Source organism: Phocoena sinus, chromosome 2, assembly GCF_008692025.1.
Source record: "Phocoena sinus isolate mPhoSin1 chromosome 2, mPhoSin1.pri, whole genome shotgun sequence".
Lineage (NCBI taxonomy): Eukaryota > Metazoa > Chordata > Mammalia > Artiodactyla > Phocoenidae > Phocoena > Phocoena sinus.
Window position 1 is genome coordinate 32,119,515 of NC_045764.1, and position 133,506 is coordinate 32,253,020.

The 133,506-nt window shown below is 54.3% G+C and overlaps 1 protein-coding gene and 1 long non-coding RNA gene across 2 annotated transcripts; one reads left to right on the forward strand and one right to left on the reverse strand.

The window, feature by feature from the left end:
* Positions 1–51,791: 51,791 nt before the first annotated feature.
* Positions 51,792–97,508, forward strand: KLF13 (Kruppel like factor 13). The gene is made up of 2 exons (XM_032623793.1): positions 51,792–52,752; positions 91,717–97,508. Exons 1-2 carry the CDS (start codon positions 52,164–52,166, stop codon positions 92,004–92,006), a joined length of 879 nt encoding a protein of 292 aa, XP_032479684.1. The 5' UTR covers positions 51,792–52,163; the 3' UTR covers positions 92,007–97,508.
* Positions 97,509–126,647: 29,139 nt separating this feature from the next.
* Positions 126,648–131,822, reverse strand: LOC116749434. The gene is made up of 3 exons (XR_004348611.1): positions 131,665–131,822; positions 129,701–129,807; positions 126,648–126,848 (listed from the first exon to the last, which is right to left on the reverse strand). It is a non-coding gene; the product is annotated as an uncharacterized LOC116749434 (long non-coding RNA).
* Between the last annotated feature and the right edge of the window lie 1,684 nt (positions 131,823–133,506).

The window sequence follows — 133,506 nt, forward strand, 5'->3', positions numbered from 1 at the left end:
TCTGTTCTCTGCAGGAGACAACGTTTCAGGAATCGGGGCCACTGGGGGGGTGGGTGCTGCAGGCGTGTTGAGGGCCCAGCCTCTGTGAGGACCAGGAGGTGAACCCCAGCCTCCCAGGGAGGAGCCAGGCACCAGAAGACCCCAGCCCCCAGGGCCCCTCATGTCATCTTCTGACCTCTCAGTGATGCCAGGACAGCTGTCCCCGTTCCCAAGGCCAATGCCTGCAGGTACCGCTCCTTTCTCAGCCCTGCCCAGACCCCTGGGACCTGGTGGCCACCCGCCATGCAGAAGTTGCACCGCACACACCCCAACATGAACATACACGGAAATGCACGTGCGTGCACAGGGGCGCACACACACACACACACACACACACACACACACACACACGCACGCACCCGGGGGCCTTCCCTCCCCCGAGCTGTCTATGCTCCCCCCACCGCAGAGGCTCACTCTGGTGGGGTTGGCATCTATGTTTCCATATTAACATCTCATGTCCACAGTCATTTAAGCTTACAGTCCCCAAGAGTGGTGGCCCCCCAGGTTCCCGGCCGAGTTTGATCGGATTGACCCCCTGCCCTCTGCCCCAGGTCCCCTCTCCACTGGACACCTTCAGTCTGAAGCCTGGGGGTCAGGGGTGGTGAGTGGAGGGGGCTTGCCCACCCAGGTCTCCAGCAGCTTGGCCCCGTGCGTGCGTGAAGGTGGCCCTGATCTAAACTCACGCCCCGAGCTACAGACCCGGGAAAACCATGCCAGTTCAGGATACTCTTATCAAACGCCTGCTTCATGACAGATTCGGGCCTGGAGGGGTGGAGTCCGGTCCTGAAAAAGTTTTCTCTCTGCAAAAAAAAAAGGAAAAGGAAAAATTGCATTTTAATTCCAGGAGCATTTTGTAAGAGCACGAGGGCACTGCGCACTGGGCCTCGCTGCGCTTCCCTGGCCTGTGCCGGGAAAGCGCCCATCCCACCAGCACGCCCACCGCGTCGCCTTCAGTTCTGTGACCGTCACTCGTGACAAAGCAGCATTATTTTATGTGTCACCAATCCTTGCAGAGACTACTTAAAGATGGGAGCAGGGGACATCCGCAGGATGCGTGCAGGGAACAGTGAGAGTGAGACCCCAGCACCCCTCACTCCCCCCACCCCCGGCAAAGATAAGCAAAGCCGGACCCAGCCAAGGCCAAGGCGGGGGATAGGCTTTATTCAGGAATAACTATTGCAGAAGGCAAGAGGGCCCAGTGTAAAGGGAACTCAACTTCAGAGAAACGAAGGGCAGATTTTTTTAAAGGCTGGAGTGTGTTGGGGCAAGGGCCCAGGCCACTGGGTTTGTTAGTTGGTGCATCTCCAGGCGAGAAAGGAATTTCTTGTGTCTTTAGAACTAGAGGCAGCGGTGCAAGTTAGAGCAAGGTGCCCACCCACCGAATGGGACGCTTACCCTCCCAGACAGAGGGCTGGCAGGGTGAGGTGACTTCCTGAACGTTTGCATTCTCGAGAGACAGCTCCCACGTCCTGGAGGGGAAAGTCCTGGGTGGTGGGAGGTGGACATCTCAAAGGGCAGAGACAATCATTGTGAAGTAACTGCTCTCACAGCGGGTAGGGGCCTCTCTGTCTACCGCCAGGGTTTGACCGGGACAGACCGATTCTCCTGGGGGCACTGAGTTTTCTCAGGCAGGAACTTGAGGTCTCATCCTAGGCTTGCAGCCTTGAGCTGAGGTTTGGTCAAGTCTCTCAGTGTGTGTGACGGTGGGGAGAGTGGACAAAACTGTGCTGAGAGGGCTTCCCTGGTGGTGCAGTGGTTGAGAGTCCTCCTGCCGATGCAGGGGACACGGGTTCGTGCCCCGGTCCGGGAAGATCCCACATGCCGTGGAGCGGCTGGGCCCGTGAGCCGTGGCCGCTGAGCCTGCGCGTCCGGAGCCTGTGCTCCGCAACGGGAGAGGCCACAGCAGTGAGAGGCCAGCATACCACCAAAAAAAAAAAAAAAAAAAACAAAAAACCTGTGCTGAGAGTCTGCAGTTTCTATGGGCCACAGTTAAAGCCCAGTCAGAGCGGCTGGCTGGGCTTTGGTGGGGGAGAAAGTCTTTGTCACCTCCTGCGGCTGTTGTCCCTGTGGCCTCCTCCCCTCCAGGGCACTGTCTCGCTTGCTGATCACCTCCTGGGCCCCACTGCTCCTGCCAGACATGTACTGGTGCACAGGAGCCCGTGGGGAAGCTCGGAGAGCACTGTCCCAGGCGTGTGCATTAGTCGGGCCCCCGAGACTGCAGTGTGGGCCCCGATGCTGGATCATAAGCTGAGGAAATGACACCTTTACGCTTCACCTGCAATCCTGCCCTCTTCCTCCGCACCCTCCCCTGCCCTTGCCGGGGCACACACACACCTCTGCACACCACTTGAGAGGCTGGGCCACCCCGAGGCTGCCGTGCTGTGAGGAAGCCCTACCCACGCAGACAGGCCACGTGGAGACCACCAAGAGCTGAGCGGTGGGCAAGCCTTCTCGGCCCTGCCAGCTCAGCCCCACTGCCAAGTGAACACTGTCAGAAACGGTGATCCCGGTCAAGGCTGGGTGACTGTTGCGGCTCACGGAGTCCCGAGAGCAATAGAGAATTGTCTGGGGAGGCGGACTCTGCAACAGAGACATAGCGGTCTGCCGGGTGCTGTCCTCCGGGAGCGTGAAAAAGGTGACTCATCTCCACGCCACCTTCCAGAGAACTCTGTCCTCCATGAGACCAAGGGGCCGCTCTCAGGGCCACCCTGCAATCTTGGCTTTTTTTTTTTTTGCGGTACGCGGGCCTCTCACCGTTGCGGCCTCTCCCGCTGTGGAGCACAGGCTCCGGACGCGCAGGCTCAGCGGCCATGGCTCACGGGCCCAGCCGCTCCGTGGCACGTGGGATCTTCCCGGACCGGGGCACGAACCCGTGTCCCCTGCGGACTCTCAACCACTGCGCCACCAGGGAAGCCCCCAATCTTGGTATTTTAATCAGAAGTCAGCTGTAAGGGAGAAGGGGGAAGGGAGAGGTGGGGAAGCAGAGCCTGAGCAGGGGATGGAAGTAGGATTCCCTAGAAACTAGGGCTCAGAGATCCTCGAAAGAGGACTGGAATAATGATGCTGAAGTCGGGAGAACTCTAGAATTCCCGGGAAGCTGGACAAGAATAAACACTGGAGCCTCAGCCTCGGAATGACTCAGGAAGGCAGTCCCAGACTGTCCCCAAGCACAGCATGTTCCTCCCCTGACCCAGGGCCCCATGCGCGGGTGGGGAGAGGAGACGGCTCAGGGCCCAGGCAGGGGCGATAGGAAAGAGGACTGGCTTGAGGTGTGGAGACAGCTGGGAGAGCCAGAAAAGAGCTGGCTTCATGTCCAGACCTGGAAGCACTTAACCAGCAGACAGCTCCACCGCCAGTTAATTTCCAGCCCGGAAAACAGAAACCACTCCAGTTATTTTCAGCAGAAGGGATTTAGTGGTGGGAATTGGTGACGAAGGTGTTGGAAAGGCCAGAGGAGCAAATGGGTGACGAGCGTGTGTCACCCAGAAATCCGGAAGCTCCTCCTGCCCAGCACCTGGATTTGAGCTTCTGGAGGTGCCACCTTGGCCCCTGAGTAGTGACCCCCAGCCCCCATCATCTCCGTGGCTCAAGCTCCTGGGGCCACTGTCAATGTCACTGCAAGGAAGCATCACCCACCGCCACCATCGGAGCTGCAGCCAGCAGCAAGCTGGCTCCTCTCTGCCTCCCACTTTGTCACCACCTTCCAGGGCCTCCCCTTGGCAGCTCCTAACCCGAAATGGCTGCAAGGGCGTCTGGGAGATGTAGTTCCCTTGAAACACTGAGGGGGCACCAAGGGCAGGAATAGAGCCTACAGACCACCCGGCACAACGGCTGTCAGTTTAACTCAGTGGCCCTTGATTTCACGTTGACTTTCTCTCCTCCTGGCTGTAGATGACCTGTGCCCTTGTATTCCCGCGCACGGTCAGAACAGGGCCGGGCACTCTTGAAATCACAAGATGAGTCTGAGTTCCCACCCAGCGGTGCTGGAAAGCTCCAGGGTGGTTGTTAGTGGACTTCTCACGGGGCAGGAGTCTTCTGTTGGGATGTGAACTTGGTGCGGGCTGGAAGCTGGTTTAGCTCTCCCAGAAGACACTAAAACCATTTAAGTCTTGGGAGTCAATCTTCAGAAATAGAGCATATTTAAGAACTCAAAGGTCCTTACTTCTTGGGAGAGCAGGCTGCTGAGAAAATGCACTTGTGACCTGGCCGAGGTCGAGGCACGTCTCAGGCTGACGGTTCAGCACAGGGGCAAAAGCTGTGCACGCAGCAGATGGCTGTCTGAGGTGTCCCCCTGGGCAGGGCTGGAACTGACGCAGGCCTTGGGGTCATGGGAAAGAGGCAGGTAAGAAGATTCTAGAATGGACCAGATACTTCGCCCTCTGTGACGGCACAAGGCTGAGGCCTGGACCGGCTCCTCCTGGTGATGGTCTGATGCAAGGATATTAAAGCATTACCGCCTGCCTGGCCCTGGCATCTGCCGTGGGGGGTGGGAGGGTGAAGGCACCCTCTCTGGAACACCTAGCCCCGCCCACCCAGCTCCCTCAGTCGTTACTGGTCAGTATGGGGAGGAGGGCGTGTCCATGTCAGCTCCCCAGGCCCTTAACCCCCCGGCCCAGGGCCCGGCAGGGAGCTGCAAACACAGGCGCGCCAACCTCCAGGTCACAAAGCTCAGTCAGGAGGCCCAGATGTGGCCGGGCTGGCCTGAGAACAAGGGACTGGTGGGCTGCTCACCGGCTTCACCCGCCAGGATGGCCCTGGTGGTCCAGGTTTCAATCCCAGCTCCAGCCTTCCTAGTTTTCTGCTTCAGCTTCAGAAACCCCAACTGCAAAATGGAGCTACTAACAATACCAAGGCCAGTTTGGAGGATGAAACGGCCTACAGGCCCTGTGGACTCCATAGCGGTGGACACGGCTCGAGAGGCTTGAGCCGCACCTGTGATCCCCGTGCTCTGCAGAGGGTGGGAGCAGGGGTCCTCCCAGGGCAGAGACCGGCCAGCTCGGAGGCCGGCGGGGTCGGGGGAGGGCTGCTCTGTCTTCCAGGAGCTGCAGCCCATCCGGTTTGGCAGAGCTGGGCAGGCCCAGGTTCCAGTAAGAGACCTGGCTGCCAGGCCGAGGACTTTGCACTTGCCGCTGTAAAGGGCAGTCTCAGGAGACCTCCGCAAAGGGCTGGGCTGTTCCTGGCAATCGGAAGAAAAATTAAAATTAAACCGCAGTGCTTGGGAGGGTGTGGCTTTTGGTAGAAGTCCAGGCAGGATCCAGACTGTGGGGCCGCCCGCCTGGGTGTGGCGGGGGGTCAGGAGTCCCATGCATCCTGCCCCAGGGCCCCTTCCCTCCTGAGCCCTGGACACCAGCTCACTCTGGTAGCTTCCAGACACGCCCCACGGCCCCAGGCCCTGCCCTCACTGGTGGGGGAGCTCAGAGCCACATGTGGTGGCCAGAGCTTCGGCTCTGTCTAGGAACCTGTGTGCACGCAGAGGGGCCTCACGCAGCTCCCTGCCGAGTGAAGGACACCCTTTGGGGTTCAGGACCAGTCTGGAGGAGCCTCTGCGGCCGCCCTGGAGCTCCCTCTGCTCTGGGAGGCCATGCAGGCCCTGCCCTGCCCCCTCACCGCAAGCTGCAACCCCGTCAGACGGTCCCTTGGAGCCCAAGTGCTGTGCTGTGCTGCACTGCGAAGCCTGCCCGGGCCGCCCCTCTCTGGCCAGGCCTCTGGCTGGGCTCCCGCGCCCGGCAGCTCTACTCAGACGGAGCCCTCCTCCGGGCAGTGGCTGAGAGCCATGGTTTTGTTATCCTGCTTCCTCCTCACGAAACCCTGGGGTGTACGTGCGGATCCTGATCCCATTTTCTAAACCAGGAATCTTCAGTTTGCAGAAGTTACCCCAGCGTCCGTCCAGCTCCTGAGGCGGGTCAGCCAAGGAACAGGGATTTGGACCCAGACCCAGACCCCATCCTCAGCCTCCAGAGTGGGAACTGCCTCCCAGACCTGATGGAATCTGGATACCTTAGAAGGGCGGTGGGCGAGGTGACCCCCCAGTCCCGAATCATGTGCTCTCGGAGGGAGGAGAGGACCCTCCCCCGCTGCCCTGACCGCTGGACTGGGGACCCATGAGGGTCACCCTTCTCTGCTGCTGGTCCTGTGCCCCTTGTGCATCTGTGGGCCTCAGCCCTGCCCTTCGTGCAGATGCAAAGCCCCTGCTACTCCCCCCAGAGACCCTAATTCTGTCCCCAGGGCCACCCGGGACAGGGAGCCTCCCCTGCAAACCTGGGGTGTGTGAGGCATCCCTCCCCCCCGGGGCTCTCCCTCATCCCTCGGGCTGTTCTTCCCAGGGCTGCTCAGGCCACGTGGGCTCGTTGCCTCGGTGATCTGGGACGTCTTTCCAGGATGTGGCCACTCTGAGCCTTAAGTGTCCGGGACACTACAGAGAAAATGCTGGGCAGAACCCCTGAATCTTTTGGATAAAATGAACTTGACGCCAATGTGTGAAAGAGTAAAAGCCGGGAGTTCCCTGGTGGTCTCCTTGTTAGGACTCAGCGCTTTCACTGCCATGGCCCAGGTTCAATCCCTGGTTGGGGAACTGAGATCCTGCAAGCTGTGCAGAGCGGCCAAAACAAAATTAAATTAAATTAATAAATTTGCAAAACAAAAAGAGTAAAAGCTGACGTTAAGGAAACATGCATCTATTCATTCTTTTAATGTTTACTCCAAATTTCAAAAGATCTCCCTCTAAAACAAACAACAGAAAGGCATCCTGGGTGCAGGGCCTGGTGCAGGGGCGCTGGGGCCTGGAGCCCTCCCCTTGCAGGGCTGCCGAGCGTTGTAGAACTGCCCTCCGTCAGCCGCTGCCTTCTTGGTCTCTCTTGGCCCCTGGCGGCCACAAGGCCCCAAGGACCCCACTAGACAGGAGGCCAGGCCTTCCCAGTGCCCTCACAGGTGGGGATTAAGAGGGCTGGATGGGTTTCTCACCCTATCCTCACTGCACCTTATGAGGTGGGGTGGCAGCCAGAGGCCTGGCAGGAAGTCGGGGCACACGCGAGAGGGGATCCCAAGAGCGTCGCAGGTGGGGTGCAGAGGACCAACGGCCACGTCGCCCCCGGGGCTGCCACAGCCGCAGGTGTTGTGAATGCACTGCGATCCCTTCTCCCTGGGCACCTCCTGTCAGTGGGGGGCCCATTCGGGGACAGGGTCCCAGAGCAGGTGGAGAAGGAGTGGTGGAGGAACTCCTCCTCGGTCAGCTTCATCACCCCTGCTTCTCAGAGCCCTGAGGCCTGGAGGCTGCGGCAGGTGAGTGGGCTCCCCGCAGGGCCGGCCACTTCACCGCACTCCATGCTCGTCGCACCTCCTGCTTCGTTCCCAAAGGAACAAGGTAGAAACAGTTTCATTATCTTAATGTCTGGCTCTGGAATTCCCCACCCGAAGATGCCATGGCTTGATGAGTCCCAGGCTGCCAGGCTCCTAGCTGCTCTGAGCCACCTGCAGAGTGGTGGGGGAGGGCGGTGAAGGAGAGGCTGCTCCCCCCACTCCCGAAGGCCCAGGCCACAAACAGGGGGGGCAAGGAGGCTGGGAGACCTGGGCGGGGTGGGGCAGGAATGCTCAGTGTGAGTGTCTGAGGCTGTGTGGGCCCAGCCCATCCATCACATCCACGCTGTTTGGGGCTTGTCACATGATGGCTCGTGGAGGAGAGGGGCTGCAGTTCCCATCTGTGCATTTATAGGCAGCAGGGAGAAAGCCGGGCTGATGACAGAGGGGCCCAACAGAGCACAGGCCCTGGGACCTCAGGAACGTCTCAGCGTCAGCAATGAGCTCCAGGCTGTGCTCTCATGGGGGGGCGCCTGGCATGTGTCCTGGTTGCCACTGTACAAGCTGAGTCCTATAGGGACCCTCCGCGTGGGGCCTGTGCTCTGAGATCAGGCTCTGGGGCCCACAGAGGCAGGTCCCCATTTCTACTGGCTGTAAGAGCGTGGGGCTCCGCCCAGCTATCACGTTCAATGCTTCCCCATCCAGATCTGTCCCCAGACCCCCTGGGGTCTGCCTGGTGGATCTGCAAAGTGTTCCCATCTGCACCTAGGCCCCTGCTCCCCTGCCAGACAGGCCTCCCCCCCGCCTGCCACTGGTGCTGTGTGTTCAGACCCTCACACGGGGACCATCTCCAGCACCCCTTCCTCTCTCCCGACCTGGGGCTGCTTTCCCGTCGCTGCCTCTAGTGAGCAGACTGCCTGGACCCCTTCGCCCTTCCTGCAGTCCCAGCACGCCTCCCCCCTCTGCCAACTCCCACCCACCCCCGGCAGGAGTGATTTTTATCCGTTTTTTAGATTAGCCAAAAACAACGGACTCTATTTGTGATGAGCTTGGAGGACAAGCCGTTTGTAAGAAGAACTCAGTGTACACGAATAGTCCGTTCATGAAACGACCAGACAGCGCAGGCCCCTTTGGATAAATGTGTACTGCTGTCCACCCAACACAAATGCAAAGTGTTTCTGAGCCTCTTCTCGCAGGGATGGAAAGGACCACATTCCCAGGTACTTGAACGGCGTTCATCTCTATGCTAGACCGGTCCTCTGACCTGCTGCTGCTTAAAGAAGTTGGGCTTTAATGGAATAGAAAGCTTGGGCTGCTCTAACGGAATAGCACAGACGCTTGGCTTAAACAAGAGAAATTTGTTTTCTCTCATTCTGGAGGCTGGAAGTCCAAGTTTAAGGTGCTGTCGGTGTTGGTTTCCCCTGAGGCTCCTTGGGTTGTAGACAGCTGCCTTCTCACTGGGTCCCCACATGGCCCTGCTCTGAGCATGGGCAGAGGGAGAGAAATCACTGGTGTCTCTTCCTCTTATAAAAATACCAGGGTCTTCCCAGGTGGCGCAGTGGTTGAGAATCTGCCTGCTAATGCAGGGGACACGGGTTCGAGCCCTGGTCTGGAAGGATCCCACATGCCGCGGAGCAACTAGGCCCGTGAGCCACAACTATTGAGCCTGCGCGTCTGGAGCGTGTGCTCCGCAACAAGAGAGGCCGCGATAGTGAGAGGCTCGTGCACCGCAATGAAGAGTGGCCCCGGCTTGCCGCAACTAGAGAAAGCCCTCACACAGAAACGAAGACCAACACAGCAAAAATAAATTAGTTAATTAATAAACTCCTACCCCCAACATCTTTTTTTTTTTTTTTTTTTTTAAACATCTTTATTGGGGTATAATTGCTTTACAATGGTGTGTTAGTTTCTGCTTTATAACAAAGTGAATCAGCTATACATATACATATGTTCCCATATGTCTTCCCTCTTGCGTCTCCCTCCCTCCCACTCTCCCCATCCCACCCTTCCAGGCTGTCACAAAGCACCGAGCTAATATCCCTGTGCCTTGCGGCTGCTTCCCCCCAGCTATCTACCTTACTACGTTTGTTAGTGTGTATATGTCCATGACTCTCTCTCGCCCTGTCAAAACTCACCCCTCCCCCTCCCCATACCCTCAAGTCCATTCTCCAGTAGGTCTGCGTCTTTATTCCTATCTTACCCCTAGGTTCTTCACCAACATCTTCTTTAAAAAAAACAAAACAAAACAAAACAGTCCTCGTTCGACCTTGACTCCCTCCTTAAAGCGCCCATCTCCAAACACAGTCACGTGGGTGATTAGGGCTCCAGCATAGGAAGTTGGGGGTGGGGATGGGGGTGGGACACAACTTAGTCCATAACTTCGTGATAATCTACCATCATAGATCTAGTTTTTTGTAGCTCCACACCTGTGAACTAATGGGGATATGACAGGGGCCACCACCCCTGAATTACTGGATTTTTTTCGAGAGTGGCACTCATCTCTGCCATCCCCCTTGGGACGTGGTACTATTTTTGATCTCCTATCCTGGCCAGGGGAGGGGGTGGTTTCAGACGCTTCCCCTTGGCCCTCCCCACTCTGATAGCTCTTGCCCAAGAGGTTAAGGAACCCACGTGGAGGTTCTGCTGACCACCAAGAAGCTGCACCTCAATGATCCGATCAGGAAGCGGGGAAACGATGCAGGGGACTGCCGGGAGCTGGCCCTGAGCCCTGACCCCACCTGCTCCTCCCCACAAGGGGGCCTTGGTGACCCCCCATCTCCGTTCATTAGTATCAATTCAGAGCCTGTGTCCAACAGTCCTTAAAAGTCTCCTGTGTTCCCCTCCTCCTGGGCGTGGTCCCCCAGTGAAAGACCGGGCGTCGCCACTGCCTACACCTGCTGTGGGGTGGCAAGGCCTCCTGCACAGAGCTGGCCTCTCCTTCAGGCTGGGCTCCAGGTCTGACTACTGGCTCAAGCATCGTGGTGTGGCTGCTCCCGGCCCCCTCATTGTCCATCCCCAGTGTTACTTACTCTATAAATTAAGCAGTACCCTCGTTGACTGCCCATCCCGCTCGCTTCTGTGGGTCCTGCTCGGCAGGCCCCCAGCTGCTGCTCTGATCTTGGAGTCACTGAGGTCACTGCCTTCCCCTTGCTTCTGACCCCACCATCTGTCCTCCGTTCCACCGAGACCCCCTCGTTCCCATCGCTGTGGGGTCCCTGCAGCAACCTCCACCACCAGCCCTGACCCGCAGGGAATACACACAGCAATGCGCTGTGCCCCTCACCAGCGCCCTGCTTGTCACTTTGGGTCTGTCAGCCCCTCCTGGGTTTTCCAGCCTCACTCAGCCTTTGGTGTCGTGCACACAGCCATGTGAGCCGTCTTCCCTCCACGCCTTCCAGGAGCCATCCCAGGGCACAGTGTAGCACTGTCTCCTGGGGTCCTCGCTAGGGCACGAAGTGCGAATCTCAGTGTACCCGCACAGACGGCTCTCCTTATCCGCGTTCTGCCCTCCTCACCCCTGCATCCTCAGGACCCAGTCCTGCCAGGTCCCACCTGAGCCTGCGTGACTTTGGCATAAAGCCCCTCCCCGCCCATTCTGACACCTGCTCCAACACGGATGAACCTGGAAGACATTATGCTTAGCAGAGATAAGCCAGACATGAAAGGACAAACAATGGATGATTCCACTTATGTGAGGTCCCCAGAGCAGTCGAATTTATAGCGGAAAGTAGACGGTGGTTTCCTGGAGCTGCGGAAGGGGGGTGGGGGTGGGGTGGGGGGAGGTGGGGGGGTGGGGGGTGAGGGTGGGGGTGGGGAGGGCAATGAGGGGCCCGTGTTTCGTGGAGACAGAGGTTCAGTTTTGCAAGATGAAAAGGGTTCTGGAGAGGATGGTAATGATAGTTTCACAGCAGTATGAATGTACTTCACACGGCTGAATTTTACACTTCAAGGTGGTTAAGATGGTAACTTTATGCTATATGTGTGTTTTACCACAATAAAAAAAACTAAAATTAACAAATTCTCCCCTCCCTCAGCAGGTCCACGCCTCCCCAGTCGGGCTGCACTGGGATTTAACGCTGCAGTCAGGTTGCCAGAGGGAGGGAGGGTGGAGGTAGGTCCCCAGGGAGCCATCGTCTGGTGAGACACCTGCCAGGCGGGGTGGGCCTCTAGCAGGATGGGAGTGGGGGTGAGCACTTCCTCCTGCAAGGGAGGGGTCGCTCACGCGGTCCTGCGTGCTCAAGGAATCTGCAGTCCAGGTTCTCCTCTGTATGTACCCAGACCTCTCCCGCCACAGCCCTGACCTTGCAGAAGTCTCCCTCCGAGGCCGAGAGCTCCACCACTCGTAGGAGGAACTCCTGAGCCTCGTTCATCCTCTCCTGTATCCCCCAAAGCTCAGCACCCACCAGATCAGAACTCCTGAGATGCTGCAGGGAGGCCCGCCGGCCTTCACGTTTTGGGCTGAATTGGTCTATCATGTCTCTCTTCCACAACCAGTGGTCTCAGAGCAGCCTGCCCCCTGCCCCTGTGTCCCTCACACCCCTCCCAGGCAGCCAGCGGGTCCCATTCCCTGGACTGTGTCTTGGCTCACCCTCGGTGAAAAGGCTGCGGCCCCTTGGCTATGGCTTGTTCCACCCACCGCCTGCGCCCGAACCATCCGTGCCAGGCATTGGCAAGTGATCCCATGTAGAGTCTTCTTACTGGGAGACGTACCCCGAAAGTGTAAAGAAGGGAAGAGGGCAGGACTGGGCAGAGGGGTGAAGGACCCAGGATGTCATGGCACCTGAGGCCTCAGCGGGCACTACAGTCACCCTGGGGCCTCTGCAACTGCCCCAGACGGGGAAGGAGGCTGGCTTCTGTACCCACTGTGTCAGCAGGTCTTTGGCCCTGGGGGCCATCATCTTGGGTGGTTGTTTTCCCAGGGGGTCTGTGGGATGGGGGCTCTCCAGAAAGGATCTGGACAGAGCTCCCTGTTGTGTTCTCCCATCCCCTTTCCAGTTCAGCACGGCCTTCCCTCCGCCTTGAACTTGACTCTCCACGCTGGTGTGGACTTGACTCTCCACGCTGGTGTGGCTGCCTCGGGCTGCCCGGGGTGAAGGCTTAACCCAGACCCAGCAGCCTCCCAAGCAGGGCGCCCAGCACTCTTAGTCTTAGAAAGGCCCCAGCAGACACAGCCTGCTGGGAGGGTGCCACCTCTGCACAGGCCCAGCGCTCAGAAGGGGCCATGCTTAGGATTTAAGGCTCTGCAGTCACCCTTTAGAAATTCTTTTTTTGTTTTAAGAAGATTCCAATTATTTTATTTATTTATTTTTATATTTGGCTGCGTTTGGTCTTCGTTGCTGTGCGCAGGCTTTCTCTAGTTGCGGTGAGCGGGGGCCACTTTTCGTTGTGGTGCGCGGGCTTCTCATCGTGGTGGCTTCTCTTGTTGCGGAGCACGGGCTCTAGGCGTGTGGGCTTCAGTAGTTGCGGCACGTGGGCTGAATAGCTGTGGCTCACGGGCTCTAGAGCGCAGGCTCAGTAGTCGTGGCGCACGGGCTTAGTTGCTCCGCAGCACGTGGGATTTTCCTGGATCAGGGCTCGAACCTGTGTCCCCTGCCTTGGCAGGCGGATTCTTAACAACTGCGCCACCAGGGAAGTCCCTTGAAATTCTTCATAGTTTTATCCTTGAATCTGCATTTTGTAAGGGAAGTCAGTGGGGGTTCTCAGCTGCCCACTCTCTGGGGGGCCCGGATGGGGTATGGGGAGGGTCAGGCACACACACCCCACACACAGATGTGCAGGGCAGAGCCTGCCTGGGAAGCCCTGAGGGTCTGCACTCACTCCAGGAGTGCAAAGTCCAAAGGAGTACAATAGTAAAGAGAAAATGTTAAAAATCCATGATAGGTTGAGAGACCTGGAAGAAAGGATAACGCTGCCCCCAACCCTGCCGCGTCCCGTGCCTTTTTTTTTTTTTTTTTTTTTTGCGATACACGGGCCTCTCACTGTTGTGGCCTCTCCCGCTGCGGAGCCGGACGCGCAGGCTCAGCAGCCATGGCTCACGGGCCCAGCCGCTCCGCGGCATGTGGGATCTTCCCGGACCAGGGCACGAACCCGCGTCCCCCGCATCGGCAGGCAGACTCTCAACCACTGTGCCACCAGGGAAGGGAAGCCCCCGTGCCTTTTTGAACAAAGGGCCTGCACTTTGGTTCTGCGCCGGGCCTGCTCTCAGCTCTGCCCCGCAGTCTTCAAGTCCCGTGCCCTTTCTCACCACCAGAAACCCAGACTCGGTCTGCTTGCTGCTGGATGCTGCCAGCAAGGTCCCCACACCTGGCCAGAGATCCTCATCTTCTTTCCAGGATGTTCCCTTCTTCGTCTGGAAAAGGTGTGGACCCTCTTAATTCTCTGAGCCCCAAACCTACAAAAATGACTTCAGGGCCCAGTGCTCTTCACCTGGGGAGAGTGGGCTTCACTTGAGCTCACCAAGGATTCCTGGGCCATTCCAGGACAGTACGGATGACTGATTTGGGAAAACTTGCAGGGAAGCCAGCCGCATCCCACCCCACCAGTCCTGTTCCTGCAGCTCCAACGGTGACCAGATTGGCGTCGACACCCCCATGCAATCCCCGCTCCCGCCCAGACATGCTGTCACGGCAGTGGGTGCCTACTCAGAAGCGGTCTGACTGTCACCTACTCCCTGCTCACGGAACTGTGTGTTTGTAGTTCATCGACTGTGGGTGTTTCCCTCAGGGTGTGACAGATGATACGTAGCCCCCCAGTGCCAGGAATCCAGACAGGGTTGGACTCTGCCTGGAGCTCAGGGAGTCCTTAGGATGTCCTCCCCACCCCCTTCCCCGTGTACCCGCCGCCCAGCACGCAGAGCCCGCAGGCCCCTGGGGCCCCATCTACGCTGTTTGTTTGGGAGAGAGCTCTGTGTTTGTAGGGCCAGCCGTGCAGCAGCTCTGAGCAGAGAAGGCAGTGCCAAGTGGGTAGCCAGCAACAGCTGGGCACACGCTCCGGATGACACATGCCAGGAGAGGGTGGGGGCAGGGAGGCAGCCCCGCTCCGCTGTCCTTGGGGGAGCCTCCTCCCCAATCATCCCTCCCTCTGCTCCCCCGGGAGGTGAGAGAACACAGGACGACTGTCACAGATCATGTGCTGGGGAGAAACGCCCCCGCCCCCCCAGACCTGAGGCCGGGGAACGGGGGCGATGAAAACGGCCTTTGTCCTGGGCCCTGTTCCCTGCACACTGGGCTTGTGTTTCTTGCCTTATGACAATTGGGTGAAACATTAGACTGGAGCATCAATTATTCAGATTTCACTGCAAGGTCAGAACAGCAGCCCGGCCTGCCCCCGCTCAGAGAGATGGGATGCGAAAGCCCAGGCAGTCAGTTCCAGGAAGGAGGCTGTGAGGCTTCAGACGGACTCGGGCTGGCTAGGTGTCTGAGTCCCTGCGCCACCAGGTCTCGGCCACCCACCAAACCCCACCCCCGTCAGCTCCAACCTCCTCTGCCAGCACCAGCCAAACTGCCCGTCGGCTTCTCTGGGCATCTGGGTGGCAGTGAACTCCAGAAAGCATGATTCCATCTTCAGACTCAAGGAGCTCAGGCCCCAACCCCCTAGCCCCCCACCAGGCACTGACTCACCTGCCTGGTTCCCTCTGTTTGCTCAGGACCCCGTGCCTAACCCCTCACTCTGCCACACGGCCCATCCTGTGTCATCTTTGCCCCCTCCCAAAGTGTCATGGATACAGGTGTCACCCACCTGTCTCCTTTCTAATACAAGAATTGAAAGCCCTCAGTTTCCCTCAAAACGTTATTTAACTGTATCCTGAGATTTTTGATAAGTTGTGTTTTCACTATCATACCGACCAAAAGACTTTCTAATCCTCCCTGTTATTTCTTCTTTGACCCATGGAATTTTTAGGAGTGTCTTGTATAACTTCCAAGAATGTGGTGATTATCCAGACACCTTCAGGCCATTGATTTCCAGTTGAATTTCACTGTGGTCAGAGTACTGTACTACGGTACTTTTTCCAACCCTTTTAAGTGTACTGAGATCTGGTTTATGACCCAACACATGGCCTGTTTGGTGAGTGCCACTTGTGCACATGAAAATGACGTGCCTCCTGCAGTTGTGTGATTAAATGTCAATTAGGTCAAGTAGGTCGATAGCATTGTTCAAGTCTTCTGTATCCTTAATGCTTTTCTGGGCATCTTGTGTTGAAATCTCCCACTACAATAAGACACTTGTCTATCTCTCTTTTCAGTTCCATGCGTTTTTGCCTGGTGTGTTTTGAACCTCTCTTATTATGCGCATATGCATTTAAGATGCTGCCTTAGTTGGCTGGGCCTGAGTCATAAATATCATAGACTGGGTGGCTTAAACAACAGACATTAATTCTGGAGGCTAGAAAGTCCAAGATAAGGTTCAACAGGGTTTGGTTTCTGGCAAAGCCTCTCTCCTTGGTAGTCTTCCCCTAGGCTCTTTATGTGCCAGACAGACAGACAGAGACAGAGTTCTGGTCTCTTCCCCTTCTTATAAGGTCCTATTGGATTAGGGCTCCACTCTTATGACCTCACTGAAACTTAATTGCCCTCTAAAGACAATCTCCTGATGTAGTCACATTGGGGGTTAAGGCTTCAATGTATATATTGGGGGTGGGACACAGTTTATCCATAGTAGATGATTATGTCTTTTTGATGAATGGATACCTTTATTAATATGAAATGTTCCTCCTTATCTGGTACTAATTTTCTGAAGTCTACCTTATCTGGTATTAAGGAAGCAATTCAAATTACCTAAGATTAGTGTTTGCATAATACATATCTTTCCATCCTTTTACTGTTTACCTCTCTGGGGTTTATATTAAAAGTATATCTCTTATAGATAACAATATTATTTGGGTCTTTTTTAAAATTCAGTACAACATTCTCTGCCTTTTAATTTAGTTTCTTCTTTTAAATTATAGTTACGGTTGGCTTTAAATTCTCCATCTTAGGGACTTCCCTGGTGGCCCAGTGGTTGGGAATCTGCCTGCCAGTGCAGGGGACACGGGTTCGAGCCCTGGTCCGGGAAGATCCCACATGCCACGGAGCAACTAGGCCCGTGCGCTAAAACTACTGAGCCTGCGCTCTGGAGCCCGCAGACCACAACTACTGAAGCCTGCACGCCTGGAGCCCGTGCTCCGCAACAAGAGAAGCCACTGCAATAAGCCCGTGCACTGCAATGGAGAGTAGCTCCCGCTCACCACAACTAGAGAAAGCCCGTGTGCAGCAACGAAGACCCAATGCAGCCAAAAATAAATAAATAAATATATTAAAAAAAAAAAAAAAAAAAAAAGGCACTTGTTAAAAAAAAAAAAAAAAAAAAAAAAAAATTCTCCATCTTGCTATTTGTCTTCTTTTTGTCCACCTGTTCGTTTTTTCTTTCCTTTTTTCAGATTTGTATTTCTAACTATTCCATTTAACCTCTTCTATGGGCTCATTAACTATACCTATTATCTTGATCCTTTTACTAGTGACTTTAGATTTATAATGTCCATTGTTAACTTTTCAAGTAATATTCTACTTGCTCAAATAAGATGTAAACCTTAAAATCATGGACTTTCATCTCCCCCTTCCATCCTTTGTTATCAGATACATTACTTCTACATAAGTAATAAATCCCATAACACGTTGATATCATTGTTGTAAACTGTCAACTTTCTTCTGAAGAAATTTGTTCGACGCCAAAACGTTAACACTTCCCTGGCCCCGAGCACTTTAAAGACATTCATTTGACTGTCTTCTGCCCTGCATTGTTTCTCATGTGCGTTATTAACTTTGCTCTCCATACATAATGTGTCTTTTACTCCTGGTCGATTTTAAGATTTTCTCATCACACCTTTTGAGTGATTTGAATAAAATGACCTTTGCTGTGATTTTCTTCGTATTGATTCTTCTTAGGTTCCATTGCATGCTTTAGATTTGTGGTTTATATATTTCATCAAATTGGGAACGTTTTCCATCACTATTTCTTCATATATCTTATCTGCCCACGCCCTCTCTGAGGATTCCAATTAGAGGTAACTTTCACTCCTTGATATTGCTGTACAGGTGAGTGTGTTCATGTCCCTCAGCTGTTTTTCTCTCTGTGCTTCAGGGTAGTTTCTGGTCTTCAAGCTCACTACCTTTTCTTCTGCACGTTTCATCTTCTGTTAAGACCATCCAGTATTTGTTTTTCAGATTTATATTGTTAACACTAACACACAGTAAAATGACCTTTTCTTTTCTTGGAGTACAGTCCTGTGCATGTTAATACATGTGTAGATTCGCTTAACCACCAACTCCAGGATACAGAACAGTTTCACGTCCCCCCAAATTCCTTTATGCTGCCCTCTGTGGTCAGAATCTCTGCCCACACCTAAATCTAGGAAACCCCTAGACTGTGCTCTTGCCTCATATTTTTGTCATTTCTAGAATGTCATATAAATAGAATCACACAGTATGTAACTTTTTTGCACTGGCTTCTTTCACCCAGATTAATACCTTTGTGGTTCATCAATGTGGTTGCATGTATCTGTAATCTGGCCTTTTTATTGCTGGGAAGTATTCCATTGTAAGAATGCTTATCCATTCATCCACTGAAGGGTATTTGGTTGTTTCCAGTTTTGGGTGATTAAGAAAAGAGCTGCTGTAACATTTTGTGTACAGGCGTAAACCTAAGTTTTTACTTCTCCAGGGAAAATTCTTAGGAGTGGGAGTGCTGGGTCATATAGTAAATGTAAATACTTGAATATACATGAACCTGCTAGACTGTGGCTGAACCACTTTACAGTCCCACCAGCAATGACTGCATCCTCACCCACACTTGGTATTGCTCAGTTAAAAAAACTGGGTTGTTTCTTAGTGTTGAGTTTGAGGGATTGCTTTATATATTCTGGATATATGTCAGATCTGTCACTTACAAATATTATCTCTAAGTCTGTAGCTTGCCTTTTCATTATTTTAATAGTACCTTATGTAGAGTAAAAGGGTTAACTTTTGGTGAACTCCAGTTTACATTTTTTAAATAGATTTTGCTTTTGATGTCATGTCTAAGAGCTCTCTGCTATATTTACTTCTAAAAAGCTTTATAGTTTTACATTTAGATTTATGATCAACTTTGAATACATTTTTTACAACATGCAAAGGTTAGATTGAGGTTTATTTTTGTACGTGAATGCCCAATCGTTACATTATTATTTGTTCAAAGAACTACTTTTTTTCATGGAATTGTCTTTGCACATTTTCCAAAAATCATTTGGAAGAAAATTTGATAAATGTGCAAATATATGGAAACAAAGCAAAACACTCTTAAATAACCAAAGGGTCCAAAAAGAAATCACAAAGGAGATTAGAAAATACTTTGAGATGAACCAAATGAAAGCAAATTATACCAAAACTTATGGATGTCATGAAATCACAGCTTAGAGGGAAATTTATAGCTGTAAGTACCTATATTTAAAAAAAAGAAAGATGTCAAATAAGAACCTAAACTTCCACCTTAAGAAACTAGAAAAAGTGGAGAAAACTAAACACAAATCAGGCAGAGGAAGGATATAATAAAGATCAGAGCTGAAATAAATTAAATAGAGAATAAGAAAAACAATACAGAAAATCAGTGAAACCACAAGTTAAATTCTTTGAAAATATCAACAAAATTATCAAACTTTTAAATAGGCTAGTTCCCTCCCATAAAAAGAAAGATAGAAAGAGGAATTAAATGACTAAATTAGAAATAAAAGAGGAGATATTACTACTGAAATGGAATTTCTATTCAGAAATAGAAAGGGTTATAAGGGAATACTATGAACAACTGCACGCCAACAAATTAAATAATCTAGGTGAAATGGACAAGCTTCTAGAAAGACACAAACTATTGAAAACAACGCAAGAAGAAATAGAAAATCTGAATAGACATACGTATAACAAGTGAAGAGATTGAATAGTAAGCACAAAACTTCCCACGAAGAAGAGCCTAGAACTACATGGCTTCAGTGATGAATTCTACCAAATGTTTAAAGAAAATTAGTAGGAACCCTTCACATACATGTCCATAAAATAGAAGGGGTGGGCACACTTCCCAACTCATCCTATAAGGCCAAGATTACCCTGATTCCAAAACCAGAGACAACATTTGTGGTTCATTGGTAGAATTCTCACATGCCAAAACCAGAGATATTATGAGAAAAGAAAAATAGAGACCAATATCCCTCAGGAATATAAATGCAAAAATTCTTAACAAAATACTAAAAAGCCAAAGGTAGCAAAATGTAAAAAGAATTATACACCATGACAAAGTAGTGTTTATCCCAGGAATGTAAGATTGGTTCAACATATGAAAATAACATAAGTATTAATAAATAATAGTAACAAACTATATTAATAGAATAAAAGACAAAACCACATGGACATCTCAAAAGATGGAGAAAAATCATTTGATAAAATTCAACACTCTTTCATAATTTAAAAAAAACACACTCAACAGACTAGGAACATAAGGAACATTCTCAACTAACAAAGAGCATCTGTGAAAAACCCACAGCAAACGTCACATTTAATTATGGAAGACTGAATGCTTTCCTCCTAAGATGAAGAGCAGAAGGATGTCTACTCTGACCACTTCTATTTAACGTTATGCTGGAGCTTCTAGCCAGGGGAATTAGGCAAGAAAAAGAAATAAAAGACATCCAGATTGATAAGGAAGAAGTAAAACTATCTCTATTGGCACATGGCATGATCTAGTATTTAGAAAATCATAAGGAATCCACTAAAAAAAACTCTCACAACTAACAAATGATCTCAACAAGGTTGCAGGACACAAGATTGATATAGAAAATCAATTGCACTCTTATACACTAGCAATGAGCAATCTGAAAATGAAATTAATAAAGCAATTCAACTTCTGATTGCATCAAAAAAATAAAATACTTAGGATTAATTTTAACAATCCAAGTGCAGTACTTTTTCACTAAAAACTACAAAACATCATTGAAAGAAATTGAAGAAGACCTAAATAAGTGGGGAGATATCACACGTTCATTGACTGGAAGACGATATTATTAAGATAGCAGTACTCTCCACATTGATCTGCAGGTTCCTCACAATCTCCATCAAAATCCCAACTGTAAGGGATTGTGTAGAACAGAAAAATTGTTATTTGAAAAGCTCAATAAAATTAATTCGCTGCAAGCCAGATTGACAAAGAAAAAAGAAAGTACAAATTACCTACATCAGTACTTAGAGAGGGGATATCATGACACACCCCACAGATATTAAAAAGACAATAAGGGAATTCTATGAACAAATCTGTGCAAATAAATTTGATAACTTAGATGAAATGAATCAAGCCTTTGAAAACTGCAAACTATCAGAACCCGGGTTTTGTCATTTGAAAAAATAGAATTTGCAGTTAATTTTTTTTTGAAAAAGAATCTCCAGATCCAGAGAGTTTCATTGGTGAATTCTACTAAACATTTACTGAATCCCTACCTTTGGGTTTATTACAAACTGCATATAAAAAACAAGAGTTCTTGTTTTTTATTCCATTTTGATAACCTCTTTTAATTTCTGTGTTTACATCATTTACATTTAAAGTAATTTTTGATTCATTTGGATATAGTTCACCATTTCATTATTTATTTTCTGTTTCTTCCCATTATTTTTTGTTCTGGTATTTCCCTTTCTTCTTCTTTCATTTAGATTATTTAAATATTCTTTAGTGGGACTTCCCTGGTGGCGCAGTGGTTAAGAATCAGCCTGCCAATGCAGAGGACACGGGTTCGATCCCTGGTCCAGGAAGATCCCACATGCCATGGAGCAACTAAGCCCGTGAACCACAACTACTGAGCCTGTGTGCCACAACTACTGAAGTCCACACGCCTAGAGCCCGTGCTCCACAACAAGAGAAGCCACCGCAATGAGAAGCCCCCACACCACATTGAAGAGTAGCCCCCGCTTGCCACAACTACAGAAAGCCTGTGTGCAACAATGAAGACCCAATGCAACGAAAAATAAATAAAATTGATTCTTAAAAATAAATAAATAAATAAATATTCTTTAGTATTCCATTTTAATTCTTGAGTTTTTTACTCTTTGTACTTTAAAAAAACTGGTTGCACTACGTATTACAATACACATTCTTAACTTTTCAAAATCTACATAGAATTAATATTTTAGCACTTCAAGAGGAATTTTTAAATCTTAGCATGCGTTAGTCTCCATATCCTCCTCTACGCGGTAGTTGTCATATATATTATATCTACATACATCGAAAATCCCATCTGACAGTGTTACGCTTTATACTTTCAGAATTTAAGGGGATAAAAGTAACCTGTTATGTCTACTCAGATATTTGCCACTCTGTACTTCCTTAGTTCCTGAAGTTCCCAGTTTCCCTCTGGCATCATTTCCCTCACATCTAAAAACGTTTTTTAGAATATTTTTTAGGGCCGGTCTACTGGCAACACATTTTCTTGGTTTTTCTTTATCTTACAATGTCTTTATTTCACCTTCATTCCTGTAGGATATTTTCACTGGGTATAGAATCTTGGGGGATAGTGTTGAGGTGTTTGTTCATTTGTTTGTTTTTTCAGTACTTTGAAAATGTTGTGCCATGATCTTCTACCTTCCATGGTTTTTGATAAGAAATCCACTGTCATTCAAACTCTTGTGCCTTGACTTGTGTCATTGTTCTCTGGCTGCTTTCAAGAGTTTTTCATCTGTCTTTACATTTAGCATTTTGAATACGATGTTTTTGGTCAAGAATTTATTTGAGTTTGGTATGGGTTACATTTTGGTATGGGTTACATTTCTCTATCATTTTTGGCATGTCCAGAAATTTTTATTGAATGCTGGACTTGAGAATATTATACTGTTAAAGTCTGGATTTCATTGTCTTTCCTTACAGAGTGTTGCATTTTGTTCTGACAAGCACTTAATTCCTCTGTGCATCAATTTGAACCTCTCAAAATATGTCTGGAAACTTTGTTAAACCTTATCTACGGCCATCTCAACCCTATTTTTTTGTTGTTGTTTTATTGAAGTCTAGTTGGTTTACAATGTTGTGTTAATTTCTGCTGTACAGCAAAGTGATTCAGTTTTATATATATATATATATATATATATATATATATACACACACACACATGTACATATACATATATATTCTTTTTTATATTCTTTTCCATTATGGTTTATCACAGGATATTGAATACAGTTCCCTGTGCTATACAGCAGGACCTTGTTGTTTATCCAGTCTATATATAAGAGTTTGCATCGGCTAATCCCAACCTCCCACTCCATCCCTCCCCCAAACCCCTCCCCCTTCGCAACCACAAGTCTGTTCTGTGTTCTCTTTCTGTTTCGTAGATAAGTCCATTTGTATCATTTTTTAGATTCCACATATAAGTGATATCATATGATATTCATCTTCCTCAGTCTGACTTACTTCACTTAGCAGGATAATCTCTAGGTCCATCCATGTTGCGGCAAATGGCATTATTTCCTTCTTTTTTTATGGCTGAGTAATATTCCATTGTATATATGTACCACATCTTCTTTATCCATCCCTCTGTCGATGGACATTTATGTTGTTTCCATGTCTTGGCTATTGTGAGTAGTGCTGCCATGAACATAGGGGTGCATGGATCTTTTTTTTTTTTTTTTTTTTTTTGCTGTGTTGGGTCTTCGTTTCTGTGCGAGGGCTTTCTCTAGTTGTGGCAAGCGGGGGCCACTCTTCATCGCGGTGCGCGGGCCTCTCACTATCATGGCCTCTCCTGTTGCGGAGCACAGGCTCCAGACGCGCAGGCTCAGTAGTTGTGGCTCACGGGCCCAGTTGCCCCGCAGCACACGGGATCCTCCCAGACTAGGACTCGAACCCGTCTCCCCTGCATTGGCAGGCAGACTCTCAACCACTGCGCCACCAGGGAAGCCCTGCATGGATCTTTTTGAATTACAGTTTTGTCTGGATATATATGCCCAGGATTGGGACTGCTGGATCATATGGCAGCTCTATTTTTCGTTTTTTGAGGAACCTCCATACTGTTTTCCATTGTTCACCCTTATTCTTAAGGTGTGGCCTTTCTGGGGTCTTTGTTGCATTAATGCAGGATTCAGTGAGGACTACCTGCTCTGGCTGGTCTGAACTGGAGCACCTCCCACCCAGTGAGCACTCAGGACTGTGATACCTTCAGCATCTTGTGCTTGTCTTGGTCCAGCCCATCCCCCCTTGTGCAGGTCCACAGTGGTGCCCATCCATAGACACAGAAGGACCCTGTGCAGATTTCTGAATTCCTTTTCTGCCTGGATCTCTCCATGCAGATCTCTACCTCACAAATTCCAGCTTCCTGAGCCTCCCCAAACTCCAGTCTTTGTCTCCTCAGCTCAATGGGACTGCTGTTCTCTGCTGGGGTCTCCTCTCTGCGCTGGGTCCAGTAAATGCCAACAGGCAAGAAGCCAGGTAGATTACGGGTTCGTGGTGTTTGTTTAGCTTCTCTGAGGGATCACATTCCCTCACTGCCTGTTGTCCAATGTCTGCAAACAGTCGTTTTATATATTTTTTGGTTTGGGGGTTTTTTCCCCAGTTTTCGACTTATTTGCAGCAGGAGGGCCAGGCTGCTGCCAGTGCTCTGTCATATCTAGAAGTGAAAATCTGTTTATTTCTACTGGAATGATTGACTTATCTGACTGCTTTGCTGTCATGTAGACAAAGCTCTAAATAGCTTTTTAAATGTTACCCAGTGAAGGAGACAGAGTCAGAAATTCAACTGGAGTAATTTTTGTGCAGTTGGATTGCATTTTAAGATAAATTTCTGGCTTATGCACATGGAAGTGTCTTATGAAGATCCAGTGAAGCTTTTGGTTAGAAAAATGTTGCCATGCCCTGAGAAACTGCTCTGTAATAGTATTTGCAAAGGGGATTAAGAACAAACTTGTATTCTTTATTGCTATTACAAAAGTAATATTTATTCATCGTTGAAAATTCAGAATATAATGGCAAGTCAAGAAAATAAAAGAATCACCCATGATCCTCATCATTTAGCAATTGTCACCCTTATTATTGTAATAAGCATATGTACTCTATCCTCTATATATCCTCACAAATAATTTTATATTAAAATTGACTCCCTATGTATGACTTGTGCAGACATTATTGTTGAGGTTTTCTAGTAAGATGGATCTGATGGAAGAACTGGGGAGAAGTCTGTCAACGATGCAAACGTGCAAGCAAGTCATCAGCACTGACTTGTAGTGGGCTGTCCCTGCATCTGGGTGGTGGCTAGATGTTTGTCAAGAGTGGATGCACTGACTGAAAAGCCACCAGGATGGAGGTCACGGGGGTGGCAGGGGAGTGCCTCTTGTTTCCCCTGGGCGTGCAGCGAGGCACAGAGACACGATCCATAATCATGTCAGCCCCACCCCCATCCCTACCCTCCAGGTGGCAGGATGGCAGACAGGGACACTTAGGGCCCATCTGTCCTCTGGATTCACTCATTTGTGATAAGTTTATACTCATTTTGCTTAAATAATAATAATGTGACGCAGGTAAAATTCAAATCGAATACACAAATTCAAGAAAGGTGTATTGCACAGATCATTTTTTAAATGCAAGTTATCAGAAGACAGGATAATTCTACTAAGAAACTTTAGACAAAGGTTAACTGTTGTGAATAAGTTTAATTATTTAAATCTGAACTTCTTGGCAGCCAGGGCAAAAAAAAGGAAAATAAACATGTTACAAAGTTCCTGTTATTTACCACAGCCCGTTGAGTCCTTACCAGAAGCCCTTGGGGAGGAGGTTTTTCTGAATTCAGAACATTTGGATTTTAGACAAGGAATAAAGCGCATATACTGCATGTCAACACCCTTACAAGACCCGAGGCAGCAACGCGTTATCAAGTGCATTTATGTTTCTGCGGTGAAATGGGTAAATATTCACTCTAAGACTTTGACGATCCTTATATCTGACCAGGGCAGGTTTTGCCACCAAATGAGTCAGCCACTAATTTACAGGAAAAATTTTGGTTTTCAGAAATATTTAGATTTTGGAACTGTGCATAGAGACTGCAGGCCTGTAATAGAAGCTGTTAATTAATCTCTAGGGAGAGAGAAATGTTTTCCCAGCTCAGAAATCTAATACCACATGGATCTTGAGGATGTTGCCCAACAAAACAGGCAGGTTCACCCATGGACATTTTTACAAGAAATGTGTTGTTCCAGCCAAGTCTTTCGAACACCGCTGGAGGCATCTGGCCTGCAGCCAGCACGCGGGGGCAGGGGTGGGTGAGGGCATGGCGTGGCGATGGGCAAGAGATGACCTCTGCCCTCAGGGATGTACTATGAGGGCTGAACACCACATGAGGGGCTGATCCTGGGAGGGGGCAGGGCTACCTGCAGGGCGTGCGTTGGGCTGCAAGTGACAAAGACCCAGGCTCAAGCTGGACAGAGAGTCCGGAGATGACCATATCGTGGCAGGAAGTCCAGGGAGACTTCCTGGGATAGGGAAGCCACCTTATGCCAGGCTCGACCCTCCTCAAGGTGTAGCTTCACCCTCAGCTGGTAAAAGAGGTGACATCCCGACACGGCAACATTGGTGAGGCTATCTTATCAGAGAGGAAGCCTTCCCCGGGGACTCCCATCAGACTTGTGCTCCCATCTTATTGGCAGGACGGGAAAGGGGATGAGGTTAGGAAGGCTGGCCATGACCCTCAGGGCTGATCCCCAAATCATCGGGGAGAAGAGGGGGACCTGAATCAAAATTGGCCTCAAATTGGATGGATAGGCAGCCCCTGTGCTCTCCAGGAGTGGGGAGAAGAGAGTGGGGGACCAAGAGGGAGGTCACTTCTAAAACCTGGAGGACTGCACGCAAGGGCATGGGGTCAACGTGCCCAGGGTGCATGGGGAGGGAGGAGGTGGGTGCAGGGGCGGGATCCGGCCCCAAGTATCCAGGTTGCAGCTGCTTCTTCTGTGCACAGAGCCTCTGGAAGGAGCAAGGTCTGGCCTCATGTCAGCATCAGGCGAGGAGGGCTGGCAAGTGCAACCCGCAGCTCAGGCAGCAGTGCCCAGGGAGGGGACCGATCTGAAAGCCACTGGCCAAGGTGTCCTGCATGCCTGCCGGGCAGAGCACTGAGCGAGGCCACCTGCCCAGAGTCCTAGCGTGGGAAAGTGACCAGTCAAGCAGGACACACTGTTGATGAAATACCTTCTATCCACTCACCTTGACATACAACCACCAGGCCAGGCCCAAAGGGAGTGTCCTAGATGCCCGGGTCGGCCCAGGGAAGCAGCCTGGCCAGCCCACCTGCTCCCTTCGCACCGAATCTCGAAAGCCCGGGAAGCAGGTGGGGACAATTGGCAGGGAACTTGTGGGTCCCAGGTTCTGCTTTCAAGGGGTGCAGGCTCTGGGTGGGCATGTCCACCTTGGGGAGGGGCCCAGCTGGAGGAGGACTCTGGAACAGGGTCCTCTTGGGGCTCTGAGGGGGGCACTGGCCCCCATACGGTGTGTGACAGAGGGATGCAGAGAACAAGGGGAGGGAGGACCCTGGGGAGGTGCTAGGCCAGGAGGAGGGTGGTGGCCCCTTCACCAAGATGGGGTCTTCAGAGAAACAGCTGGGGTCTCTATGCTTTTCATATTGGTTTGGGGTCTTTTGTAAGTATTTTTTCAACAGTGGAATATTCCATGGTGTAGAAGATGTTTCAATACACCAACCGTTCCCTTGTCATTTGGAGTTTGGGAAGGAGAGGGATGCCGTCGTGGGCGTGCACACGCTGGGTTCTGGAAGACCCTCTGCTTTTTGGTCGGGGTATTTGGGGTTGGTTTGTTTTTCAGATGGTGAGAGCCCCGAGCAGATCTGGGGGCTCCCTGCAGGAGTCGGCGGACATGGGCAGAGCGGTCTTGCTCTTCTCTGTTTTGTGTGGAAGCCGCACTCCTGGGTCACAGCTGGGGTGCTGGGGCTCTGTTTTCTTCCTGGCTGCCAAGTGTGGCACAGGCTGGGGGCCCCATGTCAGAGACCCCGTGCCCTGGGAAGGGAGGATGAGTGTCGGGGGCCCTGGGCTGGGGGCAGGCTTGGGCCCACAGTGCACCCTTGCCTGGGGCCATGGCTCTGAGGATGCTGGACCCTGAGGTCCTCTCTTGGAGAAGGTGTCGGTGACAGAGGGCAAAGGACAAAGCTCGGATGAAGTCCAGGCCCAGGTGCTGGGCAGGCCCCAGGAGGACCCCAGCTCAAAGACCCTGGACAAGAGGCCTCCCCTAGGGTATAACAACTCTGTGTTTTCTTCTGTCCCTGCGACCCCCCAAACCCTGTCTGGCCGGGCTCCTGCTCTGTGGGGTCAGATGCAAGGACGGGGAGCCCTGGCCAGGAGGAAGGCGGCGGGGCGCAGCCGTCCAGCCCACCGCCCACCCTCTGCCGTCATGTGCTCACCCGCCAGGCAGAGGCTCACAGCGCTCCTTTGTTTGGCAGCTGGCTCAGAGCACAGGCCGCGTGTTTGGGGCAGCCCTGGCCGGCCGGCAGTGCCAGCCCTGGAGGCCAGAGATGCCAGGCTGGGGAGGGAGGATGCGCCCTGCTCAGTCCTCCGAGCCCCGGGCCAGATGCTGTCCAGAAAGCACCTGGGCTGGCCTCGCTGCTTCCCAGGACCCCTGGGACCCTGGAGGGCTGTGTCCGGGGAGTGGGCAACCTCAGCAGAGACCTGGCTGTCCGTCCCCAAACTAGCAGGGCCTGCACGGTGCCCTGGCACCACCAAGCCACCCCGCCAGGCCGACTCAGAGCCCCCTGGTCTCAGGTAAAATGAGAAAACGAGGGCAGCCTGTTAAATTTGTATAAAGCTGAATGTATCTATTTTTTTAAATATTTTTTTTCAGATGTAAAAACATTCTTTTTCAATGAAATCATCATGGTAGGTAGAGGCTGTTTTTGCCATAACACCTTTAATTGACAACATAAGAAGTTGGCAGGGAATTCCCTGGCCACAGAGTGGTTAGGACTCCGTGTTTCACTGCCAAGGGGGTGGGTTCGATCCCTGGTTGGGGAGCTAAGACCCCCACAAGCCACGCGGCCAAAAAAGAAAAACAAACAAGTTGGCAAGTCTATTTTCATCTCTTTAAAAAAAAAAAAAAATTGGTTCTTGGAGGCCCTCAATGCTGACTCCACAGCACTGGCCAGGCCTGGCTGGGGTCTCAGGAAATGTCTGAGTCTCCAGAGCTGGTACTGGGGCAGAGGTGGAGGTCTCCTCGGGCCCTGGGTTTTCTCCCCTCTGGACCGGGGAGAGCGCTGACTGTGAGGGTTCCTTAATGACAAGGCCGGGTGTGGGTGAAGTGTGTGCCCAGCGGGGACAGTGCCTGCTCTGCTCCCGTCCCGCCCTAGTCGGTCTCCTACCTATGTGGGGCAGGTATGGGTGCCGGGTCACAGCCGGGGCCTGGATGTCCAGCCAGCCCGGCTCTCGGGAGCACCCTGGGAGGGAAGACCCCTCTTCATTTCTTCCCTTAGAGGTCAAGGGCAGTGCTGGTGAGCTACCCGCATTGTCCCCCTCCCCACTTGCCTGGCTGTCCTCTTTAAGTAGAGCATTCAAGGGGAGGGGAGATGCGTCATGCCTGAGAAACTTGTCCTGGATCTGAGAAAAAGAGCTGTCCCTGGTCCAGTGGGCACCGACTGTCCCCTGCCTGCTGGAGATGAGTCCGCAGGGCCTTAATAGGACCAGACCCACTGCCTGAGATCTTATCAGGCCTGAGTGTGTCCCCATCAGATCAGGCCTTCTGGAGGGAGGGTCCAGAGCCCAGCGTTCTCCATAAAAGACCTCACAAGAAAATGGCTTTTCATTCACTGAAATGTTTAGGAAAGAAATGCAGGGAGACGTCTGTTTTGGTTCTACTTTTCGAATGACATCGTAACATGTCAAACTTAATTTAAGAAGCAGCACCCTTAGATGTTTATTGGATTGGATTTTCATCAGGCTTTTTAAAAAATGCAAAAAAAAAGGCCTTTCTACCTGGGCCTGCCTCTCCCAAAGAGTTTAACTCATTTCAGTTCTGTGGATGATTAGATGGGACTGGTGGCTGAGACAGACTTTCCCAGACCAGTAGAGAAAGGCCCCAGCCCTGAGGGCCCCCCCTACACCCCCAACACCATAGCGACCCCCCTAATCAAGGTGAGGTAAGTGGAGAGATGCTTCTGGATTGGGGAAATCCATCCCCTGACCAGTCCAGACTTTTCTGTGTGCCTGGGGGAGGGACACGGATACTGTGGGACAGAGGGAGCAGGCACACCCTCTCCAGATGCCAGGAGCCCTCTGCTGAAGAAGTGACAGCCTCGGAGGAAGGCCGGAGGGCAAATGAACAGAAGCAGCCCCAGTGTGCAGGTCGCTGGGAAAGGGTGTGGGCAGAGAAGACCCCAGAGCAGAAAAATACGCCCAGGTTTGCCGTCTGTCCAGGCCAGGCTGGAGGGTCCCTCATTCCCTCCCTGACCCAGCGAGGGTCCAGCTCCAGGATGAGCTTCTGCAGAACGGGATTCCCTAGGTCCTCCCTGGACTGTGGCCATGGAGAAGCTGCGGGCCAGGGAAAGGGGGTGAGGCCAGCAGGTTGGAAGTGGGAACGGGAGGCCCAGGCCACCTCTCAGAGCCAGTGTTGTCATCTGTGCCGTGGAGACCCCTGGAAGGAGTCACTGGGGCCTGTGCTGGGAAGGCAGGGGGCAGAAGGAGCACAGGCCTCAGGGTGGTCCCTGCTTGGTCCCTGGCCCAGAGATGAGATGACCATGCTTGTTTCTGGACCTTGTTGCTGTAGGTTCCCTGGGCTTCCACTGTCATAGCAGGGAGGGAACCTCTGGCACCCTGTTCGCACCCCACAGCCATTGTCTAGAGAAGCCAGCATGCTCTCAGGGCCTGGCGGCGGTGGGCGGGGGTGGGGGGGGTGGGGGGGTGCCTCTTGCGCTCAGGGCCTTGGGGTGGAGCATCTCATGTCTTCAGGGCCTGGGCGGGAAGGGGCAGGTGTCTATGCCCTCAGGGCCCAGGTGGAAGGTGAGGGTCTGAGCCCAGACCCTGGACTCTCAGGCAGGGCCACTGAGGCCCGGAGAGATCGAACACTCGTCCCCAAAGCCGCAAAGTGCCCGTAGGCTGGCACTGCCAGGTGGCATTTCGAATGAAAGGAACATAATCTTTAAACAGGTTCAACCTAAAATAGACTCTTATCTCTAAATGACAGCTGCTTCGCTTCTCACAGTATTTCTGTCATTTGGCTGGGGCAGATATTCTTGGTTAGTTCAAGACTATGGGGGGATGGTTTTGTGCTTCTACAGAGTAAAGGGACCACACCCCAAGCACGACTGTGGGCAAACCTGACCCCAAGCCAAGCCCGCAGGAATCACCCCTACCCCGGCAGTGGTTACCACAACAGCCCAGAGCCCCGAGCCTCACCAGGGCCCACCTGGCTGGGAGAGGGGCATCGGGGTCTGACTCCACCTGGGGGAGAGGGAGGGGCAGAGGACCTCAGGCTCCCCCAAAGCCTTGCCATTCAAACCACTCTCCCCGCAAAAACTCCCTCTGCAGAAGATAAAACTATTCCCGTAGTGATGGGGATCACATACTAGCACAGATGTCTGTGAAAGACAAGGGAGCATCAGGTCACACCTTGGGGGAGGGGTGTCTCCAAACCCATCCCCCCCCACCCCCGCCAACTGAGAGTGAATAAGACCCAAGAGGGCATCCTGCAAATCCGTCCGCACAAGATGTAATTTGACCTAGAACATTGCGTGGATTTTCCCCGTTATTCGTGATAAGTGTAGTAGCTGTTGCACACCAGCTGTGCCCCACCCTCCCTGCCGCCCCAGGACACAGCTGGAGCTCTAAGCCCCTCCTCATTCCAGCCCCTGGTGCCTGTGTGAGTGGAGCAGGGTGGGGGTGGTGGGGACCCAGCAGGGGGGGGTATAAGGGTAGAGGCTCTTGACAGGGCTGATGCACAGGTTGTGGGGTGTCAGTGAGACAGCCATGGAGAAGCAGGGACAGGGAGGCCGATGCCTGGAGCCAGCCTGGTCTAACCAGGCAGGGGCGGAGGGGGCAGGGCACCCCCTGGAGAACCTGCAGGAGGAGGGAAGCAGACAGGACACCCCCAATATCCTTGCCTGTTCCTGCCTCTGTATCCATCTACACGGTGTCTCCACAGTGGAAAGAGCACTGTGTGTCCTGGTCCCATGTGGACAGAGGCGGGGCTGCCCACTGGACCGGGGTCGCCACATCCAGAGGTCAGAGATCCCTTGCAGCCCTTCCCAGAAGGGTCAGGCCTGGGAGATGCTGAGCACCAGAATCAGACCCCCACCCTCACCTCCCTCATAGCTGGTGATGTCCCAAGGGAGATTGACTTCAGGCCAAGGGGCGAGACCAGCAGTCGGGGTGTGGTGGGGCCTTCCTGGGGAGCCAGGGGTGGTAGGATGACTTTGCAAGCAGGCTCAAAGCTGGAAGGGTTGGACTCCCCTGGTGGCACAGTGGTTAAGAATCCACCTGCCAATGCAGGGGACATGGGTTTGAGCCCTGGTCTGGGAAGACCCCACATGGCGCAGAACAACTAAGCCCGTGCACCACAACTACTGAAGCCCGTGTGCCTGGAGCCCGTGCTCCACGACAAGAGAAGCCACCACAATGAGAAGCCCGCGTAGAGCAAAGAAGGGTAGCCCTGGCTCACGGCAACTAGAGAAAGCCCGTATGCACTGCAAAAAATAAATAAATAAATAAACCTGAAAAAAAAGACTGGAAGGGCTCGGGTGGGGGCAAGGGGCTTGGAAAGCAGGCGGACGGACTGGCGGGGACTCACGCCTGGGTTCAGGCAGCAGCCCCTGTGGGCAGCATGGCTGGGAAGCCCCGTGCCCAAAGGAAACGCAGTCTGCCTTCTTTCTTTTCTCTAGTCGTTATTAACTTATCTGGAAGATGCTTTGGTGACAGAAATTTAGGGGTGCACGCAGCCCTCTCTAATGAGGGCGACAGGGAACAGAAGAGGGATGAGGCCATCCCTCTGGGCCGGCCGTGGGAGGCTAACAGCCTTTGCATCAGTGGAGCCCTGTGCCTGCTCTATCGCATGCTCCCAGCCTTTCCCTCCATCTCTCCTCCCAGGCCCCGAGGTGCAGAGGCCTCACGGGTCAGATCCTCATTTTACAGACAGGGAGTCACGCTGCTGTGGCCACATGCACACCCAGGGTGACTGAGGTGCCTCCCAGAGGCAGTCCTGCTGGGGGCCTGTAGCCTCTTCCTGTGCTCGGGGCACTGCCCACCTTCTGAAAATTACAACTGCCTGTTGTTGCCATGGTGGCCTGTTGCATCACCCCATCCCCACAGTGCTGTGTGCCACCACCTTGCCCCAAGACAGTTCCTTTCTGCAGGAGAGAATCTCTACCTCCAGGAGTGTGTGTGTCCACTACCCTGGCCCTGCATGCCACCCTTCCTGGCACACCCTCCCCCTCCCCGGGCCAGTGGACCCCAGGCCCCTGTGATGCCGGGCCTCACTCCTTTCCTAGGGCACTGACTTTGTTGCGCAGGGCCGTGTTTACCCCTTGCAGCTCCTGTGCGATCAGCTCCCCTGTACCAGTACACAAGGGCACGCTCATTCTTGTTTCAGCTGAAGAGGACTGTTAATGGGAATTCCCTAGCGGTCCAGTGGTTAGGACTCGGTGCTTTCACTGCCCGGGTCAAGGTTCAATCCCTGGTCCGGGAACTAAAATCCCTCAAGCCACGCCACAGGGCCACAGGCCGCTCCCCCCCGCCCACCCAGAAAAAGAGGACTGTTACATGAGTGGACAGGTCATAATCCATGTGACCAACCCCTGGAGATGGACAGTTGGGTCATTTCCAATCTCTGGCTGCTGCAAACAGATCTGTGACGAATAACCTTGAATTGTGTCATTTTGTACATGTGAGGACATTTGTAGGATAAATTCCTAGAAGTAGCATTATAGGGAAATGGGTGTATGCATCTCTAAGTTTGATAAATATTGCCAAATGTCTGTCCATCGCTATCAGCCATTGCGTCCCTGTTATGTGCTGGGCACTGAACTCAATATTTTTTCTGGATTATCTAATTTCATTTCACCAGGACCCTGTGATAGAGGCTCCTCCTATCCTCGTTTTCCAGATGACGAAACAAAGGCTCAGAGGAATTTGCTAACTCACCCTCCAGGCTAGTGTGTGTTGGGGCCGGAAGGGTGCCCGACTGTGTGGGGTTCAGGCCCTTTCCTTCAGAAGCCCAGGAGTCCAGGGAGGAGCCTTCCTCCCACCAGCCAGTCTCCTCCTGCAACTGGCCAGCCACATGGAGGCCTTGGCACTTGCTGTACCTCTGCCTACGAGGCTGTCCACCCCAGACGCTGTCCCCTGGCCTGGCCAGCATGGCCTGAGTGCCGTCTGCACGTAGGAGCCTGGTCTCATCCTTCCCAGCTGGTTGTGCAGTTCAAGGTGGTCCTCTGCCTCCACTTCTTTTCTCTGGTCCTGGCATCTCCTGCTGAACTGAGAGTCCCGGAGGGCCAGGGCCGGCCCGGGCCAGTGCCGGGTAACAGTCATTAAGCCTGGCTGGGGAGGTGGTGGGGACAGGCCAGAACGCCCTGCCAAGTGCCAGAGGCCTTGCTCCATCTGCATCACAAAGTGGCTGGGATGGGGCTGGCTGGGGGAGCAGGCTGCGCCCCTCCTGCCACATCTGCATCACAAAAGTGGGGCCCCAGGCCGCACTGCGCCCCACGCCCAGTGGCTTTGTTGAGAGCTTGCAGCCGCGCTCAGGCGAGCCTGGGGAATTGTTCCCCAGCCCAGGTCATCCTGAGCTCCACAGCCACCCCGGCTGACAAAAGCCACATTGCGGGGCCAGCAGCTGCCTGCATCTGCTCCCTGAGCCGCCACCCAGGGGCCTCCAGGCTCCACGGGGCGAGCACCGCCCTTGCAAGGGACACGGCCCGGGTCAGACCCGGAGGCCCAGGGCCAGGGGAGGGGCTGACCTTGCCTGGTGAAGCGAGGTCTCCAGGTCGCCAACAGTGACACTAGACTCGAAGGAGGGAAAAACACTGCCCGGGGACACGCACCTGCTACGTGGTGGGTGCCACACCCAGGCTGGAGCATTGCATTTTTTTTTTTTTGCAGTACGCGGGCCTCTCACTGCTGTGGCCTCTCCCATTGTGGAGCACAGGCTCCAGACGCGCAGGCTCAGCGGCCATGGCTCACGGGCCCAGCCGCTCCGTGGCATGTGGGATCTTCCCGGACCGGGGCACGAACCCCTGTCCCCTGCATCGGCAGGCGGACTCTCAACCACTGCGCCACCAGAGAAGCCCCTGGATCATTGCATTATTTGATGCCCCACCCACAAAGCAGCTTTTTTAGCTGGGGAAGCAGGCTCAGAGAGGTTCATTAGCCAGCCCAGTGTCACACAGCAGAGCCGCGGGCCCAGCTCCTCAACATATGATCCTCTCAGCTGCCCCAAGGCTCCAGGCCCCTCCTCCTCTTTTTCTTTCCTGAACATCTGAAGCTTCTCCCTTCCTCCCTTACCCAACCTTCCTTAGGGCATCCAGCTGCCTCGGCCAACCTGTGCACTCCCCTCGGAGCCCCCCGTGGGCCCCTGCCTGTGTCAGGGACTCCCCAACATATGACCCTCTGCCCTTGACAAGCTCCTAGTGCTCTGCCATCAGCAGGCGGCACCTGCCTCTCGGAGGGCTCTTCTCCAGCCGGTCAGACTTCCCGGCCCCTGAGCATGCCTCATTGGTCCTGGGCTGCCTTTGCCATCGCACCCCAACACCCTCTCTTCCTTGGTGGACCCGCAAACCCGGTAGCCCACCCACCCAGCCCCCCGCACATGCCTCACCTTCCCTGGAAGCTCCTCCCGGAGGCTCCCCAGAGCTCGGCTGCCTTCTCCTGACCCAGGGCCTCCTGTCCTGGCCGTGAGCATCTGCGATCTGGTGCCCTGGGTACTTAGCCCAGAAGCCACACCTCAATACCTACAATCAGCCAATATTTGTGGAACTAGACCCACTTTACAACTGTATTCCAGTGGGGAACACTGCAGTTACCCCGGCTTTCGGGAGAAACATTTGACCCTGTATGTGTTTCCAGCTAACCTGAAGGGGCAAGGGTCGGGCTGGCCACAGATGCAAATGTGCCCACATGCCTGGGGGAGCGCATGTGGCATTGACAAGGATGCTAGCAAGTAGGGAAATCACAGGGACAGGGCATCCCCTCGGGGAAGTAAGAGCAGGTGAGGGGCCATTACCATCCAGGGTCCTCATGGGGCAGGCAGGCAGTACCTGGAACCGGGAAACAGCTGAGTGGAAAGGGGTTCCTTCAAAGCCATGACCTGCTCCCAAGGGACACAGCCAATCTACATAGACCCCAGGGGAGGGCCCCTCCTCCTCTCTCTCTGTGATTTCCTTCTGGGACTCCCCAAAGTCCAAAACTGACCAGAGGCCCAAGGAAGGTGGAGGGTGCCTATGATCCCCGGTGGGGCAGGTGGGGGTCCTGCTGGAGGAGCCCAGGAGCACAGCTCCCTGTGAAGGCCTGAGCCCAGCACAGCTAATGACAAAAAGATGCGGCCACGGGCAAGATAACTCTAATCAGCTGGGGAAGTCAGGGCTGAGCCCGGGCCTCAGGAGGAGAAATGGGAGCCAGAGAGGAGCACAGGTGAAAAAGGAGGTATGTTGGGGGGAGGCTGTAAGGAGAGGCTGCAGGTAGGCTGGGACTGGAGGAGAGAGGGCTGGCTGGCTAACTGGGAGTATTGGGAGGGGCCTGGTCACCCCAAGACTCAGTGTCACAGTGCAAGGGCGGCATTTAGGGCAGCCTGGCCACTGGACCAGGAACTGAGCCCTTGCCAGGGCCACCCACTTTACAGTGATCCTGTGTGACGTCATTTATCTTAGCAGGAGAAGGTAGAGCCATGAGGCATGGCTGGAGGAAGAAGGACCTCCAGGGGATCCCCCTTCCCGCCTGCGAGGAGGCTTCGTGGGGTCACTGCCACCTTGACCAAGCCCATGGCCAACTTGAAAATCCCTCCAACAAACAGGCCATCAACCCTCACCATGAAAACCCTGGAACATTTTAGAGACGGGCCAGAGGTATGGAATTAGAAACACCCCGTCTTCTGCCCCTTCCCACTAGGAAAACAAACACCACACACCAGAGCGTATGCTCATTTGCTAGGGATCCTATGAAACCTTACAGGGCACTGTGAATTTCAATGACTTCCTGGACAGTCCCGACTTGGCAAACACCCCGAGTCAGAAAGCAGGCTCTGTTAACAGGTGCTGGGTGGGTTGGGGGGTGAGGCGACACGGGACATGCCCCAGAGAATTGCTTCATCAATCTACTCAGAGACTGGCATGGTGAGCTAAGATAAAGCAGAAGTCTTCTGGGAAAGCTGCTGCTTCTTACAGAGGGTATAGGTCGTGTTCTTCTGTGTTTCCCCCCAGTCCCTGATGCAGCTTCTAGCTCCAGTTGCAGACCTGGAGCTGTGGCCAGTGTTTCTAGAGCAAAACGCCAACATTTAAAGATGGTGAAGGGGTAGGGAGAAGATGCTGGGCCCCCATGGGCACCCTGAGCACTTCTCCAGCCCTGTCATCTTCTGATGGGAGATCCCTGTTTATTTAAGTGACTGTTGACTGGGTTCTGTTACTTGCAGCCCAAAGCATTTCCAACTGATCAGCTGGGCTTGGAATCCGGACAGGGCTGCAACCTAGGCCCTAGGTGTGACTTGGTGTGGCCCCTACGCCTCTCAGAGAGGGCTTCCCCTGTGCAGTGGGAAAGTTATCCCCTCCTCACAGGCTGCCTCAGTCAGCTCTGGTTGCTGTAACAAAATCCTGTAGGTTGGGTGACTCAGACAACAGACACGTACTTCTCAAAGCTCTGGAGGCTGGGAATCCAAGATCAAGATGCCGACAGGTTCAATATCTGGTGAGAACTCTCTTCCTGGCTGGCAGACAACCAGTTTCTTGCTGTGTCCTTACTGGGTGGAGAAAAGAAGCTCTGGTGTCTCTTCTACTCCTGATAAGGGCACTAATCCCATCATGGGGGCCCTACTCATGACCTCCTCTAAACCTAATTACCTCCCATCTCTTAATACATTGGGGGTTGGAGCTCCAACAAATGGATTGAGGGAGACACAAATATTCAGCCCATACCATGGGGCCATGGTGGGGACCAGAGAATAGTGCTTGGTGTCATCCGTGAGTGGACAAATGTAGACTACTGATTTCTTCCAGACATAATCCCCTTCCTTCTGGAAGGCAGTTTGAGGGAGGGGATGGGTGTTCTTCTCTATCTTTATAAGAAGGAGTGAGATGGTGACCAGGTGGGGACAAGGCTACAGATGGCTAGGGGCCTGAGGGCAGCCCTGTGGCTTGAGATAGTCCAGGTCTACAGTCTAAAGCCTTGGTCTAAAGACCAAGCCGCTTAAAGGCAGGAAAACCCATGGTTCCTTTGTCAGGGCTCAGCTCCATCCCTTCAGGGCCAGACCAGGATAGCAGGGGGACAGTGAGATATCCTGGTCCCTGGTGACTCCCTCGCCACCCCCCACCCAGCGTCAAGGTGGGCAGGCTCCATAGAAATACCTAAGGTAGGGCGTGTTTGAGTGAAAGTGTGGCTTTTTCAGTTTGATTGATAAAGAAGAGATGTGTGGCTAGAAAAAGAGCTTAAAAGCCATTGCAAAAAACTTAAATATGGTTTGCATATTATGTAATTGTCATAAAAGGACGATGAACCTCTTAGATGCAATTATGGCTTTGTGGCTTCTCAAGGAGCAAGTCCTCATTTTGGGAAATATTTAGGAGTAAGGTGTCATGATGTTAACAACATACTTTCAAACAATTCAGGAAAAAATAGATACAGAAAGATATATGGAAAGAGAAATAAAGGGAAGCATGGCAAAAACTCAACAACTGGTGAATCTGCATAAAGGGTGTTCAATGCATTCCTCTTTCAGGGTGAAAACTTTCAAAGTAAAGTGTTGGGGAGAAAAGCAAGAGCTGTTTGACCCTCTGTGGTGCCCCCGAGTTTGAGGGTGTCCGGGACAGTCCAGGCGTGGTTCCACCCACACCCTGCCCTCCTGCCCCTTCTGCTACCACTGGTGGCTGTCTCCCATGGGTGGGGCATCACCTGAGCCCTTTCTAACACTGGGGTGTTTATCCTCTGATGGAGGAGGATGCGGACGCCAGGTGGTATAGGTGGTCCAGCTGGGTCTCCAAACCAGACCCCCCCTCCCCCTCTGCTGGCTGCATCACCCCTCTAGGAAGCCCCCTGGCTCCAGCTACACGCTTCTCCCCATGCTCCCCCTGCAGCAGGGTGGATCCGAGATACTCAGCGGGCCAGCTGCTCTGCTGACCAGGGCCCTCAGGAGGCCTGCTGTGTGAACCACCCACCAGCAGGACTGTCCCTCCATCCATCAGGCCTCCTCCTGGGGCTCTGTTCCCTGGAGACTCTGTGCACAGCAGGTGGAGAGAAGCAGCCACAGTGCCCACAGAAGGAAGGACCCAGAGGACGGCCAGGCAGCTCTGCTGTCCACATGTCCCACTGTCGTGCTTCCCCAGGCCTTATCCCTCCTGGCCTTCCCACAGGAAGCCCCGGCACACACGGCGAGAGGAAGGTGACAAGGGTCCACCTCTCCCTGTCCTGGGGTTTCTGGGATGCCATATCTCCATGGGCCCCCTAAGATCCCACTGGTCCAAGTGGAGTCAGAGGCATGCCCAGCTCCAAGGGAGGCTGGGAAGACCAGAGATTAAATTTTCTCCTGTCTCTCCTGCAAAGGCCCTGGGAGACACATCCAGGGTGCAGCAGGGCTCTGTGGGGGGCATTCTCAGCATTCCCTCTGGGAAGTGGCCTTGGGTACCATCTCAGAACTCACCCTCGGACTGCTGGAGCCTCTCTCCCGCTGGGGCCAGATTCCACAGTGACCACAGTTTGAAGTGGAGACGTATCTCACCTTGACACATAAAATTATAGTTTATCTTTAAAAGAAAATAACACCTCTTTTTCTCAAAAAGAGCTTCGGTTTCCCGGGAGGAGGGAAGGGAGATAGGGCTGTGGCTTTTCAGGCCTCCCCAATGTCCTTATGAACTGCTGTAGAATTAGACACCATCCCACTTCTGCATGGAAAGGCCTCTGGCACCCTCACTCCCTATGGCAGGTTTTATTTCCTAAAGAATGCCACAGAAATACATCCCATCCCATACACTCCTCTAGAACCTTGCTACTCGCCCATCAAGAGGTGTCCTCCCTGAAGCAGGGAACCCTGTGACTGCCCCAGTCCAGAGAGTACTGTGGAAGTAAGTACTGCCATGTGACTTCTGGGTGCCAGGTTTTTAAAATGCTGTGCCCAGGGCTTCCCTGGTGGTGCAGTGGTTGAGAGTCCGCCTGCCGATGCAGGGGACATGGGTTCGTGCCCCGGTCCGGGAAGATCCCACATGCCGTGGAGCAGCTGGGTCTGTGAGCCATGGCCGCTGAGCCTGCGCGTCCGGAGCCTGTGCTCCGCAACGGGAGAGGCCACAACAGTGAGAGGCCCGCGTACTGAAAAAAAAAAAAAAAAAAAAAATGCTGTGCCCTTCCATCTCCATCTCTTGGGACACTTGCTCTTGGAAGCCAGCCCACCAGACCCACTTTGGAGAGGGTCCATGGGCCCAGCCCCACGGCCCTGTCTGAGAGCCCAGTGGATAGCCAGGACCGACTTGCCAGCCCTGTGAGTGAACCATGTTGAGGCAGATTCTCCAGCCCCCATTAGGCCTTTAGATCAGTGGTCCCCAAACATTTTGGCGCCAGGGACTGGTTTCATGGGAGACAATTTTTTCATGGATGGCGGGCGGCGGGGATGGTTCTGGAGGTAATGCGAGTCATGGGGAGTCATAGGGAGAGGCAGATGAAGCTTCGTTCACTCACCTGCCTCTCACATCCTACTGTGAAGCCCGGTTCCTCACAGGCCGTGGACCTGTACTTGTCTGTGGCCCGGGGTTTGGGGACCCCTGCTTTAGATGACTGTAGTCCCAGCTGACGTCAGGACTATAATCTTGTGAGAAAGACCCCCAAGCCAGAATCCCCCCAGCTTAGCCACTTCCAAATCCATAGAAACTGTGAGTGATAGTAAATGTTTATTGCTATCTTGAGCCACTGAGTTGTGGGGCACTTTGTTACGCAGCAGTAGCAGAGTAAGACAGGATACAATGAACGATGATTGTCACAATGAGTAAACAGAGAACACTGATCTCTAGATGGAAAAGATGACAGAAAAGAACAAAGAAGGGATTCATTTCCTGGAGAGAATGGAGATTAATAACAATTAATTACTTTTTAAGCTTTTGAATATTTTTCAAATTAAATAATGTTACAGTAAGGACGCTATTGAAGCCATTTCCCTGGTGGCACAGTCAAGCTCCCAATGCAGGGGGCCTGGGTTCAATCCCTGGTCAGGGAACTAGATCCCACATGCACGCTGCAACTAAGGAGCCTGCCGGCGGCAACCAAGTAAATAAATAAATAAAATAAATATTTTTTTAAAAAAGGATGCTTTTGAAGCGTGGAATTTTAGAGAGTGTGTCAGAGGGGCTAGGCCTGGGACAGCCATAGTCCCAATCACCTTCCTGAAGACGAGGCTGCTGCAAAGACCCCAAACGGGTCATGTGCCAGATAGAGGTGTGCCATGGAGATGGGTCCACATAACAGCCTCCACCCAGCCTCTCAGAGGAGGATCTGAGGGTCTCGCCACTTGGGGTCTCTCTCTGAGCCGTGAGGGGAGTCTCAAGTCAGTCTCTAAGTCAAACAGAATAGGTCAAGTTCCTTGAAAATCCCTCAGTTCACACGTAGAGTCCAGACCTCAGACCCAAGCCCACCATCTTGGTCTTTCCCTCCCCAGGATCAAAAGACATCCCTTTTCTTTGAACCAGACTAGGTCAGTCATTTCTTGGTTTAACCCTAGATGTAATAGCCTAGAGCAACAACCATTGTTCTGTGGATCAGGAATTTTGACGGGGCCCAGAAGGGATGGTCTGTTTCTGCTCCACCGATACTTGGGCCTCAGCTGGGAGGTCTGGAGGTGGCAAGACCTGAGAAACAGCTGCAAGATGCTTCTTCACCCACAGGCCGGCTTCCAGATCAGGGTGGTTGGAAGTCTTACATGGAAGCTCAGGGCTCCAAGAGGGAGCCTGTGATGGGTGCACTGCAGGACAGCCTGGGGAGGCTGCCGCCTTTTAGGACCAGAGGTCACGCCACTCCCCTTGTGCGGGGCTCTATGGGTTGAAGCAGTCGCCGCCCATTGCCCAGAGTCAATGCGAGCGTTATCAAAAGGTTTGCAGCCATTTTTAAAAACTGCAACAATATTTTAAACTGCCTTGTGATATTGCAACAATTTCTGACTTGAAGAGTGAGCTCTCCTTTAGCTTGGCAGCCTCAGGGGATCCCCAGGTCCCTCCCATTTGCCACTGTGTCCCAGGCACGCTGAAACTGTAGGTAGAATTGTGTGCATCACTGGGATGGTTCAGATGAGCCTGGCTCCCTCCCTCTCCCCACCCAGGAGTCTGGGCTACAGTCTCTGAGTCAGGCCCTCCCAGCCTGGGAGTTACTGCTTCATAATGACACGTGGGTGGATAAAGGTCTTTAAGGGGAGACTTCAAGGACACGGCAGAATGTGTGGACCCATTCACTGAGGACCCATTTCCTGAGGGGCTACATACCCCGAGGCACTGAATGTCACGGAGCACCGTCCAGTGGCTAGTCCAGAGCCAGGGGCATCCTTGTCCCCTCGGAGAGGAGCCTTTGGAGGGCTTGCCTCCTGGTGACCCACCAGAGCCAATGCAAACCACTCAAAGGGCCTCCGTCAGCCGTTGGCAGTGGGAAGTATTTCTGGACTTTCAGGAAATGACTTCTGGTTAGAGATGGCAGCCTCTTGGCTGCTCTCAAGTTACCTGAAATGTGATTAAAACTAATTCATTTTCAACTTCTCCTTTCCTTTTCCTTGGGGGAAAACATTTCTTTTTTTTTTTTTTTCTCCCTGGAACATCAATAGCCCTGGTTGTGCAGTTCTCTGCTTTACATGCGAAAGAAGTTTCATACGAAAGACCAAATCCCAAGTCAGAAAGCTCCGGTTCAAAGAGCCTCGAGTAGAAAGAACCAACTCATACTACATTTGGAAAAAATTTTAAATCAACTAGTTGAACTGTAAAATCAGGTCTAATAGCTACTGACTCTCTCAATGTACCGTCCTACGTAGGAAGCCCAAGCCCAGAAAACCAAGTGAATGCACGAGGATGTGATCCGGAAGGTGACCACAGACCCCCGGTGCCCAAACTGAAGTACCCACCTGACTGGGCATGACCCAGCCCCACTTTCTAACTCCCTTCATCACTAACAAAAAGAATACTGCTTCCCTTGTGTCCTGTCAATCATCCTTCAGTTCTTCACTAAGTCCTACATGCAAACAGCCAAGAATTAGAGTCTTTATCCTACATCGTTCATGGCAAATCCACCCATTCCCATTAACGGGAATACTTATTAGACAGGATTCCCATGAGAGCCCAGAATGGACTAACCTGGCTCTTATTTAACGGATCTGATAAATCCCCACATTAATTAGCTAGCTTCCCAGAGGCTGGGGATGCAGGCACCATGGTGAGGCCAAAGAACCTGTCCTCTGCATCTTGCCAGGTATGGCCTTGGGGAATTCTCTCTGCCTGACTGAGGCTCGGTTTTCTCACCTGTAGAGTGGGAAGGAGTGGCCCCTTTCTTGTGCCTTTTCCACGTGTGTCAACGTGTCAGGGGAGCTATGAAGCATTACCTGAAGGTTGGGACTTATAGTCCTTGACTGGTGCTGGGAAAGAATCTCAGAGTCAACTCAAAAGGATAAAATGCAACATCTGGCCCAGAGCATCCACCAGGGAGGGGATTACGAGTTACGAGTGGCAGACTACTAGGGGTTTATTGTCGGGGCAGAGAAGGCGGTTCACAAAAGAACAGACAATTACCATTGAGACCAGAGACCCTCCCAGGTCATCGTGAAGTAGGGGGGGTCCCACGTCACTTGAGCTCAGGAGTGGGAGCCATCTGCTCCAGCAAGCCTGGAAGGGACTATCCATCATTTTAACATGCTTTCCTCATGCATTTGTTGCCGACCCTGTAAATATCTCTTCAGTCTTTCGATGGCTGGGTCTCAGAAGCATTTCTGGTTTTAATCTTTCCCCATGTAAACGTGCACCAGATGTGAAGCTGGCTTTCATCATTTGGGCCCTGATGAATTATTCTGCACTCCAGGACCACTGGGAGACAGGACGTGGAAAAGGTTTTCTGCTCCACCCCCATGTCATACAACAGAGAATGGCTTGTTCTCCTATTAGCATGGCAAGCCATCAGTGACTCCCTGGGAAGGAGGAAGGATGATGCCCAGAGCTGGCAACCCTGGCTGCCACCAGGAAGCCAGCCCCAGAGAAGAACACTATAGCACAAAGCACAGACCTCACTCCACATGCCACCAAGCCCTCTCCTCATATGCCTTCTTCTGTTGTTTTCCTTCCATCCCCTCCACTCCCTCCCACCTTTGTATTAGTGAAGGTAGGCTAAGCTGCAGTAACAGGTAGGCCCTGGATTATTATGGCTCAAACACAGTGACCATCTGCGAGCACCCTGAGCCAGATTTCCGGGTTCCAGCCTCCTCTATTTCGTGACTCTATCATCCCCTAGGGCTTTGTTTACATAAGCATCCAGCAGGCAGAAAGGAAACGAGAAGATGCAGGAGAGAGATCTACTCTCTTAAAAGCCCACAGCCCCTCTGCTCATAGTCCTGTCCTGGGGACCTAATTACCTGGTCACACCTAACTGCACAGGTGTGTGGGAAGTATGGTTGCTCACTGCTGTGGAAAGAGGCGATGGATTTTGTTGATGTCTTAGTCCGTTTGGGCTGCTGTAACAGAATACCATAGACTGGGCGGCTTATAAACAGCAAATATTTATTTCTCACAGTTCTGGAGGTTGGAAGTCCAAGATCAAGGTACCAAGCATGTTCGATGTCTGATGAGGACCTGGTTCATAGGTGGCTGTCTTCTCACTATGTCCCCACACGCAGAAGGGCTGAGGGAGCTCTGTGGGGGTCTTTTATAGGGACACTAATCCCATTCATGAGGGTCCCACCCTTATGACCTAATCACCTCACAAAGGCTCACCTCCTAATAGCATCATTGAGGGTTAGGTTTCAACATATGAATCTGGGGAGGACACAAACATTCCATTGAAAGTAGTTGGGAGGCTGGTAGTCTCTGACATGATCTTTCAATTTTAGTTTTTCCTTACATCAAAGTTCTACATGCAGATAGCTTAAAGCTGCAAGGTTAGGAAACACAGCCGTCCCTAATCCCTTCCCTTCCCTCCTTCCTCCTCCCCAGGGACAATCCTACTTGCCTCTTTTACCTGATCGTTTCTACAACTCAAACAGTATATGCATTTGTTTCCTTTCGCTGCATAATAAATTGCCACAAGCTTAGCCGGAAACACACATTTATGACCTGCGGTTCTGTAGGTCAGAAGTCTGGGCATGGTGCAGCTGGGTTTTCTGTCTCAGGCCAAAACCGAGGTATTGCCTGAGCCCATGTTCTCCTCTGGGGCCTGAGGCCCTGTTCCAAGCTCAGGTGGCTGTGGCAGGATTCTGTTCTTTGTGGTTGTAGGACTGAGGTCCTCTGTTCCTGACAGTCTGCTGTCAGCTGGAGGCCACTTCCAGCCCCCCATGTTCCTTGCCATGAGGCCCTTCTACCTTCAAAGCCAGCAACAGAGAATCTCCCGTGCCTCAAACCCCACTCCTGCTTCCAATCTCCCTGACCTCCCTGTCTCCGACCCTAGACCCAGATGAAAGGGCTCATGTGATTGGGTCAGGCCCACTCAGAGAACCTTCCCCATCTTAAGGTCAACTCATGTGGCTCTTAATTCACATCTGCAAAAGCCCTTCACAGAAACACCTGGGCTGGTGTTGGGCTGACTGGGAGGAGGTGTGGACACCAGGGGTGGGGAGGTGGGGGGCCACGGTGGAATTCTGCCATCACACACAATCACACTGCCGCCTCCCAAGGTTTTGGTCTGGGGTGATGTTGGTTGATCTCTGAGATGTAGGTGTGGACTTGGCTCCCTTTCCTCCCGCCGCCTCTGCCCACGTGGGCATCTCTGGGGGCCTTGTTCCTCCATTAGATCAATGTTCCTTGTTTACAGTGATCATTACGGAAATCCTGTCTGCAACTGAACCAAGTGGTCAGTGACAATGGACTTTCTTTTGTTCTCTCTGGAGCTCTTGATTATCTTCCGTTTGCTTAGTTTTCCATCTCCTTACCGTTAATCCATCCCCAAACTCTTTGCCAGTTTTCTCAATAGCCTCTCAGGTCACATCAGGTTTTGTGGAAACCATTAACGCTTTCAGCACAGCTCAGCTCCTTGCCTTCTGGGGACATTGTGGGTCTGCCCCTGGCTCCCTGTGAGCAGAATGGTCCATGTGACTAGCTAAGAGCACAAGTGATGTGCGTCATTTCTGGGCCAAGCATTTAATTGCCAGACCTTCCTTCTTCCCTCTGCTGTGGTGACTGTCAGTGTTCCAGAGAGGGATTGCTCTGTCCATCTGGGTGCTGGGGTGGGACTGATCATGCCACAGAGCAGAGTGCTCAGCCAACCCCCCAGCTACTAAGAACTAAACTTATGGTATTTGAAGCCACTGAGTTTTGGAACTATTTGTTACTGAAGCATAACTTAGCTGCTCCTGACTGATACAGAAAACGGTAACCAGGAGTGGGGCAAGGCTGCAATAGAAAAAAAGGCGTGTGACATTGGCATAAAGGCTGGTCCAGTGGGCGGTGAGGACACTGATTGTGGAGGCTGCAAGGATGGCCATCACATAGCCAGCGGTAGAACGTGGGGTACATTGTCACCTGGGATAACTTAGAAGTTTCGGAGACTAAAGAGACTTGAGCGTGTTCCTCTACCATCAAAGACCAAGAGGCTGAAAAGAAGCTGCAATTCAGTTGAGACAAATGTGTCTTGTGAGGCCCTTGAGAGTGGCCATTGACAATGAAGCAAGCTGGAATTGAACAGATTAGGTAAGACATTAACTAGAGTGTTGAGGAACTAGTAGGGCAAAATAAACCATGTACAAGCACTAATACAGTTTGTGGCTGGAACTTAAGATGACCCTTCATCTCTAACCTTCTACAGGCTGAAAACGGGCTGGGGAAACTGCTCAGCCTCCAAGGAGGGCATATTCCCATTGCCCCTCTCCCGCAACATGCAGCCAAGGAGGATGATGGTGGAGGAGGAACCCCGCAAGGTGGAGCAGGGCCCGTAGAACAATTGGGTGGCTGGGACTCCCAGGGAGCGAGACCGGGACTATTCACCCAGTCACTCCAGGATGAGGGGCAAAATCTGCCCAGCAGGGTCTCAGTATTGCTAATGGACACTGTCTGCTGGGATCTCCCCCTCCTCCCCTTTCTGAATTGGGCTGTTTGTTGTGTCATTCTGTCCCTCTCCATCACTGAATGTTGAGATTGTGTATTGGAGCTGGGAGTGGGGTGGAGCCGCCTACAGAGGTCCTCGATCGAGCAGGATGCTACCTCCCTTGGCCTCGAATCCCTGTTTTCCTTCTCATCTCCGATTTCCCTCTCTCTGGCCCCTAGGTCAGGATTTAAAAGTTTTCCCACCTGGGGAGAGGGACAATGTATCTTGTGTGAAAGAAAGCATGAGGGACACCTCTGGGTCCCTCTACCATGGCGACCAGCATGTTCTAGACAGAGGCTGCTCCATCAACCTGGGCGTCCCCAGGCAACTCACGATGGACGTGTAGCACGGCCAGAAAAAAAAACCTTTTTTTTTTTGCGGTACGCAGGCCTCTCACTGCTGTGGCCTCTCCCGTTGCGGAGCACAGGCTCCGGACACGCAGGCTCAGCAGCCATGGCTCTCAGGCCCAGCCACTCCACAGAATGTGGGATCTTCCCAGATCGGGGCACGAACCCATGTCCCCTGCATCGGCAGGCGGGTTCTCAACCACTGCGCCACCAGGGAAGCCCAGAAAAAAACTTTGAGATTTGCAGGTGGTTTGTACTTTGGGCCCAGCTTCTCCTGATGGATACAGGGATCCTGTCTATTTCACCTCCTGAAGAAGTGTCCATGGAGCATTTGACCTGCTCCAGCCTGGCCTGGTGGCCCTCTGCACCCCTCCCCTCACTTCTGCATTGAATGCCTCCTTCCTGGATCACATGCCTCCCTCTTTCTCCGTTGGCTTCTTTATTTTGGTGAAGAATTATCTCTGGTAGCATCCTACCATGAGAAAGAACCCATGGGTAAAATTTTTGAGATCTCATTCATCTCAAAGTACTTGGTTTATATTTTCACTGGGTAAAGACTGGAGAATAATTCTCCTTTAGATTCTCAAGGCTTTGCCTCTCGCCTTCTGGCTCCTGACCGTCTCTATGTGACCTACTTCTAATGTCAGGACACTTTGGTCCCCGTTATTCTGAACTTCAACAGTGATGTGCCTTGGGGTAGAACTATTTTTTCCCGTTGAGCTCCCTGTGGGCCCTTTCAGTGCATGCCCCTGAGTTTTAGAGATTTTTTTAAGGATGAATTAAATGATGATTCCCCCCACTTCCACCCCCTGCCACCTGTGTTTCTCTGATCACTCTTTTGGGGTTCCTATTATTTGATCGATGGACTTTCTGGATGGTCCCCCTTTATTTTTTTCTCTCCTACTTCCCATTTTTGGGGTTCCTTTTGTTCTTCTTTCATAGAGATTTCCTCAACTTTATCTTCCAATCCCTCTCTGGAGGTTTTCTTTTTTTCATTTCTGCTACTTTAAATTTCCAAGAACACTTTTTGTTTGTTCTCCGAATGTTTCTCTATATATGGCCTCGCTTCATGGGTTGCCATATTTTCTCTGATGACATTATTGATGACGACGTTGCCATGTACTTCTCTCTGCATAGTCTCTGTTTCCTCCAAGTTGCTTTAAAAAAATCCATTGGGGCTTTAGGTTTCATGACACAGGCTTTCCTGAGATGCTGGGTCAGCTTCGGCTGCCTGTGAAACCCCGATTAGAAGCTCTGCACACGTTGGGGCTCATTACTTGCGCCCTTCCCTCTAGGGTGGTCTGGCTGCTCCCTTGGGCAACCACAGGTGTCAGAAAGTTTAGGTGTTCCCCTCAGCCTGGTCTAATGCCCCAGGAAAGACCCTTTCAGCCTCCTGGCTGCGGGCATTCTGAAAACCCAGAAGAGGGGATGGGGCATGTTCTCAGCATCTAACACCTATAGGTTCATTTAACCCCTCTGTTCCTATTACGGCACCTCTGCCCTTAATTGTGAATGGTATCTCTCAGCCCAAGATGTGTCCTTTTACCTTCTTTAGATGACAGACGTCCAGTCTTTTATCAGGATGGGGAAGGCAGCACAGATCTGGTGAGAGGATCTGGGCGCTTCTTAAGCAGACTTTATGCCAGCTATTATCTTAGCCTCCATTCACACCCGCATCCAGAGGTGCCTAGTGCCATCCATTGGTGAACCTTCGGGGGACTCCAGAGTTTGTTCTTGGCTTTCCTTCCTGGCTACCATTTCAAGATTTCGTTTTCTCAGGCCTGCTGAGTATTTTAGCTTCAACAACCGTGTTGCAGTTACTTCTTCCCTTGCTTGCCCCATTCTTGCCAATTTCTGCCTTAGAGCAAGCAAACTTACTGCTGTGTCAGGAGGCTCCAAAAGTCAGAGTCAACACATACTGTCAATCCACCACCTCCAGCGGAAACCTCAGCCCCCTTTCCAGTCCAGCCTCTTCACTCCAGACACATCCCCATCCACTTTCTCTGGGCTGATCCTCCCTACCCTGCTTTTGTTTATCCTGTTCCTTCCATCTGACACTAGATCCCCACCCACCTCATACATACAGAAGCCACCTCTGTCAAAATCCTCTTAAGCAAGGAAAACACGGGCCTGTGGCTATGGTGAGATTTTCCTCTGGGGAAGACAACTATATGTATCTGGAAGATACTCCCATGTGGGATTGGGGTAGTCTGCTGGGCCCTGGGGCCTCCTTCCATAAACAATCATTTATTTATTTTATTTTGTAAAACATTTATTCATTTATTTGGTCGCACCGGGTCTTAGTTGCAGCAGGCGGGCTCCTTAGTTGCGGCATGCATGTGGGCTCTAGCTCCTTGACCAGATATGGAACCTGGGCCCCCTGCATTGGAAGCGTGGAGTCTTAACCACTGGACCACCAGGGAAGTCCCCATGAACAATCATTAAAGGCCTGAGAAATAAACCAAGGGGCTGAGTTTTGCCTCCAGAATGCCATGGGGGCACAGCCAAAATCCTCAGGGAGGCTGCGTCCATGCGGAGGCCTATGGGCTGTTTCGGGCTGTGGATGGGGGTGGGGTATGTGTCAGTGCAGATGACCCTTGACCCAGGCCTGCCTCCCCTCACCCAGGGCAGGTGTCTTGTCAACGGCCAAAGCCTCATGTCTAGAAGGGTGCCTACTCCTAGGTGTGTGCAGGCTGGGGTGTCCTGAGGGATCATGGAGAAAGTGGGGAGATGTGGTACCTCGAAGACTTGGGCAGAATACTGCTGGCTGGAGAGGGATGGGGAGGGGATGGGTGGCTGGTAAGTCAACGTAGGGCCAGCTCCATCCTTAATGAAGTGACTGATTGTGACATGTGGTGAGACTGCAGGAACATTCTGAATCATTATTTGGTCAGAACACAAATCTCTTAAATGTCATCAACACAATCTGCCTGGGAGAAGAATGACTACTTCCTGCCAATAGGAGACCATCTTAGAGGAACCTGACCCAGCTGGCTGGTACAGAGACCCCCCTGAACAGCATGCTGTGTGGTCTTCCCGGGGCATGGACTCCACCAGGGAGAAGGAACTTTAGGGTTTTAGTCACAGATACCCAGGGCGCCCAAACGTCCACACCAGTTTACAGGTCACCATGACATGCAACGCAGAATGCCTGTCTCCGTTCCTCCTTAGTGACCTGGAAAGAGATTTTTCTACCCAGGCCCCAAATTAATTCTGCGACAATGGCTGCTATTAATTTTGTGCGCAGAATGACTTTGTCCCACCCACCCCTCTTCTCCGGTCCGCAGGGATCCAGTGCCTGGGCTGCCCTCCCTCTCCAGGCTCCCCGCGGGCAGCTGACATGTTTGAACGTCCATTAAGAGCTGCAGACGCCGGCCAGTCTCCCCGGGTCAGGGGCTTGCTGCGATCGGTTCCGGTCTCTACCCTCTGTGGTGATGGCCTAGGCCTGTAGCAGAACGGCGGGGGGGCGGGGCCTAGAGAAGAGTGAGGGTGAGGGCGCCGGTGAGGGCCAAGGGCAAGTGGGCGGGGCGGGGCAGGGAGCATTTCCTCCGCCAGGCCCGACAGTGGGTGGGTGGGGCGCGGTGGGCGGGGCCCTCGCAGCCGGTGGCTTTTGAAGCCTCCCCGGCCGAGGTGGGAGAGGGGCAGCCGGGAGAAGTTGGCAGCGGGCCTGGGAAGGGGAGGCGGAGGAAGGGGCCCTGCGTTCCCTAAGCGGCGGCGCCGACGCCCCGGCACGTAGTTCACTCCTGCGAACAGAAGACGCGGTGGACACATCACCCGCGCTGCCAGGCTAACCACCAGCTTGCGGCCAGTCGGGCTCCGGATGACCCGGGCTCAAGGGCAGCGCGGCGCGGCTCGATCCCCGGCCGCCGGACGGTCGGGGAGCTCCGGGTCCCTCCGGCGGCAGTTGCCCCTCCCCACCCGAGACCCCGCTCCCGGCCGGGCAGGGCCGAGCGCCGGACTCAGCAGGGGAGGAGCGTGCAGCGGGCAAGCGGTCTTTCTCGCGGCGAGGCCGCCCAAGAACCCGGCTTCGGCGGGGTGCGGCGGGGTTGTTCCGCGCCGGCTGGAGCGGACACGCCTCCTCGCCGGGCACCTCACTCCGGAGAGGAAAGGGAGAAGCGGAGGCGAGCCCCGCAGGGCGAGCTCTCCGCCGCGCCCAGCACAGGCGGGGCTAGAGGGACAAAGGGGCGCCCTTCAGAGCGCTCGTCTCCGCGCCGGGGTTCAAGGCTGTCACGGTACAAAAGCTCCGACAGGAAAATACCCCGCGGGGTCCCCGCCGCAGAAAGGAGGGGGCGCGGCCCCGCCCCAGCCCGCCGCCCTCGGACGTCGTGCGTCAGCGTGCCCGGCTCCGGGCTCCAATTTCCGCCCCTCCTCCCGCCGGCCAAGGGGGCACGCCCGTTGGCACGCGCACGCCCCGAGGCCGGGTGGGCGCCTCTCTCTGTACGGATTGGCCCTGCCAAGAACCTGAGGACCAATGGCGTCCACCCTTGTCCTCGGCCACGCCTCCTCCCCAGGAGTAGGCGCGTGACCGCTCCATCCCGCCGTTGCGCGCTCCGGGATCCCCGCCCCCTCCGCGTGCGCAGCAGAGCCGCCGCCGCCGCCTGTAACCTGCGCCGCCAGGATGTGGCTGGGGGCTGACGTCGGGTCCAGATGTGGCCCCGGCCCCGCCCACCCCCGGGGCCGGGCCGCCCACACCGAGCCGCGGCGCGCGCGGCGGCTGTCCCGCCTGCCACAATGCGCGGCGAGGCTGCGGCCGCGACTTGGCGCGGTCGTCCCTAACGTCGCCACTCGGCATCCTTAGGGCAGGCCTCCCCTGACGCCCTGCGGGGACCCCACTCGCCCGCGCCCCCCATGCGCTCACTCTTCGGTGCCCAGCCAGGCGGGCGCCTCGCAGACGCGGAGCCGCGCGGGTGACGGCAGAGGCGGCTGCGCGCCCAGCCCAGCCCGCGGAGAGGGCGCGCCGCGCCCCCGCCCCCCGCCAGCTCTCCGGAGGCCGTGGGTGCGGATGCGCCGCTGACGACTCGCAGCGACCAGCAGTGCCGCCCGCCCGCCGGCCGGAGCCCGCAGCATGGCAGCCGCCGCCTATGTGGACCACTTCGCCGCCGAGTGCCTCGTGTCCATGTCGAGCCGCGCGGTCGTGCACGGGCCGCGGGAGGGGCCGCAGCCCGGACCCGAGGGCGCGGCCGCTGTCGCCGCCACGCTGCCCCGCGTCGAAGAGCGCCGCGACGGCAAGGACAGCGCCTCGCTCTTCGTAGTGGCGCGGATCCTGGCGGACCTTAACCAACAAGCGCCGGCGCCCGCCCCCGCGGAGCGCAGAGAGGGCGCCGCGGCCCGGAAGGCGAGGACCCCCTGCCGCCTGCCGCCCGCGCCACCACCCGCCCCCGAGCCCACCTCCCCCGGCGCCGGTGGCGCGGCGGCCGCGCCCCTCAGCCCGGCGTGGAGCGAGCCCGAGCCCGAGCCCGAGGCGGGGCTGGAGCCGGAGCGAGAGCCGGGGCCCACGGGGAGCGGCGAGCCCGGCCTCAGACAAAGGGGCCGGCGGGGTCGAAGTCGCGCCGACCTCGAGTCCCCGCAGAGAAAGCACAAGTGCCACTACGCGGGCTGCGAGAAAGTTTACGGGAAATCCTCGCACCTCAAGGCGCACCTGAGAACTCACACAGGTCAGTGGGGCGGCCCGGGGCCAGTGCGAGTTGCCCGGCCACGCCCCCGGAGCCGCCGGCGGGTAGCGAGGGGAGGTCGGGTCGGGAACGGTAGGGGCCTCGCCCCTGTCCGAGCCGCTTGGGGCTGCGGGCGACACCCCGCGCACCGCGCGAGGCGGGTCCCGGCGCTGGGAGCCGGCGCCCGCCCGGCGACCGCGCCCCCGCCGGGCACGCCCCCTCCCCGGGCGCGCTCGGGCGGGGCCGCGGGGGCGATTGTCGTCATCGGGGCCGGGGCCGGGGGCGGGGACGCCGCCCAGGCCGGGGGGCGCAAGGTCAGGTGCCGGCTAGCTGGGTGGGGGCCGCGGTTGCTTCCCGGGGAGGTGGGCGGCCCGGGAGCCGCGGGGGAGGGGTGTCCTCGCCCGGCCCCTCCCCCGCCGGCCGGGCGCGCGCTCGGGTGGGGAGGGGCCGGTCCGGGCGCGCGGCGGGCGGAGTTCACGCGGGGACAGGGCTGCCTCCAGCCACTCGGCACATTCTTCGCTCTTCTCTTCCTGTAATTTTTCCAGCGCTCTAAGGTTTAATTTGTCGAAACCAGAGCCAGCGGCGGCCGACGCGGGGGGCGGTCCCGGGTCCTCTCTCGCGGCTCTTTGTGGGAGCCCCGCCCATCCGGCCGGCGGGGGCGCGCCGGACCCGAGGGGCTCCTGGGGCCCGCTGCGCTTTCTCCCGAAAGGAGCACCCTGCCTCCTGCCCGTGGGTCTGCGCCGCCCTCCTCCCCGCCGTGCTCTCACCTGCCGGGGCCGGATGCGGGCAAGCAGCACCTGCACGGGGGCGGGCGGGCGGCCGGAGCCGGCAGCCTGGGATCCGCGGACCGCCGCCCGCCCCCGACCCCAGGGCAGCATTTCCCTTCGCGCGAGTCCGGGACTTTGTCGTTGATTCCTCTGTGGTTGTTTTTTGTTTTTTAAACACAAAAGTGGAAACAACCTTTTAATGGGTAAACAACCTTTCTTTCCCAGTTTGGTTTAAAGAATCGTGTATTTCATCTGAGCTTACGCGAACTCTTCTGGACACTTAGGTCTTCCACCTTTGGGACAGTTTTTAAGCCTTTGTACTATTAACTTCGTGATCAAACGTTTCATCTTCTCATTTGTAAGATAACTCACAAACTGATTACATGACTGATTTAGAAACCGCAGTAGTCTTCAAGAACCTAGAGCTGAAAGGCTATTTCTCCCGGTACATTTGGAACTGAGTCGGCCCAAGGTCTGCGGGTGTCAGGTACCGTGGATCTCACGACCTCTTCCCCCACGAGGCTGTCCCCGCATTTCTGGTCCCACGCTGTGGCCGCTCAAACCACGTGGCAGGTGGTGGGGTCGCGGGTGAAGGCGGGCCGTTTCTAGGCTGTCTGAGTCAGAGTTCGGGCTGTGTGGACTCGTGAGGGGGGTGGGGACGTTACTGCAAGAGTGGGTGTGGTCGTGGGGGAGGGGCGAAGCTAGGTTTGGAGCCAGGTGGACCCCAAGTACCCGGGCGGGGCCAGCGTTTGGGGTGCGGCTGGGGTTGAGTACCTCGTTGAGGCGAGGCCAGTACTGGGTAGGGAACTTGACTGGAAAACCTTTCTGCAGCCTCTTTTACTGTGGCCTTCCACCCGGGAGCACCCGGTAGACAGCTTCGCGAATTGCGGAGGGACTGGCCCGGGGCGGGGCTCGCCCGGGCCTCCGCCGCCGGGGGATGCCTTCCGGGTTGCCTCAGCCCCCCTGATCCAGGGTCCATGTGCCCTGCGCAGCACAGGGCAGGATGGCTAGATGCTTGAGTCAGGGGCGCTGGGAACCCGCGCCTTCACAGTGGGGTGGAAGCCAGTCTCTCTGGGGTGCCTGTAAGCCCAAGGCAGCCAGAAGAGGATGGATCCATACTTTGCCTGCAAAGTGCTGTGTCTGTTCTTAGAGCAGGAAGCCGGCCCCAACCTCCAGGTGTGCAGAAACCCTGGAGCTCCACCTCCAGAGCAGTTGTAGACCTCCAAGTCAGGAGTGCACAGGTTTCCCTTGGGGCCTTCGGAAATGCAGATTTCCAGGTACCAGATGTTGACTGCAGTTTAAGGGGTCCCCCAGGTGAATCTGCTATGAACCAAGAATCTACCTCTGGTCCAGGGTACCTCCAGGAAGCCCATTTCCAGGCTAAGCCCAGGTGGGTGTGCAGAGCATAAGTCACTGGTGTTCATAGAGGGGACAGAGGTAGCCCACAGAAGGGAGAGGAAAGGCAAGTTGGCTGCAGGGGGTGACCGAGAGGTGACCCTGGGAAGACCCGAGCAACAGACCCTGGTTTGTGGGCTCCCAGAGTGTTCTGTGGTGGGAGGGGTGGTCTCTGCAGGCAGTGGCTCAGGTCATGCCAGGCCTTTCATTAGGGACCCCCCTACTCCCATAGCGATTGTATGGTGGGGAGTGAATACCAAAATGACCTGTAGCCAAGGAGGCAGTTGGCACCTTGCTCTGCCTAGCTTTGTGACCAGGGACTGGTTCCCAGGTCTCCCTGCAGCTTGGTGATGTCTCCCTTGACCTCCTGGAAGGTTTGCAGGAAACGAGGATGTGTGTACGTGAAATTAGTTTGAGAGTTCCTAGGGTCATCTTTTTTTTTTTTTTTTTTTTTTTGATGTGGACCATTTTTAAAGTCTTTATTGAATTTGCTACAGTATTGCTTCTGTTCTATGTTTTGTTCTTTTGGCTGCAGAGCATGTGGGATCTTAGCTCCCCAACCAGGAATTGAACCCTCACCCCCTGCATTGGAAGATGGAGTCTTAATCTCTGGGCTGCTAGGGAAGTCCCGTAGGGGCATCTTTGACTCTGGGGGAACCTGGGCTTCCTGGCTCTGCTCTGATCTCCCACCCCCACCCCTAACCGACTGCACACAAAGAGCTGCTGCATGTCCTGGTTAGCTCTGTGGCCGTGTGGTCCCCCAATGGTCATCCTAGGAACTCATGACCCTCTGTCACATTTAGGTAACTGTTGATGTTATAGCAAGCTCATGATAAAACAAAACAGAGACACAAACGTCTTTGCAACTTGAGCCCCTTGTTATTTGCTTGTTTGTAGCTTCCCAGCCCAGACCTGGGAGGTTTGCTAAGACTCGCTTTGGGGACTGCCTAGACCAGGAACAGATTTTCTTGGAGGCTGAAGGGCTTTGATTTGAAAATTCAAGGACTTAGAGAAGGGAAGCTCTGGACCCCTCTGAGGGCAGACTCCCCGCCCGCCCCCCGCAGCTGTCCAGGTCGCACATATTGGAGGAGGTTCCTGCCTGTTGTCCAGGATGGGGCGGGGGGCAGGGGGTGCTTGGTGAGCACCAAGCAGAGTGGCCGCAGTCTTTCTAGGCAGACATATCACAAATACATTCCTACCTATTTGTTCCCACAAAGGATTGTTTTCACGATGCCTCTGTGCCCTGTTTTCCCTCCGGCGCTAGTAGCTAAAACCTCTCCTTGCACCCTGGGCTGGGCCCATCTCAGCAGCTCCGGGGGCCTGGCCAGGAAGGTGGGCACTGTGCTGGACACAGCCCCTCCCTCCTGCAGCCCCAGAGAGATGTTCCTAGCCACCTGGCCCTGTGTGGGGTGGGGTGGAAAATAGAGTGAGACTTCACTGTCTCAGCCATTTCCTGTGATAATTGGGGGCAGGATTTGTTTGAAATTTACCCTGACCCACTGAAGGAGGGATTCGATCCCCAGTGAGATTACTGGGGCAAGGATTTAGGTCCCCTCCCCCAACCCGAACTCTGGCTTTAGAACATGGTTTCCAAGCACACTGCCCACCCAGACCCCTGGCAGGTGCTCCCCTGGGCAGCTGCGTTGGAAAGGCAGCCTGTCAGAGTGGAGGGTGGCTGGCCAGGATCTCCTTCGCCCAGAGCAAACCAAGCTGGCACAGGGCCAGCACTTTGTCTAGGACACGGCCAGGCCAGCAGCTCCCGCCCCTGCTCGCCCACAGTCGCAGGCTGCCAGTGGACCTAGTTGTGAAACTCTTCAAACAGTGCAGAAGTGTGTAGACAGAATGTGCAACCCTCCCCTCCCCCAGCTAACCACTGTTGCCCTTTACTGGTGCATCCCTTTCCAGCCCCTTTTAATGGATTTTTGTGTATACACACAAGCACATGCATCCATGGAGTAGGTGATTTAAAAACACACATGTAGGATCCACCAAACACATTCCACCGAGGCTTTTGTCCTGTGTATTTGCTCAGTGAGGCAGCTTCGTTCTTTTTCCTGGCTGCATAGTACTCCAGGGTGCGGCTGCGTGGCTGTATTGTCACTTACCCAGTCTTTTACCTGCTGGAAGCACAGCTGCGCTGCTTTTCTTGTTTGTTTGCTGTTAGAAGCCGTGCAGCAGTAGACTCTGGTGCATGTCCTGGTGTCCAGCTGGCATTCATGTGGGATTGAGACCTGGTGGTGGTAGTGACGGGGGCATAGGCAGCGTTTAAACGTGTGATAGAGCTACTCTGTTGACTTAAAGGACACATTATGTTTTGAAAGGAAACAGGCTGACAGATCTTGGTCTCCCCGGTGCTAAGTTTCCTGCTGTGTCTCTGGCTGACTTTTTTTTTTTTTTTTTAAACTTCTCCCAGTTCTCCTTTTGTACACGTGAAAGCATCATATTGAGAACATTTGCAACAAACTCAACAAAACCATTGTTACTCTTGCATCCCTCACGACCGGCTGTCCTGCCATCCTGACTCAGCTTACCCGGTGGCCCGCAGCCCCTGCCGCAGTCAGGTGTGCCCCCGGGGGCCTCCTGGCATGGCCTGCACTGGGCGGGTGTGGGGGGCACCGATGTGATGCTATTTGCTCCCCCCTCCCCTGGCTGAAAGCGGATTTGAGGCCCCCCCTCCTGTGTGAGCATCTGATTAGGACCACGCTTCACTTAGCCAGAGGCCCTGTGTGTGTGGCTTCAAGCCTCTGGAACCAGCAGGGTTGGGGGCTCTGCCCCTTCAGAGAAGGTGCTGCCGAGCCCACTCGTGGCGGCCCACACGCTTTTAGGGCCTGCCTGCTCTGACAGGCTGAATCCTGAATCCCGGTGGTTGTTTGATTCCTAGACGTGGCATATCAAAATGGCAAGGGTAAGATACGTTGCTGGTGCCTAAAAGCAAGGGAGGAAGCAAACCAAAGGGTTATTCACACACACGCATGTGTGTTTAAATATATAACTTGAGAAACCCCACAAAACCCCACAGCACTAGAGCAGACCCAGGGCATCTGCAGAGGCTGCAAGGTCCTCCCTGCCGTGCCCGGGGCCTGCGCTCCGTGACACCTGACCTTCCCAACAGAGATCTGGAGCTCTCAGGGCACTGTGAAGGTGTGTCTGGTTTGTGCCCTAAGAAGGCAGTAAAAATAGTTTTTAAAATAAAAACTTGTAGGATGACACACTCAGTGCTCACGCTGTGTCCTGCACATCCACGCGGCTTGCTAGGGGCTGGGCCCTCCATTTGCAGTGCTTTCCAGTACACTGTTTCATCTCCACAAGGACCCTATGGAACAGGCAGTGTAATTATTACTGGTTTTTAGATAAGGACACTCAGGCTCAGATGGGTTAAGAAATATGCTGGAGGTTGCACAGCAGATGAGGGTGGAGCCTCCCCACTTTGGGGTGTGGGTGTGCCCGCGTGCCTGTCTCCACCGGGTTCCAGGGAACGGCGGATGAGCAGGGCCTCAGGGTGTTAGAAGCCCAGGTGCCCCTCGCACACCGTTTCCCCCACAAATTCTCATTACTTCTGAAACGTTAAGGGATTGTACGATGAACATTCAAATACTCTTCTCCTCGAGTCATTAGTTAATATTCTGTCACACTTTTTAAAAATCCTTTCTTCCCTTTTTCCCACCTTCCCTCTCTAAATATTATGTTTTCTCCCTCCCCTGCCTCTCATCTCTCTAAATATTACACGTTATCTAACATACAGTCCATATTCAGTTTCTCTAGTGACCCTCCCAGGTGGCCCATACAGGAGCCGGGATGCGGTTAATCACACATTGCATTTGGTTGTCCTAATTCTTGAGTGTCCCTCAGTCTGACACTAAGGGACACTAGTGTGCCCCCCCCCATCTTTTGGTCTTTGGTGCATTGGCATTTTAGGGATCCAAGCCAGTTGACTTACAGAACGATCCCACAATCTGCATTGGTCTCATTGTTTCCTCGTGATTAGATCCACTTTAAACAATCTTTGGTCAGAACTACAATGCAGGTGATGCTGGGCCCTCTGTGCACCACAGTGCTGGATCGTGGGTGAAGGGGTGTCTGCCAGGCCTCTCTGCTGTACAGGGCTGTTCTTTTTTGACAATAAGTGACACTCTGAGACCGTGGCTTTTCAGAGGGCCAGGGTAGGGTGCTGCTGGTCCTTCGCGGAGCCAGGTACCGTGCTGGGGTGCCGTCTGCTCACCTTTATTCAGCCCCTTCTGCCCAGTCCACCTGCCAGGCTTCCGTTCATCCTCCAATGTCCTTGACTGGACAGGTGCTGGGTTTTTCAGGTTTGTTGTTGGAAGTCTTTTTAAAGTAAAAGTGCAGCTCAGGAGAGTCTTAGGAGCTCCTTCCCCCAAACAAACCGGATCCCCTGATTTTACGTTGAATCAGATGTTTCCAGGTGGTATTTGGAGCAGCTCAGGAGGTGTTCGTGGGCACGTTCTTCTCAGTCAGCCCACCCACACCTCGGCTCTGTGCCTGCTGGTGACCTGTCTCCCAGGCCTGGGCGGGTGGGGCCTGCAGCCGGTGACACACTTAATTTCCTGGTGGGTCTCAACCCGCTTTCCAGAAAAAACCCAAATACGGATCTAAGTCCACCTGAGCCTGTTTTCCTTTCCTTTCACAGCCCCAAATGGGATTATTTTCTTGAGAAGTCAATGTCCCGTCAAGATGGGAACAACCTTCTGAGTGTTCGCCTAGCCTGGCGGGTCAGAAGCAGCTGCTGCAGTGTGGCTGGGATGGGACAGTGGGGACAGAGGCCCCCAGAGCCGAGCACTGGGCTCAGAAGGCCTTGGCCACTGCCCTGGGCCAATACAATGGAGGCTGGAACTCTTTAACTTTTTACCCTGCAGGCAGTGATTTGACACGAGGCACTTAACGTAGGACAGAAGGACTCCTCACCCAACCCCGAGTTCTGCCCCACACACACACACACACACACGCGCGCGCGCGTGCGCGCGCGGTACCCTGTCTGTTATGGCTGACCTGAGCATCCAAGGCTAGAGCGTGTTTCTGTGGAACCTATGACTCCCAGTTCCATGGTCAGTTTTACACGTCGGGGCCCACCCTCCCCCCCCCCGCCCCCCCCAGCGTAGAGGCCCTGCAGTGAGAGGGCTGCGTCCCCTCGCTCCTGTGGTGGCTGGGCTCTGCCGTGTCCTCCACCTGCTCCCGGTCCCCTGCCGAGCCAGGTGGGCTGGGGCATCCTCCCCGTTTGCCATGGGCCTCGTGTGTGGTGCAGGCGGCCTGGCCCAGAGCGGCGTCTGCGCTGACATTGTTCTGAACGCACAGCACAGGGCACGCTCCAGGTTTTTACTGTGATGTGTGTGCGGGGGGTGGAGGTGGGGATCTGTTTATTGTTCTCCTTTTTTGAAGTTCATCACGCAAAAAACACTTGCTAACCAGGAACTTGGCCGCACTCTGTGGCCATTGGCCAGTCTGTCCCAAGGTGACCTGTTCGGAAAAGTGCTGAGACTTGATGCCTCAGTTTCAATGTCCCTGCGCTCCTGCCACAGGGGCGTGGCCTGCCTGCACAGATGGGCGACCCGTGGTCCCAGAGCACAGGGCCCAGGCCTGGCTCCTGAAGCCAGAGCCCAGGGCGCGTGGTGGGAGAGCTTTGCTAGTTGGCAGTCACCCGCCAGAGAGCGCGTGGCTCTGCCTGTGTCAGGCTCCTGCCTCGGAAGGGGCTTCTGGCGCCGGCCTTTGTCCTGCAGACGTGGCCAGTGGGAAGGAAGCTCAGGTGTGGAAGAGGGTGAAGCGGTCTCAGGAGCTCAGGGGGCTTCCTGCCCCCACCCGGGGAGGGGCCCCAGCAGGGTGCTGGCTGGGCAGCCAGGGAGGGACCTGGGGCCCGGTATGGGGCTCCTCATGCCCTTGGGTTAAGTTGACCCAAGGTCATTCTCCTCCAGTAGGAGCAGTACAGGAATTTCCTCCTCCTGTAAATTCCTCCTCTGAGCTTTTCACTTGTTTTTAACTCACTTTTGTTGTATAAATGCTCACTAAAAAAAAAAAAAAAAAAAAGATAGAGAACTTGTTTGGGGACCAGAGGAAGAAGCTAAAGTTAATGACAGATCAAAAATAGAGGTTTTTGCAAGAAAGTGTTGGGAAAGAGAGGAACCAGAAAAGGCGCACACAAGCCTCAGCCCACTAGGAGGGGCGGAGCGCGGCCCCAGGGGCCCAGGCGTGTCCTTGGTGGGGAGTGGTGTTTTGCCTGGGCCTTTGGCTGGCTGAGTTGCTCAAAACCAAGTCTGAGGTCAGGGAGAGGGTCTGGGAGGTGGGGGGTTAGCACCGTGGGTGCTCCCTTATCAGCAACAAACCTCACAGGTTTTCACTGGAGGAGGGACAGTGAGTGTGAATGAGTCACGTAGTTGCCACTGATACTATCACTGTGTGATGGGCAGTCTGGCTACTTAGGAGCCCCACGTGCTTCCCTAACTTCTAACCATTGTCCTCCATCCCCAGCCGGCCACTCTGGTTTGCCCACTGGCTGTGGGTGGTCCTCTCCCACTGGGCATGCTGAGTGACATGGCAGGGTGGCGGGGCTCAGGCAGTGTAGACGCCATCCACAGGTCCCCTCCACCCATCACTGAGGTCTCACCGGAGTCCCACTCTGGAAGGATTTCCCCGTGTTTGTTCATCAGTTGCCATTTTTGTCACTGAGCACAGGCGTTGTGGTGTTAGGAGGCCCCCAGGGATTCCAGCTCCTGCAGCCCTGGGTGCCAAGGGTGGTTCCCCAGGTTTCCTTGTCTTTTCCAGAGTGCCCTCTCTGGGCAGCTTGCACGGCAAATCCTGTTTTCAAAAGTTGCCTTGGGAATTCCCTGGCAGTCCAGTGGTTAGGGCTCTGCACTTCCATTGCAGGGGGCATGGGTTCGATCCCTGGTTGGGGAAGTAAGATCCCACATGCTGTGCGGCACAGCCAGAAAATTTTCAAAAATAAAGTTGCCTTGTTGCTTGGCCTAAGGCACTGGGGGTATTCCCCCGGGGAGAGTCTGAGGGCCTTTGCAGGATGCCATCTTTTATGATGATGAAATGTCTTTTAGCATTTTCTCTGAGCCCTCTTCAATGTGGGGCCCCGAGCGTTCACAGCATAGGCTTCGTGATGTCGTATTGGCGATCAGGGTGGTTGTCCTAAGTTACTGTCAGGCCTCTGGGGTTTGCAGGAAATTCAGCCTTGGCTTCTTACAGGTGCTGATTTGAAGCTGTCCTTCCCTGTTACTGGGCTGGGTGTTCCGTGCTAGCATCCTGCTTTGGACAGGTTGCGTCAGTCTTAAGTTCACTCACTTTAGCCTTTGGAAAACGTCACCCTTTCTCTCCCTTTCCCTGCTCGTCTCCCTGACTTACGAACCAAGTGTTTTAACTCCTTCCCATATTCAGCTCCTCCCGTCACGTGTTCAGCACTGCACGGGGCCTCGGGAGGCAGACACGTGTGTGCACGTGTGTGTGTGTGAGCATGCGTACCAAAGCTCAGGACAGTTGTTTCTGTGGAAGGAAGCCCATCGGGAGGCCTCTGGCCAGGTGGCTCCTGCTGCGGCAGGCAGGGGGCTTGTCATGCCGAGGCTTGCCCTGCAGGAGCCAGGAGGAAGGCGCAGTGTGTGTCCAGCTGAGGCTATAGGGGCAGCGCTGGCCTTAGGGTGGAGCGGGCATCCTGGAGTCGAGCTGGAGGTTGTGAATTCCCGGGCCTCAGTGGGGTACTTGTTCTGGGGCCATTCTGCCCTCGATCGGGGCCAGCAGCCTGGCATGGGGGTCTGGCTGTGGCTGGCCGGACGGACCCGAGCTGAGCTCTGTGGCTGCCCAGTGAAGGGTGCAGCCTGGTCCTCACATTTCCTCCTCCCCTTCTCCCTCCACCCCCCTCCCTCCTCCTCTCCTCACACCTGGGGTCTAAGCACATTTTTAACCTGCCCTCAGGGGTTTACAGTCCTCTGCACAGGGGAGGGTCGGTGTGCTGGGGAGCAGGGCCCAGGAGGCTGGGGAGGCCTGGAGACGCCTCTCCTTTGTTCTGTGGCCTGGCTCAGCCCCGGAGACCAGAGACCGATGGGCAGAGGTCTGGGGTGGGGCTGTGGCTTCCTCCTCCATCGTCTGAGCCCCTGGGGACACCCTGGCGGCCCTTCCTGTGGGGTGTTAGAGGCAGTGGCCTAGCTGTTCCTGGTAGGTCAGCATACTCCTACACAGCAGAGGGAGAGGTAAACACTGGGTCCCCTTGGCAACCGGCTGAGCCGCGGCTCAAAGTACTTGTGGCAAGAGAAGCTCTCGTTGTCTCATGTTCCTAGGATGGGCTTCTATTTTGATATTTTTTTTTCTTTAATTAGCTGGAGTGACTAAGATACCAAGATTCCTGACCTGGTTCCTAGAATTTCTTAATAAACATTTATATTCCCTTTACACGAGGCATGTTTCTTGCAGTGATTCATGGGCATTTTCTTTTAAGCTGTGGAGAAGCCCTGGCATGGCAGGGCGGGGGTGGCACAAAGGGCCCCCACTGCTGACAGCTGGCACGGTCGCAGGCCGGGGCGCTGGCAGGGTCCCGGCCCGGGAGTGCTTGCGTAAACACTGCCCCAGGATTGTGTGGACTTGGAGGTTGATGACGCTCCATCGAGAGTTTTGGGGAGATGCCTCTCTCATCTCAGGATGTTCAGAGCCCCATAGCAAGCGTCCAGAAGTCTGTCTGAGCCCAAGCAACGCTCTCCCCACCACATGCCAGGCTCTCCTGGGAGGCCGAGGTATGAACTAGTTTACACCTTGGTACAAGGTGACACTTTGGTGTTTGATGTTAAGCTGTAACTGCTCTCGTCGGTGGCTGGGCTGGATGTCCCATCTCAGTGGGAGTGCCTGAGAGGGTCCGGGCCAGGACGGGGGCACCTCTCTGTGGGTGAGACTTGGCGGCAGGCCTTGCCCTTTACCTGGGGCTGCCTTGGGCTGCCCTACTCCATCCACCTGTGAGTTAGCTCCTGCAGAGGCGCCTGCCCCCACCAAGGAGGTGCCAGGTGAGTCTGCAAGAAAGCTGACCTCACCGATTTTACCATGAGTGGAGCCGACCCAGGAGGCCGTCTGCAGAGGCATGGCAGGTTTGTGTCCACGGGCCCATCTTCACGGGGGGTGTGCAGGCCCCTTGGCTCCCTACCCTCGGTACAGACAGGGCTGCCCCCTGGGCCCCCACTCCGGCCTCCCTGTCGACCCCACGCGTGTAGCTGCGTGGGAAGCAGCTCCCTGCGGAGGGGTCTGTTGGGATCACCAGGGGGCAGGGTGTCAGGGGTTCTGCCTGGCGCCTGATGCCCTGTGCCCTTTGTAAGTCCTGACCGTCTGGACTTTGGACTTGGAGTCCCGGGCTCACAGAAGCTTGACTCCACGTGTGCTGTGTCTTAGTAACCTTGGTCAGGAGTCTCTCAGTGTTTTGTTTTGATCAGAGAAGGGCCTTTTTGTCTGATTGTGCACGGTCATTTGAACAGAGGCAAAGTGCAGTATTGCTGAGGACGCCTGGCCTTGGAGGGAGAACAGACGGAGCCTGGCTCCAGGTTCTCAGCTGTGAAGCAGGCTGGGCACGCTGACCTCTGTCCTCTGAGACTGTGTGTAAGGCACCCATTGGGAGGTGTGTGTTTGTGTGTGGTGTATGTGTGTATGTGTGTATATGAGAGTGTGTGTGTCTGTTTAACCTGTGGGAGCAGAATTTCAGAATGGACAGACAGTTCTGCTGACTTCTCTTTTGGAAAGAAACAGATGATCCAGAACTACTTTTTTGAAGCAGGTGCCAGCTCATGTCTCAGGGCCTCCTGGAGCTGCCCTGTGGCTCTGCATGTGGGTGAGCTGTGTCCCAGGCTCAGCTCCCGCCTGTCAAGTGCCGGTCTATCCTGGGCCACAGAAAGGCAGTGCAGACAGTGTGGCTCCCGAGGCCTGTTGCTATGGAAACCTGCTGCCCAGAGGCTGTGCTTAAGCTAGGGAGTGGTGCCCATGCAGGTGAGCCTCATTTGTTACCAGGTACCAGCCGCTTGGCCCTGGCCACACTCTTTATTTCTTTTTTTTTTGCGGTACGTGGGCCTCTCACTGTTGTGGCCTCTCCCGTTGCGGAGCACAGGCTCCGGACACACAGGCTCAGCAGCCATGGCTCATGGGCCCAGCCGCTCAGCATGTGGGATCTTCCCGGACCGGGGCGCGAACCCGTGTCCCCTGCATCGGCAGGCGGACTCTCAACCACTGCGCCACCAGGGAAGCCCTGGCCACACTCTTTAAAGACAGAAGCCGCTGAACTGGAACCTTTTTTTTTTTAATAAATTAATTTTTGGCTGCGTTGGGTCTTCGTTGCTGTGCGCGGGCTTTGCTTAGTTGCGGCGAACAGGGGCTACTCTTCATTGCAGTGCATGGGCTTCTCATTGTGGTGGCTTCTCTTGTTGTGGAGCACAGGCTCTAGGTGCGTGGGCTTCAGTAGTTGTGGTACGTGGGCTCAGTAGTTGTGGTTCACGGGCTCTAGAGCACAGGCTCAGTAGTTGTGGCGCACGGGCTTAGTTGCTCCGTGGCATGTGGGATCTTCCCAGACCAGGGCTTGAACCCATGTCCCCTGTGTTGGCAGGAGGATTCTTAACCACTGTGCCGCCAGGGAAGTCCCTGAACTGGAACCTTGAGGTGACAGCCCGGGCCCCTATCCCCAGAGCAGCTCTGGGTGTGCCCGCGGCCTGGGGTAGAAGTAGGGGTGGCGCCCTCCACCTCCTCTCTGCTGGGCGTCACTGGTCTCTACCGTCTCGTGGTGATGAGTGGCTATGCCATTCCTGCCAGATGACTCCACCCGGATGGATGGGGCACTCTGGGTGGGGCTTCCAGAAGCCGGCCGTCGTTGGGAGGGGTGCCCACCTCGGGGAGGCTTTCGTGACTGGCAGCTTCTTCAGTCGGAAGGCTAGAGATCTTGTTTGCAGTGGAAGCGGCCCCTTCAGGTAGAGGGCACCGTCCCCGGGGCCAGGGGATCCTGCTCAGGACTGACAGTCGCTGTTTGACGGCCTCCTGGGCTGCTGGTCTCAGTAGCATCCCACCTCTTGTTTGCAGGGGTAGTTGCTCTCAGGAGCTTCGGGCCGTCTGTGGATTTATTCCCCCTTTCTTCTCTCTTTTTTGGGCCACAGCTTTATGTTTTCAGATACGAGACTTGTTTCCTAGAGGGAAGCATGAAAGCGCTCTTGAGGCTGGCTTTTCAGCTGTGGAACCACAGTTCGTGCCCCTTTCCTGCTAGGTTTTCACCCTCGCGTAAGTGCGTTTGGCATTAAGATGCTTCCTGTGTGGTCTGAGGGGACGACATTGAAGGAGTAGGAGAGCTGTATCCTGAGGTGACACCTGGGCACCAGCGTGGCCGTCCTTCCTCTGTCCTGGCATCTCGTTTCAGAGGACATTTGTGAGTGCCCCAGCGGGGCAGGGGCTGTTCCAGGGGTTTGTTCGGACGGAGGAGGGTGCTGAGGACCTGTGTTCCTCCCCTGCTCGTGTGGGCTGGAGTGACCCAGCCCTCGGTGTGGAGAGACCCCTGAGCCCGGCGCACCCAGCACTCCCGTAGCTTTGTACCTGCCAGACCTCCCCCTGCCCGGCCACGGCCAGCAACACCTGAGCTGCTCCCCACTCCTGCCCTCAGGAGGCTCACCTGCTTGGGCAGGCAAGGAGGCGCGAATGGGGTCCAGCCTTGTGTGGGGACCACAGCAGGAAGGCGCTTCTGCCCTCACATGTGCCCACCTGTGCCGGCAGCACTCTGGGCCGCAGTGATGCCGACTGGGATTCATGTGTTAGGGTACGATTTCCAAGCACAGGAAATGACCAGGGAGGGTTTTTTGCTCACATGGCCCAGAGCTGGTAAGAGCCGGCCAGCCAGGTCATGGGATGCTCTCTGGTTTGCAGGGTCCAGCGGTGGCCCCTGCTGACCCCTTGGAGGATGGAGTCTCGCAAAGCCTGGGGCGGATGGCCCGAGGGCGCCTTGGCTCCCAGGCCGGGACTGGCATCTCTTGGTCCAGATTCCGTCTATCTTCCTTGGGGGCAGAGTTGTCCCTCAGGGGCCCCTCCCTGCCCACTGTGCTTGGTGCCTGCGAGGTCAGGTGGGAGCCTGTTACTCCTGCCCCAGAGGCAGGCCTCGCGCCCCTCCCTCCTGTGCAAACGGGGAACCCGGTTTGTCCTGACATCTGGTCCAAACCCCCCCTCCCCGACTCCTGCCCCGGGGCTGGGGGTCAGCAGAGTGGTTTCCTGAGCGTCTTCTTCACTGCCCTCGCCCCCATTTTCAGGCCGGGGCCGTAGCACAGACGTGTCCCGTAAGTCCAGCTGGGCTGCTGGGAGCAGGCTGGGAACTGGCCGCCGCTGGGTGCTCGGTATTTGGGGTGGCCTGCCCCTGCCCCACCCATGTGGGCCTGGCTCATGGGGGGTTACCCCCTGCTCCGGAGCCTGGCCTGAGGGGCCTGTTTCCACCCGTGAGAAGGGAGAGCTCCGGGAGGCCTGGGCTGTCCTTCGACACTCCTCCTTGAGGCCAAACGCGGGGGTCACAGGATCTGTCCTAAGAATGTGGAGAATGAGTCCTGGTTCTGAGGCTTACAGATTTTTTTTCCCTAAACGCAGTAGAACCTTTCTGTCAGCACATCTCAGTGGATTCCAGGGCAGTAAGGAGCCGGAAGGATGGCCGGCAGGGGTGGGGCGGGAGGGGCTGTGGTCAGGACCCCTCTGCGCTCCTGGAGGATAGTGCTGGCTGCCCCAAGGCTGGCAGGGTCCTGCCTCTACACGGTGGGCCGAGGTTCAGCGCCCGAGGCCGCAGGCTGGGTGCCCTGACGCTTGGGGCCGGGCCGGGGAGTTGGGGCCTGTGGTCTGGTGCAGGTGCTTCCTCTTGGGCCTTTCACAGGCTTGTGGTCGAGGAGGCAGTGATGGGACCCGGGCCACACCAGGGGGCAGGGTCGGCCAGCCAGGAGGCACGTGAAGCCACACGCTCCCGGGCATTGAGGTCCCAGCCCCCCGCTGCAGCCCGGCCCGGAGGAGGAGAGAGAAGGGCTGCGGGTCAAGGTGACAGGGCCAGGGCTGGGGGCTGGCCTGGCCAGTGGCCCACACGGACCCACGTGTGCAGCTGTGTTTGTGGGGTGCCTGGACAGTGCTGGGGCAGGGGGCAGTGGGGGGTTCTTCACGGTCCCCTGAGTGCCGCCGAGACCCTGCCTGTGGCTGGCATTTCTGTCCCTAGAGGACTTGGTGTTGCACGGCCAGCGCCATGCGGCCCTGTCCCTGTGAGCTGCCCTGGGCCTGGGAGGCCTGCGCCTCTCCCACCGTGGGGCCCTGTGCACAGCGTGTGGTGAGGGCACCCTGGGGTGAAAGGAGGCACTGAGTGAGGGTGAGGAGTGGGTGGGGTCTCGAAAGGCGGAGAGCTGAGCCGCTCCTGCTGCCCCGGCCCCTTCACCGGCAACAGTGGGGGGCCTGATGTCCCTGCTGGGCAGCACCCGCTTGGTCTGGGGTTGTTGCTGCCGTGAGGCCGAGCTGAGTCCCCGCAGCAGGTGCGGGTGGGTGCCTCCCAACACAGGACACTGCTGACCCAGGGCACCCGCTCAGCTGGCTGGTGGCAGGTCTCCGTGTTTTATCCGCACCTTCCCATGTATGACCAGGAGCCCTCCTGGGTGGGCCTCAGCCCCCACTGGCTCGTCGCCTCTCCTACCCCGTGGGTGAGGTCAGTGGTCACCGACTCTGATCCCAGTTCTAGGGGAAGGGCGTCGGAGGACAGGCTTTCCTCGTACCGTCCCGAGCACCCGAGTGTGCCCACGAGCCCCAGTCCTGGCAAAGGCCCCTGCCGCCCAGCACCCGGGTGAGCCTCCAGCCTGTGTGTCCCCACAGGAACCCGACCTTCCACACAGGACACCAGGTCGATGAGCTGGGGCTCCACTGCTTCTGGGAAGATCACCCATCTGTGGTTGCAGAAAGTATCCTCTTCCTTTTCCTGACCTCTCCACCCCACCCCACCCGCCGCCACACACACACACACACACACACACACACACACACACACACTCTCTCTCTCTCTCTCTCTCTCTCTCTCTCTCTCTCTCTCTCTCTCTCTCTCTCTCCCCCCTCCCTCCCTCCCTCCCTCTCTCCCCCTCTCTCCCTCTCTCCCTCCCTCCCTCCCTCCCTCCCTCCCTCTCTCCCCCTCTCTCTCTCCCTCCCTCTCTCAGCTCAGAGCGCCTCCTTAGCACCAGCTGCCTTTCCTCCCGGGCTGGTCCCCATCGCCTTGGTGAGAAGTAAGACGGATGTGCTCAGGACTCCTCCCCATGCCACCGTCCACATTCAGTCACCCCTGGGCCACCTTCCCCAGCTGCAGCCTGGCTCCACTCATCTCCCCGGGCACAGTCCTGCTGGAGCCCCACTGCCACCTCTTCCTTCTCCCTCTTCCTACCTGGACCTCGGCCTCGGGGGCTTCCAGGCCAGGGGTGAGCCCTGCCACCCTCACCCCAACCTCTGCTCTAGGGAGGGGCTCCCATGAGGTGATGCCCACATTGTCACAGTGGCTCACTTCCATGCCTCCTCTTTCAAAGGCATCACCTGTTCTCCGAACCTTTCAGTTTCCAGACATGGATGGCCCGGGCCCCCGGTCGTCGGCCCATGTGGTCAGTCCATAGGTGGGCTGGTGGCCCTGCGGCGCCGGCTTCCCCGCCCACCGCGCCACAGCCCCTGCCATCGGAGAGGTACCTACAGGAGCAGTGGGTTGGGTGGCCGGCAGGGGAGGGGCTCGGTGGGGGGGGTGGGGGGCACAGGGGCCCTGCCCGTTGGCCTTCAGCCAGGGCTGTGGTGGGCCAGGTCTGTGATGGGGCCACACTCAGGAGGTGGGAGTGCCCGGGGGCTAAGAAACCGCTCAGAGAGGCACAGAGCTGGGGCTCAGTGTCTCCCCGGCATCACAGGCATCCCCCCAGAGCTTCTCTGGCAGCACCAAGGCTCCCGAGGAGAAGGCTCCTGCAGCCGAGCCTGGGGACCACTTGGGAGACCAGGGTCACCAGAGTGCTGGCTCCTGTGCCGAGGCCACGCTGGACTGGCGGAGGTTTGAGAAGCGCCGTTCTTGGTGCTTGTGGGTGGGGAGAGGGGAAGAGGGGAGGTCTTTCCAAAGCTATGAGCCAGTTTCCTGTAAGGGAGGGGGGCTTGGGGTGGACTCTAGGGGGTGTGGGAGCAGAGAGGCACCGCCCAGCCACTGGGGGGTGGGGGGCAAAGGGCAAGTCAGAGGGGCTCCTCCGGAGGCAGGTCTGGGCTGGAGGGGTGTTGCCTTGGTGATGAGAGCCAGGCCCAGACTGTGGGCATCCAGGGGTCGTGAGAGATGGTGGGAAGGGGAGTCCTGTGCGGGCTCCTTACCAGCAGGGTCTGGCTGGGGGCACCAAGGGAGGGGAGAGAAGTGGGGGCGGAGCGGCATGACTCAGGAGGCCAGGGGAAGAAGAAAGGAGAAGTGGGTGTCACGGTGCTCTTCGTGTCCCCCGGCTTCTGGGCCTCAGGACTGCATGTGTGCCCCTCCCCTCCGTGGGCATCTTTGGGGGAATGCACAGCCCCCGCCCAGGAGGAGGGAAGGTGTGTTCCTAGCAGCCCTTCTCACGCTCGAGTGCTTGCAGCCCGGCTTTCCTGACGGCTCCCCGCGGTCAGCCTCAGCTCTGGTGGCTTCCTCCTCCTCTTGCTGGGCACCCCTTGTCTACTTCTGAAGGCAAGACCCAAACCCTGGGTTTCTCTTCTGGTGAGGAAAGTGAAAAAAAGCGCACAGGACTTGGCAGGATGTCAGGTTGCCCATGCGAGGGAAGAGAAGAGGATTCGGCGAAGCACACCGGAGTGCCTGGTGGCCCTTGCTACCCTCTCCGACTTGGTTTTGTGCTAAAGTGACAGCAGAACCCAAGGGTCTGGCTGTGTCAGCCCAGCCCTAGTGCTCTCTGGGAGGAGGAGGGCCACGCATGGCACACGTGCACACACGTTCTTATTGAAAATAATACGTTAACTGTAAATGATTTGGGAAATTTCAGAAAAGCTCAAAAAAGAGAGATTATGTGGTACCCAGTTGTACCTCCCAGAGCAGTTGCTTGGCCCTGTCCTCACCCTTGGGGGACAGTTCACCAGTGTTCAGCCCCGGAAGCCCTCCTGGCACCCGGGCCTGGCCGCAAGGTCACAGCCACCTGCCCAGACACGACTGCTCGCCAGCCTCCACGCCTTGGGCTCTGCTTTGCAGCCGTGGTGGCCGCCGTGGTGGCCACCGTGTGCTGTTTGTGGAGGCCTGTGTTCTGTCTGGAACTGAAGTGCAGTTGTTGGGGGGGAGTGGGGGCCTACCGCCCACCCACAGGGGCTTTGGAGCATCACAGTGTGTGACTGTCATTCCACTGGGGGCGTCCCGGGACCCATGGAAGTGCTGCTGCCCCGAGCTCTCCAGGGACCCGCCCACGGTCTTGACCCAGGCACTCTGTTCCCAGAGCAGCTCCTGCCCGGCCCCCGTGGGAAGTGTGTGCCTGTGGGGCTGCGGTGGGAGGAGTTGCCCTCCGGTCCGTTGAGCGGCTGTCGTCCAGGGGGCCGGGGATTTCGCGTGTGCTTGCCCAGCCCTGGACCCCCGTCTCTGGGCCTGGCCGGTGTCAGCCTGTCAGCCCTGGTTGGCCACCTCCCCTCTGATGCTTGCCCTGGCCTCTTGCCGCGTGAGCCTGCGGGGGTGCCCACCAGGTGGCTGAGGAGGAGATGGGGGCCCAGCGGGAGGATGGGAGTCAGAAGCGCGGGTGGCAGGAGGGGGTTTCAGTCCCTCCAGGCTGCTTCCCAACCCTGTCTTGGGCCTGTGGGGCTCTCTGCGGGTCACAGCTTCCGGCGCCTCTCAGCCAGTGTGAGTTTGGGTGTGAATTAACTAAAGCAGACAAGGTCGAGCGTCCCTAGAATTGCATAAAGCCGGCGGCAGAATCAGCAGTCGGCCGTGTGTCCTTGGCTGAACCAGGAGCACTAGGAGAGTTGCCGAAGCCACCAAGTCCTGGGAGAAGCCGTCACGGGAGTTGTGGCCATTCCTCTGGATGGTGTGGCTCTTCCCTACTGTGTGAGGCCCTTCAGAGGGTCCCAGAGTCCCCGAGCTTTCAGAGCGGTCTGGCCTGTGGCCTCTGTTTTGAAGCCAGTATGCAAGTTGTAGGCCAGAGGGGAAGGGTCTGCCTGAGTCACAGCGGGGAGTGGGCATGGGGACCCAGGGATCCTGGTGTGGGGGAGGGTCATCCCATAGGTGGCCCAGGCTCCTCCACGCGTGGACAGCTGTCCTCAGTGGCCTGGGGACGTCTGTGAGCTTCATTTCATTACAGGTCTCGGGGGACGTATGTGAGGTTTCAGGCAGGGTGCCCCCCTTAGGTCCTGTCTTCACCCACTCGTGTTTAGAGAAAGCAGTTGGGCGTGTAAAGAAGCCTCCTGGCTGACTTCAAGGGGTCCACAGGGTGGCTTTGGTGTGGGGACAGCCTTCTAGGAGGGCCTCAGGGGTGGTCAGGGCCAGTGCAACAGGCGAGGCCCACCAGGTTCTGAGATGCCCCGCAAGCCGGGCCAGAAGCCAGGGTGCTGGGGGGGCTGCAGCAGTTTTGAACTTGGGAGGAGCCCAGCTTTGAGGACCTTTCTGCAAGAACATGATAGTGATGGCAAGACTAAGGACACCAGGAGGGTGGACAGCCACGCGGAGAGCTCCATAGTGTCCCTGGCAATGACATGCCTTTTCAGATGACCCAAATCCACCATCCCTGGACCGGATGGCAGCTTCTGAGTTGGGTCCCATCAACAGTTGGAAAATGTGTGCTCCACCCATGTTATGACTCGCTCTTGGTGCTCTGGGACCAGGTTAGATGTGAGTGTTCCTATTTCTCGTAAGGAGTTGACTTTACTGGAAGACTGCAATTTCAGTGCATTGCATTTGTTTTTATTTCTGGTTTAAAAAGTCAAGCATGTTCGTGAAAGAGGATTTGGGAGACAGGAAAGTATTGAGAGAAAACTTAACAAGGATGGAAAAGCAATAACTTTAATCTCACGAGCTACTACGCTAACAGGTCAGCCTGTGTCTATTTTAACATTAAACGTGGTATCGTCCCACACGGTCATTTTCCGTTTGGCCCTTTCCCACTCACTGTAACATCCTGTCATGGTCACATCTCCAAAGTGCCTGCTGGCTCTTGGACCTGGCCTTTCACGGTTGCCCAGCGCATCCTCATCTGTTCGTCCCTGGTGTCCTAACCGGGCCCTGGGTTGAGGAGCTGTGACACCTCCTGTGACTTGCTCTTCTGTCACCCAGGTTGGGCTTGTCCTTGTGATTGTCCTGGGAGCCAGCAAGGGAATGTGCATTTAGGGGCAAATTGCCTTCTAGAAAGGAAGAATGTGTGTGAGAGCACCCAGCTGGCGCCCTGGCAGGAAGGGTGTTGTTAGGTGTCCAGGGTGATATGGAATGGAATATTTATAAATGGAATATTTCCTGCCATATCAATAAACAAAGGATGTCACAGTCACCAGTGGCTGCAACCCTCCAAGGAGAGCCGGTGAGCCCTGAGAAAACTCAGGGTTGAAAAGAATACCTGCCTTCTAGCAGTCATCAGACTGCAGCCACTCCCTGCGGTGAGCCCTGAGGAAACTCAGGATGTGAAAATACAGGCCCCAGATAGCTGAGGTGCACATCAAAGGAATGATTTCAGTGAGCCCAGCATCTTCCCACACACAGAAAAGCGCTAAATTCCTTAACTTGAGATATCTGGTTTTCTTTATTTAACAAAACTTTTTGACGTTCCCAATTACCTGCTCTTTGTTGCAAAATTCCTATGTATCCTGGCCCCTCCCCTCCCCTCCCCTCCCCTCCCCTCCCCTCCCCTCCTCTCCCCTCCCCTCCCCTCCCCTCCCGTCCTCGGAGCAGTTTCTCAGAGCTATCTGAAACGCTTGTCCCCTGGGCTGCAGTCTTCATTTTGCCCCAAATACAACTTAACCCGGAGCTCTCGCGTTGCGCATATATATATTTTTTAAGTCGACAAAGGGCTTTGCAGGACTTGGCTGGCTGGGAAGGCCCCAGACCCACTCTTTACCCCAGGACGCTCAGACTGCCCTGTCGTACACCCCACCTCCCGGCCCTCAGGGCTGGAGGGCGTGTGGTTTGGCCTTAGACGCCACTGTCTCTTGGCCCTGGGAAGGCGGCCGCAGAATCTTTCCTCATCTCTGGGGCTCAGGCCACGCCCAGAGCTTTCCATCTCTCTTCAGCGCTGGCGTCCGCCGGGGACTCTCTGCCTGGACTCCGATTCCACCCCTCAAGACCCCCTCTGCTCTGAACACATGGCTCTGGTGGCCAGGGCGGTGGCCGGCCAGGCCCTGGTCAGCGCTTCTGGAGATGTAAATGCAGCCTTGGCTGCCCCCCCCCCCCCCCCCCCCGCCTCCCGGGGGAGTGTGGGTCTGGGCCCTCCTGGCTAGGTGTGGGCTGGCATGCACCCTGCGGCAGCTTCGGTGACTGAGATGAGTGCCACATACGGTGGCTCCAGCTCCTGGCCCTGGGCTGGCCCCGTGGAAGGGTCTCTGGCAGTCGCTGTGTCTTGGGGACAAAGCCCCATCCTCGGGGCCAGGGCCTCCCCATGGCCTCTGCGTTCCAGCCCCTGGGGGCTTTAGCAAAGGCTGTGCATCGAAGGGCCAAGCCGAGTGCCCTTAAAAGGAAGGGCTTCCAGGTCCCAGGACCGCTGGGTGCGACCTCTAGGGGAGTGCAGCTCCCTGACCGCCTAGTGCCGATGAGGCCGGCTGCCCTCCCTTTGTCCATCTGCGGCCACCGTGCGGCCGGCCCCCCTGGGGGCGGTCGGGAGTCAAAGCGCCCGCCTCCTAGCCACGCCCTGTGTGCTCAGGGCCTCTGCCTCCCCCCCTCCCCCCCCCCCACTCCGCCGTGTGACCTGGCGAGACCCTCGTTGGACCTGATTTCCGGGTCTGTCCCCAGACAGTTTTACTGGGTCAGGTGAAAAGGCGAGTCCCCGTGGAACTAGGCAGGAGCTCAGAGGCCTGGCTTCACGGCACAACCACGGGGGGTTTACAACCGCTGAGGCCCGCCGCCCCCGCTCCCCCCCCCCCACCCGCGCCTCCACGGAGAAGTCGTCAGCCAGGCTAGTGCCAGGGAAGTCACCATGGCCATGGGGGAGAAGGCCCGCTCGAAGGGCGGCAGCAGGAAGTCCCCGTGGGAGGGAGGAGGGGAGCCCCGGGAGGGGCCCTGCTGGGCAGAGTCCCTGCCATCTGGCTGGCCCACCCCGAGCTGCCCCGTGTCTGGCCTGGTCCTGGCAGGGGTTGGGCAGCTTCCAGATTTGTTTTCATTTTCAATTCCCTTTATTGCTCAAACCACCTCAGGGCCACAGAAAACAAATCATTATCCTCAGCCGACCTCAGATTCCTGGCCTCAATTGTTTGCCGTTTGCTAATTTTAGCTTCTGATCATTTCCACCCTCGTCCTCCCCCCAAAGGGAGACACACACCAAGAATAGCGCCAGGAAGGGGGGCGGCGGTGTCTGTGGCCAGAGTTCCCACAGCCATCTGGCCGGGAGTGGGGGCGGCCCGGGGCCTGCCGTGGGGACCCCCAGGCCCTCTCAGAGGGGACCCTACACCCTTGGGGCACGGACGTGAGGAAGAGAAGAAGGACTCTTCTGTTTCTCCTTTTAAACAGAAACCAGGCTGTTTCTGGGAACGCTCCCACTCCCCCATGGCCCTTCCTGGCTCTCGGACCCCTGGAGGCTGCAACTCCCCAGCCTCCCAGCCTCCAGGGCCAAGGAGACGTGGAGAGTCTGGGGTCCAACGTGGCGCTTGGCTCGGCCAGGCCCGCTCCCCAACCGGGGCCCAGGGCCCCAGCCCGGCCTGCAGGCCACCACCCTGGCCTCAAGAGGGCGGGCCCGGAGCCACTGACCAAAGCCCAGCTGGGGGCACAGCGAGTGGGCCTCGGGGACTGGGGGAAGGGTAAGGTCCAGCGAGCAGGGTGGCCTCCTGGCCAGGCCTGCTGGCCAAGAGAGCAGAGCTTGCGAACAGCACCCCGCAGCCCCGCCGCACTCCGTTCTCTGCAGGGGACGCCGGACACCCCCTAACGTGTCAGAGCGCCCCCATTCGGAAACCAAAGTCTAACGTGTCTCAGGCTAGAGTAGCGCCGAGTAACGTGGAATAAAGACAGTCGAAGCCCAAAGCACGCTTCCCCCCCCATCGGTGACCACGGAGCTGGGGAGCCCCGCCTGTCCCTATGCCCACCCACCGTCAGAGCCGCATCACGGGGAGCAGGCAGCTCCCAGGACACAGCCACCTGACTCCTGACCTCGGTACCTGATGTGCTCCTCTCTCCTTGGAACTGTGGGCGCGGTCTCAAATCGGGGCTGCCTGGCCCAGGTTCCGGTCCTGAATATGGCCTCGTTATTGCCCGCCCTGGATGACGGCCCACCTCTGTGTCCTTGGGCTCTCTGGGCTCCTTTACCTGGATCCTTCCATTTTCTTACTTTTGCTCTCTTGTCATCCGTTTATTTGTCTTTAGCTCTTTTTCTGTGAGACTTTCTCAGTGTTCTCTTTGCAACCCTGAGATTGAGATTTGAGTCTCTGCCGTAACCCCCTGCTGTGTCCTTGCTTTCAGACTCAGTTTCTGGGTCTCCTCTCTTTAAGGAGCATCCTGTTCTTGCTTCACAGACACCATATCTTACCTCTGAGCATGAGTGACAGCTCTGGAAGTTTCATCTCCGCCCCTCTGCATCCCCTGGGCTGCCTCTTTCTGCTGGCCTGTTTGGCGCTCTGGCCCGCCCGCCCACGTCAGAGGCTCTTCTCAGATGTCTGATGGTCGGTGGTGACTCGGAGTGCTGCCCAGAAGCCGGGAGCTGCCTGGGGGTGTACCTGCCGCAGCGCTGGGAGGGAAAGTCCCTTCCCATCGCAGGTGCCACTGCTGCCTCTCGGGCTGTGTTGTCCAGCCCACCAGCCAGGGCCCTCCTTTTGTCTTTGTCTAGAGATGTTATCCAGGAATGACAGCCAGAGCCCCACCCAGCCAACAGTCTTCTCAGGGCAAACAAGAAGGCAGCTTTGTGGGGAGAGGAGAGGGCTGCCCCAGAGGGTGGTGATGGCATGACTCTGCTGGTCCTGCAACGTTGGAACTCACTCCGGGCTGGGAGGACTCACCTAGGCAGGGGGGACTGGCTCTGGGTGGGGAGGACATGCCCTGAGGAAGCATGAAAAGCAGAGTTGATATAGCCCCCCTCTATCATGAAAATACACCTAGTGGTTCATCCAGAACTCATTGGCCAGAATCCGTTTTCAAGGCCCATCATAGCTGCAAGGGAGTCGGGCAGGAAGCATTTTAACCTGGTGCAATGCTGCTGCAAAAGCTAAAGTCATGTTGTCTGGAAAGAGAAGACTCTAAAATACAAAAAAAAAAAGAAAAAGAAGACCCGGACAGTGGATGCTGGGCCAGTGGGCACTTAGCTGTTTCTGCCACAGTCACCAAGCAGCTCCTACACATTTGTCCTTGGAATGGGCAAGTGTTGAGCAGGGAAGTGTCTGGCTGGCAAAGGTGGCCACTGTGCGAGCCAGTGCTAACACATCTGAACCTCGGAAATCACTTACTTTCACCAGCATTTGCGTTTTTACCCAAGTGGCACTGCACTAGCCCTTTGCAGTAGCTGAGAGGTACTGACTTATTGCTCAGAAATAAGCCACATGGTCGCTGCTGTCATGATCACAAAATGTGAGTGCAGTGGGTTTTCCATAGTTCACTATTTGAACTATAGCTGTCAGCTCTCTTTAGGCTTCTCTTGGCTGGGACAGGTTCCCAGACTTTCCTGTTTCCCCTGACCTTGACACTTGTGAGAGATGGTAGCCAGGGATTGTGTAGAATGTCCCTCAATTTGTATTTGTCTTGTGTTTGTCTTGGGGTGAGACTGGGTTTATGGTTTTGGGGGGAAACTACCACAGAGGTGAAGTGCTCTTCTCATCACTTCATATCAGTAGGAGAACGGTACCCACGTGACTTACTGCTGATACTTATTTTGTTGCTCAAACGTTCCAGCCTTGGGCAGGGACTGGGTCAGTTTAGCTCCCGTGTCCCTTGGAGCTGCCCCCCACATGTTGGCTTCTGTGCACTTCCTCACTTTCTGGCCTCACGAGCTGCTTCAGGCTCGTCTTGTGTGTTTCCCGCTCTAGTCCTAGAATGAGCCATTCCTCCACAGATCCCTGTTTCCTTTTACTGGAAAGTGGTATTTAGAAACCAAGATCTGGGTGCTGTGGTGCTCCTTGCTCCCAGGGTGTTGCTGCTTCTAGCCCTTCCCGGTGGACAGAGCCAGGAAACATGGATGAGTCGTAGCCTTTATACCGTTACTCATTTATCCCTCTGTGTGCACTCGGGTCTAAGCATGGGTTCACACTGTCTCATGAGTTCATGACATCTCAGACACCAGGGCAGCCCCCCAGGAAGGGCTCACTGGCCTCCCCCTGGTTCAGCTATAACCACCCTCTCGAACAGCGAGACACAGGCTCCCACCACCCACCGTACATTCACCTGTTTGTTCAGCCCCAGCATACGTGTGAAGCATTTCAGGGATAGTCTACCCTGGATTCTCTCGTGAGAAGCTAGAGCTTTGTTCAAGTGCAGTTTCTCCTGACGGCTCCTTGTCCCTGCCCAATCCCCCACCCCCAGAGGCCATGCCATGTGTTTGTAATAGGGCCAGAGTCTGCTGTCCCAGTCTGCCTTCCATCCTGGGATCCCCAGCCGCCTTTACAGACTAAACATTTGCAAATATTCAGGCGCATTCATGGTGAAGTACGGTTTATGGGTTTTGACAAATGCAGAGTCTTGTATCCACCATCCCAGCACCAGGCACAACAGTTCCATTGCCCTAAAAATGCCCCTGTGTGGTCAACCACTTCCCAATCCTTCAACCCCTAGAACCCCTGGTGTGTGTTCTGTCCTTAGTTTTTACCTTTGGTGTAAGGTCATCTGAATAATCATACAAGGTATAGATTTTGGGGTCTAGCTTTTTTGACTTAGCAAGACGCATTTAAGATGCATCCGTTTGTGTGTGTATGAATCAGTGGTTCCTTTCTTTTTATGGTTGAATTGTGCTCCACTGTGTGGATGCAGCTCGTGTTCATCCACTCACCTGCAGAAAATGCTGACTTCCAGTGTTGGCCGATTGTGAATAAAGGGTCTTTTCCCGTGGCGAATGCCTAGGGTGGGATTGCTGCCTTGTCTAGTGAGTCTGTGTTTACCCTCATGAGAAGCTGTCAAACCGTCTTATAAAATGACTGTCCCACATTGCATTGTCGCCAGCAGCAAATGAGAGTTTCAGCTACTCCACCAGCGTTCAGCACAGTCAGTGTTTTGGATTCTAGCCACTCTCACCTGTGTGTGGTGCCATTTCATGGTTTTACCTGCATTTCCTTGATGGTAGATGATATTGAGCGTTTTTCACATGGTGTTTGCCATCTGTACATCTTCTTCAGTTGAGTTTGGGTCTTTTGTTCAGTGCTACAATCAAATGTTCACTTATTGTTGAGATTTAAGAGTTCTTTATATATTTTCGATACGAGGTCCCTTTGCTTTTGATCAGCCTCACGTGAAGAACATTTTTATCAAGTAAATAAACCTGGATCTTTAGTTTTGGATTCCAAACTCACGTCCTTGCCTTTCTGGGGTGTTTGAGAAAATCTCTGATGAGATCGCCTGAAAGGCCTGAAATGTCCCTCCCAGGCTGTCAGCAGCTGCCAGGGCTAGTGTGCAAGCAGATCAGAGATTCCCGGGCAGGGGATGTCCCCCCAAGACTGCAGTCGGGGGGGCCGGGGCCTTGACCGAGTTGCTCCCCTCAGCTCGGGGAAGATGCCCGCAACTTCTCTCCGGAGGCAGTTAGTGAAGTGACCGTCAAACAGAGAGGAAAGAAGTGGAAACATCTGTGTCTGTTCTTTGGGTTCAGCTCACAAGTCGCTCAGGGCATTCAATCACCTGGAGAAAGTCCCTTGTGGGTAGTAGTCTGGGATCTGGAAGCTTTTGGGGTGGGAGCCAATATGCCTCTCCCTGCATGTCCCTTTAGGAGAAACATGGGGTTGTGAGCCAGTCGTGTGTGTGTGTGTGTGTGTGTGTGTGTGTGTGTGTGTGTGTGTGAGAGAGAGAGAGAGACACAGAGCCAGACTCCAGAGCCCTTTTCTGGAGTGGCTGCTGGCCACCTGCTGGCAGAAACCATTGGTATTTTATTATTGCCATTTGAAAGGGGACCTTGGGAACGGAAATTTTCCAATGTGTTTTGTAACCCTTAGCAAGCACAGGGAAAACACCTTTCTGAAATTCCTGGCATGTGGTCCTTTTGACCTTTGCAGGCATGTGCGCCCGTGCGTGTAAATGAGCGCTGCTCCCTCAGCAGAGGCCAGGGGTGCTGGCTTCCATGGAAGCAGGCCCATTCAGCTGAGCTGGAGTTTAGTGAGACTGTTATTCTGTAACAGAAGTCTGTAATATCTGTATACGTATATAGATATGTATGGATGCGTATGTGTACGTCACTGGTGCATTGCATTCTTTCTGACTGCAAAAAGCAGTGCAGTTGAAAACTATAGGAATTCAGAAAGGACGTGTGTGAGTCCCGTCTTCCCTAGATCACCCAAGATAACTGTGCGCCCTTCCTGCAGTTACAGCTCTGCAGCACGTGTGTCTCCCATGTGCACAGGACAGTGGGGCGCAGCCGCTCTGTGGTCCGTGTTCCTGGTTGGCCCGTGGGAATGGAACTGCCTGTGTAAGTGGACCCCAGCCTGTGGTTTGCGAGAACATCAGAGAGACAGCCGGCCGGCTCCATGCTCACCCGCCCCACCCAGCACGTGAAACCTGGTTCCGGTGACCTTGGGGGCGACTCCAAGGAGCACCATCTTGGGGTCCCGGGGGGAGGAGGAAGCTTTCACTGGCCCTCCCTAGGCATTAGTCCCCTGCGAACCTGTAGAGGAAGGGGTCGCTCCAACCCTGAGGTTTCTGGGGGCACTGCAGGGGTGGGGATTTCAGAATGGCTTCTGCTTTCCTTCCTGGCCCGTGTCCCCAGGGTCAGCTCCCCTGGACATCTGCTTCAGGCTGGGCCGGAGGAGGGCATAAGCACAGGTGGAGGGCCAGGTAGGATGTGAGGAGAAGGGCAGGCCCTAGCCAGGCCTGTGACAGGGGAGGGGCCGGCCTTTGTCCCCTGATCTGGAAGGCCCCCAAGAGTGCTGTTCTCCCCCGTCAAAGTGGGCAGTGCGGATCTCTTCAGGTGGGGAGAGGGCGGGGCGGTGGGTGGCCCCCCCTGCGCCGTGTGTGCAGCCCGGGATGCACGGAACAGCACCCAGGTTTGCTGCAGGGCAAGGCCTCCGGCCTACTGCTCCAGCATCTGCTCTCCACAAGCAAAACTGGGTATAAACTGCTCCAAGTGGCTGAGGCTAGCCGGGCACTGGTGGGTCTGGTGACCTGGGCTGCTGAGGGTGGGGCCCGGGAGCTTTCCTGGGCTCCTTCCTGGGTGTCTGGGGTAGGTCTTCTGCATCTTCAACTGTTGTAGCAAAAGTAGGTCAGTGACTGAGGTTTTGTTTTTTGCATCAGCTCCCTCAAAAACCAAAGGCATTTTAGGACTATAGTATAATGGCTTATTTATTTTTATTCTGATTTATTTGCTTTATGAAGTCAACTCTGAAAAGCCCATTGTTTGGCTCTGTTTTGTTTGAGCCTCGTGACTCTTCCCTGAGGGAAACAGGGCCTGCTTCTTGCACCTGGAACAGGCCAGGTGTAGGTGCTGGGCCTGGAGGCGGGGTGCCGGGCTCTAGTTTTGAGGGTGCTGCCTCTGGGCGCCCAGTCCTTGCAGACAGGCCAGCCTCTCAGGAGAGAGCCGCCCGGCACTTCGCACACGTTGGGTGCAGGCAGGGACACCCCTGCCCAGGCTTGGGGGCTGCTGGCTCCTCCCTGGGGAGCCGAGGGGGGGAGTTCTGGGATGAGTGGGGAGGGTGGTCTCGGCGGCAGGTGCCGGCCTCTGGGCCCCATCTGGGTGATGGGCCAGTGGCCTCCAGGGTTCCTCTCCTGCTCTCACCTGGGACGTTGTGGCCGAGGTCAGCATGGGCAGCTGGCCACAGCCGAGCCCGGTCCACGGTGGGAAAGGAGGAAAGCTGGACGCGGGCCAGCACGCCTTGTGTGAGCTGGGGGAGGTCACTCTGACTTTCGACCTCAGTTCCCGTCTCTGAGATGGTCCGTCCTGACCCCTGCCTGCGTCTTGGGGTGGGTGAGATCCCAAGTAGCGCACCTCGAGAGTACACGCCTGTGTGCCGTGGGGTCCCTGCCATCCAGGCCTACCCGGCAGGCACAGCGCGGAGGAACTGAGGGCTGGGGGAGGGGGCCCAGGAAGAGGAAGTGGGGCCAGAGTGGTTGCACAGGCTGTGTGGAGAAGCGGGTGAGAGCAGGGCGCTGCTGTGTCTGTGGTGAGTGGCACAGGAAGGGGGTCGCGTGGCCCACCGGACCAGGCCCTCTCCCAGGGGCCCCGGCTGACCTTGAAGAGTTGGCTCCTTTGGGGCGGGGGTGGCCAGGTTGGCCAGGGGCTTGGCCTGCGGTCTGGCTCCAGTGTGAGTCTCTTCGGACCTCTCCGTGTGGCCGCCGGTGACTATGCCACCCCCGATGTCCCAGTCCCACAAGGCCCCAGAGGCTCTTCCACGCTGTGCCCTCTCCCCCTGCCCTGCGCACACCCTGCCCTCATCCTGGCTTTTTATGGTCCGAGAGGAAACCCTTTCCCAGTAGCCTGAACAGGACCCCCAGTTCCTACCTCTTCACCGAGCTCTGGCAGAGGACACCGGTTCTCCTGCCTGGAATTTGGGGTCTGCGTCCTGACAGTGGGGTGAATTCGCCTGGGCTGCAAGGGGAGGAAGGGTGGCAGCCGGCGCCTGCCCCGTCCACCTGGGCTGGTTCCAAAGGGTCAGTCAGTCGTGGGAGGGTGAACAGAGCGACTTTTATGACAGGAGCCTGGGGACCTCCAGCGCATGATCACAGCCCTGGGTCTGCTGCTGTTAGAATGCGTCACCGTGGTCTTTTAAGTCAGGCTAGGTCTGTCAAACTCTTTATAAGGGAATGCCTTCCAACCCCATTTGCAGTGGGACCAGGGGCTCTGGAGCCCTGGGGTCCTGCCCTGGGAACTCCTTCTAGAAAAGCAGATTGGACTTAATTGCCGTTCCTGAGTTTGTCATGCTCTCAGGCCCACCCCCCTGCCAGGTTCTAAGGTGAGCCCTTGGACTGGCATCAGTGGCGGTGGGATTTGGGATGTGCTGTGGAAACAGCCTGGCCAGGAATGCGAGCGTTGTTCATTTAACACCCGCTTTTCAATTTGTGTTATTTGTGGCTACTGTTTCCTAGTTTGCTACAGATTTGTTTTTAATTTTTTGAATAGGTAAATGCACTGTGTGTTTCAAAATCCGGGGGTTTAAGTCGTCTCCCAAGGAAAGTTCTCCAAGTCCCCCTTGCCCTCTGTGCGCTCAGCTCTCTGCCCCCACCATCCGCGGCTCCAGGTTCTCAGGTGCCCGCCCAGAGCACCTCTGCAGACACAGGCAGACGCGCATGGGTGTGCACACAGTACTCAGCCTCCTGACCGCGCGTTCTGCTCAGGACCTTGCTTTTCTCACTCAGCGCTGTCCCTCGGAGACCTTTCCGTCTCAGTTCAGAACGTGTTCCACTGCTTCTTCACAGGATTCTGCCTTACGGGTGTCTGTTCAATTTAGGTAACGGGCCCTGGAAGGGCATGAGTTGTTTTGAGGCTTTTGCTGCACCTCACCGCGTAGTCAGGCACACATCCCGTCCTGCAGGCGTGCAGGTGTGTCTGTAGGATAGCTCCCCCACATTGTGAGTTCAGAGGATACGCACATCTGTCACTTGGATGGTTATTGCCAAGTCGGCCTCCGTAGAGATTGTGGCAGTTTGTACTTCCATCAGCAAAGTGTGGGAGTACCTGTTCCCACCGTCTCAGCGCCCTGATAGGTGAAGAGTAAGGTGTCTCTGGGGGTTCATTTATATTTGTCTCCTGATGGGTGATGTTGAGCATCTTTTCAGATGTTCAGGAGTCATTGTACCTCCTGTTTATGAACTGTCAGCCACAGCCCTTGCCTATTTTTCTATCGAGTATTATGTTTTCCTTTTAATTTCTGTGAACTCTTCCTGTATTGGAGATTAGCCCTTTGTAACAAGAGCTGCAGATATATTTTTCTCAGTTTATTTATTTTTTTGCCTTTCCTTGTGACTTTCTCTGTGGAGACATATTTTATACTTTGTTGTCGAATTTATCAATCTTTTCACTTATGGGTTTTAGACTTTGATTCATAGAAAGAGCTTCTATCTTAGCATTTTAAAGGAATGTTCTCAGGTTTTCCCCTAGAACATCTGTGGTTTCACTTTTCCCATTTTAAATCTTTGACCCCTTCAGAACTTAGCCTGGTTTAAGGTGTGAAGCATGGACTGGTTGTTACCTAGTCGTCCTAAGACATTTTTGGACACTGCCCTTCTGCCTTGCCCTAGGTGTCACTGCTTTCTGCTACACAGTTCCTATGATCTTAGAATCTGGTCCAGGCATTTCCGCTGTGCTCCACTGCCGGTCAGCAGCTTGTGCAACGGCATGTTGTATCTGGTGGTCCAGTCCCCCCACCTCATTCTTCTTTTTCAGCATTTTTCTGGCTGTTTCTATGTGTTTATTTTTCTGAATGAATTTTAGGATCAAGTTATCCTATTCCAAAGCAAAGCAAGGCAAAGCAACAACCCAAAACGTCTGCTTTTAAAAATGCACCTGCATCCATTGTACAAACGTGGAGACACACGCATCTGCGGAGGGCGGATCTTCTTGTTTAACCCGTGCCCCCAGGCTGTGTGTAGCAGTCTCCAGCCAGCTGCCACCTCCTTTCATGTCCTGCCAGCCCTGGCATGTGCGAGAGTACACAGGGGCGTGTGATGAGCCACACGCGTGCACCACAGCAGCGGTGGAGGAGAGCACCCAGGGCAGGGGCAAGGCCAAGGCCAGGCTGTTTCAGCAGAGATGAGTACTGACAGCAGAGATGAGTACTGGCTGGTGTCTGGCTGGGGACGCTCCCAGGAGCCCCACCAGTGATAACAGCATATCTCCTCTGAGCACCTGTGTGTTCTCCCACTTAACCCTCACAGTTACTGTGAGATGCGGCCATGACAAATGAGTAGGAGTGCTGGAGTCGGGGAGTGCTGGAGTCGGGGAGGGGCAGGCGCTGACCCCTGCAGAGGCTGCTTCCATGCCGAAATCGCCTCTTCTGCCTGCTGAGTCCTAGGGTGAGGGGGACCCCACTGAGTGGCAACTCTCTTTCCTGGGCCTCACCTCCCTCACCTGTACAATGGTGGGTAAGAGCTTGCAGCCTGGACTTCCCAGGAGACGGGGCATCTGTGTGTCAGCCCATGTGGGTCTATAAACCACCGGCAGAGTAGTCGAATGTCCTCCTAAAGAAAATAGGAAAGTCAGCCTCCCCCTCAGAGGACAGGCCTTTCCGCTGACCCCAACCAGCTTGGCTTTCCTTAGAGGCTGGTGGTTGATCGGCCCCAGTGGTCGGCCATCTGCCGAGATGCCTCAGAGTGGGAGGGAGAGCGGGCCTCCCAGGAGTGAAGAACGTGGCTGTTTTGAGGTTGGGAGCTGGAAGCAGCCCTATGCGGGCAACCACAGATTGGAGCTATCTATTGATGAATGACAGGCCTCTTGCTAGCAGCGAGTAGCTGGGGCCTGGGAACCCGGGAGCAGCTGTTTCTCTGTGGAGGCCTCTCCCCGTGCCACCCTCTGACTCTCTGGACCAGCCCTGCCTCTCACCATCATCCCCCCAGACACACACCTGCACAGATGCCTTGTGCTCACTGAGTTCTGCTCTTGCAGGCCTGGGTACCCCTGCACCATCTGCTTTTCTGTCCCAGGGCCCCTGGTCAGAGATGCCTCTCCCCGCTTCTCCCTTCCACGGAGGGAAGCTCAGCCAGGCTTCCCCGAGCCCGGGCCAGTAGAGCCCGGCACTCACTGCCCAGAAGGGGCCCTGTTCTGCAGATGTTGCTCTGGTCCTGGCTCAGGGCACACACACACCCCAACTCCCCGCCCCTGACTGCCCACCAGAGGCTCACAGACAGAAAAGAGCCACGCCGGTCTTTTTTGTAGGTGCTGTTGGAGGCAGCACCTCCCTTCACCCTCTGGAGCCTGGCAGTTTGGCCGAGGCTGGATGGGGCGAGGGAGGTCATGGGGAACGCGCCCTTGACGGAGGGCGAGCAGGAGGCGGTCTGAGCCGGAGCATGCGCACTAGTGAGCCCAGCTGCACCTGCGGGGGGCGGGCCTGGGGCGGGGCCAAGGGGGGTGGCTCCGCGAGGAGCCTCTTGTGGCTTCTCGGAGAGAACATACTGTTCCCGCCCAGGCTTGCGGCTTGGGCAAGAGTGTGGGACGCCCTGTTCCCTGATAAGATGAGGCAACTGCTCTCGGCGCCTCGCAGGGTGCCAGGGAACATTTATGTAACCCCCGCCCTGCCTGCCCCCGGCCCGCCCGCACGACCCGCTACCTGCCTGCGCCCGCCCCCAACTATCCACCTCCCGCCACTGCATACCCCCAGGCCCGGCGCCCCAGCTCCTCCCCACACTGCGACCCCAACGACCAGCACCAGCAGGTCCTCGACCTGCCCCCACCGTTACCCACACCCCTCAGTCCTGGCTCCTTGGGGCCTAGTACCCACCCTCCAGCCCCTGGGTCCCCAGCGCCCCCTACAGTGACCCTGGCCCTCCCTCCTCCCTGTGCATCCAGCCCCCTTCCTCCTTCCCTCACTAGGCCCTCTCGCCATCCTGTCCCAGTGCCCCCTACGCCCACACACCTGCCGCCCTCCTGGCTTCTGAAGCGGGGGGAGGGGGGGGCCGGGAAGAGCGACCTGTGCGCACCCCAGGCTTAGGCTCCAGGGAGGCTGCAGGAGGCCTGGGCCCCCTTCAGGGGTCTGGGGTCTGGGTCCCTTGTGCGCTGGGCCTAGCGCCCTCCGGTGGCAGCCCCGCGGTACCGCTGCTGTTTCCCGGTCGCATCCCAGGAGGAGGCAGGTGCGGAACTTGAGCCTGGCCAGGAAGAGGCTCGGCGTTGTTTGGTGCACGGGTGCACGCCCCGCCGGTCCCGGACCTGCTGGCCCCTGCCCCGCTCTGGGTGCAACCGCCCTCCCCAAGCTTAGCTCAGCCACGTGCCACCTGGGGTGAGTCCCTGAGCGGCAGTGGCGGTTTTCAAAGTGAGGCCCAGAGACACCTGCAGGGACTCCAGACCCTCCAGTTGAGGTCAGAACTATTTTCTCAACAATAGCATTATTTGTCCTTTATTTTCTCAAAAGAATACAGTGGAATGTTCCAGAGGCTTCATGATGTGTGATGACATCATCCTTCTGACAGCTACTGGAATATGTGCTTGAGTTTAAATGTTTTTGTTTTAACTTCTATGATAAATGTCAATGGACATAACCCAGGTGAACAAAAGCTCCCCGGGTTCCTTACTAAAAGGGTGAGCAGTGCTGTTGTGGAGGTCTCTGGTCTCTGTCCCCCTGTACAGGCTGCCTTTGCCCCATCCGTTCGCAGTTCTCCCGCTGCCCCGGTCAGCCTCCCCGGTGCCGCTTGAATGTCACCACTCAGAGGCCAGCCAAGCGAAACCCGGTGGTGCTTCTCGCCAGCCTGCATCATAACTTCTGAATGGTTTATCCGTCTGTCTGTGGAGCAGCTTATTGGCCACCTGGAACGGGCTGACAGAAGAATAGAGGACGGACCAGGGAGAGCCCTGTCTGTCGACATCACACCCACGTTCCCAGGGCGGGGCACTGCTTTTGTGCTCCATAAAAGTGTCGTGCTGCTGATGCCCCAGTAGGCCAAGGGCTGCGTGCTGGCCGAGTAGTGATGCTGGGCTTTCCCCACCTTCTGCCACCGGGCTGCCGGGCACCAACATCCCATCCTGTTGGATGCTGCCTTTCGCTGCCGCCCTGGGGTCATGCATCCCGTCTCTAATTATATACATCTAAAGCGCCTCCCAGGGTTGCAGCAGAAGGACCCTGAAAAGGACAAGCCTCCAAGTGAGGACACAGGGTTTATTAGGAAGCAAGGCTGAGTGTGGCTTTGGGCTGGTTCTGTGCCCAGCACCCCCACCCCCTGCCCCTCCCGGCAGGCCCAAATCTGAGGAGACCTAGTTGACAAGAATAATAGATAAGAGCAAAAATAACATCTCGAGAGTAAGCACTGGGCCTGTACCAGGCACAGTGCCAAGGGCTGGTTGTGTGCAACCCTGTAGAATCCCCACGTGGACCCCACTGTGAGGATGGGGCACTGTGTTCATTTCCTGTGGCTTTTGTAACCAATTAACCACAAACTGGGTGGCTTAGAACAACAGAAGTATGCTCTCTCACTGTTTTGGAGCGCTGAAGTGTGAAGTCAAAGTGTTGGCAGTGTTAGTCCCCCCTCCCAGTGTCTGGTGGCTGCCCCAGACTCCGAGTCCCCTGGCTTACTGGTACATGACTCCCTGGAGTCCTTCCCCCTTTTCTTCTAATGTTTGTGATCTCATCTCATGATCCCTACCTTAATTGTATCTGCAAAGACCTTTTTCCCAAATAAGGTCACATTGATAGGTTCCAGGGGTCAGGACTTGAACGTATCTTTGGTGGGGGCCACTATTTACCACCCCCACCCCACCCCCGCAGGCAGTGAGGCCTTTGTCTGAGGCCACGCATCAGTACCCCATGGAGAGAGGAGCTGAGCCTCATCTGTTGGACCTGGTGCACCAAAGTCTTGAGTGCAGCGCCGGTCACGTGAAAGGACGCCACTGTATTTCGTGCTGGACCTTTCCAAACACTTAAATGATAACTGTGCACTGTTAACCTCCTAGGGTGGGGATTAGTGTGCGGTATTTCTCAAACTTTGTATTGATTCTTCCCCCCCGCCCCCAGAACCGATTAAGTTTTAAAATTCTGATTGGTGTTGGGCTAGATATTTAAAGAATTACTTTTCAGCATTCCTTTTTATTGTTATCAAAGACATAAATGCATACGATTTTTTTTAAAAGACACATAACACAAAAGAGTTTGCAGCAGCAAAAAAATCCTCTTCCCAGTCCAGCCTTATTCTCTAGAGGTCAATACTGCTCTGATTTTAGTTGTCTTGGTGGTTACTGCCATAAATAAAACTATGATTTTATTACTGTTTCTCATTTTATCAACTTCAGAGGCCATCTGTTACCTCCCTACCCTGAAATTTAAGGAATTACCTCATTCCTACCCCTCCCCCACCTCCTCCCGAATTGATGTTTTTAATTCTTTTGTTGATTATCCTTATAGCTTTTAACCTCATTTAGAGATTTCCTTTGACTGCACATGGGTGTATTCCTACCTTTCCCTTAAACCCACATTCTCTCCTGGGGCCACGAATCAGTGGTATGGGCTTTGTCTATAAGATCGATTCTAAACACTGACAGGTAGTGCTGGGGTCACATGATCACGACTGTGTGAATATTGCTTCCGTATGCCAGGGCCTCTGTTTGGAACCGCACTCGCTTCTGCCACCTCATGGGGTGGTTGTGAAGGATAAATAATACACAAAAAGCCCCTAAAACAGTGTTCGGCTCGGAGCTCTTCCTTCATTGCTCAAAATCATGTGGCATTTTAGTGTGCTTCTAATTTAGACAATTTTCTTACATGTCTTCTATTTTTCCTGGAGTTACTAATTGCCTCTCTTTTTTTCCCTTTAACCAAAGAATAGCATGTGCCTTGGCCGTGTCCTGAAATGTATTCAGCCTCTTGATCATGCTCTATGGTACATGGAACTCCCTTTCTTCTTGTAACCCTCCCTCTGTGATTCCTGGCCCACGGCTCCAGTGGCCCACCAAGTCTCCCTCACTCTTGTCCTGGGATGACCCTTCATCGTCCGCTTACTTCCCTGGCTTCTCAGTTTTTTCTTATTTTTGCTAGAGTGTGCCAGGTAAACTTGGGAGGCTGTGTTTCTCTGTCATCTAGCAGCTAGCGTAACTTAATGAGAAGTCTGGTGTGTGTCCCAGCCTTGCTCCCTCCCGGACGACCTGCTTCTCCCCTTTCTCTCCAGTAAGTTTTGGCATCTCTTGTTACCTAGTGTTCTGACGCTGCAGATATTCTCACAGCAGGAGCCTTTCCTCACTCCTCGGCCCACCTCTGTGCTAATAACCCTTTCCATGTTTAGTTTCCTGTCTCCTTTTTTTACTCTGACAGATACTGTTCTATTGTTTCTTTGGTAATTTCCTCTTCTCCATTTTTTTGTTCTTTTCCTCAGTGTCTTCTGTTAGTTAGATGTCTTACCCACGGATTGATTCCGTGACGCTGAACTTCTTACTGTTAGTAACAGATGGGAAGTGATGGTTTGCTCTCTTGCTTGATTGTGAAACCACCCCGCCCCACCCTGCCCCCCCCCCCATAACAGAAAATCAATAAGGAGAGCAAACAGAGCCACACACAGCTCTCAGCTTCAGCATTGCTAGGAGACAGAGAACACTGCAGCATTCACATTTTCTAGAGCTGTTTTTTTTGTTCTCTTTTTCTGGGATATTTCCTTGAGTACGTTTCCAGCTTTTCTATGGAATTTTTGTTTGGGCAGCAATACTCCCAACTTCTAAACTATTTTTTGTTCTCTGAACTTCCTTTTTATCCTGTTTGCTTTATGCATAAAATTTTATCTGAAATTTCTTTGAGAATGCTAATTAGAATTTTTAGCTTAATATTCTCTTCTGTTTCCCGGCTTTACTCTTTTTTCCTCTGGAGTCAGTGGTTTTGTTGCTCTTGGCCTTTCCCTTTCATGCCACTGGTTTTCCTTGGATGTCTGGCCATCTTTGGGTGTCTGTTTATATTTAAGGTTGATGGGCTCATTTGGAGTGGGCGGTGTAGATTTCCTCTGCTGAGCACTGGTGGACCAGCTTCAAGGGCTGGCTCTCAGCTTCAGGGCCAGAGTCCGGGAGGGAGGGGGAGAAACGGGGCAGGAAAGGGTACTCTGTGGCCACCCCCAGTGCCAGAGGGCTGCATTCTGAGGTGCTAGAACCCCCTGCTGGTTCTCCCTGTGCAATTGATGTCTTGTGTGTGTGTGTGCGAGTGGTTCAGAGTTTGCCTGGGTAAAGGCTGGCCTGCCCCTTGCCCTGAGCAGGGGATGGGAGGGAGGGACGAGGTCCCGACTGTAGCCAGCCTTCCTTACCTCCCTCTGCTAGGTGTCACCCCACAGCCTCCTCCTGTGCTGCCTGTTGGTCATGTTGGAAGATCTCTGAGAGGAGGAGCTGCAGACTCTAGTTGGAGCCTGTTGCTGCGGTAACAGACATCTCAGTCACAGACTCTCAGGCCCTGGAAATAGTCCATCCTGACCCATTCATGTTACAGATGAGGAGACTGTGGACCGTCTGAATGGTGGCTGGGTGCTGGCGTCAGCACATTGTCTGCAGGCCCTGCAGGGCTTGGGGGCTCTGGAGTAGGGCTCCTGGTGGGGCCAGGGTGGTGTGGCCAAACTTGCAGGCCTGCGAGCTCTCCCTGACCCCTCCACCCTCTCCTCCTAGTTTCCCTCCTTAGAGCCCAGGGACCGGCCTGTGCTCCCCGCCACCGCCTAGGGACAGCTGACCCTGCAGAGAGTGCTGCGTGGCACGCCGTGCCGGGTACTTGGGCGGGGGGTGGGGGTGGGGGGGCCGCAGCACCTGGCACGCTGCCATTTCCTCCCGGGAGATGTCTGCTTACATCCACCCTGTGGACAGGAGGGCGCTGGCACCCACACCTGTACCCTGAAGGATTTGTCGCCGAGGCCGTGGGAGACGGGGCACCGAGGGAGGTGCGCAGGGAGGGAGGGGCAGGCTTGGGGTGTGGGCTGTGACTGACCCTCCCTCTGCCGTGTCGCCCACAGGGGAGCGCCCCTTCGCCTGCAGCTGGCAGGACTGCAACAAGAAGTTCGCGCGCTCTGACGAGCTGGCGCGGCACTACCGCACGCACACGGGCGAGAAGAAGTTCAGCTGCCCCATCTGCGACAAGCGCTTCATGCGCAGCGACCACCTGACCAAGCACGCGCGCCGCCACGCCAACTTCCACCCAGGGATGCTGCAGCGGCGCGGCGGGGGCTCGCGGACCGGCTCACTCAGCGACTACAGCCGCTCGGACGCCAGCAGCCCCACCATCAGCCCGGCCAGCTCGCCCTGAGCGCCGGCGGCGGGGCGGGGCCCGCGGCAAGCCACGCCCTTCCTTGCCACGCCCACCGTAGGCCCCGCCCAGCCCCGCGGCCCCTCCTCCTTACCATAGCCATGAGCAGATGCTCTCACTTCCTCCCGTGATTCCGTGTCGTTTCCTTTTGTAATCAGAAGAGAGAGAACTTTATGAAGTCAATGACAACAAAAAAAAAGATTTTCTTCACCTCAGGTGTCAAATTTGTAAAAAAACAACGAAAAAATTCCAAAAAACACCATCCACGATTGCACAAGAGACATACCCACGAAGGTGATTCAGCGGTGTTGAACCCCCCTTTCTCAGGGATGGACATGTTCCACGAGGTCAGTGAGGACACCCCCTTCCTGCCGCCTTACTCTGTATATAGATTTGCACTCTGGAATTTCCTTTTAGGTTTGGGCACACATTGGGGGCAAGGCAGTGCAGGTGAAGCTCAGCGCAGGCGGCGGATAGGCCGGTCGGTTAGTTTGGAGCCGTGGTCACCGACCTTGTGCTTTCAGGGCAGACCCCTAAGCAGGGCCCGCGGCTCCCTCTTCCTGCCCCCTGCCCAGCTTCAGCCTCGCCCCAGCTGGCAGTGGGCTCAAGAATGCAGACGGCTCAGAGGGACGCCTTAAGCCGTGATGGGTAAGGGGAGCACTCCCCAGGGAGACTGTAGGGGTCCTCGCCTCCGGGACCCTGCCCAGGTCCCCGTCGGAGCGCCGGAAGCAGAGATACAAACCCGTGTTGGGCAGCCGGCCGCACCATCTGATGTCCACATGGCCAGGGCCCCCGCCCGCTGCTGTATCCCCACAGGAGGCCCCAGGACCTTCCACTATTACACCACGTTCTCTGACTGGCCTCCTACAAGGGTGTCCGAAGGTGTCATTGGTGCGTCCAGTTCGCACGTTCTCCCCGACCGGCCCTGCTCTTGGGATGCCTTTGTTTGACACGATGGGTAAAGCGGGGCCACCCGGCCAGACGCTCTGTGTGTGTGGCTTGCTGTGGCCGCGCTCGGGACTTCACAGAGACTGTTCCGAAGCAAGAGACCGGAACATTGTGACTTGGAACGTTGGGGGGTGGCGAGGCGGATGTCATGGGAGATGCAGTCGGAGAACGTGCATTCTCTTTCCTCCCTGGGGAGCACCGGACGGAAGTTGTGGGAAATGCTTTTTTCAGACCCACCGTGTCCCCAGCTCAGAATTAGCGAACCCTCAGCTTCTCCATGAGCCCTGTGTCCCCTGGACTCCTCCCTTCCCCTCCTACCTGGGAGGCCCCGGCCTGTGGGGCACTAGGGTGCAGGGCCCCCACCGCCAGCCTTCCCGTGCTGACGGGGGCGGGCAGAAGCCGGGGACGTCTCTCCCGGAGCTCTGACCTGGGCAGGTGGGTCAGGCCGGGCTCCAGCGCACTCCTCAGTGGAGAGCTGAAGCCACCACCTGCCCAGCACCTCCCTTCCCTTCCTCCAGGGAGTCGGGGCCTGTAAATACAAGTCCCCAGGACAGTGTGTGTGAGCGTGTGTGTGTGTGTGTGTGTGTGTGTTGGGGCAGGGAGTGTGGGTTTGGGAAGGACTTGGGGTATCTTGCAGAGACCTCTGTTCGTTTCGATGAGGAGGGATGATCCTTGGGACCTCAGAGGGCCGTAGAGGGGCTTCCCTGAGCCCAGAGTGCCTTGGTTGTGGTCATTCTGCTTCCACCCCGAGCCAGTCACGGCGAGGGATGCAGCACAGAGGAACCCCGGAGACCCAGGCCCAGCTGGTGCTCGTAGCCCCTGGGCGGCTCCAGAGCAGATGGGCACCCTCTGTCCCTAGAAGCCAGGGGCAGGCAGGCTGCTGTCTGCAGCGCTCTGGTTGCCATCTCTAACTCTGCTGTGTGTCAGCTGGGATCAGCCAGTGGTGTGGTGGTAGCTCCCGAGCTGGGCGGGAGCGTTGCTCTTGCTGTGGGTGGGAGCCAGGCGGGAATGGTGTGGGGTGAGGGGGTGGCCCCACCCTGGCTCTCTTTGGGTTGTGTGACAGCCCTGCTCGCATTTGGTCCAGGAGAGAGAACGGGACGTGCTGGCCACCTGGACGGAGCCGCGCCCTGAGCACCTGGGGTGAGAGCTCTTCACGCCCGGTTCCAAAGTGAGGCCCGGAAGGGCCCTCGGAGGTCCCTCCCAAAGTTGTTTCTGGGTGGGGCAGAGAACGCCACACTCCGAATACACTTCATGTCTCAGGAACTCACATTCCAGGTTCAGGAATTTTATTCCAAAGTCCTTTGGTGTGCTCGCCCCAGCATCGCGGAGCAACAAGGGTTTCTGACCCCCCTGCTCTCTGCGTATAGGAAGGGGGCAAAAGGACTCTAAACCCAGTCATCGTGGAATAAAAGAAGAGTGGTTTGTTTTAGAGGCGGGGTGGGGGGGTGGGGGAGGGGGAGCGGGCGTTTGCTGTTTCCAAAGAGAGCACTTAATTTAATGTTTCCTCTAAGTGACCCAGGGCTGTTCCGTCTGATAGATGGAAGGGTGACATTGCCTTAAAACAGAAATATGCAGGCGTTGGCTATTTTCGGCAAATGAGTGTGTCTTCGTTCCCAAAGTAGTTCTCGTCTAATGGCAGGTTGCGGTCCTTCTGAAGTGGGCCTGGTCGGGAGACAGGCCACTGCTCTTCTGCCTCAGGGCACCTGGAGGGAACTCCCGCCCGGCAGCCCCAAGCACTCGGCCTGGGGTTCCAGGCAGCAGGCAACCTGACTCATCTGGGGCTAAAATTCATCTCACTTGACGGGTGGGAAAAATCCATGTATCTCAGGCTAAGTTCGAATGGGCTCTTGCTAGCATCTCATCATCGCGACACGTGGAGTGCGTGTGGAAGAGAAGCGTGCGGTGGCAGGCCCCGGAAGGCCGCACTCGCTCAGACCCCCACGGGAAGCAGTTACACGGCGACCCTGCTGAACAGCCCGTATTTTTTTCTAAGATGTAGAATTGTCTTCCCGGCCTGGGTTTGTTTCAGGGTCTTTCATTTTTCTGGTTTATGGCCATGCTTGCTGGCTTCAGTGTGACTGAGGAACCCCCAGGACTCCTAGAAACAGTAGTGAAAGCTCAAACCTTTCTTTTGTGGCCGACTCCAGTGCTTGCAAGGCCAAGGGGGGCAGAGATCTCAAAACAAAGGTTGCCTGAGTGAAGGGAGAGTTTCCCTCCAAAAAGGCCTACAAGTGACCCTGGACTCAACCAGGGGGCTGGTGTTCAGCCCATGTCCCAAACAAGGAAGCCCTCTTTGCGTCAGCCATATTAGGGTTGTCAGCTCCCCACACACCTACCCTATTCTACAGCCATCGGGAAAAACGCAGCCCCTTCCACAAAGGGCCCTGGGGTCCTCTCCTGTTGGGTGCTATGTAGGAATGGGCAGTGATGCCCTCGATGGGAATGTGGTCCTGGAGGTGCCCTACCTACATCCTGCTGCACCCCACCCACGGCACTCGGGGTGCACGACGATCCCCCTTTATTCTGAGGCCACGCATCCGGGCAGGTGCAGGATTCGCCAGGGTGCAGCCTCCAGGTGCAAACTTCAGCAGCACTGGGGTCCCCAGACCTCCCCATGCCCTGGGTCACAGCTCAAACCAGGGAAGGTGATTCGGAGGTGGGGACAGACAGCTGGGCCACAGGTGGCCCCCAGCCCTCTTCTGGGGACACACAGACAGGGCTGGTGTCTTTCTGGGGTCCAAGTGAAGTGCGGCAGAAGCGGGGTCTCCAAGTCTCCTCCCCTCCCCCCAGCCCAGTGTCTCCAGAAGACTGGCCGCTTTTCTTGCCAGAAGCAGGTGCTAAGGTGGCTGCCAGCGTCAAAGCACGCCCCAGGAACTCGCCCCGAGAGCTCAGCAAACGAGAGGGCCACCGAACAGGGAAGCGTGATCTGAGCAATAGCGTCCCCTCATTTCTCAACTCCTGGTTTCGGCTGTGTTTACAAGGCTACCTGATGTTTTTGACTTCTGACAGCTATCACTTTTTTTTTTTTTTTTTCCAAACCCTTTTTCCAAAGTCATTTAAAGACTGAGTGCTGGAAGGTTTGAAGGGCCTGTTGTATCCATCACGTTGTAGCCGGTAAGAAATGCTTTGCAGGTCACCCACATCTTACTGTCCAAAGATTCCACGTGCGATTCTGGTGACCATATTTTCCAAAGCTAAAATCAAGGGTGTGGGCTGACCCTTTTTGAATTCAGGATCACCCTGGGAAAAGCCAGGTCCTGTAACTGATTTTCCCGATTCTGAGGCTGAGTTTTCAAAGGTTTGTCCCAGACACATCCCAGAGAATTTTGTACCAGAATTCGGATGCACAGTCCAGCTTACTACTGATTAATGCCTGAACACCGTTTAGGGAGAGGCCCTTCCCCCACCTGCTACTCTGTCTCTCATCAGAAGAGTTGGACTCGGTGGGAGGCGTGAGCCTGGGGCCACGCTTGGTTTCTACTGACCCCCATCGAGGTATTGGACTTGCAGTGTTCCCCCGACCCCACCCAGCCTCTCCCCTTCTCATGCAGCTTTAAAACCTTACTCCTTTTATTTAAAGATGAACAGGATGGGAGAAAGTGGCTTCCCCTGCCCTGTGCATCATGCATTCCCTGTGGGGGACACAGGATGCATGGGGGTCGGCGGGGCCGCATAAGCAGCTTTCTCTCAGGGCTCGGGATGTCTTCCTAGTGACATGGCGACAGGCTGCTGCACGTGCTCGTTTGGAAACCAAGCTGAATGCCTGCCCGGCAGCCACAGGTCTGGGTGAAGGCCGTCTCTCCCACTCAGCCCAGGGCCGCGTGTCCGAGGCCAGATGCCTCCCTCCCCAGCCTGCCTTCCATGGAGCAGGGGGCCACTTCCCAGTGTGGCTCAGACCCCCCGGGGGGAGGCGTCCTTTCCTGGGTCAGGGTGCCTGTCCGGGTGTGGGTGGGAGGCTTTGCTCCCTCGCCTCACCTTGGAGAGTCCCTTGTGCCAAGTGCCGAGGACCCTGAGGGCTGGAGGCGTCGCTCTCCCGAGCAGCTGTGGGTTGTCGGGCGCAGGCCGCTGTGGCTCCCACGGGGCCGGGAATTGCTGTGTGGGTGGGCTGGGTGCACGCCGGGTCTCTCTGCACAAGGGGCCCCTCCTCCTCCCAAAGCCATCGATGGAGCTTCTCTGGAATTGTTTGCCAAAATCCCAAGGTAGAATCCAAGGGTCCAAGACCATTTCCATCGAGCACACGTTTTCCTTTTCCATAGGAACTTCTTTTGTTGTTTTTTTTAACCGGCACCACACCATGCTTCCGAAGGCCGTGTTCCGTCTTTCCTGGATCACTACAGTGAAGTATTGCAGTTGTACAGTTCCCAATCTGGCCTTGGCTTTGCTCGGATAAAACTTTGTATGTATTTTGTAAGGCATAGATTCTATATTGTAATGATGTCCTATGCAAAAAAAAAAAAAAAAATTAACTAAATTGTAAATTTTATTGTTTTAACGTGTATGCATGTTTAGTGACGTTTACATTTTGAAATAAAATTTATGATTCATTATTTGCCAGAGCTGGGCCTTTGATGGGCATGCCTTGGAGAGGCTCTGGGAGGGGAGGGGACTGAAATGACCCAGCTCAAGCAGTTGGATGTAGTTGGCTGAGGGGTGCACACCAGCCTGGAACTGGCAGGCCTTAACACGGGGAGAGGGAGAAAGCTTTGCAGGGGGTCAGTGCTCTTCTGGCTCTACCCCGGGGCCCTCGGATCATCACATTCCCCCTCCCACCCCACAGAAAGCTTATCAGCCTCAATCCGCAGGAGCACTGAAAAGAAAGGCAGGTTCCCGTGCAGGGCATAGCGCTTGTCCAGAAAATGCCCTAGATGCAGCCCACCTAGGTCCCCCAGGTCAGCCTTGGAGACTGACCCCGAACTACTCTGCCACGGGGGCCAGGCTCGCACTGTGGAGACAGGGCCAGGGGTCCCCGGGATCTGGGGGGAGGGACAGCATCTGTTGATGCCAGAGCCCACTTAAATCTCCCATATGGTCATGAACTGACCCAGCCGCTCTCCGAAGCAGGGCCTGTCCGAGACGGGCAGGGCAGGGAGAGGGCCTGGACCACGGCTGTGCTTCCGCCTCACAGTTGCAGCTCTACCAGGCACAGACCCAGGACTGTGATTCTTATCACCTCTTCATACGTAGGCTACGTGAAAACCATGAAGAAACGTAAAACAGCAACAACGGAAGGCCTTGCAGTGGACGAAAGATGCTTTTTCCTAAAGCTCCATCCACACCGGCAGGCGTTTCCTGATGAGAGCTTGCTTTCTGCGTTACAGACGAGGAGGAGGGGTGGGAAGGGAATGGCCCCCGGCACACACTGAACTGTCAGGGAAACAAGCATACGTTTTCAAACAAAAGTCTTTCTGGTGCCGAGACGTGTGGAGCCAGCCGGGTCTTGGTGGGAGCGTGTTCCCAGGACGGCCGTGATTGCGCCTTCTTGGAGGCGGTTCCTGGTTGCTCAGAACTCCCCGGACAGCAGCACGCGAGACGGAGCCGCTTCCATAAATAATTGTGTGCTGAGAGCCCAAAAGCTTCAAAAACATTGATGGGGAAAAAACAGCCATCCGTCCTGATGTCACGGCAAAGGTTTGAAAGAGGTCGAGGGCTCTGCTGGGGTTCCTTTCCAAAAGATGGGGGTGGTGCCTGGCGTTCAGGAAGCCTCCATTTCAGGAACCTGGGATCCGTAGAGACCCAGAGAGGCCCCCAGTGGTGTAGAAGGAAGAAAATAAACAATAGGTTTTCCCGGTGCTTGAAAAGCAGATTTACCCGTGCGTGTCCACAAACAGAGCACGTAAGCAGTGTGGGGGAGGGTCTGTGGGGACAGGACCTCAGCCCTGGGCAGTGACCAGCTGTCAGATTAAAAGGTCAAACTGAAGGCAGTTAGGTGCAGAGCTGAGAGCGTGGGGGGAGTTTGCACGGAGGCGTGGGGTGCACAAGGCGATGTATTGGTTAACCATTCAAAACAGCCAGCAGGCCAGCAGGATGATAGCAAGTCCCTGACCAGAGCTGACAGTGGGCATGTGCTGCTCCCGGCTGGGACAGACCCCTATCACCAAATAAGGGGGAGACCCCGCCGGTCCAGCCTGGCCTGCTTCAGGTCTCCCGTGATGGGGATGACCAGAGAGCTGCCTTTGCACAGGTAGTGGGGTGGCATCTGGTGTAGGGCGTGTCCTCCCAGAGGGCAGAGGCTGGCTGAGCATTTCCCATCACATGGCACTGGCCCGCAGGCCGTGAGCGCCCCCGCTGTGGGGGGCGGGGAGGGGGGGTGGCAAGGATCTGCATTCTGCAGGGGAGCCTGATCAGGAGGCAAAGGGGGGGCTGCAGTATTTTTCAGGGGGAAATCCGCAACTATCTCCCCATGGCCTTGGCAGTCCTGTTGGGGTGTGGGCTGGCCTTCGGTGAGCTGGGCTCGCGGCAGAGGGCCTTGAGTAACAGGTTAGACTGTGTAACTTATTCTGGGGACGTGGGTGGCTCAGTGCCCCCAGCCAAGCCCCCTGTATCTATGATAAACTTTCAGCCATTAGCACCACTCCGAAGGCTTTCCAAGTGGAAAGCATCTTGACCCAGTGACAGCACCCGGCTGCAGCCTCGTGGAACAGACAACCTGCAGCAGCGGCCCCAGGACCGGCAGGTGTTGATGGAGACGGTGCCGGAAGCACAGAGCCCATGTTAGTTTCACATCGTGGTCACCCTCATTCACGGGAGAGAGAGGCCCAGAGAAGCGGTGCTCTGGGCTTAGCCTGTAGCCCCTGCCCCCATCACAGTGTCTTCCATCCCCAGCATCAACAGCGGGGCGACGAGTTATTTGTGAATTCCACAGGAGTCCTGGGTGAGTACCAACAGTAAATACCAATATGATTTGCATAATCAACGGGCTTCCCCTTGGACCTCCTAGGAAGAGTTGTCAACCCATGCACAAGTCACACAAGGGCTACTACTGCTTAGTGATCCATTACTCCTTCGGGAAAATAGGTACTGAGCTCGGGCCCTGATGAGCGGAAGCTACTCCCCTCGCTTGTCCTGCTCTTTCTAACCATAAGCACGTTCCAGAGTGTTAACTGTGTGGACCCAGCCTGGAGGGTGGCTCATCCAGGGCTCCACAGCTCTCTCCCAGCCACAGTCTGGGGAATTTCTTATGTGAACCGTCCACTCTGGGAACAAAGCTGCTAGTGTGTGGCCTTTGACTGCAGTGGAAGTGCACCCCCCAAATTCTCGGCGGTGGGGTACACGGGCTGGGGAGGCACACACAGCAAGCGTCGGCCATGATGAGCCCTCACTGGGGTGGGGGTCGAAACTCACACTTCCATTACATATATTATGAATGCAGCAAATATTAAATAATAATAAATAACAATAATAAATAATAAATAAAAATGAATAATAATAAATAATAAAAAAGTTAAAGTTATCTGTTAAAATTACCAAAATGTTTAAAATAGTATCAATAGGAATAGGGGGTTAGTTAAATGAGCTATGTGATGTCCAATATGCCCAATATTCACTACATTATTAAGTGAAAAGGCAGGTTATAAAACAACATGCAAAATAAAACGACGGTTGTTTTTCTCTTTTTTTTTTGGCTGCATCACTCGGCTTGTGGAATCTTAGTTCCCCGACTATGGACTGAACCGGGGCCCTCGGCAGTGAAAGCGTAGAGTCCTAACCACTGGACTGCCAGGGAATTCCACACATTTTAATTTTTAAAAATGTTCTCTAGGGCTTCCCTGTGGCGCAGTGGTTAAGAATCCACCTGCCAATGCAGGGGACACGGGTTCGAGCCCTGGTCCGGGAAGATCCCACATGCCGTGGAGCAACTAAGCCCGTACGCCACAACTACTGAGCCTGCGCTCTAGAGCCTAGGAGCCACAACTCCTGAAGCCCAGGCGCCTAGAGCCCGTGCTCCACAACAAGAGAAGCCACCGCAATAAGAAACACACGCACCGCAACAAGCCCCCGCTCGCCGCAACTAGAGAAAGCCCGCGCGCAGCAACAAAGACCCAATGCAGCCAAAAATAAATTAATTAATTAAATAAATTTTTAAAAAAACTTAAAAAAAATGTTCTCTACAGCTATATAATTGTAATTACATATTTATATGCACAGAAAAAATACTGGTAAAAGACATAAAAGTCAAGCAGTTGTTATCTTTAGGTAGTGAAAAATAGATTCTTTTTGCCTACTTATTTTGGTTGATTCTCTGAATTTTCAAAACTCAGGTATAATGTTTGGAATTAAAATCACAATAGCACTTGTGTGAGGCTAAAAGCTTGCCCAAGCTAAGCTGGGGAGCATCCCATCCCCACCCCCAGGAGTGCCTTCGGGGAGAGCAAAACCCCGACACGCCCAAAGGCCCCCATGTGCGACCACATGAGAAGGGACATGCCCAGTGGCTGCCTGCACATCCGTGCAATGGCGCCATGCACAACTGAGGGCATTAACCTTACGATATCCAAAAACGGTGCTGCACAAAGAAAGCAAGCTGCAAACAGGAAGGCTTCCATAGCATCATGCTTGTAGAGCCGGGAAACACGTGGAGCAATGACCTTGTTCCTCGAGCATCGGTACCCACTGGCCAGGAGTACAGAGGATGCAGGGAGGACAGGGTGGGGTGGCTCAGAAACGCCCAAGAGGCTTTCACCAGTACCTTCAACATAGCATTTACTTAGGATTAGAACTAGGTAGTGGGACCTCTGGGGTCGTCTCTTTCTCCATATTTGCTTCAGGTGTGAAACGCTGGACAATTTTACATCGTCCAAGGATGGGGCTGGCGTAAATCATCTGGGCTCCTCCAGGCAGGCCTGCAGGCTGTCCCTGCACTGGGTAGATCTCTGCTCCCGAATTAGGGCCGCTGCCAAGGAGCCCGGCACCCAGAGCACAGTCACCGGCTGGGACATAAGCCATATACAATGACCAGAAATAAAAATAGAACTGCTCTGGCTGGAGGGGAGGCGGGGGCCGAGCTCTTTGCTGGGAAGCCTCTGAAACAAGAGAAAGATGCATTGATCTGAGACTACAGAGGGTTGCGGCCCCGAGTGCAGCGAGGGGTCCCAGTTACCTGCTCTGGTACCTGGAAGCATCCACTGGGGGGTAGGGGTGGGGAACTGTTATAATTATTGTTATTCTCCAGCCACCCACCCACCCTGCCCCCGCTGGCACTGTGCCCTTAGGTAAACATTTGAAACTGGTTTTTTTTCCCCTTCTTGTATACAATAGGGTAAAGGATGCACGCTCCGAATACATGGGTTGTAAAACTAATCGAGAAAGTGCCAATGAAAATACTTCACAAAGTAAAACAGCGAAACTGTGTTTACTATATGGATTGTCCAGTCATGAACTTTGTGGACTTTGGAAGTAATTTGATCACTGGTTTCATGTTTAACATTTACGAATTTTAATCAAAGTAATACGTATGAACAAGGTTAAACAACCAAATAATTCCCCCCGAAACGCAGTGATAAAATGTCTCTTTCCTCCCCCTCCCACCCCTGACCTTCCCCCCGCAAAGTTCCACCACTCCAGGGCTAGTCCTTTTTTTTTTTTTTTATCATTTCTGTTTTTAAATATCTTGCTGGTTATTCCCCGAAGCCTCAGTGGAATGCTTATCCGTCCTTGGGTCTTGTGATTAATGGACTTCCTGATATGAAGGCTAAGTCTTCTCTGTGAACCTACAGTCACCCTCACTTCGGACCACTCCAGGAAGATATTTTTAGCATCCAGGGACAGTTGGGTGAACACACTCCCTCAGTAGCTTAAAATCCTATCTCATTTTAGTTTGCCTTACACTTGAAACTTCATTTGTAGTATACATGTTTTTCCCTGTAGCTTTTAAATACCTTTCTTCCTTCTTGTTAGTAAACTAATCAGGTGCCTCTCCCAGAGCCTCATTTCTTTGTTCCCAAAGCTTCTCCCCAGCCCGCTCCCTGCTCCCGCCTGCAGAGCTGTCAACCCTGGGACTCCCCTTAACTGCCCCCAGGAGGGTCATTCTAGAGTCCAAATAACATGTTTTTCTCTTAGTTTTCTTTCTCATTTTGCTGAAAAACATCAAGTAACTGACCAAGAAAGGATGCATGGGAGATGTGTGTTTTATTGAATCCTTGAAGGTGTGAAAATATCTTCATTCTGTCCCATACGTGACTGATAATTTGGCCAAGTACAGGCAGACCTCGCTTTATTGCACCTCGAAGATATTTTGTCTTGTACAAGTTGAAGGTCTGTGGCAACATTGTGTTGCCAGAAGACAGCAGTTTTTAGCAATAAAGTATTTTTAACTAAGACAATGCTACCACACACTTAATAGACTACAGTATAAACGTAAGTTTTATATACATTGGGAAGCCCCAAAATTTGTGTGACTCACTTTATTGCAGTATTTGCTTTACTGCGGTGGTCTAGTCTGAACCCTCAGTCTCTCCGAGGTCTGCCTGTATGGAAAACTAGGTTCAAAATTACTGTCGTCGTAACACCCATTGCTACCCACAGGAAGTCTGGTGCCAGTGTGATTCTCACTCCTTTGCAGCGAACATTTTGCTTTGACCCTCTTTGGAATCTTTCAGCCTTTTCTTACACTGTTGTCCCGGACTTTCATGCAGATATTTCTAAGGGCAGGTCATTTTTCCTTCATCCTGCATTCCGTAGACCATTCCGTCTGAAGACTCTTTAGGACTGGAAATGTTTTCTTCTTTTATTTTATTGCTAACTTTCCTCCCTCCATGTTCTCTCCTTTTTTGTTTCATACTAGTTGAAGGTAGACTTACTGAAGCAACCTTCTGTACCCCTGACGTCTCCTTACACTTTTTCTGTCCTTCTGCATTGTCCTTGGATTTATCTTCCCTTTCCTCCTGATCTGCTCCCTGAGCTGGAACAGCCTTCTTTACTCAAATCTCATGCTCCTCTGAGACCCCGGCCACACTGGGTGGTCTTCCAGCCTCTCCTGGCTTCCCTGTCCCCACGCAGTGCCCACGGCCCCTCAACCAGAAGCACCTGCCCTGACCCTTACCGGGCTGCTGAAACAGGCACGATGAGCCTTCTCTACCAGGTGGGGGCTTTGGGGGTTGCGGCGGCTGTGAAGGGGGTGGAGGGGCTCTGGGGCTGGGGAGATGGGACTATGGGGTGGGGCTGTGGAGGAACTCTATGGGGGGCTGTGCGGAGGGGGGCCGTGGGTCACTGCCCTGTCCAGGCCGGCAGGGGCTCCTAGAGGCAGGGACGGAGTGAGAAAAGGGCTGGGAGGGAGGGGCGGGGGGCCTCTCTCGCTTCCCAAGCCTTCAGGAAGTTCCTGGAATTCACGATCTGCTCCCAGAGGGGTTTTCTGGAGAAACCAGGAAGGCTCGGGATTCCCGCGTGTGCGGGCGGGTGTGGAACAGTCGGCACCGGTGACAGCAGGGCGCTCCCTGCGAGCCGGACCGCTGGTCTCCGCGTCAAGCTCCCGAGGCTCTGCGCTCGCAGCTCCGCGGGGCTCCCGGAGAGACGCCCCCCGCGCTGCGCCTCCACCGCCCACCGCATCCCCGCCCGCGCCCGGTGTCCCCTCCCACCCCGGAGCGCCCCGCCCCCGGCCTCCATCGCCCCGCCCACTTCCTGGACCGGGCGGGCGGCCTGGTCCCTCCGCCCCCAACCCCTCCGGACTACCCGCGGCTGCTCCTGCAGCTTGTATTTCTAACCCCCGCAATGTCTCTCAGCCTCTGGCTCTGAGGATATGTTGAAGCCACTCCAGAACACACCACACACACACACACACACTAATTATATGATAGAAAAACGATGCCATAGTCTTGGGTAATAATGACGGTAATCCTCTCTTGCATTGTTCTTTGCACTTTGTAATTTCAAGGTGCTTTTGCTCACAGGAGCTCATCTAATGCTGAAGAGGATCCCCGAGAGAGGGAAGACCATCCTTCTCCCTTTCGGGGGCGGGAGAGGGGGTGGTTCTAAGGCTCAGCAGGCCACGTGACTGGCTGTCCGTCTGTACTGACCGAGGCCCCAGCCCTCCCCCCCCTCCCCGCCCGACCCCACCAGCTCTTTGTAACCAGAATCACGCAGGCTTCCCTGGACCACAGTCTCCTGGGCTCCACCAGCTCAAGTGGTGCCCAGCTCCCCGCTGAGGCCTGCAGGGTGTCCCAGACGCACTATCTCTTCCACCCCCTCATGCCTGTCCTTTGGGGCCGTTGATGCTCTGCTTCATCCCGTGAGGGGCCTTCCTCCATTCTGGAGCCCCCTGCGGCCATAGTGTCCAGAGGACCCCCAGGGATATCTTGGGGAGGACCCATACATGGGCCACAAAGCAGAGTGGCTTGGGCAGGTGATGTTTTGGAAATTCAAAGAAGAGTCTGGTCATTTCAACAGTACGGGCTCTGCACGGGCCCCAGACATGGGTCAGGTGGGGCCTGGGCCAAGAGTCACTGACAGGCCACATACAGACCCGGGAGTCTCGCACATCCAGAGGCAGAGGGACAGGTCCTTTTCCGATGAGAACCTGCAGATGGCCCCCTTCCCACTCACGGCAGCGCTGGACCCCGCCTGACCTGGCACCTGCCTCGCTCCCAGGGCTCTGCCTAGGCACCCCCTGCAGTTTCTGGCGACACAGCAAGTGGGCCTGCCGGGGCCTTCACACTTTCTGACCTCACGCTGTGCAAGCCTCCACTCAATGCTCAAGAGACTGGCCTTCCCTGAACCTGTCTAAAGAGAGGGCCCAGGGGACTTCCCTGGTGGCACAGGGGTTAAGAATCCGCCTGCCAATGCAGGGGACACGGGTTCCAGCCCTGGTCCAGGAAGATCCCACGTGCCACGGAGAAACTAAGCCCGTGCGCCACAACTACTGAGCCCGTGCACCTAGAGCCCGTGCTCTGCAACAAGAGAAGCCACCGCAATGAGAGACCTGTGCACCGCAACAAAGAGTAGTCCCCGCTCACCGCAACTAGAGAAAGCCCACATGCAGCAACGAAGACCCAACGCAGCCAAAAATAAATAAATAAATTTCTTTTTTAAAAAAAGAGAGAGCGCCCACCCCTTCGCTCTCAGCCCCTCCCCGCATCCCCCCTGGTGTAGGATGCACCCACCTCCTAGGCCCTAGGCCGTTGGGGCAACTCCCCTTCCCAGCACTCTCAGCTCCTCCCTCCGAGGGCCCCGCCTGCCCCTCCCCTCACCAGCCTCCCCCGCTTTACTGGGCTCCACCCCACTGTGCTCTGGGGTGAAGCTGCAGCTGCCTCTGCCCTCAAAGAGCAAAGAGAAGGCCGTGTGCCCAGCGGCAGGCAGAGCCTTCCAACCGGCTGCTTTGGCCTTGAAGGCGAGGGTCACGCTAATGAGTGTTCCCGCTCAAATCATGTTCGTTATGTCCCAGACACTGTTCTACATCCCTGACCTGTGCTGACGAGCCTGATTCCCGCAACAGCCAGTTTACAGATGAGAAGATGGAGGCGTCTGTGGACAGTCAGCCACCAGCTGCTTCTGGGGAGGGCGCACCCTAGATCCCAGAACCTCCCCCGGGGAATCAAGCAACAGGCAGTCACGGGTGTTCACCCCCACCAGGGAGTATTGTGCACCCATCAAAAAGCAGGACAGAGATGGAAACAGCCAGCATTAGGGGGCACTAAGTTAAAAAAGAAAAAAAGGTCAAGTGCCAAATAATACCTATAAGAAACTACCACTTGTGTAAAGCAGAAGACATTTAAAAATTATATATATCATTATTTTTGCAAAAAGAAGGCTTGGGGATATTGGCAAAGGGGACAGGAGTGGAAGCAAGATTTCTCTGGGTGTACTTTTTTCCTATAACAACTTTATTGAGATATAATCCATATATCATACAATTCACCCATTTGATGTACACAATTCACTGGATTTTAGTATATTCCCAGACATGTGTAACCATCACTCCAAGGTTAGAACATTTTCATCACCACAAAAACACACCCTTTAGGGCTTCCCTGGTGGCGCAGTGGCTGAGAGTCCACCTGCTGATGCAGGGGACACGGGTTCGTGCCCCGGTCCGGGAAGATCCCACACGCCGTGGAGCGGCTGGGCCCGTGAGCCATGGCCGCTGAGCCTGCACGTCCGGAGCCTGTGCTCCGCAACGGGAGAGGCCACAACGGTGAGAGGCCCACGTACCACAAAAACAAAACAAAACAACAACAACAAAAAAAAAACACACACTTTAGCTCTCACCCTGCTGTTCCCCCAAGGCCCCCGGCCCTAAGCAACCACGAATCTACTTTCTGTGTCTGTAGATTTGCCTGTTCTGAATATTTCATCTAAATGGAACCCTACAATACATGGCCTTTTGTGGGGCTTCCCTGGTGGCACAGTGGTTAAGAATCCACCTGCCAATGCAGAGGACACAGGTTCGAGCCCCGGTCCGGGAAGATCCCACGTGCCGTGGAGCAACTAAGCCCATGCACCACAACTACTGAGACGCTCTAGAGCCCAGGAGGCACGACTACTGAAGCCCACATGCCACAACTGAAGGCCGTGCACCTAGAGCCTGTGCTCTGCAACAAGAGAAGCCACCGCAATGAGAAGCCCGCACACCGCAATGAAGAGTAGCCCCCTGCTCGCCGCAACTAGAGAAAGCCCGCGCGCAGCAACGAAGACCCAACGCAACCAAAAATTAATTAATTAATTAATTTAAAAATATATATATATATGGCCTTCTGTGTTTAGCTTCTTACACTTAACAAAATTTATTCAAGGTTCATCCATGTTCTAACATGTATCAGTTCTTCATTCCTTTTTATGGCTGAATAATAATAATTCTATGTATATACCACTTGTTTTTAATCCATTCATCAATTGACAGACATCTGGGTTGTTTCTACCTTTGGGCTATTGTGAATGATGCTTCTATGAGCACCTGTGTACAAGTTTTTGTGTGAACACGTGTCCATTTCTTTTGGGACTACACCTAGGAGTGGAATCGCTGGGTCGTAGCTCAATCCATGTTTAGCCATGTGAGGAACTGCCATACTGTTGCCACCTGCACCATTTCCCACTTCCAGCAGCAGTGTATGAGAATTCCGGTTATGCCACATCCTTGCCAACACTTGTTATTGTTTGTCTTTGAATGCACTGGGCCGGCTCGGTGGGTGAGGTTGTTGCCTGGAGGCTGGCTCTGGGCGGGTGCCCAAGGCTGGTGGGTGAGACTTGTTTTCCACACACATGGGTACTCTGGACACCTGGGGGTGCTGGGACACGCCTGTTGTCCTGTCTATGCTGCCAGACATCTGGCTGGGGTGGGCTGGGGCTAGTGGGTAGCACAGCCTGCTTGAGGCCCGTACACTCTGGTTAGGAGAAGATGGCTGGGGCACAGTGCCCCATGTGGCCAAGCAGCCACAGTCCTGTGTCACTGGGTTGGGAGAGAGTGAGCCAGATGCATTTTCAACACCTGCTGGCTCTGCTGACAGAGAGGAAGACCTGAAAAGGAATCCAGAACTGAGTGAAGGGGTACCTGGACCAGTTAAGTGTGGAGCCCCCAAGGTGAAGACTGCAAACTTCTGCGAATAGAGGCAGGAATTAGGTGATGGGTCATCCGTGTCTAGGGACTTAACTGGGAGGACTCACCCTCTCCAGGATGGGAGAAGAGAATGGCAGAGCAAACTCGCACAGCCTGCGGGCAGGTGGGCACCGGGCAGGGCCTCTCCAGACATTAAACATTCTGGCAGCCAAGAACGCAACCCAACATTCCTTGCAAAGGTAACTCTGATATTTTGGATGACAAAACTGTAGAATTGTCCAATCAAATGTCGACAAGGAGCTAACCCACAGTTTTAACATTGTTAAGCAGATGCATTTGGTCTTTTTGCAGCTTTCATATTTAAGATGATCTGGTCTGGCCAGCCTTGGAATTAGAATTTAAGGACATAATTGAGTAATTTAGTCTTGACATTTTTAACTTGAAATCTACGTTCTTATGCAATATTGAAACACTCAGAAAATGTGAGTCACTGCACTTAACGTATTAGATTTATGAAATAGTACTTGAGAGGGGTTTTTGTTATTGAGGATATTGAAATACTAAAAAATCAAATTAAAAATTAAATGTACAGATGAATGCAGTGTGTTTAAAGGGGTTTAATTTAACAAAATATGTGGATGGGCAAACACAAATCAAAGGCCCTCCCCCACAAAATGATGGCTCAAATTTGCCAAGCTTATGTGTAAAATGAGAACATAACTTGAATTTAAAAGCTCAAGGAAGAACTAGGCCTTTATACCTGTGACTCTGTTCAACCGAGTATTTAAAAAAATTTAAATAAACTCTCCATTTTGTTCATAACACGTACCCTTTGAGGATAGAAAAAAATCTCCCATAGAATTGGAATGGAGTGAAGAGAATTCCACTCACTGCTCTGGCACATGGGGGCTGAGGAGGGTCCTGAAACTGAGCAGGACCCTGTGGGGCTCCTGGGCACAGAATCTTTTCTGTGTCCCCTGTTTCTTGTCTGTAGGGAATAGACTCCAGCCTCCATGACCTTCCCTGAGTTCCAAAGGGCAGATTCGAACAGTTTCTAATCAGGGAAAGGAGGGGATACAGAGACAAGGGAGGAGACCACCTGAGGCCAGGTTAAAGGAGGCCCTGCACACACCCTGATCCTTATCAGCGACCCCACCCTTGAACCACTGCTATAAATCTCCTCACCAAATCCCTCTGGGTGGGGACACACAGTTTTTTGAGGCACCAGCCCACTGTGTCCCCCTTTGCCTAGCCAAGCAATAAAGCTATTATTTTCTACTTCACCCCAAACTCTGTCTCCGAGATTCAATTCGGCACTGGTGCACAGAGGCCAAGTTTTCAGCATCAGGGCCAGGCTGATCTGGGCTGCCCGACGACCCGCCATCTGTCCACTGTGGCTTTGTCCCAAGTCTATCCCCACCGCAGCCAGAGGCGCTATTCAAAAATGTCACTCCTGCTTAATCCCACCAATGCTTTTCCATCACACTCAGGATAAACCCAAGCTCTGCACAGTGGCCCTGCCGCCCTCTCTGGCCGTCTGCTCTTCCTGCTTGCCCCCCGCCCCCCCACCATGGCCATCCAGCCTCTCTGGCCTCCGGTCTGTTCCTCAAGCCACGGAGGGCTCCCGCCCAGAGTCTGTGCCGCTGGAGGTCTCCCCGACCTTGGGCCCACCAGCTCCTTCTCATCTTTCCTCTCCTCCGCAGAGCCCCCTGACCCCCAAGTCTGAAGGACCCAGCATCCTCTTTTCCTTCTCTCCTCACTGCCATTGCTTTTCTCTTTTTTTGTTTGATGTTCCTTGTCTCCTCCATAAGACTGTTGAGTGTCCAGGAGATGCCTCCTTGGTGCCTGGGACAGTGTCTGATACAAGAGTAAGTGAAGAATACATGTTCACTGAGTGCACGTATGAATAAGGAACGTGTTGGAAGGATCACTTGACGGATTGAGAAAACAGGCTTCTGGGCTCACTTGGCCAGTGTCACCCTTCCCCCTCCCCCTGCCCCCGCACCACCGGGTGGCGGGCGGTGGAGCGGGGGGGAGCTCACTGGGCCTCCTCCTTCCTCCAGTCCATGTTTTTCCTTTGACACTGCTGCAGGGACAGGCCTGGGTGTTTCCCACAGGGATTGAAATTGACAAATTGCCCAGGGTCGGGGAGGGTGTTGAGGGAAGCCAGGGCCATGAGGTCAGGTGGGGTAGAGGTGTGCTTGGTGGGCAGGTAGGTCACCCGGCACTGGGCCCAGGCCACGCCCAGTGTAATTACCAGACAGGAACCAAGCGAGCCGCGACCACGCCCATGGGCCTGCCCTGCCCAAGGCATGGCGCCTCCCCTTCTTTGGGGACGCCACGGTGGCTGCCGGCTGAGAGCCCGGCCCTCCAGGGAGGGGCGCTGGGGCCGCCCTGTGGGCCACATCCCACATCCCACACTCTTGTCTGTTCTGGAACATTCCTGGGCCTGGTTCCCCTTTAGGGCAGGGGCTACTTCTGGGTTCCTGGCTCTGACAGCTAGGCAGTCACTGACATCCTAGGGCCTCGGTTTCTCCATCTGTGAAAAAAGGATGGGTTTGTTGCCAGGATTAAATGAGCTGATCTGTGTACAGCTTGAAGCCAATTTGATTAGCAGCTTTATTATGGACCAAACCCAGTGGCCAGCAGTTCCTGGCACATCATACATGTAGAGGGATGAACTTTACAGATGAGGAAGTGGGGGGCAGAGTTTGGGGGCCAGTGTGGGGTCTGCAGACTCCTCGGCTCTTCCTGGGGTCCCCACCCCCTCTTCCATCTGTCTCCCTCCTGCCTCAGCGGGAGGACTTTTGGCAAGACTCCTCCCAAGGAAAACACCACCTTGGATCTGCCGTCTCGGCTAGTGCCGAGGTTATCTTAGTTTTGTGCAGTATCGGGGACGCGGGGTCCTAATTAACCTAATAAGGAGCCTGCCGCACACACGTCTGCGCTTGGGCTCCTCTCCGATGGCTACCCGGTAATTTGCCAAAATAAGGCCTTTGCCTGGACAGGTCCCACCAAGAAGCACGCCGTGCTCTGGTGGGGTGGTTACGATGTTGTTTTTCATGCCTCCCGCCCCTACAAGTGTGGGAGCCCAATCCTAGAGGCACGGCCATCTCCCCGAGGGAACAAGCCTCAGGGCTGCGTGGGCAAGAATGACCAAACATGGGCTCGTGGACATGTGACATGGGGAGGGGGAGAAACACCCAACACAAAGCCAGCCACTGCCATTGGTGTGTGCGGCCGGGAGGTGGGATGGACAGCAGGGAGCTGCCCGGCTGCAGGGCCAGCCCGCACCCTGGCTCCCATCCAGCGCCTGTTCTGGGGATGTGCTGGGTGCTGCTTCCCTCGTTTCCACAAAGGTACCAGGAATACCCCTGGAGCAAGGTCATACCTGCTCCACATCCCCTGGGCCCAGCCCAAGCCCCTCCGAGCCACCTTTGCCCAGGGGCCGCAGCGCCAGGTCAGTAGCCCGAGGTCCCCAGGCCCTGGAGAGACCAGGCAGGAAGCCAAGGCTTAGGAAGCTGCGAAGCAGGAGGACGGGACCTCGCCACAGCGGCCATGTCCCCTCCTGCCCAGGGCAGCAACAGGCTCCCCGTGGGAGGAAGGGTGCTGAAGCCAGGTCCGGGAAGCGCAGGCCAGCCCCGGTGCCTACACGGTGCTCGCTCACTTGGCCCTTTGATCCACCCGGCTGAGCAGGGCTGCATCTTCAGGGAGGTTTCCCCAGAGGCACTGCTGGGGGAGGCTCAGCCCCACTCTGGCCCAAGCATCCTGTGTGTGTCCCTTCCTGTGTGCAGGCTGCCCTGGAGGAGGTGGCAGCAAGCCCCCTTCGGCCGCTGTGCTTACCCAATCCTCTGCGGGGGCAGGGCTCCCTCTGGAAATGGAAAGGGGCCCTCAGCCCAGCAGCTCCTGAGGAGCTGGGCCTGGGGAGGAAAACTCACCTGGCGGGGTACCTGCATCCCTGCATTTTCTGGAGTCCGCACTGTGCCAAAGCACCAGAGAATCGGGCCGCGCAGGTGCTGGGCTAGCCCCAGGGGATCCTGGACACCCACTGCTCTGGCTCCAGGCCCAGGCCTGCTCCCTTTACTCCCAGACCGGGTCCAAGGTGCTGAAAACTGCGCTAACCGCCATGTGTGGACTGGATGCCTGACAATGGGTGGGCTCTGAGTCACAGCTGGCTGGCCTGGGTCGGGGGGCTGCGGTGGGCTTGCCGCACGGCCAAGAGGCACCGGCCACTGTGAGGCAGGGTCCTGCGGCCCAGGAGCTCTTCAGGCCTCAGGCCTGGCCTGGCCAGCCCGCCAGGCAGGGATGACCTGAGAGCCTGGCTCTGGGCCTCACACCTCAGTGTCTCGTCCTCTCCAAGGCCCTTTTCCTGGATGACCTTTGCAGCTTTAGTGACCCCTTTCGTTCCACTCTGCTGCCCGTGGGGAGGGTGACTCGGACCCCCAGGCTTGCATCAGTGTGGCCTGGACCCACGGAGGCCGCAGTGAGCAGTTCGCAGTAAGCTGCCAGGGCTGGTCCTACTCTCGCAGGCCGTCCTCACCCTCCCCTCCCTCTGCCTGGCGCTCCTGCATGGGAAAGGGGCGTCCTCACATACATTTTCTCCCAGGCATCGCTGGCGTAAGGGCCTCCTTCACTTTCATGCTGGTATTTTAATTGGGGGAGGGGCAGTAAACACCTAAGCACACGTGTCAGGTGGTGACCAGGATGAATAAAAAACAATGATGGAGGGAAGGGGTCCCCGAGTGGAGGGGCTCTGCAGCTGTCAAGGGGCTGATCAGGAAGGCTTCCTTCAACAGGTGACCTTTAAACAAGGACCTGAACAAGGTGAGCTAGGGAGCCTGGCAGATACCCGGGCAGAGGTTCCAGGCAGAGAAGGGCAAAGGCAAGCTCAGGAGGTGGAGGACCCTGGCGTGTGGGTGGGTGGAGGGCAGAGGGGGAGGGGCCCTGTGGGATAAGAAGTAATGTATCTGGTCCTGTCCCTGATTCCTAGAGCAGAGCTCCTAAACCCTTGGAATTTCCCAAGTGATAAGAGCGTCTTCTGTTCTTTCTAAGGATCCCTCCAGCGCAGGAGTTTATGCTAATGAGGTAACTTAGGGTGGGGCCCTAGATCCACTCAGGGTGGGGCCGGTCACCAGCAGACCAAAGGATTAGAAGGTTGGAAGTTTCAGCCCCATCCGCTGACAACCCCCCACCCCCCCACCCCCACCCCCCGCCAAGGGAGTTGGGGCTGCAGATTAAGTTCCATAAAAACTCCTGAACGAGCAGATGGGATGAACTCAGGGGTTGGTGAGCATGTCCACAGACCAGGTTGTGACGCACCCCAGTTCCATGGGGACAGAAGCTTCTGCACTCAGACCCTTGCCCGATGTACCTCTTTATCTGTATCCTTTATACACCAGTTATATTAAACTGGTGCTTGTAGGTAAATGTTCCTCTGAGTTCCGTGAGCTGCTCTAGCACATTCATTGAACCTGAAGAGGGTCTTGGGAACCTCCAATTTATAGCCAGGTGTTCAGAAGCACAGATGACAGCCTGGGCTTGGGACTGGAGTCTGCAGTGGGGGCTCTCCTGTGGGAGTGAGCCCCTAACCTGTGGGATCTTGTGCTTCTCCTGGTAGATGACGTCAGAACGGAAGTAAATTTGTTGCAGGAAGACCCCTTCCAGGGCCTGAGAGTGGACTCTTGTCGAACACTCGGAAATGAATTGTCCGAGGAGACACACGTGCTGACAAAGCAGGAGACTTTATTGGGAAGGGGCGCCCGGGCAGAGAGCAGTAGGTAAGGGAACCCAGGAGGACTGCTCTCCACGTGGCTCGCAGTCTCGGGTTTCATGGTGATAGGGTTAGTTTCCGGCTTGTCTCTGGCCGATAATCTTGCTTGGCCCATATTTGGTGATTCAGGGTCCTTCCTGGTGGTGCGCGCATCTCTCAGCCAAGATGGATTCCAGCACAAAGGACTCTGGGAGGTTGGTTGTCTCCTCCCTCTTTTGGCCCCTCCCAAATTCCTCCCGGTGGCAGCGCCATGCTCATGACCTGTTGTGAGACAAGTCAGGCAAGCGGGCCTGGCCATGGCGGGTGGTTTCCGTCAACAGTTCCCTAACAAATTTGCAGGACAGCCAGTCATCCGCTGAGAATTGAAGAACGGCTTGATGTCGGGAAACATGCCAGGAGCCCCAACGTGGGTTTAAACTGGCTCACTCTGCTGTGTGCAGGGTGAAGGGGGGTGGGGTTAGTCAGGAAGACCAGGCAGGAGGTGGGTCCTGGAGCAGGGTAAGTGGTGTGTGTGTGTGTGTGTGTGTGTGTGTGTGTGTGTGTGTGTGTGTGTGTGAGAGAGAGAGAGAGACTGACAGTGGTTGGATGCCGGCCACACTGTGGAGGGACCAATGGCTGGGTTTGGTGGACGTGGCCTGTGAGAGAAAGAGGGAAGATGAGATTTGGGCCTGAGCACCTGACAGCATGCAGCTGCCATCATCTTACTGACCTCCCCGTCACTGCCTGAGTGAAACAGGTGCCGCCCAGTGCAGCCGGCCTGGGCGAGGCCTTCCCAGGGGAATTTAATCCTCCTAATACCCTGGGAGGGAAAGGCTATGTACTCTGGACTGAGTGTTTGTGTCCTCTCTAAATTCATATGTTGAAATTCTAACCCTCAATATGAAGGTATGAGGAGGTGGGGCCCCTGGGAGGTGATAAGGTCATGAAGGTGGAGCCCTCGCCCCTTTCACCAGTGAAGACACCTGTCTGTGAACCAAAAAGGGGGCTTTCATCACACACTGAATCTGCCTGGATCTCGATCTTAGACTTTCAGTCTCCAGAACTGTGAGAAATAAATGTTTATAAGTCACTCTATGCATAACATGGTATCGTATAACACCCTGTGTACACTGGGGTGTTCTGTTATAGACTGACACACTGACATTATCGTGCCCATTTTACAAATGAGAAAACTGAGGCTTGGAGGTGGAGGACTTGCCCTTGGCCACACCGCTGGAGGGCACTGCAGGAAACTGACCTCAGTTGTCAGGCTCCCAGGTCCCCATCCTTCCTCTGGTTTCTTAGGCCACTCTGCTCCCTGAACCCAGAGGGCCCTGTGCCTCAGGCCGCTGCCTCTGGGGGCCGGACTGGAGCTGGGGTGAGCCCAGCTTTCCCTGGGGTCTGGCCAGCAGCATGTTCTGCTGGCGGTGGAAAAGTGGAAATAGCCGAGCTCCGAGTTGAGAGTGGCTTCCTTGAGTCTGATGTGAGAGCTGTGAGATGGGACAGGTGGGGGACAGGACACTGGACACTGCTGTCCTCATGCAGGTGTTCAGTTCCGTAAGCAACGAGCTCCTCTGAGCCAGGCACAGTGTTCAGAACACAGTGTGTATCAGTCAGGACATGATATGGCATAGTAACAAATGACCCCCAAATCTCAGCAGTTGAAAATAAAAGGCTTGGGTTTTGTTCCTGTTGTATGTTCAATGTGACCCACAGAGATGGCACTGTCACTCGTGCCTTCAGAAGAGGGACAGAATCAAGGCCAGCAATTAAATGCGGTCACACATTATTTCCACTCAGGCTGATTGTCCAAAGCTAGTCACATGGCCACATGTGATTCTGGGGTGGGGGGCATGGTGGGTGGGCAGGAAGATGTAACCAGAGAGCAAGAGATGTTACGTTTCTGTAAGAGAAAGATGCCATTTCTGTTACTGCCGCTGGTGATGACGAGTTACCCCCAAACACAGCAGCTTAGATCATTTTATTGTGCTCCTGGATGTTGAAGGTCAGGATTTGGAAAAGAACATTTAACATAGCAGGACCCTGTGGGGTTCCTGGGCATGGAAGCCTTTCTGTGTCCCCTGTTTCTTGTTTGTAGGGAATAAGCTCCAGCCTCCATGACCTTCCCTGAGTTCCAAAGGGCAGATTCAAACAGTTGCTAATCAGGGAAGGGAGGAGATGAAGAGACAAGAGAGGAATAGCCAAGAAACAATAGCGTAGCCTTGGGAAAGGGTCCTGGTTTCCCCTCAAGGGATACACATAACAATATCTTTGAGCTCTTCTGCAGACTTAAACCCCAACAAATAGAAGATGTCAACTACCTGATGAAGCATTCTTCATTCCAGAGAGAAGGTCACAGTTTGATAAACTCGAGAACCACAGAAACACATCGGGAGACCACCTGAGGCCAGGTTAAAGGAGTGCAGGCCCTGCACACACCCTGTTCCTTATCAGCAAGCCCTCCCTTGAACCACTGCTATAAAACTCATCAAATCCCCCTGGGCTTGGGACACACAGTTTTGAAGGCATGAGCCCCCCCCCCGTGTCCCCCCTTGCCTGGCAAAGCAGTAAAGCTATTCTTTTCTACTTCACCTGCACTCTGTCTCCGAGATTTGACTTGGCACTGGTGCGTAGAAGCCGAGTTTCCACGTCAAACCCAGCAAGGAGGGTGACGTCAGCGGCCGCGGTGGGAGGGGACACCAGGCTCGGGGCTGGAGTCATCTGAAGAGTCACCACCTCACGTGCCTCTGGGACGGTCAAGAGGAGGCTCCAGATGGCCTCGGTGCAGCTTTGGTTTCCTCACAGCAGGGAGGCTGCCTTTCAAAGGGGACGGTCCCAAGAGAGACAGGTAGAGACCATCTCATCCTTTGTGACCTGGTCTCACTTACCCCGGAGTGGCACCCTGCCCAGATCAGGAGCAGGGAACACAGCCCCACCTCTGTGCAGGAGGAGGGCCAAGCCTGGGCGCAAGAAGAGCCTGCTCTGTAGGAGATCTGCTGATTGGAAAATGCGATTTGCCTCAGAGGAGGGGTGGGAGATGGGAGAGCGGCACTGGTGTCCGCTATAGCAGGGAGGATGCCGTACATCCAGGATGCAACCTGGAGCTCTCTACGTGGGCAGTTTCCTGGAGGCACCCTCAGGCCCATCTTGCTTGAAGCCGGCAGGCAGGGCAGAGAAGGACCAAGATGCGGGTTCCCCTCCTGGCTCTGCCTGTCCCCAAACTCTGGACCCTGGGCAGGCCCTTGGCCTCTCCACGGAAGAGACCCCAGAGCAGGGAGGCGGGCCTCGGCCATCCTCTGAGAGGAGGAGGTTGAGGTGAGACAGGGAGCCAGGCCAGGACCTGCCCCACAGAGGTGCTGCTTAAAGGTGTGCAGGGAGCGGGGATCACTGGCCATGGAGGTGATGCTGGGCTGAGACTTTGGGCCCAGGTCCCCCAGGTGGCCCCAGAGGACAAAGGCCCTGGAAAGGCAGCACCAGTCAGGGGAGGTGTGAAGGCACAATGCAGGAGGAGAGGGGGCTGAATCCAGCCCCCACCCCCCGACCAGGCAGGACCCAGCGCTCCCCTCCTCCCGCCAGCGAGCACAAGTTCCCGACTGCCACCGTGGATGGAAGTCCCCGACGGCAGGAAGCTCAGGGTAGAGCTGGGGAGTCAGGCACCAGACAGCTTGTTGTCTGGAATTCTCTATGGGGCAGGTCTTCCCGGGAGGAGGAAGCTGCTCTGGCCCAGCCCACGCCGGTGTCTGAGGCCTCATCGAAACATGGGACACGAAATGTGGGGAAGCTACTTTGGGAAAAGTTTGCACTGGGGGTTCGGGCCGGGGGGTTGGGCCAGGATCCCCGTGAACTGTCCCTTCTTTCTCAGGGCCCTGGAAGCCCAGCTGCTTCCAGCAGAACCGAGGCGCAGCGCAAAGGACCCAAGGACGGGAGGAAGGGCGGCTGCAGGCTGTTTTCCGTTTGCTTTCTCTACACAGCGCTGTTGCCAACTCCAACAGTCATGTCCCCCATGACGTCTGGGGACACAGAAGTCCCTGCTTCTTTTAGTGCTTCTTCTGCCAGTAACCACCCTGGGGAAGATCCTTCACTCCGGGCTTGGTAAGGCTGGGTGACGAATTCAAAGCCAAGGCTACAATGAAACTGAGTGCCCGGCAAGTAATGGAATGAAAACTCTGGGCCCAGAATTCTTGTCTCTAGACAGAGAATGGGAGGCCCAAAAAAGTGTCATCATGCATTCCGGCTGCTGTAACAAAGTACCACAGACTGGGTGGTTTATGAACAACAGAAATGTATTTCTCATATGTATAGCTGATCCACTTTGTTATAAAGTAGAAACTGACATTGTAAAGCAATTATACCCCAATAAAGATGTTAAAAAAAAAAAAAAGAAAGAAATGTATTTCTCACTGTCTGATAGCTGGAAATCTCAGATCAGGGTATCTGTAGGGTTGGGTGAGGGCCCTCTTCTGGGTGGCAGACTTCTCACTGTGTCCTCACGAGGCGGAATGGAGAGGCTAAGGAGCTCTGGGTCTCTTATAATCTCGAATGAATAATCTCTAAGGAAGGCTCCACCTTCATGACCTAAGCACCCACCAACACACCATTGCACTGGCTGTACAGGTCCCAACACTGGGGGGACACAATGCTCAGACCATAGCAAAGGAGGTGAGGAGTGACCAGACCACCTGAGCCATGGACAGTGGCTATTCCCGAGTACCCAGGACACGCAGACCACTAGGGAGGTACGTGGTGCCTGCCTGGGCTCCCTCAGTGGGCCCCACCATATCTTCTCCTCCCTTAATAGTGGTACCCTTGGTTTTGAGCGTGGCACACTGCTAGCTGGACCAGTTCTGGCCAATGGAGTGTGAGTGGCAGCACCATGAGGAACTTCTATTCCAGGAAGTAGTTTTTAAATTTTATTTCTTTTTATTTTATTTTCCAGGAAGTAGTTTTAAAAAGAGTAGGCAAGCCCTTCATCCCTCTTTCTCCTTCTGCTGGCAGGAATGTACACATGATGGCTGGAGCTGGAGCAGTCACCATGGACCATGAGGTAATCTTGGGAATGGAAGCCGCACACAGCCGAGCCTGGGAGTGGTGGAGCCTCCCATGCTGCACCCTCCCTAGCAGACCTTCCTCCTCCCACGTGGAGTAACTTCTGTCTTGTTTAAGTCACTGTTGTTTTAGGGTATCTTTCACCCACAGCTAAAGACAGTCCTAACCGCTACACCCCGCTCAGAGCATTTGAAGTCAATTGCAGTTCTCGCACAACACGTCAGCCAATGGTTATACGTGATCTCACTGCACTGGGGCACCGTAGCTAAGCTCAGGCTGTTTATTGTGGGATGACTCTGGTCTTGTCAGGGATGAGGCCTCCTACACACAGCCCTGTTATCATGACTATGGTGACAATGGCATGTGTCTGGGACTTACAGACACATGAGAGAACTGAGCCAGCTCAGGTGTCCAGGGGCAGACTGAGCACCCTTTTACTTCCCTCCCCTCTCCAACCCCCCCTGGAAATGGCAACTTAGCACAATGCCAAGCAGACACGAGAAGAGGGTGGGAGGACTCCTGACAGATACACTTCCAGAAAATAAAAAACAGGCATGATTATGTTGATTTATAAACCAAGAAGGAGGAGACTGCAGCTCAGTACATGTGCAAGAGGCAGCTTGGGTAGAGGTGCTACCCTCCCCAGCACCTGGAGAGGCTGTGAGCTCAGAGTCTGCAGTTTGTGAACAGGATGGGCCAGGGGCCTTGCTGGCGGTGGGAGGGAAGCGTTGGTGGAGGGAATTGTCCACAGAACAGTGAGGTGAGCACCCTGCTTGCCTTGAACCCAGGCTCCACCACGTGGCTAGCAGTGCTGGGTTTGCCCTCGGAAGTGACCTTGGAAGCAGACTTAGTACCACCCTCATTCACCAGGTCTCTGTGGGGTGAGGAGGTCCAGCACCCTCCACTGAAGGCTGCCGGTTATGAGTCACTCTGGACAGAACTGGAGCCAGCCTTCCCAGGAAGGGGCGAGGCCGGCTGAGGAAACAGACCCAGACAGCAGAGGAGAGCTTTGCCCGCTGTCCGCACGCCTCAGTCTGTCTTTCCTCTGTACATGCAAACTGGCAACCAAGGAAAACAGTCGCCGCGAGAGAAGGACCTGGATGAACCAAGTAACAGCTGTCCTGGGAAGATAGAGATGATAAAGGCAATGAGCAGAACTTAAAAATCATAATTAACATCTCAGAGATATTTGAGGAGGTATTGCATTCACAAAACAAGAACAGGAAGCTAGAGAAAGGAAAAATCAGGGAACAAGAAAAAGTTCAGAGAGATTAAAAATATGATTGTCAAAAAAACCCAAATATCAGGAGAAGGGCTGGAAAATAGAGTCAAAGGAACTTCCCAGACTAGGGCAAAAAGACAAAAAGATGAAAAACATGAGAGAAAGTTAAGAGTTGTGTGGCATCATCCAGGATGTCCAAAATGTGTCTAAGAGGAGTTGAGAAACTATGAGGATTCAGCTTAAGCAGTGCTTAGAGGAAAATTGATAGCTTTAAATGCCTATATTAAGAAGAAAGACCTCCAAATCAGTAATCTAACCTTCCTTCTAAAAACACTGAAAAAAGAAGGGCGAAATAAACCTAGAGTGGGCAGAAGGAAGAAAATAAATAAAGACCAGAACAGAAATTAATGAAACAGAGAATATAAAAACAACAGACAAATTCAGTGAAACCAAAAGCTGGTTCTTTGAAAAGATCAACAAGATTGACAAACCTTTAGCTAGATTGACTAAGAACAAAAAGGAGAGAAGATTCAAATTACTACAATCAGAAATGAAAGAGGGGACAGTACTACCAACTCTATGGAAATAAAAAGGATTATAAAGGAATACTATGAACACCTGTATGTCAACAAGTTAGGTAAATTAGATGAAATCGACAAATTCCTAGAAAGACACCAATTACCAAAACTGACTCAAGAAGAAATAGATCATCTGAATATAAGAAAGAGATTAAATTAATAATAACAATAATAAGAGTATAAACTACCCATGAAGAAAATCCCACGCCCAGATTGCTTCAGTGCTGAATTCTACAGTCCTAGACTGTTCAGGCTACCATAGCAAAATACCACAGACTGGGTGGTTTATAAACAACGGGAATTTATTTATCATAGTTGAAGGCTGGAAGTCTGAGACTGAGGTGCCAGCACGGTAGGGTGAGGGCCCTCTTCCAGGTTGCAGACTTCTCACTGTATCTTCACATGGTGGAAGGGGCGAGGATTCTTTGTGGGTCCTCTTGTATAAGCTTTCCCACTGATGAGGGCCCCACCCTCATGACCTACGTACCCCTCAAAGTCCCCACCTCCTAACATCATTACATGGGGAGTAAGGATTCCAACATGTGAACGGGGCGGGGGGGGCGCACAAACGTTCAGACCCTAGCACCTTCCAAACATTTAAAGGAGAATTAGTACCAATTCTTCACACACTTTAAAAAACAGAAGAGGAGGGAACACTTTCCAATTTATTATGAGTTCAGTATTATCCTTGTACCAAAACCAGACAGGACATCACAAAAAAAGAAACTGATAGACTAATATCTTTTATGAATATGGATGCAAAAATCCTCCAGAAAATAAGAGCAAACCAAATCCAGCTACAAATAAAAAGAACTACATATCATGACCAAGAAACTATCCAGAGATGCAAGGCTGATTTAACATCTGAAAATTTATATAATACAATAGGTCAGTTGAATAAAAAACAAAAATCACATGAACATCTCAAAAATCATTTGCCAAAATCCAACACCCCTTCATGATAAAAATACTCACAAACTAAGAGCAGAAGGGAACTTCCTCCACCCAATAAGGGCATCTATGAAACTGCCACAGCTAGCATCATACTTAGTGAAAGACTGGATGCTTCCCCCTCAGATGAGGAACAAGACTACTTCTGTCACATTTATTCAACCTTGTACTGGAGGTTCTAGCTAGGGAAACTGGGCAAGAAAAAGAAATAAAAGGCATCCAAGTTGGAAAGGAAGAAGTAAAATTATCTTTATTTGCAGATGACATGATCTTATATGTAGAAAACGCTAAAGATACTACACACACACACACACACACACACACACACACCCAACCCTGTTAGACCTAATAAAATAAATGAATACAGCAAAGTGGCAGGATACAAAACCAACACACACAGATCAGTTGCGTTTCTATACACTAACAGTGAGCAACCTTGAAAGGAAATTAAGAAAGCAATACTATTTACAATGCATCCAAAATAATAAAATACTTAGGAATGAACCTAACCAAGAAGATGAAAGACTACACTGAAAACTACAAAACACTGCTGAAAGAAATTAAAGGCATAAATAAATGGAAAGACATCCTGTGTTCATGAATTAGAAGACTTAATATTGCTAATATGTCCATATTACTCAAAGCAATCTACAGATTAATGCACTCACTATCAAAATGTTAATGGCATTTTTTTCAGAAATAGAAAAGAAAACATACTAAGATTCCTTTGGAATCTCTAAGGGCCCTGAATAGCCAAAACACTATTGAGAAAGAAAAACGAAGTTGGAGACCTCACACTTCCTGGTTTCAAAACATATTATAGGGGGCTTCCCTGGTGGCGCAGTGGTTGAGAGTCCGCCTGCCGATGCAGGGGACACGGGTTCTTGCCCCGGTCCGGGAGGATCTCACATGCCACAGAGCAACTAAGCCCATGCACCACAACTACTGAGCCTGCACTCTAGAGCCCACAAGCCTCAACTACTGAATCCCGAGCACCGCAACAAAGAGTAGCCCCCGCTCGCCGCAACTAGAGAAAGCCCGCATGCAGCAACAAAGACCCAACGCAGCCTAAATAAATAAATAATTTTTTTAATTAAAAAAAAAAAGAATTCCAAGACAGCAGAAGGAGAATATTAAATCATGTGTAGGGCTCTTCTGAGCATGGGGCCCTGAGCAGCTGCAATGGTGGCAAGCCCATGAATTCGGCCTGATTATTGGCTCCAAAATATAAAATAAACCAATGGCTCAAAATAGAGAGCCCAGAAGCAGGCACAGGCACATAAGCTCATTTGACTTATGACAAAGGTAGCCCTGCAGGAACAGTGGGGAAAGGACAGCCTTTTCAGTACATGCTAAGGGGAGAAAAATCCAAGTGCAAAAAAGTATAGACTTGAAAAAAAAAAAAAGTATAGACTTGAAAAGATGAAAAAGTCCTTAAAAAAGGAAGGAAATTCCAACACGTGCTATAACCTGGATGAACCTTGAGGCCATGATGCTACATGAAATAAGTCAGACACAAAAGGACAAATACAGTATGATTGCACTTACATGAGGTACTTAGAGGAGTCAGATGCATAGAGACAGGAAGGAGAATGGTTTCTACCAGGGGCTGGGAGAAGGGGGGGTGGGGTGGGGGATTATTATGTTATGGGTACAAAGTTTCAGTGTGGGAATATGAAAAATTCTGGAAATGAAGGGTGCTGATGGTTGCAGAATAATGTGGATGAACTTAGTGCCACTGAGCTGCATGCTTAAAATGATGAATATGGTAAATACTATGTTAGCTATATTTTAACAATGAAAAAGAAAGAGGAAAGGCAAACAACATAGCCGTAGAAGAATATATAGAAGAACAACTTCATGATCTTGGCCTAGAGAAAGGTCTCTTAAGCAAGATTGAAAAAGCCCTAATGATAAAAAAAAAGTCTGATCACTTTGATTCATTTGAATTAAGAAACTTTTCTTTATCAATGATACTATTAAAAGAAACATTAAGTCACAGAGTGGAAGAAGGTACTTGCAATACATGTAACTGTCAAGGGACTTATATCCAGAATATATAAAGTACATCTAAAAATCAATAAGAAAAATACAGAACGGGGAGTAAAATGGAAAAATGGGCAAAGTGTTTGAACAGACATTTCCAAAGAGAGGATATTCAAATGGACAATAAACATATACATGTGTTTTAACCATGCAAATTAAAATCACAGTGAACTAGCTCACCACAACAAGGGGTTGGTAAGTGTGTGAACTTACCAGGAAATCTTAGCACTGCTGGTGCTGTAATCACTTCAGAGAATGGTGTGGCAGTGTCTTCTAAAGCTGAAGATTTGAACACCCATGAGCCTGCAATTCCTCTAGAAGCTACTTACCTACTAGCATGTGTGTGTGTGTTGCAGCCAAATACATATGCAAGTATGTTCTTAGCAATATCTTGACCATAGCCTCTGCTCTGGACTGAATGCTTGTGTCCCCCAAATCCATTTGTTGAAACTTAATCCCCAGTGTGATGGTATTTGGAAGTGGGGCCTTTGGGAGGTCATTAGGTCATGAGGGTGGGGCCCTCATGTGGGATTAGTGACCTTATACAAGAGACAAGAGAGAGTTTCTCTCTCTGTCTCTTTCTCTGCCATGTGAGGACACAGGGGAAGACAGCCATCTATAAATCAGGAAGATTTCCAGTTGGCCTTCACCAGAACCTGACCCCTGACCATGCGGTCACACTCATCTTGGACTTCCCACCTTCAGAACTGTGCAAAATAAATGTTAGTTGTTTTAGCCACCCAGTCTATGGTATTTTTGTTACAGCAGCCTGAACTAAGATAGCCCCCAAATGGAAACAATGGAAATGCCCATCCATAGTGTAATGGACTAAAAAAAAAGCATATTCATATAGTGAATTCTATACAGCAGGAATAGAATGAACTACAGATCCAGTAAAAGGGTTAAATCTTAAAATGATATTGAGAGAAAGAAGGTAGATATAAGCTGTGCATACACTGCTTGATTCCACCGATAGACATTACACAGACATGCAGCTCTCACCATCATCCTTGGACGCAAGGACGCCTGGTCAACTATAAAACCATTTCAGGAAGAGCTTCCTGGGTACGCCAGGGGGCATAAATCCAGGCAGGGGCTAGGGAGGGAGGAGGTACCACTGGGATGCATCTGACTGGTGGCGACACAGGGGTTTTCTTGACCATAATTTGCTAAGTTAAGGGACATTCCTGGCGGTCCAGTGGTTAAGACTCCGTGCTTCCACCTCATGGGGTGTGGGTTCAATCCCTGGTCGGGGAACTAAGATCCCACATGCCATGAGGTGTGGACAAAAAAAAAGAAATTTTGCTAAGTTGAACACTTATATTTAAAATTTTTTTCTGGATGTATATTATATTCACAACAAAGAGGAAAAACAGAGAGAAAGGAGGAGAGAAAAAGAGCAAGTATGAAAATCCTTTCACGTAGTATTACTGGAGGGGGATGTGGAGTTGAGACTTATTCCAGGTTCTTTTGTGTATTTGATGACCTCTTCCCCACGCCGCCCCCTCATCATCCTCCAGCATTTAGAGGAGCTCCTGTGCTAGGAGAGGGTACCTGCCTGATCGCTGCCCCCTCACTGCTGCCGCCCAGGCAGACGTGGACTCTGACCCACACAAGCTGCTCTGGCCAGCCGATCAGGCCCAGCTCTCCTCCTTAGGAACGTGTTTTCCTGCTTCTCCGTAGGCAAGGTCATTCTATTTTTTTTTTGTTTGTTTTTACATTTTTTCCCTTGGTTTATCTATTTATTTTTTTAATTTTTAATTTTTTTTTGGCAAGTCCATTTTTAAAAAAAATTTATTTATTTTTTGGCTGTGTTGAGTCTTCATTGCTGCACTTTCTCTAGTTGTGGCGAGCAGGGGCTTCTCTTGTTGCAGAGCACGGGCTCTAGGCACGCGGGCTCAGTAGTTGTGGTGCACGGGCTTAGTTGCTCTGTGGCATGTGGGATCTTCCTGGACCAGGGATCAAACCCGTGTCCCCTGCATTGGCAGGCAGTTTCTTAACCACTGCGCCACCAGGGAAGTCCCTGGCAAGTCCATTTTAATTGGATGCCAGGTGTTGTGGATTTTACCAGGTTGGAGGCTTGATATTTTTGTATTCTGAGAAATATTCTTGAGTTTTTTTCTGAGATACAAGTAAGTTACTTAGAAATTGTTTGATTGTTTCTGGTCTTGCTTTTGTGATTTGTTGGGTGAGTTTGGAGTTGTGCTCAGTCCAGACTGAAGAGTCTGGGTTAACCCCTGAGCCCTCTCCCGATACTCAGTGAATCTGAGGTTCCGGTCTGGCTGGTGGAGCCCCATGTGGGCACCGGGCACTAGTCTCTCCCCACGTACGGCGCTCTTCACAGACGCATGTGAGTGCCCCAGGGAACCCTCAGCAGATCACCAGGGCTCTCTCCTGGCAGCAGTCTCCTTAGGGGTCCTCTGTCCTGAAGACCCTAATTGCCTTTATCTCCCTGGATGTCCAGCTCCATCTCTTGAACTTGGGGAGCCTTCTCTGTTTGTCCAGGAACCCCCCTGTCTGCTTTGTAGCCCATAAACCTCTCAGGAAGGGAGCAGGCCATCACAGGACTCACCCATCTGTTTCCCACCTCCCAGGGACTGCCATCCTTCCTCACCTGATGTCCTGTTGTTCACAAGTTTGTCTGGTTGTGTTGGTAGTTTCGGGAGGGAAGGTAAACCTGGTAAATCTGCGACTCCATCCCAGGTGTACCCATGGAGGGTGCGCTGTACCCCAGATGGGCCAGAAGAGAAGGTTCTGAGCACAGGGCAGGCAGGCAGAGGTCTCAGAATTTCTCTCTGCTGCCTCTTTTCTCAGGCAGGAGCTGGGGAGGGAGGAGGCCAGAGGAGAGAGGAGATTACAGGGGAGAGAGGAGAGCTAGTGGATCAGGGGACCCTGCGTGACGTCCAGAAGAACCGGGGCTGAGAAGCCACTCGATGGGAGGGCCGGGCGAGCCCCAGCACGACTCTAGATTTCAGGCCCTGGGCTGTGGCTCATGCCCAGTGGGGTGACCAGGTGCTCACCTTTGATCACCAGGGCAACATGATCCCCTGGGTCCACCGCACTGAGATTCCCCTCCAAAACCCTTCTTTCAAAGGCACCCCTCTTCTCAGGCCCTGGTGCTGGGCCAAAAGGTCCAAGGCCAGCCTTGCTGGTCTGCTCAGGTCCTGGCACCCTCTCGGCCTTGGTCCTTCGGGCCTCTCTATTTCACAGGCCTGAGAACAGCCCATTTATTTGGGAAAAGCCAGAAACCCTCAACAATTCTCTGTCCTGAAATTCTCAAGAACAAAGTGTTTGTTTTAACTTGAGGAACAGAGCTTCCACCTGGAAAATCTAAGTGACCTCAGCAACCGTGCCCTCAACACCATCACCCTTGCCTGAGCCCACTGCAGGGCCCTGGAATGCCAGCCTTTCATATTCCTTCCTTCGCTGGCCTCTGGAGGAGGAAAAGGAGAATCCAGCCTCTGACCCTGCAGGCACCTGGTCAGCTCTGGCCTCTGTGGGCGAGTGTGCTTGGTTTCTTCCTGCTGAAGGTCAGGGGTGGGGATGCCCATCCAGCCTGGGGGCTTGGATTCTAGAAACTTCAAGGGGCCCAGGGAACGTCAACTCAGAGGCACACCCACACTGGGTGCTCAACCTGCGAGGTCTTCCCAAGCCCTGGGTATGGACGCAGCGTGGCCCCTGCCTGGTTGGAGGAGGGCCGGTGCTGACTAATGTCTCAGGCGCCAGGCAGTGGACGTTGGCCCCCAGCAGCCGAGGTGTGGCCACCCCAGCTGCTCCCGCCCCTCCCACAATGGGTGCTGTTTGCCACCCTCCGGCTCTTAGCTGCCTCCCGCCCTGCAGGGTCTCCAGGACCCAGACAGCTAGGAGACACTGCCCCTCACCTTTCTTTTTGAGCACCTGCTGTATGCAGGGACGATTCTATAGGCACTAAGGGAAAATGGAGGGAGGGCCAATGAGTCCTACTGCAGAGAGATGGAAGGCCAGTTATCCTCATGACTGCTGGTACTGACATTGATGGAGCCCTGGGGCACCACTCACAGGCTCAGTGCCTTGCTGCCATGATCTCGCCCCAGCTGGCAACTTGATTATCCCCGTCCTACAGACGGGGAAGGAGGCTCAGGGAGTTAGTTCATCAACCTGCTCAGGCTCACACAGCTGGACGTACGGCTGCCGAGACGGTAAAACGCCAGATTGGTCCAAGCAAGGGAGAGTCAGGGAGGGTGTGCAGAGGAAGTGGCCTTGAGCTAGGCTCTGGGGATGGGAATGGGCTCTCGGATGGAAGGCAGAGACGAAGGGCAGAGAACAAAGAGAATAGACAAATAGGGTGCTGGTCACCCACTGAGCCCGGACCTGGGTGGGCGGTGGCAGAGGCAGGACAGGCTCAGAGCCGGGTCCTGCAGGGGTGCCCTCCCGGGTCCCAGGGGTGTCGAAGGGATTCTGCTAGGGAGTGACACCCTCCAGGGGGCTGGACCTGTCGGGGCCTGAAGCTGGTTTTGATGAGAAATCAAAAACAGGTTTGTGGGTGAGTCAGTCGCAGGGAGCACACGGAGAAACCAGCTCCTTGGAGGTCTTCCCTCAGCCCTTCAGACTGCGCAGCCGCCCACGCCTGCCTGCCCGAGGACCAGTGGGAACAGGTTTGCTGGGCCCGCTGGGTGCCTTCCTGTGTGGATCTGGCCTCACTGTTGTGTCTAGACTGCCAGTGGGGGGTCCAGGAGGGGGCACTGGACAAGGCTACGTCTGAAACCTTGTTCCCAACCACAGATGGGGCAGGCTGGTTGGAAAATATTCCTTTCCTGAGACATCGCAGCTCGGCCTCTTTGAATCCCCCAGCCACTTCCTTCCTGTGTGTATCTTACACTGGCTGAGGGACTGGGCGGGTTCCCTGTGTGTTGTTGTTGCTTATTTTAAGTTTCTGTCTTGTTCCTTTGTGAGTTGCATGCAAGGGGGGGTGGGGTTGGTTCTAAGAGGCCTTTGTCACTGTAATGCATGTCGGGGATGACTTGGGTTTTCTCTACAAGTTAAAAACCTCTGCTTGTGAGAATGAGAAGGAAGGAGGGTCTCCTTAGGGCCACAGGTAAGGACCTTCACATGTGATATCATGCTTGGGCTCAAATCGGCATCAAGACACAGGCAGGTAAGAAACATGGAGGATCCAGGAAGCTGGAGTATCGGCCGCGGTCTTGGAGCCAAGGTTTCCTGCCTCCTAGGTCCAAGTGCTTTCCTGGATGTCCACGGGCGATGCCAACACGCCTTCCAGTGCCTGTGGCGGCTGGGGACACAGTCTTCCCCCCTTAACCTTCAGAGCCTGCACTAAGAGTATGTGCTGCCTGTTTCCTGAGAAGTCAAGGGAACTTTGACTTGTTTTCCTTTCTCTTTAAGTAAACAGAATACAGGAGAGTTTCTCCAACTTCCTTGGCTGTGGCTCATGGGAGACGATGCAATTCGCATGGCAACCCCATACACACGCGAGGGTACACGTGTATATACGCATGGGTGTATAATGTGTGTACATGTGTATACAAAATACAAACATTTGTCTCTAATGGAGACCATTTTCAGAAAAAAACACTCACCCCACATTCACCCCACCTGCGATACACACGCATTTTCTGTACACAAACATATATGTGTATCTGTAACTGATGCACATTTTAGGAAACAACGTCCACTCACCCTAAGCGTGACGTACTCAGTGTGCGATCTGCTCCGTCTTCTGCTGGCTGCCTTGCACCGACCTGTGTCCAACACATCGGTGGGTCACAGTTGATGCTTGGCAGGCACTGGAAAGGAAGGAGTTGTGTTTGTGGGGCCCCAGAGCCCCGCACCCAGTCCCCAGGCACCTGCACTCCACGCAGTCAGGTGCGCACACGCTTTGGGCCTGAGGGCAAGAAGGTTTGGCCCTGCCCACGTGGCAGGCCTGGGAGCGCTACCTCGGACTCGGGGTTTCCTAGGGGGCCAAGTGTTTGAGGAGGGGCGTCCAGGTAGGAGGAACTCGAGGCCATGTCCCCAAAGACAGGTGTCCACGTGGCAACATACAGCACTCGCCACCCCCCCGAGCGAGCCCCCCTTTCCTCTAAATATGGGTGATGGTGATAATGATTGAAGCACAGCCAGCTCCGTTCACAGCTCAGAGGAGCGCGTTTATCACACCTCGCAGGGCAGGAGGTGCTCAGGGCAGAGGTGCTTCTTGCTAATTCCCACGAATTCCCACGAGGACCAGAGGCCCGGTGGCCCCACCCACCGCAGAGGGCGGGAGGAGTTAAAGGTGGGCGAGGTGTCAGTTCACCCAGGTGCGGCCCCGTGTGTGCGCGGGTGCAGGCGTAGGGACCCAAGAGGCTGGTTCAGAGAAGCGTGGCCCAGGGTTGCTGCGCCCTCCTCGTGGCTGAGACGCCCCTTTATTCCACACCAGGTGACAGTGATGCCCATCTGGGAGAGTGCTCGCGGAGCCCTTTCTGATGGACACATTCTTACAGGGCTCTGCAGGCAGTGATGGAGCTAGATACCCAGCCACCACCCTCCCAGAGCTCAGGCCCCGTCGCAGGGACCACTGACTCAAGCCTGCTGCGGTGGGTTAAGCAACCATGAAGGGGCGCAGTATGGGGGCCGCAGAGTGCAGGCTGCCCTGCCCAGCTCAGCCAGACGTGTGGCTACCAGCCCTGGTTCCCAGCCATCCGTGAGGTGCTGGTTCCCCCCCGGGTCCTGACATGGACTGTGGACAAGGGCAAGATTCCAGGAGTCGGGACCTGATGGAAGTGGGGTGCCCCCAGGACTGCTAGAGAGCCCCAGCTCCACGGAAACACAGTCACTGGGCCAGGTTAGAGATACACTCAGCCGTTTAATACCCCTAGGGCTGCTGTGAGGTTTCACACGGTCATGGCCCGGGGCTGTCGCCCGCATGGAAGAGGATCTGCCGGTCAGAGGGGCCCGGCAGGTGACCGGGGCGGGGGATGTCGGTGGGGCAGCTGTCTTCCCTCATGCTGGGGTTTGCTCTGGGTGCCCCTGCAGCTATCTCCAGCTCCCCATGTAAGGGAGGGTGATGCTGGCCTAAGGGCTGCTTCAGAGCCCGAGTATCCGTGGGGTGGGGGCAGGCCGGGGTGCAGCCTGGGGAAACAGAGCTGGCAGGAGGCAAGCCTGGGATCCTTTTCTACCTCAGCCCCGCTCCCTGCCGGGGCTTCCTCCCACGACTGTTGCCACACTTAGCAAATAAAAATATAGGCCGTCCAGTTATGCTTGAATTTCAAATAAACAACGAATACATTTTTAGTATCAGCATGGCCCTAGTGTTGCAAAACTGTCCTGTATCTGGCCACTGTACCTCCTAGACCTTGGGCTCCATGGTTAGGTCTTGGAACCTGGTCTCCTGCAGGGGCTGGGGGCTAAGGCTGCAGGTCTGAGGCAGCCAGGACAGGCCACCAGACATCAGAGCCTTGTGCAAAGGGCAGATGTGGAAAGAATGGGTCAGAGGAGCGGCATCCCATAGGCCTGGAACGAAGCCTGAGACAGAAGCTGTGCGAGCTCCGAGCCCACGAGCCCGCCTGTGGGTGGCTGTGATCTCCCGTGACTTTCTGGGAGCCCCTCCACCCAATCACTGGAAAGGGTCTCTGCTCCCCAAACCCTGTCCCTCGCCAGCCACCGACCTTGCTGTGGGGTACTGGTCCCCAGGTGCTTCCCCTGGGGGAGAAGAGGTGACTTGCTCAGCTGGCCCTTGTGCCCCCTATATCCGAAGAGCTGGGGCTCTCTAGCTGTCCTGGGGGCACCCCACTTCCATCAGGTCCTGACTCCTGGAACCACAGGACATGACACTGAAGAGAAAGAGGGAGATTGGGCATGAGAGGGACGTCCCCGGGATAAACACAGCCCCAGTAGGAAGGCCTGGGCCTTTCCTGCTCCCACACCCAGGCCACGTAACTTGCTTTGTTCACTAACAGCTTGGCTTTAGGGAAAAGGAGGGCCCTAGAACCCGAGCTTCAGCAGAAGGAGGGAACCTAGCAGTACAGCCCAGCTAAGAAGATTCTGTGTTAGGGTTTGGGGCCAAAGGCCATTGAGTAATTGTATAAGGATTTTTTTTTTTCATTTGTAATTGCTTGAAGATACAGTTCAAACTTGCTTAAACAAAAAGAGGAATTTAATCGGCTGTGTGACTGGATTACTAGCTTCAGGCACAGCTGGATGGAGGAGCTCACGTTGCATCCATAGTCACTATGTCAACCTCTCTTTCTCTCGCGCTCTCTCTCTGTAATTCTATTTTCCCCCCACCCTTTTCGATTCTTCCTGGGGCCAGCTCCTCCTCATGGTCAGAGTGGCGAGCTGACCATCAATAGCTCCATTCAGACGAGCCAGAGCCTCACAGAAAAGAACTCAAGCCCTTGAGGCCACTCTGATTGGTCCCCTTGCTTGTATTCCCAGTCCAGACCAGACGTACCCCTGTGCCAGGGAGGCAGAGCTTGGCCAGTCCGGGGTCATGTGCCCACTCCTGTGAGGGCAGGAGGGAAGAGGAAGTTGGGCAGACAGCCGTGAACCTCTGCAGTATACGCCCCTGCTAATTCGTTGCTCACCATCCTAGCGTTTGTGTTTCCAGCAGGGACCTCACCCAGAGAGGAGAGGGGTGGTCTGTCTGAGGGTGGATTCAGCTAATCCTAGGGACTTCACACAGAACTTTGTTAATGTGACATCTAACAAGCCAATCAGAAGGTTGTGTACTTATGCCGCTGACAGATGACTCAGACAGGCCTTGGGGAGCGAGACAGCTTCCTGCCAAAGCAGAGTGTAGGCAGAGTTGGTCCTTGGGGCTCTCAGGCCCTTTGGATGGAGATTTCTGGTGCTGAACCCACCTGGTTTCCCTCTGCTTCCAGTTCCTTGGGAGGTGACACTATTAAGTCCCTCACAGTCAGGGGTCACGTGACTGGTGTGGCCATGCACAGTAAGTGGAATGCTGTCTGTGACATCCAGGGGGAGGCAGGCATGATTCTCCAAGACTCTCCCTCTTCTGTACACGATGACCAGATAGGAGGTCTCGAGGGGAGACAGAGCCACAGCATGGGTGCAGCTTGGAGGGTCACCTGCCACTCGGTTAATCGTGTCTCCAAGAGCTGCGCAGATCTGAAGTGTGTGAGAAATGAACCTTTGCTGTGCTCGGACTCTGAGATCTGGGGCTGTTTGTTGCTGCGGCATAGGGCTCCTGACAAATACACCTTAACAGTCTCTTGGCCAATATGAGCCCCTGCTTTGCTCTGAGATGGCCCCAGTCTGCTCATCCTTTCAGTCTCTCGGGATTGGCACCCCTGACTTCCTTCTTCTCTATCAAATATTCCTGGCTGGCTGATGGGGTGCTGATATGAGCTAAGGTCTTAATGGTCGATGCCAGTTAATCTTGCCCACCCAACGTCCCCTCGCCCTTAAACTCTAACCAAACCGAGCACCCTCCAGAATCCTCTCCCCTGGATCTTTGCTGTCCCTGGCCTTTCTGTCCTGTCCCTGCC

Bases quoted from the DNA above. Each gene is read 5' to 3' on its own strand.
- KLF13 (XM_032623793.1), top strand. From the start codon at position 52,164: ATGGCAGCCGCCGCCTATGTGGACCACTTCGCCGCCGAGTGCCTCGTG. The intron at 52,753-91,716 runs GTCAGTGGGGCG...TGTCGCCCACAG, and splicing joins GCACCTGAGAACTCACACAG to GGGAGCGCCCCTTCGCCTGC.